The sequence below is a fragment of the Schistocerca gregaria genome, chromosome 2 (genome assembly GCF_023897955.1).
Source record: "Schistocerca gregaria isolate iqSchGreg1 chromosome 2, iqSchGreg1.2, whole genome shotgun sequence".
NCBI lineage: Eukaryota > Metazoa > Arthropoda > Insecta > Orthoptera > Acrididae > Schistocerca > Schistocerca gregaria.
In genome coordinates, this window is record NC_064921.1 from 396,595,042 (window position 1) to 396,739,220 (window position 144,179).

Genomic DNA, 144,179 nt, shown 5'->3' on the forward strand with positions numbered 1-144,179 from the left:
GTTGGGTGGCACGGGATACGTGCGGACGTGCATTGTCCTGTTGGAACAGCAAGTTCCCTTGCCGGTCTAGGAATGGTAGATCGATGGGTTCGATGACGGTTTGGATGTACCGTGCACTATTCAGTGTCCCCTCGACGATCACCAGAGGTGTACGGCCAGTGTAGGAGATCGCTCCCCACACCATGATGCCGGGTGTTGGCCCTGTGTGCCTCGGTCGTATGCAGTCCTGATTGTGGCGCTCACCTGCACGGCGCCAAACACGCATACGACCATCATTGGCACCAAGGCAGAAGCGACTCTCATCGCTGAAGACGACACGTCTCCATTCGTCCCTCCATTCACGCCAGTCGCGACACCACTGGAGGCGGGCTGCGCGATGTTGGGCCGTGAGCGGAAGACGGCCTAACGGTGTGCGGGACCGTAGCCCAGCTTCATGGAGACGGTTGCGAATGGTCCTCGCCGATACCCCAGGATCCACAGTGTCCCTAATTTGCTGGGAAGTGGCGGTGCGGTCCCCTACGGCACTGCGTAGGACCCTACGGTCTTGGCGTGCATCCGTGCGTCGCTGCGGTCCGGTCCCAGGTCGACGGGCACGTGCACCTTCCGCCGACCACTGGCGACAACATCGATGTACTGTGGAGTCCTCACATCCCACGTGTTGAGCAATTCGGCGGTACGTCCACCCGGCCTCCCGCATGCCCACTATACGCCCTCGCTCAAAGTCCGTCAACTGCACATACGGTTCACGTCCACGCTGTCGCGGCATTCTACCAGTGTTAAAGACTGCGATGGAGCTCCGTATATCACGGCAAACTGGCTGACACTGACGGCGGCGGTGCACAAATGCTGCGCAGCTAGCGCCATTCAACGGCCAACACCGCGGTTCCTGGTGTGTCCGCTGTGCCGTGCGTGTGATCATTGCTTGTACAGCCGTCTCGCAGTGTCCGGAGGAAGTATGGTGGGTCTGACACACCGGTGTCAATGTGTTTTTTTTTTCCATTTCCAGGAGTGTATTTGTTGCTGGGTGTCATTTTTTACCACCTAAGACTCAAAATACTGAAATGTCTTTTTAACAAATATTGGATGGAGGAGACACCTCCCCCGGGTCCCACTCCCCTCTCCTGGCGGCGACGCCCAGGAACGAATTCGAAACGTAGTTCAAACTCGTGGCGTCAGTGTTTCTCACTGGCTCGCCCGAGTGCAGACGACGCTCCTATACCGCAGCGCCTGCTGTGTACACTGGTCGCCCTGCAGTAAGACGTGGACGGCTGTGGCTCCGGGCCCGGCGCGTCGGCTCAGTAAACATGGCGCGTCGCCGGCCTAACGAAGCTGGCAGGGGAGGTGAGGTGAGGCGAGGCCGCTGTCTCAAAAGGCGGGCGCCGTCGTGGCCGGATTAAGTAACGCAATTACCGAGTTAACCGGCGGCCGGCTCATCAGAGGCAGCCGCGCAATGGGCCGCTGCCGCCAGCCGCGCCGCTGATCCACTTAGCCACACCGCACCCTCCTCCACAGCTACACCAGGGGGCCGGCGTGGGACTCTGCGCCAACTTCCGCCACTGTGAAAAACCGCCCCCTCAGGAGTTAATTACTGACCATGCAGCACGGCCTTAAAATATTTATACCGAGCCAGCCCGCCATGTCGTCCAGTAGGGATGTCACGGATGGCCGCTGGAGCTTAAAACTTCCCATGAACGTCTACGACGGAGATATTCAACCTTTTAGCTTTGCTTGGCCACATGCGAAGAATTCGAGTACTTTTGGGTCGCATATACAATTTATTAATTTGTGATTCTTGATTCTAAAAAAAAGGATGGAATTAATTTAATATTTTATGTATAAAATCATATTAATAATGTTATTTATAAGTAATTACAAATCACAAACGACGTGGAATTAGGGAAGATAAATGTCTCAGTATCAGGTTTCATCGAAGTGGTTGCAGTTCTCAGCGTTTTTCCCAGATGTTAATCTGAGATTTTGGTTCTGTTCCTATTCTTCGTGTGCTCTACTCTTGAAAACAACTGTTCGCAAATGTAAACCCATATGCTTCCAAGCAAATATGACATACACACATCAAAAAAAGTTTTGCATCCCGGTTACCAGAAGTCCAGAAGATAGACGTTGACTGTGGATATTGTATCACAGACACAGTCCCTTTGACTGTTCAGAGATGTCACTAAACCCGCCCAAAGATGTAAACAATCATGCATGAGCAGTGCCTGTTAGAGGGAGGCTCTCCGACAGTCGATCAGTTCCAGTCATTCCACCAGGGCACAGTTCGTGTTGTCTGTAGTTCAACCATGCCTAGACGGTCAACACCGCGGTTCGATCGCGTCCGTATGTTCGTGACAGGGAGGGCTCTCAACAAGAGAAGTGTCCAGGCGTCTCGGAGTGAACCAAAGCGATGTTGTTCGGACATAGAGGAGATAGAGAGAGAGACAGCTACTGTCGAAGATATGCCTCGTTAAGGCCACCCAAAGGCTACTACTGCAGTGGATGAGCGCTGTCTACGCATTATGGCTCGGAGAACTCTGACAGCAGCGCCACCATGTTGAGTAATGCTTTTCGTGCAGCCACAGAATCTCGTCTTACGACTCAAATTGTGCGCAATAGGCTCCATGATGCGCAACTTCACTCCCGACGTCCATGGCAGGGTCCATCTTTGTCACCACGACGCCATGCAGTGCAGTACAGATGTACCCAACAACATGCCGAATGGACCTTTCTTCACCGATGAGCGTCGCACATGCCTTCAACCGGACAAACATCGAAGACTTCTTTGGAGGCCTTAGCGCCTCTCAGAGCAGACTACGCCAAGCTCAGCCATCCACACACTGTCAACGAGTGCATCAAGGTGGAGGTTCCCTGCTGTTTCGGGTGGCATTATGTCGCGCCGAAGTACGCCGCTGGTGGTCATGGAAGGCGCCATAATGGCTGTACGAAACGTGAAAGCCATCCTCCGACCGATGGTACAATATCGGCAGCACATCAGCGAGGCATTCGTCTTCATGGCCGGCAGTTCAAGGCCCCATCGTGCACATCTTGTGAATGACTTCCTCCAGGATAACGAAATCGCTCGACTAGAGTGACTAGCATGTTCTCCAGACATGAACCCCATCGAACATGCCTGGGATAGACTGAAAAGAGCTGTTTATGGACGACGCGACCAACCAGACACTCGGAGGGATCTACGCCGACTCGCCGTTGAGGAGTGGGACAATCTGGACCAACAGTACCTTGATGAAATTGTGGGTAGTATGCCACAACGAATACAGGCATGCATCAATGCAACAGGACGTGCTACTGCGTATTAGAGGTTCCAGTATGTACAGCATTCTGAACCACCACCTCTGAAGGTCTCGCTGTATGGTGGTACAACGTGCTATGTGTGGTTTTCATGAGCAATACAAAGGGTGGAATTCATGTTCATGTTGATCTCTATTCCAATTTTTAGTATGGTTCCAGAACTCTCGGAACCGAGGTGATGCAAAACTTTTTTGATGGGTGTACAGCGTACGATTGTAATGCAGGTGTTATTTGTCTCTGTGCAGGTATGATTTGTACAAGTCGAACACAGATACTCTTAGTTCAAAGCGGTGTCTCCCGACCAGTACCATTGGTCGAGTTGTTTACAACAGACAGTACAGTACAACCACGTTAAAAGATATTTCTCTGCTATGGGTGAGGTGTGAGGGGAATGAGCATGGTGACCTCTGCAGGATTGCGAAGGGCAAGCGAACTAGCTTCCACCATTATGTACAGTGCTAACGCATTTTCATTTGTACCTATCATCTGCTATACTAGAAGTTGCACGCAAAAGTAAAAAAAAAAAAAAAAAAAAATAAATACATAAATAAATAAATTGTGAAACCCATTATAAAGACGTTCATTTTCAGTTGTGGTTCTTCTTTACAGCAATACATGTAGTATCAAATTAAACCTCTTGCAACATAATTACAACACTCTCAGATAGCAAATATCAGCAATAATTACAGTCCACTTGAGAATTTCTAACTTCTGTTGACTTCTGTTGATCTGAACTTCGGTGAAAGAGGTTGTTTATCACACTGTTCAGAATGTGTCACAGTTTTCTTGTATTTCCATGAATTTACATTATAGTGTCTAAATCTCTAGTTTCGGAGCAGCAACTAAAGTAGCCGTGGGACAACAGAACAGCGCTTCGGGTAGATGGGCCATTTATAGGAACGAGACTCTGGTGGTTAAAGTAAAGCACGGGCGGAATTGTTAAGAACAGGATGGACAAATGACAGCATAATATCACGTGGCAGGAGTTTCAGATAAAAATATTCAATTTATCATAAATCTGCACAAACGCAATTATATGGGATTTCTTTTCTTTTACTGCTTGTGTATTAGATGCTCACTTCTTCGGCTGGCTCCATACTTGCTTTGGGTCGCATGCGGCCCACCGACCGCAGCATTGGTGACTTCTGGTCTACACAATAATTTACAGTTAATGAACTATTTGAGAAAGACAAATTTCGACAATTACGGAAATTTGACGCACTATCTTAGAGGGTGTCTTCAACACACAGAGGGTATACTTGTTGTTTGGAATGAATTCATTTATTCCTCAGCTTCTACATTAACCTAGTCAAAATATTCTCCGTTAGATATTATATGCTGTGAAGTGGGGAAGCAGAGTGTCTTGCCTCTTTCTATTCCAGCGATACGTTACTATGCAAATTTGCTACACTTTTATACGCAGATTGGAGACGATTTGTTACGAAAATCAATTGCATTACAAGTTGAATACAGTGGAAATCGGAGAGAGTGCGGAAACGCTTGTTATTTTCGGTTATAATACAACAATGACTCCCTAGGTGATTTCATGGTTTTCTTGCATGTAGACACTTGTTGATGTTCCACTGCAGGTGCCGCGTGGGATTAGCCGAGCGGTCTGCGGCACTGCAGACATGGACTGGGCAGCTGGTCCCAGCGGAGGTTCGAGTCCTCCCTTGGGCATGGGTGTGTGTGTGTGTGTGTGTCTGTCCTTAGGATAATTTAGGTTAACTAGTGTGTAAGCTTAGGGACTAATGACCATAGCAGTTAAGTCTCATAAGGTTTCACACACATTTGAACGTTTTTTCCACTGCAGGTGCTGGTGTGAGTTAAGATTAGCTATGCTTGCTGTACCAACTGCAGAGCAACAAATGTACTTGAACAGAAGAACTTTTACAACATCCTTCTGTTGGCAGAGAGGAAGGCATCTACTCCTGGTGCCTGAGTCAGGGAAGGGGAGGAGAAGTGTTGCAGAAATCCGTGCATTGTGATCTGTTTGCTTTCTGGAGAGGCTTTGTCAGCCGTGGGAACTCTGCAATAATTTTGTCCTAAGAACATCTGCAAAACGTTTCGCTAGTGGACAGAGGATTTGTTTTTGAGAAAACTTTCTAGGGAAGATACCGATATAAAAATCTTTCAGAGAGACACGGACAGTCCCTGGGAATGACGGTCACATGCTTCGGCCCCAGGTTCGGCATCTATCCCAATATTTTCCACTTTCTTTTCCTTTTCTCTTTTTTTTATTCCCGCGGTAGAAAACAGCGAGCGCACATATTGCGTCAAATTTAGGACATCTAAAATGACTGGAGTATCATTAGTTTCGGTGCCGTCTTCGGGAAGAGGGATTTCAATACACTTCATCGGAAGGGCCGAATTTTTCCTGCGGTGGTCGGAGGACAGCGAAGTCTGCTTAATTTTTTCACTGTCGAAACAAAAATGTTACTTTCTGATTGACGATTGCTGCTTCAGATGCGGGAAACTTCCGCAGAATTGACGCTCTTTGCACTTAACGTCAGATTCTGCTCTGATTACGGTGACTTAGGGCTCTGCATGCATAGAGGGCACTTCAGCCTTTGAGGCAGAATCACTTCTGGTTCCGCATACAGCAGGGACTATTCGTTTTCAGACGAGGGCGATTCAGCAGTGGCGCGCGCACAGGCGCGATTAGAGGGCTATCGCCACCTTCCGCAGCCAGTACATTCATACTCCAAAGACTGGGAGATTTACTAGCAGCACCAGCGATACAGGTCGCGATGAATTTAATAACCTGCAACAATGTCAGGTTTAGGCTTTGAGACTGGTACAGTTGCACAACGAATTCACTATATGCCAAGGACGCATTTAACTACCGTCGTCGCCGAGCGCTTTGAGGCGCCATGTCACGGACTGCGCGGCTCCTCCCGCCGGAAATCCGAGTCCTGCCTCGGGCATGGGCGTGTGTGTCGTTCTTAGCACAAGTTAGCTTAAGTTAGATTAAGCAGAGTGTAACTGTAGGGACCGATGACCTCAGCAGTTTGGTCACTTAGGAACTCACACACATTTGAATTACTGTCGTCCATAGCGGATTTGCCCAGGTGAAAATTTAATGTATTAGAGAGCTGAACGCATCATCACGGTCTTACCTTCATGAACTTTGTCGACCGTAACTCACTTCAGTTTCATCTTGTTTTGTGTTGCCCCAGGGCCTCAGCATTCATTTGCTGGGTACGGGCTTGGCGACCCCGGGGTTCCTGAGCTGGGGACTGGTCAGCGCCACCAGCCCCCCGTCACCGTAAGCTCTGGACATGCTTCAGCGACCACCGTGCGGTGCGGCGGTGGAACGTTGTGTGTCTCAGGGAATAGGGATCTTGGCTTAACCGCCTGGATCGCGAGGATGGAATAAACCTCTATGAACAACCCTCAATCTCAAGGTGTGCTGCGTGCTGATGAGATGCATGGCTGTTGAGGTGGAGCAGTCGTTAGGGGGCTACCTCTGGGGAACCAGCCGCGCCTCGGTTTTATAAGGCTTACCTAGGCACGCGGGGCTCTGTCTAGGGAGACTTCTAGTTCCCTTGCTGCTCGTGGGACCGAGAAGGAAACCTAGAACTTTTCTTCTTCTTCTCCTCCCAGCGGAAAGGGTGGGCCGCTGGTAGGTTCTAACACCCAATCTAACAAGAGGGCTCGTGTAGCCACTCCTCCTGATTCAGTTAGCAGTAACAGAACGCACGCTGCTTCACAGAATGAGTTTATTATAATTAAAAGAAAAGGTGGGAGTTTCGATAAAGTTTCACCATTTTATATACAGAAGGCCTTAGAAGGTATTGCTGGCACATTAAAATCTGTAGAGCGCTTGAGATATGGCACCTAGTTGGTTGAAACATGTAGCTTCCAGCAAGTCCAGAAACTTCAGAAGGCACAATTTCTTGGGGAGTTTGCGATAGAGACTGAATTTCACAACACCTTCAACTATGGCAAGGTTGTTGTGTCTTGCAGAGATCTTGTTGACATTCCTCAAGACGAACTGAAGGCTGAATGGTCCCGGGAAGGAATTGTCGACGTGTAACACGTTATGAAACGGGTGGATGGTGCTCTCATGAAGTCTGACTCATTTATCCTTACGTTTAACAGCACCAAATTGCCAGAGCATGTGAAGGCAGGTTTCCTACGTCTCAGTGTACGGCCTTATTACCCCAACCCCATGCGGTGTTTTAAATGACAACACTTTGGACACACTACTCTCGGCTGTAAAGGGGAACCCACTTGCGGGAAGTATGGTAAGGCCGCCCATGAGGGAATTGGTTGCTCCTCTCCTCCCAAGTGTGTCAACTGCTCTGGGGATCACCCTGTGTGGAGTAGGGAATGTAGAGTTTTCCTTGAGGAACGGAAGATCCAGGAACTTAAAACCACCAAACGCATCCCGTATGGTGAGGCAAAGAAAATCTACAAGTCCATGCAGCTGCCCACGTTTGCAGCCCATTTTCTTCCGTTCCGAAACAGCCAGTCTTGAAAACCGATGCCGCTACACTAACGGAGGTTGCTACTGTCATCACTAGCACCTGCGTTTGTTAATGTACGTGTGCTGCTGCCATTCCTGTGAAGCCTGCTGCTCCCCCCCCCCCCACCCCCTCCCCCTCGGGCCGTGAGCCGTGGTAGCTGACATCATTGAACTTCCTGCCCCTTCCTGCGTCCAGTCTTGTGCACTGCCCAGCACTGCTACACCTCCTACTGCTTCTGAGATTTTGGCTCCAATGCCACCTCAGGCCAGAAAATCTAAGCCAAAGCCAAAGGTAAAGACTCGTCCACTGAAAGAGACTGACGGTATACAATCCGTTGATGTTGATGTCATTCACTCTGATGTCTCTCTCGACTCCTCTTCAGAGGCGATGGAGGTTGATGTCAGACTGGGGCAATCATCTCGCCCCAAAACTGAGCCTCCACCCATTGTGGGCTCTCCTCCCCAACAGAAAGTGAGAATTAAGGTACTCTCACCCTGATAGATGGCTCCCATTATACAGCGGAACATGAATGGATTCCGGGCACATGTGAAGGAACTGAACCTCCTAGCACGGCAACGACCCCTGTGCTTGTGTTTGCAGGAAACGCATTTTAACCCATTTGATGCTCCTGTACTGAGGGGCTATACGTTATATCGCAAATATGACCTGACTGGAGAAAGGCCAAACGCGGAGTCGCCATGTTTGTCAATAATGACCACCACTCCTCTGCTCTCCCCCTGGATACTGACCTGCAAGCAGTTGCAGTTGAAATTCATTCCCGTCAGAGGCTTACTGTTCGCTCACTTTATTTACCTCCTCTGGATGCAGTGAACGTAGAGGCTCTCACTGATCTAACCGCACAACTCCCCCACCCCTTTCTCCCTGCCCATCATGTCCTGTGGGGCTCCACTTCTCTTAGCGATCGAGGTAGAGTTTTGGAGAGCCTCCTAACATCCTCAACACTGGTAGTCCGACTCATTTATCTGCTGCTACAAGATCATTCTCAGCCATTGACCTATCTTTCTGCTCTCCAACCCTCAGCGACTCTGTTCACTGGGGGGTCACTGACTACCTTCATTGCAGCGATCACTTCCCCACCCGCATTCATCTCTTGGATGGTGCATTGCTGGAGCAGAGGCCGCATCGTGGATGATTGGCAGGGCTAACTGGCCAATGTTCAGTCGGTTGGCTGTCTTTGAACGCCACAGCAGCAGACAGGAGTGGGTGGATCACATCACACTAGTGATCCATTATGCTGCTGACCTGTCCATACCAAAGTCTTTTGACCCTTTTAAGCGGCCCCTTGTGCCTTGGTGGACAGAAGAGTGCCATTCAGCCATCCGCACAGGCGTGCGGCTCTTAGACGATTTAAATGCCGCCCAACAGCGGTCAGTGTTACCGCCTTTCGAATCGCGAGAGCTAGGGCACGCGGTGTCATTAAAGAGAGCAAGAAAAGGTCATGGCAGGAGTTTCTGGACTCCATCAACCGTTCCACTTGTTCCACAAAAGTATGGAAGCCATCTGGAGGATTTCCAGTCAACGCAGTCGTTTACCAATAGCTGCAGTCCTGAACCAGGGATGTCTCCAAACGACACCCAGAGCCATTGCTCAGACGCTGGCAGAGCACTTTGCACAAAGTACTGCCACTGCAGACCAGGATCCAGCGTTTCGTCGCTACTGTCCGACTGTCGAAAGAGCAAACTTGGACTTTCGGTCGAACAGCTCTGAGGCCTACAACTCCCCTTTTTCCATGTGGGAACTTGGCTCGGCACCTACTGAGACTTCTGACACTGCACCAGGTCACGACCGCATCCGGTACTCCATGCTTCGACATCTGCCAGCGGCGTCAAAGGAAATCCTCCTCGAATGTTTTAATCTCATATGGCAGACAGGAGCGTTCCCCGTCTCTTGCAGGGAGGCAATTCTCATCCCTCTCCTCAAACCAGGAATGGACCGCACATGTCCCAGTAGTTATCGGAGTATCGCCTTGACAAGCAGTGTTGGAAAGACCCTGGAACGTCTGGCTGTTAGAGACCAGACAGCTCCTTGGCCGCTCTCAGTGTGGTTTCCGAAAATTTCGGTCCACGGTCGACAACCTGATCCTCCTAGAGGCGGCTATTCAGCAGGCTTTCCTCCGTCAGCATCACTGTATCGGTATCTTCTTTGATATCAGTAAGGCATATGATACTACTTGGAGACACTGTATTCTTGCACAACTGCATCAATGGGGCTTGCGTGTGCGCCTCCCCATTTTCATTCGGTCTTTTCTGTCTCAGCGGTTTTTTCGAACCCGAATTGGTGACACACTGTCTGATCGCTTTGAGCAAAAGACCGGTGTCCCCAAGGGCAGTGTTTTAAGAGTTACCCTCTTTGCCATAGCCATCAACAGTATAACGTCTACAGTGAGGAGTCCAGTACAGTGCTCCTTATTTGTGGACGACTTTGCTGTTTTATGTTCCTCATCCAGTGTTGCGACCCTGAGCCGTCAGTTGCAGCTAGCAGTGCGGCGGTTAGAGGAGTGGGGTGCAAAGACGGGTTTTCGGTTTTCTGCCGATAAGTGTGTTTGTGTTCATTTTAATCGTTCTCGTCGTCTTTTTACTTTGCCTGCCTTGCATATGGGAGATACTGTCCTACATTTTAGAGAAATGGTGCGGTTTCTGGTCCTAATTTTTGACTCCAGGTTGTCATGGCTGCCACACCTACGTGACCTGAAAGCCAGAACCCTGAAGGCACTCAACATCCTCAAGTGCCTCAGCCACAGGTCTTGGGGAGCGGATAGGACGCGTCTCCTTCAGTTTTACCGAGCTTTCGTGCGTTCACGGTTGGACTATGGGTGCACAGTATATGGGTAAGCGAGGCCTTCTTATTTGCAGATCCTTGACGCTGTTCACCATGCTGGGATTCGACTGGCCACGGGTGCTTATCGGACCAGTCCCATACCCAGCCTCTGTGCTGAGGCTGGGGAACCGCCACTTACCATCCGGCGGCAGCTCCTGCTGGTGCGCCAGGCTTGTAAGTTTCTTGGAGCTCCCACCTCGCCTGCTCACCATTTTGTTGCTCAACCACCTCTGGCCCGCCTTTTTACCCACCGTCCCCGGTCTACGTTGCCGTTTGGGATCCGTGTGCAACGTGTGCTAGAGTCCCTCGCTGTGGAGTCTGTACAACCCCAAATCGTGGGTTTTAACCGCTTGCTACCCTGGTTACTGATGAGGCCCGGAGTTATTTTAGATTTATTGCAGTACCAGAGAGATTGCACTCCTGCCACCGTTTTTAATTCAGCATTTTCTGCCATTTTATCTAAGCACCACGACTATGTAGTTGTTTTTACGTATGAGTCGAATCAAGGGGATTCCTTTGGTTGCTCTGTTGTTTTTCCGGATCGTGTCCTCAAGGTCCGACTGCCTCGGACTTTTACTGTCTTTGACACAGAATTGTCTGCGATCTTGCGGGCACTGGAACACATGAGACATTATTGCTGTCCTAAATTTCTTGTCTGTTCCGATTCACTAACTGCCCTCCACTCATTGCAACACCATCCAGGATGCCCTCCTCCAACTACAGCGATTGGGGAAGGTCGTGGCTTTCTGCTGGGTTCCGGGGCATGTCGGCATTGCTGGGAATGAAAGGGTAGATCTCGCAGCCAAGGAGGCGTGTCTCGATCCACAAGCATCTCAGTGTGCTATACCCCTACACGCACTTACCTCGCTGTTGAGCTCACGAGTCATGCGTCGGTGGAAGGATGACTGGCTGGAAGTGACTGACAATAAGCTCTTTATAGTGATGCCCACAACGCCTGTGTGGTGTACTTCCTTTCAGCCCCGTCAACGGGACGAGGTTCTCCTCACTCGGCTTCGGATAGGCCTATGACGCATGGCTTCCTGCTCCGGCGGGAGGACCCTCCAATGTGTGGTGCTTGCGGCGTCCAGGTCACTGTACGCCACGTGTTATTGGATTGCGTTTTATTTTCTGACCAGTGGGCCGCGGCTGACTTGCCAGCGGACCTGCCATCTCTTTTAGGCAACACTCGGACGAATGTGGTTAAAGTTTTAAAGTTCTGTGCCATGTCAAATGTTTTTACAAAGATTTTAATTTGGTCACTGTGTGACAAGCTCGCCCATCTTTTATGTAAGTGGCCAGCCAATGACATTTTCCTGTGGCATTCTTGTTGCTATGTTTTCCCTTTCCTTACGTTTATTATGTAGCATTTTCCTTCATTTCCTGCCTTCTTTGCGTGTGTGTTTCAGTTTTATTAGGTCTGCCCACATTCGTTCCTTTTAATGTGTGTCACGGCGCTGATGACCTCGACGTTGAACGCCCATAAGCCCCAACACACACACACACACACACACACACACACACACACACACACACACACACACACACACACACACACACATTGTTTTGTGTTTAGGCTTATTATTATTCTCGTTGCATTTGGAGTAGCTTTTACTGAATTAATTTGCAACGTTTTAAAGACATCAGCTTGTGCTAATAAATTCATTCAGTTATCCGTTGTGCACAGTTTAATTAGCGAGGTTCACTGGGGAAGGGAAGGGAAGGGAAGGGAAGGGAAGGGGAGTGGAGGGGGGAGGGAAGAGGATGGGGAGGGGGGAGGTTCGCAACATTTCAGCCAACCTGTTTTCCAATCCCTAAAACACGTACAGAAGAGTCATTCAGATACCTTTTACCTCCCCAAGGAGTGTTTTCAATTTCATTCATGGTTATAAAACGACGACCCTTTAACGTTTTCATTATTCTTAGGAACAGAAAAATGTTCTATTTGGGCCATGTCTGGCGAATATGCAGCCTGGAGCCATATTAAATCGTTGTTTTAGGTCGGAAGTCGCCAAAAAGCAACGAAACTTGAGCAAGTGTGTTCTCGTGGTGGAAAGGCGATTAATTGTTTTATTAGAATGAAATTTTCACTCTCCAGAAAATTAAAACTGTGTGCCGGACATACACTCGAACTCGGGAAATTTTCCTTTCGTGGGCAAGTGGTGTACCAACTTTTTTTTTTTTTTTTTTTTTTTTTTTTTTTTTTTTTTTTTTTTTTTAGTGTAGCACAGTCAGCGGCATGTTGGAGGAGACGAGACGGGTAGGGATCCGACGCCTAGTCACGATGTCTCTCCCGTCCTACCACTTAAGAGCACCACCACATTTTTGTTAATTTTTTATTTATTTAATTATTTTTTATTATGTAAGAAGCAACAAAATCAAGGAAACCATACGCCAAAAATTATGTCGATAATGTGAACTAAAAAGAACCATCTTATGGGATCACCTTATCGAAACGGGCGGCCAGTAACAGGCAGTCATCATTGCAATAGACATCACCAGTCATCAACCGTCGGAGCGTCCGGAGCCGCTGCACGCAGTCACAGACTGTTTCTCCTGCCGTAGGGGTATTGTGCAAACATCATGTCTGCAAGTCAATTTCTTCTCACACCCGGCACACCCCAGCTGGGCGATGGGTCCATGTCGATCCCAAATAGTTGGCCAGAAGGTTCCGATATTCCGTTCTCTTCGTTAAGACTGGGGAAGCGTCGATCATATCCTCAAATCGAGGACTTCCTTTCCGTCGTCGTGGTACATGTAGTGTATCGCTATACCTTGTACCCAACTGACCGCATTCATCCGGGTCATCGGGAAATAGACGGCGTCGGGACGTCGGGATCAAAGAGGTCCAGGGGCACAACCGAAACATAGGGACTGCGCAGCAGGAAAACCAGTATCTGGCGGATCCGTTTCCAGCACTCGCGTGCGGGGCCACAATTCAGTCTGTGTTCGTCCGTGTCTACAGTCTCGCAACACGGGCACATATGGTCGTCAGTTAGGCGGATGGTATGTAGCCTTCGTCTGGTCAAAAATTTTTCGTTATTGACCACATACCACGTCGACCGCACTAACGCTGACAGGAAGGGCGCGGTGGATGGCTCACCAAACCCGCATCCAGTCGACCGTGGGGTGGCGTCCTACAATTTTGTTAGCCGAATTCCAGTTTTGGAGAACGCCATAATAAGTCTTTGCTGTTGGATTCCGTGTCTCCGGTATAGCCCCCAACATGTAGCTGTGCTCCACGAGAAACGTCCTAATATGTGATGGCGAGGGCGATAAATGTCCAAACCAACCGAGATACTACCTAAGATCAACTCACGACCCTTGCTCGCGAAAGGCAAAGACCCCGAGGTCGAGTCTCGGTCCAGCACACAGTTTTAATGTCAGGAAGTTTAAACTGTTTCGCCTTAATTCTGGGCTTGTATTTTGGAGCTGCTTCGCGGAATTGAACATGTAAGTAGTACTTGTGGATCTTTCGACCTCCTGGCAAAAACTTGTGGTGCACGATACCACTAAGATGGAAGAAGGCAGTGCGAATAAACACATTTGACTGCACTTGTCGAACATTTTTAGATCTTGGGTTCCACAGCCGCGGTTTAGACTTAGTTTAGACGTCATATCCGGGAATTCCTATTTCATCACAGATTATGACGCATTTCAGTAGTTGTACATCGTTGTTGGTTTCATCTACCAACTCCTTAGCAAATTTAGATTCACCGTCTCTTTTGGTCGAAACTAAAAAAATTTGTAAATTTTGCCGTCACACGTTTCAAAGCAAAACATCCGACAGATTTCCACTGCATGTGTCAGTTGATATAGTATCATCAACGATGACTTATCTCACTGTGTTTCGGCGATATTCATAATCATTTCTTTAATTTTTCACGATTTCTTTGGTTGATAATGTGCTGGTCCGTCCGGGGTGCTCGTCATCTTGAACGTCTCCACGGCCTTCTTCCAAACTCTTATATCACTCGAAATCCTTGGCTCACTCGTAGCAGTCCAGCTGGCGTACATTCATAAGGACCGACGTTATAGACTTTTCGAATACCTCTCTATTTTCCTTGGCAACACCACGATTTTAGTATCTCTGGCAATCAAGTGATTATCACATTATTAGAACAAGCTTTGGCTCAGAACAATGCCTTGATATTTAGCCATATCAACATTTATAACACAACTGTAAATATTAATATACCTAAATAAGGACGCCAACACACGAATATTTACCCCACACTCACATATATTGAAATAAGAATCCGTGGTTTGGATAAGATAAAATTAACAGTTTCGAAAGCGAGCACCGCAACAGGCGCTGACGGAAATTATATTCGATGTACTATTTCATATGTTGCAGTATTAGCTCGTTTTCTAGCTCAAATGAGTCGAAAATCTCTTGCGAAACCAGTAATCGCTAGTCACTGGAAAAAAATCGCTGATCACTCTTGCTTATTAAACACAATAGAACATGTCAAGTACTGCATACAAACATCGCAGACGTCTGTCTGTTAAGGTATCCTAGAACGTATTCTGAGCTCAATCCTTATTGTGTCCCTGGTTCAAATGGCTCTGAGCACTATGGGACTTAACATCTTTGGTCATCAGTCCCCTAGAACTTAGAACTACCTAAACCTAACTAACCGCGGTCATGCGGTTCCAGACTGTAGCGCCTAGAACCACACGGCCACACCGGCCGGCCTCTGTTCCTGGGGAAAATTAAAATTCTCTCAAAGAATCAGTAGGTAGTCAGGAAAACACACTACTGGTGCGTAAAATAACTTTTTCTTTTCAAATAAAGATATCTTGCTAAATCTAATAGCAAATGAACTGTTAGATTCCATGTTAGTAGGTTTCAGAAAGGTGTTGGACACATTATGTGCCCTCATATGGCGAGATGTAGGAACATGTATGACACACTACTTAATCTAAATTATACTAAGGACAAATACCTATATCCATGCCCGAGGGCTCGAAACTCCGCTGGGACCAGCTGCACAGTCCATGACTGCAGCGCCTGAGACCGCTCGGCTAATCAAATGTTCAAATGTGTGTGAAATCTTATGGGACTTAACTGCTAAGGTAATCAGCCCCTAAGCACTCGAATCTCCGCCGGGACGCTCGGCTAATCCCGCGCGGCTAGGAACATATAATTGGCCCAAGAACAGTGCCGAACATAATCGTTTGGTTGGTCCCGATGTTGTGGTGCAAGGAGGCATAATAGTGCTTGGGTGTACTGACCTCTAAATCTTTAACACGGTACGTTCGCCAGTCACCGTTATTCTGACAGTGTACTCCTCCCCAGTGTGTGTTTTCTCATTGATGCATTCCGTCCTGACTTCTTTTTTTTTTATGAATGACAATACTGGGCCACATCGAACAGCTGAAGTGGAGGAGCTCTTGGAACAAGGGGGTATTCAGCGGATTGGACTGGCCTGTTCGCTACCCAGATTTAAATCCTATCGAGCAATTGTGGGATGCGATGGGAAGACGTACTGCGGCACGTCCGCATGCATGTAAGGCGATTCATCAGGTGATGGTGGCCCTGCTGGAGGAACGGAACGCCCCACCACAAGAACTCCTCACCAAACTCGTGGCCAGCATGAGAGCACGTTACAGAGTGATCACACACCCAATTACGAACCTAGTACTGCGTCTTGTGGTGCCCTGGGGACCATCATGAATCGCGGGGACAGTGTAATTGTTTTCTTTCAATAAAACAATAAAAAAGTAATTTCTGTTCGTTCCATTGCATATTTCGTTCAGTTATCTTATTTCTCATACTACACTTTTGCAGCTCTTGCTATGTACGGTCCACGTTCCATTAGAGCTTTGTTTCTTAGCACACACACATCTTGATAAAGTTCCGTTAATCCGTAAGTTCTGCAGACAAATGTATTTATCAGTCAGGATGAGAGAAGGACTGAACAGATTTAGAGAGACGCTGCTTCGATCGCATCAGATCAGTGCAGCACAAACTTAGAGAAGCTATTGCTGAGGAAAACTGCGAAACTAATTTTCTTCTACTGGCATAGACCTTGCACAGGATCTATGAGAATACGATATGACTTAAGTGAGCGTACAGAAACATCAAAGTGCCAGCGGAACAGGATAGAAATTCGTTAATTTATGTACGAAGAATTGTGCACTGGTTTGCAAGGGAAACATGCAGAACAGTCGTACGGTATTAGTTACCTCCTTAACCCCTGGTCCTAAGAATAAAAAAAAAAATTAAAATTTTTCGCAAAATTGACCTTTATTATCATAGTAAGCAGAGAATACAAGAAAAAAACTGGCAAAAAGCGATCAGTTACCTTAATGAGGTGGTTTCTATTGTGTCGGCTATTATGAGAGTCAGCACCAATACAAACAAGAAAGGAGAGAAGTTGTGATGGGCGGTGTAAAGATTCCGAAATGATCTGTTCATTAAAGTTTCTAATTAATATGACACTTTTTCTAAAAAGAAAAGGAACATAGCTTAAATTGCTTCCTGTGCCCCCTGCATGCAAGTACTTTATACACTATTACTACTCGCAGAATGCAGGCTAATAACCGTCTTCCTATTACTCGGGAGTGATGCTCTCCAAGTCTGCGACCCAACTGGGCCCGACCAGTGATGGGCGGCTGGTTACGTCTATCTTCCTGGAGGTGTGTCGCTGCCCGCTCTTTCCATTGGCTCGCGGGTCAGCACCTTCCTGATACCGCTTCACGGCGTTGTGCTTGTCGGTGTGCGGTCGACGCTGTAGGACTGCACAGTTTCACCTTGAAATATAATTTTAATATTTTTTAACAAAATTAATCTTTGTCATTACCGTATGCAACGAATTCAAGAAGATATTGACGAAAAGTAAACAGTTAATTGTTTTAATGAGGTGGTTTCACTTTGTAACCAATGGGAGATACAGTTCTCAACCACCCATCTTTTCATGTGATATATATAAAAGCAATTATGTATTTTTCCTTATACAAAATCCTGCATCTGTAAACTTCAATGAGCTCATAACGCCTTAAACATAATATTGAATGTTTAGTATTATTTATTAATTCCTTTAACTCCTTATGTGGAGCATAGGGCTGTAACAAAGTATCGCCATATTGTTCCGTCTTCTGCTAGTATCTTCTGCTTCAACTGGCGGTCTCCATGCCATTTTGAGCCTGCCTCGTCTCCGTCATCCTTGCGGGACCCAGCCAAGTGCTTCTCTCGCAGTGTGTTCATTTGGTCTTCTAAGAGTATGTCCTAACCATCTCCACTTCTTGCTTCTGATTTGTAGCTCAATTGTCTTCTGGTTTGTTCTTTCCCAAAGCGTTTCGTTAGAGATGACATTTGCCCACCGTATCCCGAGGATGTACCTCAGGCATCTCCACTTCTTGCTTCTGATTTGTAGCTCAATTGTCTTCTGGTTTGTTCTTTCCCAAAGCGTTTCGTTAGAGATGACATTTGCCCACCGTATCCCGAGGATGTACCTCAGGCATCTGTTGCTGAATGTCTGCAGCTTGTGGATTAACTGAATGTTGAATAAAAAGCAAAAACGGGATTAAAATTTAATAAATTTATATCAAAAGTATTTACTGCTTCAGTGGTTTCATTTCGAAACCATTGATAAAAGCAGTCGCGCAAACTCAAATTTACATTGCAATGCCTTTAAATGTACTTACTTTCACTGTCAATGAGCTCATTATGATCACTATAGAAGAAGCACATGTCATGATCTCCTAAAAGTACTCAGCACCATCTTCCAGACGATGTGTTGCCGTGAACGCTCTGACTACCACAATGCACTACATTCGTAGGAGTACCTCGGTGTACCACTAGATGTCTAGGTCGGTTGTTTCATGCGAAAGGTAGTGCTACTTAAAAAAAATCAGACAGAAACCATTGGTATTGACAGAGTTAAGTGAGAAGAATGGTTTCTACTGGAGCGCTTTGGACAATGTTGAAGTGGTACCAGTTTATAACAGTGAAATGATGTTCATATAGCCGTTGGCGCATCAACGCATTCTGAGCACCTAGAAAGAATGGTGTACCAGTCGCAGTAACGTAATGTTGTATAAAAACACAGAGGTCGCAAGATCCTAAAACAGAGTATTAGTGATGTCCCAGGTAGGTACGGGGAAGCGATTAATTTTTTGTCCGGTGGGCTTACTGCGCTAAAGACAGGTGAAAAGATACAGGAAAATTTTACACATTTTAAAGGACATCGTGATTACCTGAATTATAAAACAATGATTTTATTTCTGTAGGGTACCATGGCCATGACAGGACAGGACAGTGGCATGGTCCCTTCATGGCTGTTGTTTAATTAGCTAGTATTTATTAAGTTTCGCACGTTTTATTAGTGAAATACACTGTTACAAATGCGACATTATCAAATGGAGTTCAGCAAATATTGTGTTTCAGCATATACCTACACTTTAGAACTACGTGTCTCTATATAGCGGGAAGGATACCACATAATTAACAAGTGGGCAAGTGCAAGTGGGATACTGGCAAGATTTTTGTCCCAGGAATTCCAAGACCGTATCAAAATCTCTGCAGCACTTCCTCAGACCAGCCCCGACATACAGAAAGAAGCGAGCAGGGGTCTTCATTTTATACATGTAGACAGAGAAGATTTAATAAAACAGTATTTATTTATTTACTAAAACACGACTACAGCTCACGTTTTATGTTTGCATTCAGCAACGTTCGTCTATTATGCTTCTGACGGATGACGAATGCAAAGAATGTTCAAACGGCAAAAGATTTTTTTTAATGTGATATAATTACAGTTTAACAGCTTTGTTATATTTACTTGTATTTGAAACCTTGCTTCTTGCCAAATTTCATGATTCTAGATAATAGATTTATGAATGTACGTGACATAAATGATTGAATCTTTTGATTGCATTGACTTAGAAGCTTAATTTTTTTTGCTTCGTCAGGTGTCCATAGACTTCAGAAACCGGCATAAATACGAACGTGATAAGCCAGTTTGTTGCAGAGAAAAAGGGTTCTTAACGAGGGGGAGACAAACAGACAGATAAAAATGACAAAAATATTTTTCCTATGATATAATTACAGATTAACAATTTTCGGGTTTGAATTTCCTTTATTCGTACTGTAAAACTTTGCTTCTTGTCAAAGTCGATGATTCTATGTCAACGGGGAAGTACCGTAAACGTTTTGATGAGTGAATTTTCGAAAGTAGGATGTGAGAGAAATGGTCGAGTGCTTTGATTGCACTGTCTTAGAAGCTTACCATTTTTACGCGACCGAGGGATCATAGACATTAGTGTGTGACATAAATTGGAACTGCTGCTGAAAAAAAGGGTCTTAACAGCCAGAGAGAGAGACAGACAAACGGACAAAAAGCGACATTGTAAGTGTTTCGGTCTTATAGATTGAGACACAGAATCCTAAAAATGGCGTAAACCTTATGCACTGTTATCGTTGTCACTGCATAAATAATATTGGCCAAGGCGCACATGTTTACAATACTGATGACTGACTGTGAATCCAGTCACTAAAAGTTTTATTTTTATTTATTTGTTAAAAATTTAAAGACCTATTTCGTGATACTTTAGAAAAGGTCGTACAGTTACATTTCTGGTCTGTTATCTTTTCTGTAGTTTTTTATTTTGTTTTTACCTGCAACATTTGCCAAAGAATAATATTTTTAATAACAATAATTCGAAGTAGATATAAAAATAAAATTATGTTTTAAGAAGGATACAATTGTTAGTGCAATCACAGATTGTATCCGGCGGTAAATACCTCGGAATGGTCTCTTCGAGCTGTTGACTGCCAGTCACAAAAAATTATTTATAGTTAGTAGTAGGGAAATGATACTACTATTAGTAAGCACTAACAACAGGTACTCATCCGTTTGAGTGATTCCTTGGCTAGATTACGAGACCTTGCACTACATTTAATCCAGTATTCACTATCCATAACTATTATCTGGATGACATATACAGTGCGTGTTGGCATGTTGTCTGATTCGCAGTTCTTTGTGTGTCTTATTTACTGGTACCATCTGGAGATTGTAGTTTCGTTGCATATGGGCATGACAGTTACGTCGTCCGCGCAAGGAACTCTTCATGTGTTGTTTTTGAAATAATGTTTGTTAATGAATTCCTTTGTGCAATTGTTCTTCGTCTCTTATTTCTGTGTATATGTGTAAATCTGTATCTGTGTTGTCTAAGTGTAGAGAATGTCTATTCTTCGAATATTGCACACAGAAGACAATGCGTTCTGGGGAACCTACTTTACCACACGAGCATGTCTCAGTTTATACTAAAATGTCATTGAACTACGGACCTCCCATAGACTACGAATTAAGTTTCTGCACGAGAGAAATTCCAGTGATGGTGAAGTAGGCTAGTTGTGTGTCGAGGCTACATTTGCAGCAGGAGCAGAAAATGCGAGCCGGGCGGCAGGCCTGGTGTGGCCGGCCTCGGTGGCTGCTAACGAAGCTGTTGAGGCACTCGTCCGCCAGTTGAGGGCCCTGCAACCAGCCCCCGCCCCCGCCCCCGCCCCCGCCCCCACCCCCACCAACACCTGCCACCACAGCGTAGTCGCGGGTGGCGGCCTCGCATGCGAATGTCCGTCTTTGCCGCCGCAGCTGCGGCGGTGCTTCCAGGTGCCTCACTCTAATGAGGCCGTTCCACGCCCTCGCCTCTCCTCTCATACATTTCACCTAACTTTTTATTTCCTTACGCGACCGCCGCCCCTCTACTGCCGTGCTGCCTCAAAAAGTCCACAAACATTTGCACTTAGGAGAAATGACTCCGATCTTGGAAGAGAACAGAAGTCGCGCTGAGCGTCGACTTGGGAAATACAGTACCACTTCTGTCTAGTTGGTCGTCAACACACACGGGGAGAGAGAGAGAGAGAGAGAGAGAGAGAGAGGGAGGATCGGGAGGGGGGGAAGAGGGAGAAATTTCCGTTCTCCCGTCATCGACAAATCATTTCAAGAGAAGCGCAAGCTCAAATTGGACGACGATTGGTAAAGAATTCTACAGTCCTCCCCTCTCCCCTCCCCCACAAGGGAATCATCCGCAATTTACCTCTAAGCTATTTAAAGAAGAGACTGATTCTGGATGGCCGCTATAGACTTCTGTCCCCCCCCCCTCCCCCCCCCCCCCCGAATGAAGGGCAAAATGAACGCACTATTGGTTTAATTTTAACAACACTATTTGGTGCAACCTGTCTTCGTCATTGCTAACTATACAGATATAAAAGTACTGCCATTGTCCCTTCTTGCAAGACATGTTTCGAGTAATCACACGAAAATCATCTGGAGAGAGAACAATATTTGTTTTTAGAGTAATATCGAAAAATACATGATTTTAACTCTAAAATCTGTACCAATGGTTTTAATATTTGGGGAGACTATTACCACAGCAACTAGAATAGGGCAGTCCATTGTAATAGGTTTATGTACGTTTATTTTAATTTTTATGTAGAAAACACAAGTGAGACTTCGGAGTCTCGTAAGGATAATGGGCTAATCCGGGAGAGATGGCGCACATTTTTAGTTACATATGTAAATTCCCGCATGCCGCATGCTAAAAAAAGGCAAAACTATCCAGTTTTTTTAATCAGAACTTGTCTTATACACGCATAAATACTTGTTTGGTTACAAATTTGTTGTGGAGTGAAGGAGAAACAATGAACTGTTAACAATAATTTTGATGGTATTGTACTTATATATTTAAGTAGTTCACTAGTGTAGATAAATAGCTCGCTTTTTGATTGAGTTAAAAATATAATTTAATTTACAAATTGTGTATAATTATTTTGTCAGTACCTGCCGAATAAATTTTAAATAATTGCCCAATATATATTTTCGGGAGTATTGAATAATATTATGCGCTGATGTTCACGAGTCTGTGTGAACTCCCTAAGAATGCATGCTAAGTCATTTGAATGCAAATAGAAATAAATCGAATATGTTTTCGCTTGTTTAAAGCCTTATTTGATTTGTGCTGCAAGTATTCCTAGAGAGAAAAATGAACAGCAAGTGTATGGGATTTTATTACACTATATATTCCGATAAGTAGGGGAGAGACGTGGTACCTCACAAATTCGTGAACTTGATAGCTAAGACGGCCGCACAAGAATCAAATCACGCCCAGTAGAACTTACTGTTACTACAAGTACTCAAAAATTTGGAAACATTTGACTGTTCGGCATACACTAAGAACTAATCGTGACGCTGAAAAAGGTTTCGAAGGGATGTTTACAGGTTTGCCTCAGTTATTCCGACCAGAGGTTATGTAGAACTTCCTTGATGGAAACGTAAACACTTTTACTAAGGTCTGCAGTCAAATGAGCTACTGCAGTGCCGATATGCACACACTGTGTCAGCCTTTGTCGAAAGTACAAGGTGTTAAAAATAATGGTTCAAATGGCTCTGAGCACTATGGGACTTAACATCTGTGGTCATCAGTCCCCTAGAACTTAGAACTACTTAAACCTAACTAAACTAAGGACATCACACAACACCCAGCCATCACGAGGCAGAGAAAATCCCTGACCCCGCCGGGAATCGAACCCGGGTAGCCGGGCGTGGGAAGCGAGAACGCTACCGCACGACCACGAGATGCGGGGTGTACAAGTTGTGCGCAGTCTATACCGCATGCGGCGCCTCTCCCGGATTTACCCGAGCTGTTCGTGTTATTTACTTATTGCATTAGCAATATCAGATTACATTAAATAAAACAATACTACATGAAATAGCAAACATGAAAATACTCATAATAATCTCCTTTCACTTCAGCACGGCCACCACTCTTATGAAGATGTGAACAACACAGCAGTACAACAGTCTATTACTTTCTGTCCTCATGTGTGTAGAGATATTAGACTATCGCAGCCATAGAGTTTCCTTTACTAAAGAGGACTTACATAAATTTACAGAGAGGATACCAGTGCATAAATTCAACTCCATGATACTTTGTAACTCTAGAACCTGAAGGGACTTCAAAGTACCGTCGGGCAGGAAAGCGTCAACTGGTGACCTAGCCGTTCATGTAAAAGTAAGGAATAATATCTTTGATTTTCGTAAATATTACGTTTATTATATGCATGAGTATCAAAAGATAAATGTGGCCTGAGAGACATGGAATCAGAGTAAGCACATTCTGGTGAGTATATGCATTTATGCACATTTTCATCCCGAACATAGACCTGAAGTGCTCATTTTTACCTACAGAATATGCTGACCATAAAAATTTGACGGAGAACTAATTTGGTGTTCGAAGTTCAATGTACACTCCAGAGAGTCCTGTATTACACTCTTCAAAATCTGAAAGAAAGGGGGATGATTGGTGAGATCATTCTGAATTTGTACAACTATCAGGTGCGTTCGAACTTAATCTGAGATTACAGTAGAGATGATTCAGATTTCATTTCATGCATTGAACCTATTTTATCTGTTAGGCTGTTAATATTTTGTGGTGAAATGCATTTTACTGAATATAAAATTAATTGTGCAGGAAATACTGCAGCATATAATCAACCACCGTGCCAATAATCATAAGCTACAGTCAGTATTCCACTATGAATTTCCGTCCTCTCAGGTTTAAAAAGCTGGCGAAACATGTGTCGCAAACCTAGAAATATACATTGTGTTGGAGTCGTCTCCACTTCTATCCATGTTACTTGGCAAATAGAAGAAGTATTTCTAGGACTCACATGACAGCCAAATTACGTCCTTAACTTCGTATCAATATATACAAAGGCGAGCTTGACGACAAATTGTACTGACAGATTCTTCTCGGGATATCAGCTGAGTAGTGTCTTCGATTCGGAGAGATGTATCTACAAGTTCCTTACTTGTCATCTTCTAGCTGATTTTTCGAGACGAATATTCTGCTCAATTTGGAAATCTTGTACGTGACGTATTTTAAAACCAAGCACCGTTTGCTTATGTTAAAATATTGGCAGATCGTAACATTTGCACGAATGCAGCGTCGTCTGTTGATTCCTAACAAAGTTTCGTTCAACAGTCGTTTGACTCTGAGTGAATGCAGTCAACAGTAGTTTCGAAAATTCGCCAGTAGCGAAGTGTGTCCTATAACTGGTTTTCTTTCGTGCTACAGGGTGTTCAATAGAACAGATTTTGCCTAGGTTGTAGGTCTACATTGACTGAAACGACGGTTATACACTGGTGTCGAGACCTTTAAAAGTAGACTTCTGAATGTGCCCGAGGAAAAGGAGAGTGGCTGACCTTGTGTACAGAGCAAAGAGAATTGTCAGGCAGCAGTAGCTAGCCGAGACGCAAGCAGCAACAAGGAAGTAACTGATTTTGTGACTTTTACGAATTCCTAACCACGAGCGAATTGTAAGTTTCATATACACTCCTGGAAATGGAAAAAAGAACACATTGACACCGGTGTGTAAGACCCACCATACTTGCTCCGGACACTGCGAGAGGGCTGTACAAGTAATGATCACATGCACGGCACAGAGGACACACCAGGAACCGCGGTGTTGGCCGTCGAATGGCGCTAGCTGCGCAGCATTTGTGCACCGCCGCCGTCAGTGTCAGCCAGTTTGCCGTGGCATACGGAGCTCCATCGCAGTCTTTAACAATGGTAGCATGCCGCGACAGCGTGGACGTGAACCGTATGTGCAGTTGACGGACTTTGAACGAGGGCGTATAGTGGGCATGCGGGAGGCCGGGTGGACGTACCGCCGAATTGCTCAACACGTGGGGCGTGAGGTCTCCACAGTACATCGATGTTGTCGCCAGTGGTCGGCGGAAGGTGCATGTGCCCGTCGACCTGGGACCGGACCGCAGCGACGCAGGGATGCACGCCAAGACAGTAGGATCCTACGCAGTGCCGTAGGGGACCGCACCGCCACTTCCCAGCAAATTAGGGACACTGTTGCTCCTGGGGTATCGGCGAGGACCATTCGCAACCGTCTCCATGAAGCTAGGCTACGGTCCGGCACACCGTTAGGGTGTCTTCTGCTCACGCCCCAACATCGTGCAGCCTGCCTCCAGTGGTGTCGCGACAGGCGTGAATGGAGGGACGAATGGAGACGTGTCGTCTTCAGCGATGAGAGTCGCTTCTGCCTTGGTGCCAATGATGGTCGTATGCGTGTTTGGCGCCGTGCAGGTGAGCGCCACAATCAGGACTGCATACGACCGAGGCACACAGGGCCAACACCCGGCATCATGATGTGGGGAGCGATCACCTACACTGGCCGTACACCTCTGGTGATCGTCGAGGGGACACTGAATAGTGCACGGTACATCCAAACCGTCATCAAACCCATCGTTCTACCATTGCTAGACCGGCAAGGGAACTTGCTGTTCCAACAGGAAAATGCACGTCCGCATGTATCCCGTGCCACCCAACGTGCTCTAGAAGGTGTAAGTCAACTACCCTGGCCAGCAAGATCTCCGGATCTGTCCCCCATTGAGCATGTTTGGGACTGGATGAAGCGTCGTCTCACGCGGTCTGCACGTCCAGCACGAACGCTGGTCCAACTGAGGCGCCAGGTGGAAATGGCATGGCAAGCCGTTCCACAGGACTACATCCAGCATCTCTACGATCGTCTCCATGGGAGAATAGCAGCCTGCATTGCTGCGAAAGGTGGATATACATTGTACCAATGCCGACATTGTGCATGCTCTGTTGCCTGTGTCTATGTGCCTGTGGTTCTGTCAGTGTGATCATGTGGTGTATCTGACCCCAGGAATGTGTCAATAAAGTTTCCACATCCTGGGACAATGAATTCACGGTGTTCTTATTTCAATTTCCAGGAGTGTATGTGCTTTGGTAGTTTAATTTATTCACTTTTTGCGTGTTAATTTAACATTTAATAGACAGAGTTCTCGCGTTTCCGTTTGTGTCGGGAAGTGAACCGCTTTTGTCACATATTACAAGTTCCTCATCAGGAGCGCATTATTTAGCCTCATCTGTGTGTTTTGGTGGTTCAGTTTTTGAACCTCTGCTTAATAATCTAATTTGTTGGACTCAGTCTAGCGTTTTCCTCCGTTTATACCGCTGGTTTAGTATGGATACGGATTGTGATTTCTCTGCGCGGATGCGAGCCTAGTTGGCGACACTTCGCTCACAGCTCCATGCTGTGACGGCTTTCGTTACACACCTTGAAGCTGCAGTGGATGGATATCACTACTGTGGGCTGGCCGGGGGAATCCAACAGACGTCCAGCACATCTGAGTCTGCCGATCGGGATGCACCGATGGTCAGCCCGGTTACCACTCACACTGAGGTTGACCCCTCACACGTGATCGAGTGGGAAGTCGCCTCGGAGCGTGGCACGCTGCGAAAGACTTCCCCAGGGCGCCAGATGTAAGGCCTACCGTGTTAGTCTGACAAACATCCCAGTCGCTGACACTGTCCCTCGGCCAGATGCTGCCGCTCGTTCTGATCAGAGAAAGCTTGTCAGCCTACAAGATCCGGACAATCCCAATGGGTAAGAGCTCCAATATTATACGGTTATGGCGCCCCTTAGGGACATGGCAGCCAAGGAGGCAAAGGGAGCCAATGTTCACGCCGTGTGCATACCGGGTGGAGTCGTTCCAGACTTGGAACTGATCCTTCCAGATACCATGAAGACCACCGGGTGCAGCCAACTGCAGGTGGCGGCTCACGTAGGTACCAATGAAGTGTGTCGCTTTGGACTGGAAGAGATTCTCTCTGGTTTCGAGAAGCTAACCGAAGTGCTAAAGACTGCCAGTCTTGCTTGCGACACGAAAGCAGAGCTCGCCATTTGCTGCACTGTCGACAGGGCTGATTGCAGTCCGCTGGTACAGAGCCGAGTGGAGGGTCTGAATTAGAGGCTCAGACGGTTCTGCGACTGTATAGGCTGCAGATTCCTTGCGTCATTGGGTGGTTGGGTTTCAGGTTTCGCTGAATGTATCAGGAGTCCACTACACCCAGGGGGCGGCTACATGGGTAGCAGGGGCTGTCCGGCATGGACTGGGCGGTTCTTTTCGGTTAGAAGCTCTCTGGAAACACAAAAAGGGTTTCAGTCTCAAAGGCTACAGGTCGAACACAGGAAGAACGAAAATCCAGGGAACATCCGTATAACAGTGGAAAATTTTGAAGTTCTGTTGGGAAAATACCAGAGCTCCAAGCACTAATAGAAATCGCTGGTGCTCAAATCGTTATAGACACTGAAAGCTGCCTAAAGCTGGAACTAAGTTCAACAGAAATTTTTGCAAAGAATGTAACCGTGTTCCGAAGGGATATGCTAAGCACAGTTGGCGGTGGTGTGTGTTTCTGCTAGAAGTAGTTTATCTTGTAGTGAAATTGATGTTGATATTTCCTGTGAATTAGTATGGGCAGAGGCCATTCTTAGCAACCGAAATAAAATAGTAATTGGATCCTTTTACCGGCCTCCCAACTCAGTTGATGCAATTGCTGAAAGATTCAAAGACAACTTGAGTTCAATTTCAATCACGTACCCGACTCATATAACTATGGCTGGCGATGACTTTAATTTACCCACGATATGTTGAAGAAAATGTCAATATATCGAGGGTAAACGCATTGTCTAAAAATGATTTTGTTCAGTTAGTTCAAGACGCCAAGGAAACACTAAATGGTCATGAAAACGCACTTAACCTCTTAACACGAAATAATCCTCAGCTAACAAAGAGTATCGAAACGCAGACAGGGATTAGCGAACACAGGGTTGTCGTAGCGGGACTGAATATTATAACCCCTTAATAGTTTGGACAAGAAGAGAATAGAAACTTTAGAAGTGTGGTGCTACAGAAGAATGCTGCAGATTAGATAAGTAGATCACATAATTAATGAGAAGGTATTGAGTAGAATTGTGGAGATGAGAAATTTGTGGCACAACTTGACTACAAGAAGGGATCGGTTGGTAGGACATCTTCTGAGGCATCAAGCGATCACCAACTTAGTATTGGAGGGCAGCGTGGAGGGTAAAAATCGTAGAGGGAGACAAAGAGATGTATACTCTAAGCAGATTCAGAAGGATGTAGGTTGCAGTAGGTACTGGGAGATGAAGAAGCTTGCACAGGACAGAATAGCATCGAGAGCGGCATCAAACCAGTCGCTGGACTGAAGACCACAATAACAACCCCTAAATCCTCCAAAAATAATCGAAAAATGTACCTAATTAAAAGAGCAGGTAAAAAGTTTCGTGACGTCTTCCTGAGAGACCATCTCCACTCCTTCGAAATTAACTACTTAAGTGTAGACTGGGTGTAGCTTGATTTCAAGGAAATAATATCGACAGCAATTGAGAGATTTATACCAAATACACTAACGAACGTCGGAGCTGATCCTCCGTGGTACACCCAACGGGTCAGAACACTGTTGCAGAAACAATCAAAAAAGCGTGGCAAATTTAAACGAAAGCAAAATCTCAAAGATAGGCGATCTTTTACAGAAGCTCGCAATTCAGCGCGGAATTCAACGGGAGACGCTTATTAGTGTTCATAACGGAACTTTGTCTCGATACCTGGCAGAACATTCAAAGAAACTCTGGTCGTATGTAAAGTATGGTAGTGGCAAGACACAATCAGTGCTTTCTTAGCGCGATGACAATGGAAAAACAACAGTGCTGCCAAAGCAGAGTTACTAAACACAGCATTCCTAAATTCGTCCACCAAAGAAGACAATGTAAATAATTCAGATATCGAATCAAGAAACGTTGCCAACATGAGTAATTTAGAAGTATATATCCTCGAAGTACTGATGCAACTTAAATTACTTAATAACTGCAAGTCTTCCGGTCAGACTGTATAGCAATTACGTTCCTTTCAGAGTATGCTGATACAATAGGTCCATTCTTAAGAATCAAATAGTGTACAACACCTCGCTCGACGAAAGATCCTTACCCAGGGACTGAAAAGTTGCACAGATCAGGCCAATATTCAAGAAAGGCAATAGGATTAATCCACTAAATTACAGGTCCATATCATTAACGTCGATATGCAGAAGGATTTTGGAACATATGGTGTGTTCGAACATTATGAATTACCTCGGAGAGAACGATCTATTGGCGCACAATCAACGTGGATTTAGAAAACATCGTACTTGTGAAGCACAATCAGCTCTTTACACACACGAAGTATTGAGTGCTACTGATTTAAAATTGGTTCCCCATTTATAGATTTCCAGAAGGCTTTTGACACTGTGCCACACAAGCCGCTTGTAGTGAAATTGCGTACTTATGGAACATCGTCTGAGTCATGTGATTGGATTTGAGATTTCCTGTCGGAGAGGTCACAGTTCGGAGTAACGACGGAAAGTCATCGAGTAAGACAGAAGTGACTTCTGGCGTTCCCCAAGATAGTATTATAGGCCCTTTGCTGTTCCACATGAATATAAAAGATTTAGGAGACAATCTGTGCAGCCGTCCTAGATCGTTTCAGAAGATACTGTCGGTCGTCAGAAGATCAAAGCAAATTGCAAAACGATTTATAAAAGATGTCTGTATGGTTCGAAAATTGGCAATTGGCCCTAAATAATGAAAACTGTGTGATCTACATGAGTGTTACAAGGAATCCGTTGAACTTCAGTTACACGATAAATCTGTCAAATCTAAAGTCCCTAAATTCAGCTGAATCACAAGGATTTACAATTACGAACAGCTTAAATTAGAAAGAACTCACAGAAAATGTTGTGGAGAAGGCAAACCAAAGACTGCGTTTCATTGGCAGGACACTTAGAAAATGTAACATGTCTACTAAAGGGACTGCCTACACTATGCACGTCTTTCCTCATTTGTAGTACTGCTGTTCGGTCTGGGATCCTTACCAGATAGGAGTAACGGAGTACATCGAGAAAGTTCGAAGCTGTGCAGCACGTTCTGTATTATTGCGAAATAGGTGGGATAGTGTCACTGGCATGAACAGGATTTGGGCTCGACATCATTAAACCAAACGCATTTTTCGCAGTGGCGAAATCTTCTCACGATATTTAAATCACGAAATTTCTCCTGTTAATGCGAAAATATTTTGTTGACGCCAACTTATGTAAGGATAAACGAATATCATAATACAATAATAGAAATCAGGGCCCGCACTGAAAGATACAGGTGCTCGTTTTTTTAACTCACTTTTCGAGGTTGGGATAATAGAATTATTCTGAAGGTGGTCCAATGAGCCATATGCCCGGCATTTAAGTGTGTTTTATGCAGAGCATCCATTTAAATGCAGATGTAGACGTAAAGTTGGTGAAAACTGCGTTCTGATCGACTATCAGCCATTGGTGCTCTAGTAAATGAATATCCACATATTGTACCCTCTAATATTTATGCTCGTACGTGCAAACTATGTGTGAGGTACGTATGGGTTTTGACCAGCGCCAAAAGCTAAAGCATATCAAGTGGATGAGCCTTTAGTGACCGCTGTCGACGGGATGGGTATGATTTGTGTTCCCCACATTGTTAGGAGTGACAAGGCGTGGGATAGCCTACGCCAGCGCAGAATCAAAACTACGGTTTGAAGATGATGAACTTCTCAGCATCACTGACAGCTGGTTCAGACCTCAGGTGAAGCATTTACATGCAGAGTTGTTGAAGAATACGATGTAATGTTACGAAAAATCTTTATAAAGGAAGGCGATTACATAAATGAAAGATGTATTCCACCTTTTTTTCTTTTGTTAACCGAATTGAATTAACTTTCAAAAACATCTCGTGTTTATTACCCGTACCTTACTAAATCGAAATATACATTATGTATAAAATGTAAGTTACATTTTTTTATAGGAACATTTAGTAGTCTAGACTCACTTCACTCTGTGGATTCAGTGCTTTGTCTCTAATGGAAACAAGGGCAGACTACGTAGTTGGTTAGCGCAGAAAGTCAGGGCTAACCATTTAAAGTTTGACTCCGGGCAAGCACAAGTAAGAACAGTTTTTATTTGTTTTGATTAATTCAATTTTTTCAGTAATTCTTTTAGTAAAAGCTTCTGAAGAATAGCAGAGTCAGATTGTAGCTGCTATTCCTCGTATATCGTCGAATGAAGCTATAACTGATTTCGCGATAATGAATCTTATATACGGGATAAATTTGTCTGGATTGCAATAAGCCATGAGGCTAATACGATCTCCCAACATTTTATCCTAGTATCATCAAATGCAATGGATATTAAGAGGTCCGTCAATAATCTTAGAAATCACGAGTCATGATCAGGAACATTCTAATTTGTATGAGTGTTGAACTCGTGGTAGTACTTAGAAAAACAGCTATATCGGCTGCGATGATGAAATGATAACTTCAGTTTTACCACAAAATTATTTTTTAACTACGCACAGGTTAAGCTGCGATTGCCTACATAGAAAACTTGTATATTCTGAGTAACTTTCACTGAATATCGGCGTAACGTATACCACCTGTGAGGAAGCTAGATTCCAACGAGAGGGTCGCACTCTTCCATTGTGAGTGATAATTAAATGGTGAAACCCTCACTCGATTTCACGTATCCAACCTCTTCAAAGAAATTCAGATTATCACTAAAGATGATAAAGTTCTTTAATACAGTTCCACAAACAGATTCAACATTATAAACAAACTATCCTGCCGTGGTTGGCCATTGGCCTTTAGCGACCGGAAGAATCAGTCGTTGGGGTTGGACAACAAGACTCATATTCCTCGTCTGCTCATAGGGATTTCACTTTTCGTAGTTTCCTTCAATCATTTCAGATGAATGCTGGGCTGGTGGTCGATTCCGTGCCTAACCTCGTGTAATTTAAGCTAGCGCTCTCTCCTCTCGTAATCTCCATGTTCATGATTTGCTCGTCTATTTCTCCTGCTGCACAAAAATAGCTTTCCCACCGTTTCGTGCGATCTGCACAACTATTTTTAATGTAAATTATTGTTGACGCTGCCATGATGAATGGAAGAATACGTCACTGATTCTGAAATCTGTTTTGAACTTGTTATGGAGTGGCGTTAGATACGACCATCGGTTTCCGGTCAAACCCGGAAAGGCTGATATCGGCTAGCAAAGTCCGTGTGTCAGGTCATATAAAATTACGGCAGCAGTTGGAGGGGAGAGGGATTATCGTAACCACAGAGCCTACTTCATAATGTTTACACATGTTAAATCATGTGACCGGAGGTGGAACAACTGGGTCGAATCCAGAGCTCTCACATATCTTCTTCATCGGTCATTTGCTGCCAGACCAGGTGTTTTCAAGACAACCGTACGTTAAGATATTCAGATTTTTGCATGCGATTTTGTCCCGCTTATTTCTTCGTGTCGTTAATCCATATTTCATTATATTTTCCTTTACATTACTTCTTATCACAACACAAATCTCCTTCGTCCACCTCACACCATTTCGTGTCGCTACTGCCTAGGCCATCTCTGATTCAGCTCTGCAACTGTCACTAATATCTCCTAAACTCGTGATTTTGATCACTTGGTTTTATTGTCATGATTAACCTTTCCATTTCTTACTGGGTAACCCTAAATTTCTAGGGACTGATTTGTAGTTTGGTCCCTTTACAACCCAACCAACCAACCTAAATTTCTGAACATTTTCCGCGTTTAACATCCATGTTTCACTTCCTTAAAGTAGTACTGATCAGTACTGGCACTACACAACTGTATACTGACTTTCCCTTTCACTGCATTTCTCAAACGAGATGTAATTTTTAGCCGCTTCTTTATTTCTTTAAGTGCTAATTATCTTGTTTTCCGTTGTTAAGTGTATAAATTTCTGAACTGTTTCATTAATTTGATAAATAATAGCCGGCCGGAGTGGCCGAGCGGCTCTATGCGCTACAGTCTGGAACCGCGCGACCGCTACGGTCGCAGGTTCGAATCCTGCCTCGGGCATGGTTGTGTGTGAGGCCCTTAGGTTAGTTAGGTTTAAATAGTTCTAAGTTCTAGGGGACTGATGACCTCAGAAGTTAAGTCCCATAGTGCTCAGAGCTAGTTGAACCATTTTTTTTGGATAAATAATCATTAGAATTTTCGTATGACGTGCTGAAATTGCTTTATTTTCATGTTACTGTAACTATTCTTCAGGCCATCTTTTACACGAGGGCTTGCTGAAAAATAATACGTATATGTGAATAGTCTCAAATCTTTTTAAATAAAACAAAAGTTATCAATATTCTCCATCTTTAGTCTTCGTGTCTACATATTTGCAGCCGTCTGCCGCTAGATGGTTCAGAATCGTAATGTGTGACACTGAGATGTGTAACGCAGCCATGTTTGTGAGTGAGAACAGCGTGTTGCAATCGAGCTTCGAATTCAAAGTGTTCGTGCACACATATAGCACCCTCTCCTTCAGCATGACAATCCCAGACCAACAGGTGGTCTGCGACATCTGCAACACTCCGTCACCTTGGATTCACTGTCATCTATCATCGTCTATACAGTCACGACTTGGCCTTATCAGATTTTAATCTGTTTCCAAATCTTAAGAAACTCCTTCGAGGACTTCAGTTTTTATTGTTTTGCGGCTGTGCAGGCAGAGGTGAGGTTACGGGTCTGTCAACGAACTCGAACATTCTACGGTGACGGTATCAAGTAACTCATCTCTTGTTGGGAGAAATGTATTCACTTCCAGGATGACTATGCCGAGCAATAAATATGGACGCATGGAGAATAAAGATGTAGAATTTCGATACAGTTTTTGTATTTAAAAATCTTCAAGACTTTTCATATAAAAAAATTCGGAGGTCTTGATTTGCAGCACGCCGTCGTATTCGCAGATTTGAGTTGAGCCATATTTTAGTCAGCTTAGGCACAAAAACAGCCTCTGCAAATAGAAGGCGGTTTAAATAATATGTATTTATGCACTTTTCACCCGAGTTCAATAATCTTAAGACTTTATAGAAAGCTACAAAAAATAGTTTTTGTATTACGGGATCAGCTTGATAGCAGTTTACCTCTCTATTTAATAGTTTCACTCCCAGAAAGCACGCCTAAAAACAGTTTGTCTATTTCGAGTAACTGTCATTTAATATCAGCAGCTAAAATTTTGCATAAAGTTTACCACCTCGAACGAAATGGATTACAACTTGAAAGGTCGCACTTTTACACTATGAGTGATGATTAAACGGTGAATTGGGTATCCTATTTCGTATCTACAGCCGCTATGAAGCAGTTACGATTGCCACAGCGACCTGAATAATGTTATTTAATAAATCTCCACTGAACATTTTCAACATTATAAACAAAATATTTTGTAGTAATTCGCCATTACTCGTTAGCAAAGGGGAGCAACAGCAGTAGTGGGTGAACAGCAGGACTCGTGCTCCTCATCTGGCCCCTGGGATTTTTCCTTTCGTAATTTCCTTTTATTATTTCAGATGAATGCTGGGCTGGCGATCTATTCCACACCAATCCTTTTCGTCTGTTCCATTTCGAAGAGTTACTCATGTTAAAACACCCAGGTTTAACAATTTCAAGACTACATCGAAAGCTACAAAAAATAGTTCTTTTGATGTGGAATATCCTTGATTAACTCCTTACTCATTTGTGAAAATTTCTCTCCCTTGCTTACATATTACGAGAACTCCGATTTACATAGAATCTGAGTTCGGTTAGCACTGTTAACCAAAGGATATTGCAATAGCTTCGGGTATCACAGACCATACTGTATCACGAAAGGTAACACTGTTACATTTGACTTGCGAAATAGAATTATTGTTGATTAAAGCCCAAGGCACGGAGCACCGAGAGGTTGTGTACAAAACTGAACAACGAGAGATTAGGAAGCTGCGCGGCCGTATTACTGCAAACAGTAATCTCGCATTTCGTTTATTATTTCTGCTTCACCGACAAGACACAGGTTAAAGCTGTCGTTGAACATGAGAGAAGCCATTTCTCAGGATGTTGGCAGCAATTAGCTGATACACCGTTGCAGGCAACACACCCTGCGGCTCCGAAAGTAGTGCAATTAATTTAGTGTAGAAAATTACGCCTGCGTCGAGGGACCCGCAATATTAATTCGCGAGTATTTGCAGTAGCCGCGTTAATTGGATTCAGTTTTCGCCTTGGTGTCAGCGTGGGGTTTATTAGCTGGCGTTTGTAGGCGCGTGTCAGGCACCGGCGGCGGCCAAGACAAGCCACGTGGTGGAGCTACTCCGGGGTAATTACTGCTCCGCAGCCGCTGCGCAACAGCCAACCTGCAGCGGAACAGGTAGAGATCCTCGCGCTGCTACTGATGGTGTAGTTTTCCTCTTAGTTTATATGTCGTGACAACTGACAGTCTGCATCAGACCCGGATATGCTGTTTCTCGCGATGGCTTGCTTCACCTCTTGCGCAATATGAGCACACGAAAAGGTGTGACTCAAACTTTCAGGGTTCCTGGTGATGTTATGTCGTTGCATCCTCAGTAATTTTCATCTCCGAGGATCCATTCCAGTGGTTTCAGTTCTTTTCATCCATTTTTAACATAGCAATATTGTTTGAACCATGTTCTGGGAAATTATTTATGATGTGCAACTCTTCGAAATGGGAGAGATTTTTTTTCTTCGCTTTACCTTCCACAAGCTAACTGTGAAACGACGTACTTCAACAAACGGGAGCCTAAGTGAAAACAATGTAAAGCTATGGATTAATAATTACTCAAGAAATTAAAGTTTATTAAATTTGCTGAATTTTTAATAATTACAACAATTTGGAACCAGTAACTAGCCTCACCCACAAAATTCACCTTCCTGACCATACTGTTACTTCATCTGTACTTTCGTAGCTGAGTGTTTCGCTCCGTAGACGCGCAGAATGACTTCCTGCATGGAGTACCTTAGTGTTCCAGTGATGTGAAATTTAAAACACATCTTGTCGCTCGTTCAGAAACTGCGACTGTCGACAGTTTATTCCCTTGTAAACAGCACGGTGGATAACTCAAAATGTTAGGCTGCTTTCTATAACACCTAAACATCAAATGTCTAAGTCGTATGAAATGCGTGTAACATGCCCGTTTAAAAATTTCTTGTCGTCTCCCAAGCAAAAGAATGGTATGTTCGTTAAATTTATGAGACGACAAGCTTATTGGTTTTGATATTAGGCTACTTCAAGTAAGTCGTTAGTTGTCTGAAATACCCTACACGATCATAAATTACTTTATATCGATCTCTGGACAAAGACACTCTTTAAATATGACAAAATTTTTAGACACCACTATCAGTCACAAAATTTTTACTGACTGACTTAAATTATATAATGAAGCAATATGTCTAGAGGTATAAACCTCATCTTCAGATGAAGACTGTTAAGTTAGCCTAAATGAACTTGGTAGTCCTACATGTACAAGTTAGAGGATTCTGTGGTACTTCACATTTAAACATTCGTACCTAAGTGACTGAAGACTATACCATAAAAGTATTCGAATTCGCCTGAAGTAATGTAAATAACGAACACAGCAATTTGGAAGAATGGTATAAAACAGCTTGTTTACTTAGAAGTAAATTCCTAAATCGTCATACATTTTCGTAACTTACGGTCACCATATGTATCAAATGACATCTACATGAATTCTACGGGGTGTTGTTGGCCATTTCGCATCTCTAGGAATCCATCTACTGTCGGATCGCCTGCATACATGTCCCAACTACCTCCATTTCGTTTCCATTACGGTCCAAATGACGTCTCCAACTCCAAACGCCTGTTCGCCGAAGCGTACGGGTTTCCTGTCACTGCTATGAATTTCTCCGCTCGGTGAGCTACCGTCGATTTTTGGTGTTGGTTGGACGGAGCCTCCAGGTCTCATTACATAGTAAGAAACAATAGTGTTAAGCTTTCCTTATCGATTCAAGAACTCTGTTTTATCTCAATAAAGCAATCAAGGACACTTTTCCCTCATCTGCTTGTAACCTGCCCCTTCCTAATCGGCATACTGGACTGCGATATAAATGTCCGTGATAGCGTACGACTACTTTCCTCCTACTAACAGGTATTGTTTTCCTTCGATAACGATAGCTTCATTCACTGCAAAGTGTACAAGAGACCCTTATGAAGGAAGACTCCATTCTAAACCTAATATATACTGATGATAATTTTCAAATGGAAGGAATATAGTGCAATCGCTCACGAACCACTCGGGGAGGGGGGGGGGGGGGGAGGCTGAACGGTACCACAAGATACTTTAATACAAAAAATACTGATTAGCAAAAAAAATAAGTGTACTGTAATAATACAACCGTGTCGCAGCACACCTTGATGAACGGTTACTATTTGTCTCCTAAACCAACTGTGCAAGTACTCTTCATGTTGGGTACGTGACGGACGCGATTAACGCTGCATCGGTAAGTGAAAGCTAAGACCACAACACACAGAGTGACTTGCCAAATGCTCGTTAGGCGTACCACGCACTACCGTGTACTTCATTGCACTCATGAAACTTCTTACTTAAGTAATTCGGTGCCGACTGTCAATGTTCCGGTCGCCACCTGCCAGTCTACGGTGCCCTGCTGCAATGAAGTACACGGTAGTGCGTGGAAGGCGTCACGAGCATTTGGCAAGTTACTCTGTGCGTTCACTTAGCGATGCAGCGTTCATCTCGTTCGTCACATACCCAACAGGAAGAGTACTTGCACAGTTGGTTTAGGAGACACGTAGTAACCGTTCATGAAGGTGTGCTGCGACACGATTGTATTATTACAGTACACTTAATTTTAACTCTGTGTAATATCACATACTTGATTTTTAAGAGAGTACACCGATCATCAAAAATAAATATCGTTTACAAGCAATCTTGTGTACGAATTTCACTTTCTCTCAAGTAATTAAAATAAACATTAGTAATTGAAACTTAGCCGCCCGTGGTAGCCATGCTGTCTTAGGCGCCCTGCCGCGGTTTGCGCGGCTCCCTCCCGTCGGAAGTACGAGTCCTCCCTCGGGCATGGGTGTGAGTGTTGTCCTCAGCGTAAGTTAGGTTAAGTTAGATTAAGTAGCGTGTAAGCCTAGGGACCGATGGACACAGCAGTTCAGTTCCATAGTAACTTACCACAACTTTCCAATTCAAACTCATTGCTTCGTTCCATGAAAATTTCTTTCAGTATCTGGACATGGTTCACATATGAATCTAGCACCTTCGTGTGCTCTGTTGTAACCTATTTATTTTATGCGGTTGGCGTGGGTAATTTAAGTGTTGCCTGCAACTGTTCCTTTGAAGTTGAAAATTACAAACGTTTTGGCGATTGTCTTCCTCTGAAGAAATTTTGTAAAATATTTTTCAAGTCCCATTTCCATCGCTTTGCCTCCATCTCTGACCATCTCTACTGAAACCGCATCATCACTAAGCGTATTCCCTTTCTTCATCGCTCGAATTACTTAATAGTCCTTATGTAGGACTACAATTAGAGTACCATCACGGTGATGACTATCTATAGTTCTGATTAATGCTTTGAACTACACAAACAGTCAAAGTAGTAATGTACTTTTCTCTTCGCTTTTAATTATTTTCCCGTCTGCCATGTTAACTGATGAGATGTGGTGCCCACCATACCTACTGTTATTATAATCAGTAGTTCTGAATTCAAGTTGACCAGGTCGCAATGGCAAAAGTCAAACGTCTTGCAAAGGGGTGGCTATTGCTCATATGACGACCTCATTCATCCATCAACAGATATCCAGGAGCTTTTGCTGCAGGTAGATATGACGTTTCAAGTTGTAAGTTATACAAACATTGGGAGACAATTCAGACTTTTTCACATACAACCTGAAGCGGCATATATACATTTACCAATCGCTCCTGGACAGCTGGTGGTGGATAAATTTCGAAACATGTCATATGAGCAATAAACTCCATCTTTACATGATAGTTGCCGTTTACTAATACGTCCTAATCAGCCTGAAACCAGACCTACTGATTATTATAATAATGGTCGTCTGCCTCTTGCATGACTTTGTCGCTGGTGTGTAAGGTTATTGCTCTTACGGTTTCTCCAGCGCATGTCGTTCTTTTATTGTACTGACAACTGGTTACTAGAGCATTTCATTGCTTTCAAAATTACACCTTTTTCAAACTTCTTAGCGTTGTTTGTTGAAAAGCTGTGTCCCAGATAACACTCGATCGTATCTGGAAGACACTGAAGACCTGTGTCGGCCGTTTGAGATCCGCAGGTGTTCCACTCAGAAACCTATGAACGATTCCTTGGGATGAATGACTAAAATGGTGAGACATTAATAATTCGTCAGTGAAGACGCTGCCGCTCGTACTCTGAGCAGTAGATGATTATCTTCGACATTGCCTGACATATGATTCAAGGTATTTTCTTTTTGTGGAATATCAAGTAAGATTATTGGCTCTTCTGTTTTATGTATGACAACATAAGATAATATGTATTCCGCAGTCACTGTTTCTTTGGTCTTGTTAATCCTAACCCAGAAATCAAGGACTTCTGACTTGGCCGTCTGGGGAAAGTTGACGATTTCATCTTCAATTGAGCATATATTGAGCACTGCTTAAACCATAGCGGCTACAGCCGGTAATAGAGTTAGCGCAATCGAATAATATGGTCTCTAACCTCATGATTCACTTGTGTTTATTTAACTGCGGCAAAAATCAGAGCCCGTGTAGTTGTTGTGGATTATTCGTACGCGTGAAACTAGAAATGTTCCTCCACCGGCCTTAAGGCAAACCCGCAGACGCTTCAAATGAATCGCCTTACGAACGCCGGGCATAAAGAAATAAAGGAACAGGACCTTCAACAAACCACTCTGCCAACAAGCAAATGTAGTGCAGACGTACTTGTGTTTTTTAACCAACCTAAGAAAAAAACCAGGAAATTGATAAAAAGCAAAATGCAAGTGTTCTAACAAACTCTCCTATAAAACAGATCTTGGTTAAAATAGAAGCAGATGGTATTCAACATTTAAAGCAAAAGAGAAAAACTTGCAGAACTGCGGAGTATCGTACATTTCTTACGTATGCTGACCATACATAAGAAGAATGGATAGTGTGCCGTAAATACCTTCCATGATGCGATGGCAGTTGCTCTGCTTTTAAAGAGTCAACATTAGTATGTCATTTATGTTGATGGAAAAACGCTTATTATGAGAAATGCAATTTTCAAATCCCTAATCCTTTAATTACAGACTATTTAGTAATAATTGCATAGAACTGTTTAGTTAATAGAGGGTGTTTTACTTTTTAGGATTTAAAATGCATTCAACTTCTACCAGTGTTGGAATCGTGTCCTATATGAGTCTCTTTGCGTCGGAACGGGAGAGAGATGACCCTTCCGCATCAGTTCGTTCAAATTGTTGAAATGGCTGTGATTATTTTAACGTAGCAATTTCTACTAATAAATAAGATATATTAAAGGTACGCTTTTGACATTTGTCTGAGAAAGTGTAAACTTATTCGTTAACTTAAATTTTCACACTTGGATATGTGCGTGGTTTTTAATGGCTTTTTGTATACATTTTCGTTTCAAATATAAGGCTGAAACGCTCCGCGTGACACGTGGGTGCCGGAGCTCAGTAACTATGTAAATTTGCTTGAGGCAAAATTTCTCCCTCCTGAAGCCTTGTGTTTCATGTCATTCTATGAGAGGTCACATAGTATCCGTGCACTAGTAATTTTTTAAACGTTTTTATAATTCTATCAAGCTACCAAGGTGATCGTCTAAAGTGCCAGCGGGCGGGGCGCTGACGCTCGCCACCAGTCGCCCCTGGAATGGGCCGCTGACAGCGCGGATTAGTGGATCTCTTGATCGATGGCCGCCGCCGCCGCAGCACGCAGTGGCGAGTTAATCCACACCGCATACTGCTGCAGGGACGCTCTGCTCGTCAAGGAAGTTCTGCTCCAAATGAAAAGTTCTAATGAAGATATTCTTTCTCGTGCATGTCGTCTACTGAAAGTCTCTTATGATTTTTAGCGATGCAAGTTACGTGGTAATTAGCAACTGTGTCAGTATTGTTGAAGCCACCTATTGGCCTAATTTTATGAGAGTGTATATGATAAAGCTATACGTGGAAACCTTAAAGAAAAAGATTTACTCTAAGATCTTAAAAATACACTACTGGCCATTAAAATTGCTACAATGCAGAACAATCACCTCTGGCCGTAATAACTGCCTTGATACGCCTGGGCATTGAGTCAAACAGAGCTTGGATGGCGTGTACAGGTACAGCTGCCCATGCAGCTTCAACACGATACCACAGTTCATCAAGAGTAGTGACTGGCGTATTGTGACGAGCCAGTTGCTCGGCCACCATTGACCAGATGTTTTCAGTTGGTGAGAGATCTGGAGAATGTGCTGGCCAGGGCAGCAGTCGAACATTTTCTGTATCCAGAAAGGCCCGTACAGGACCTGCAACATGCGGTCGTGCATTAGCCTGCTGAAATGTAGGGTTTCGCAGGGATCGAATGAAAGGTAGAGCCACGGGTCGTAACACATCTCGAATGTAACGCCCAGTGTTCAAAGTGCCGTCAATGCGAACAAGAAGTGACCGGGACGTATACCAATTGCACTCCATACAATCACGCCGGGTGATACGCCAGTATGGCGATGACGAATACACGCTTCCAATATGCGTTCACTGCTATGTCGCCAAACACGGATGCGACCATCATGATGCTGTACACAGAAACTGGATTCATCCGAAAAAACGACGTTTTGCTATTCGTGCATCCAGGTTCGTCGTTGAGTACACCATCGCAGTCGCTCCTGTCGATGATGTAGCCTCAAGGGTAACCGCAGCCATGGTCTCCGAGCTGATAGTCCATTTGCTGCAAACGTCGTCCAACTGTTCGTGCAAATGGTTGTTGTCTTGCAAACGTCTCCATCTGTTGACTCAGGGATTGAGACGTGGCTGGACGATCCGTTCCAGTCATGCGGATAAGATGACTGTCATTTCGACTGCTAGTGATACGAGGCCGTTGGGATCCAGCACGGCGTTCCGTATTACCCTCCTGAACGCACCCATTCCATATTCTGCTAACAGTCATTGGATCTCGACCAACATGAGCAGCACTGTCGCGATACGATAAACCGCAATCGCGATAGGCTACAATCCGACCTTTATCAAAGTCGGAAACGTGATGGTACGCATTTCTCCTCCTTACACGAGGCATCACAACAACGTTTCACCAGACAACGCCGGTTAACTGCTGTTTGTGCATGAGAAACCGGTTGGAAACTTTCCTCATGTCAGCACGTTGTAGGTGTCGCCACCGGCGCCAACCTTGTGTGAATGCTCTGAAAAGCTAATCATTTGCCTATCACAGCATCTTTTTCCTGTGAGTATATTTCGCTTCTGTAGCACGCCATCTTCCTGGTGTATCAACTTTAATGGCCAATGTGTAATTGTATTGTCAGTTGAGGTGGATGTGGAATAAATAATGTACTGAATTACATAATCTACATTACGTCATCAGTAAGTAACAAGGCGTCCAATAAGTAATGCAACACAATTTTTCTGAAAGCAGGTTGGTTTTATTAAATATCACGATTCACCATATATTCATCATTCTTGTCGCTCCGTTGACTGTGACAGCCTTACGCCACCTTACTGGGAGGGCCTGCATGCCCGCGTGGTACCACTCCACTGGCCGACGTCTGAGCAACGTCTTGGTGCATCAGTAACATCCCCGTCTTCTACGTACTGCTTCCTACGGAGTGCTTTAGTCATTGGGCCAAACTCATGGAAGTCGTCAGGTGCCAAATCCGGGCAGCAGAGTGGAGATCGGACAGGTTTGTGAGGCCTTGTTGGATGATGACACACCTCGTGCAACAACTCACTGTGATTTTGTTCACTGCCGCGTCTCCGTAGACTTTCTTCAGGCGTTTATGGGCGCCTACCATGTTCTCGTTTTCCGCCGTAAGAAACTCAATGACAGCTCTCTCCTTGCAGCGCACCTCCGTTACAGGTGCTATATAGAAGGGTACGTATAGTGTCGCCGCCTGTCTGAACTTCATGAAACTTTAGAAGCAGAAACGGGAATATTCCACGTTGCTCCTCAACAAATTTCACATTTTTCCAGCCGAAATTTTCCTCCAGAACTCCACCGAAAATATTTTTGGAGGTTGTTTAGTGATATTTTCCTGAGGGAGCCGTGGATTCCAGTGATTCGCTGTAGAGTAACTACATTTCGTTCCACTTACTATCACATTTATGTTTGCATCTGTCTTGCACTGAGATACGTCCACAACATTGTTCATTTAAACGATATGTGCAGCCTGCACTTTTTTGGAAACAAACTGCTTCCAGTAACTCACGGTACTTCTGGCGGCAACGCTTTACTATTCACCCTCAAGTACTGCTCGCGGATGTCTCCGGATTGACTTTCTGGCAGTGCCACTCATATGTAAGCAATGGTACCCGTCAGTATGCATAAGTTTACTGATGAAGAGTTGCGGAAGTTGCAGATGCTTGAGTGATGTGAATGGTGGCCGTCGCTGTGGGCAGATCTCAGCGTAGCGTTATTTAACCGCTCTTTCTCGGCAGCTCGTGCTCTAGCCATTACGGTCGATACGAGGGCCCAAAGTTCGATTCCCGGCCGGGTCGGAGATTTTCTTCGCTTGGCAATGCGTGTATGTGTTGTCGTAATCATTTCATCTTTACAAGACGTGCATGTCTAGTGAAGAAACGATAATAAGAACAAGTCGACCAAGTGGTTTCACATGGAAAGGCTTGTATCACGTAGCTGAATATTCCGAGATGGAATTTATTGACCAATTCTGTTAAAGTTCCCAAGAAACTGATGTAAAAGTTGTCGCTCATTCAAAACGGTTCAAATGGCTCTAATTACTATGGGACTTAGCATCTGAGGTCATCAGTCCTCTACATTTAAACCTAACTAACCTAAGGACATCACACACATCCATACCCGAGGTAGGATTCGAACGTGCGACCGTAGCAGCACCTCGGTTCCGGACTGAAGCGCCTAGAACCGCTAAGCCACAGCGTCCGGCTGACTCTGATTCCTTCTTTTCCCCATTGTGTTCTACTGAGATTGTGAATTTGCAAATGGTTGCCTTGAAAGGACAAAGGACCTACATTAAGATATTGTTTTAAGGCGAGAAAAACGGTAACTAGAAATCACCACATGCTGAGAAAGGCTTATCGTGAGCAAGTTCTGAGCTAAGGAAGGGCATTTCAGACCTGAAAATTGTACACGAGAGAGAGTATTGTTACACAGTCATTATGGAAAACGTTCTTCCATGTGGTTAACCATGTCGCACAAAATTTCTGCAGCTATGTTTTCAGTACGCTGAAGGAAGATGTTTTACTGCCTCGAAAATGGGAGGACAAAGACGGGATGCTGCACCATGACACCAGCACATACCTAGCTGGTGAGGGACCGTCTGGAAAGCAAATAACGTGACAACCCACCACACTCCCCTGATCTACCTCCTTGCGATTTCTTCCTCTTCTCAACAGTGACATTGAATTTGATAGGACACTGTTTTTGCCCCTTAGAAGAGATTCAAGTGAATCGCAAATAATTTTGAACGCGATTCAGTCAGCGGATCCAGCATTGCTTTGAACGATGGGAAAATCGCTGAAGACGTTGCATACAAGCGTAAGGAGAGTATTCCGAACGAAGGTGACTGTGGTCGAGCGAAAAAAGACTCCTAATATTTACGGGGATATTCTGTTTCGGGTAGTATCTGTTACGAAGTAAATATCAGCCAACTCTTCGTCAGTAAACATATCTGTACTACATTGTATAACTGTTAATTTACAGCCTGCACCGACGAGAAAATAAAACTGAGACAGAACACAGAAGTGCTGTCTGCAACGTTATGTCCGAAGAGTAAAGTAGGCATTACTTGTCTTCAAAAGGGAATACTGTGTTTGTGTCGTACCCTATACCCTTTATTCATCTGATCATAACTTACAACACACTAAAAATTAAGTAATTATGGAATGTGTAACAAAAGTATCAAATCTAGGCAGCTCGTTGGACAATGTATGTTATATGTTGTGAAAATAGTTAATAGAACGTAGAGACAATTGGAGATATTATTAGACACAGGACAGGGACATTTTGTATTGAGTAAATAAGTTTTCCAAATATTTTAGCCACACTTTGGAACAAACCCAAAGTTTCCTTTCGGAACTGAGAAACAAATACAGGCTGTCCCTCCTAAGAGTTGTCAGGCGTACCTTCTATGGTGTTTCCGCTGATATTTGCAGATTTCTTCTTTGCAGCGTGTAAGAGCCACAACTACTGCTTATCAGTTCTTTCATGCATCGTCCAGCGTCGATTTAAAGCGTCTAAAAATGGTTCAAATGGCTCTGAACACTATGGGACTTAACATCTGAGGTCATCAGTCCCCTAGAACTTAGAACTACTTAAACCTAACTAACCTAAGGACATCACACACATTCATGCCCGAGGCAGGATTCGAACCTGCGACCGTAGCGGTAGCTCGGTTCCAGACTGTAGCGCCTAGAACCGGTCGGCCACACAGGCCGGCGATTTAAAGCGTCTATTTTTTGCTATAAGAAAGAGGAAAAAGATTTTTAAAGTGGAACTTAACGTGCCCATTCGATAGAGCGGTCCAAATTTGGTCTAGGGTGCTATTTTTTTATCGTTATGTATGAACAGGAGCACGAAGAATAAACAGTTCTCTAGCAGTGACGACATCGCCCTGGCCCGAGATGACTGCTACCGCCATGCAGAAGCGCTGCTCTGGCGCTGCTGGAGTACTGGTTATTCTTTGTGTTCTACCGTTCCTGTTAATACGTATCAATAAAATAATTAATGCCCTAGACTAACTTTGGACCGCTCTGTCGAATGGGCACCTAAAATTGCAGGCCGGCCGCGGTGGTCTAGCGGTTCTAGGCGCGCAGTCCGGAACCGTGTGACTGCTACGGTCGCAGGTTCGAATCCTGCCTCGGGCATGGATGTGTGTGATGTCCTTAGGTTAGTTAGGTTTAAGTAGTTCTACATTGTAGGGGACTGATGACCACAGATGTTAAGTCCTATAGTGCTCAGAGCCTAAAATTCCACTTTAAAAATAATTTTGTTTGTACTGGAAAACAAACTACCCTTTCTGGGTATCAGATGGAAAATTTGGCAAACAGCATTTGTCTGGGCCGACTTGCAAAAACGAAATTGCAAATATCTGCGAAACATCAGAGAAAATACACCTGACGACCCGTAGGAGAGACTCCCAGTATTTGCGATGAATGTAAGGCAGGACACAAAAATGTTCAAATGTGTGTGAAATATTATGGGACTTAACTGCTAAGGTCATCAATCCCTAAGCTTACACACTACTTAAACTAAATTATCCTAAGGACCAACACACATACCCATGCCAGAGGGAGGTCTCCAACCTCCACCGGGACCAGCCACACAGTCCATGACTGCAGCGCCTCAGACCGATCGGCAGGAGACAGTAATGTCAAAGCGGCTGCCAGGAAAAAAAAACGCATTATGGAAAAATTCAATGAAACGTCTTCGTATACGCCGGTTATGGCAACAAGAATACTTTACAGGGATCTTTATTCATTTAATTATTTTATTTTTGCTAAATTATTCATTTCATATCAGTACAGGTTTACACTAAGCAACAAAAATCTACATTCTGATGACTGACAATTTGCGTAACTATTATACTTAAACAGTGGAGTATTTAGCTACCGTTAGCCTTAAACATTTCTCTAAAGTTGTTATCGCCATATTTCTCAGCATCGTCGAGTAGTACTTCGCTTATTCAACAGACACGTTCAGAACCTAGAAAGGAGCCGTACGCAGGCGACACATTACTACGAAATGCTGGTAAAACGTGCAATTTAAAGGAGAAGTAAAATCTCCAGACGCAAGATAAAGACATTGCTACAGAACATTCTCGGGATTTGATATAGGTTGTAACTGCCTGCAATGTCATTAATTCCCTACCCGGCCTAGGGCTGGTTTGTTCCATATCAGAGAGAGCATCTGACGCAACAAATTCCTCGTACGCATTCAAAACAGTACGCATGGCTGTTGTGCATACAAAGCCGCCGGTGGCAATGTCATTAATTAGCGCAGAAACTACTTGTTACGTGCAAAGTGCGCAGCGTACGGCAGCGCCTGGAATGCCGGCACACCCGCCGCACCGCCGCGGTCTGCGGGCAGCGCCGCCGCGAGAGGCAGGCGCCCTCTCTGGGGACGACACGGCGCGGCCATTAGCTGATTATGGCGATAACTCCGCGCCGCGCCACGCCGCTAACCGCTCCTATTAGCATACGTCACCACTGTTATTGATGCCAATGGCGTGCCCCCGCTGAAGCGAGGCTATATACGGGCGCTAGCTGATCAGCAATCGGTTCCCGTCCCTGCAGGTTCAGTCGATTTCGAACTCAAATAGAATGAAGAAGTGGAAGAAGTGTACTATTCTATTGGTAGTATGTTACTGAACTGCGTGGTGCCTCCTAGGAACTGTGTAGCTTTTGATACTATTATGATATGAATAATGATCGCGGTGAAAATGCTGGAGCGATTAATAACTACAAAACCCGACTATCCAGTGTCAACGAATTGTCTATAGGCCAGAGCAGCTCTCATGGAGACATGTGCTTACAACTGTCCCCCAGGGTTGAGTCCTTGGCCCACTGATTTCCTCGCTGTCCATCAATGATATATCATCTATGATTTATTCTCGGAACTACCACTTACACGCTGACGACATTCCCAGAGATGTGGCTGGTCTCAATGTTTGGCTACGTTTTTCGACCTAGGGTGCCAGCTCACACCCGTCGTAAATTGAAATACAACTGAACAAAACAATGCAGGCAGGTATTGCTGTGAAATTTAAAATATCGAGTCACGTTAATTTATAATTTGAACACGTAGTTTATTTTTCTTCAATATATTCACTAAACACTTAAAATGCAGTCTGGGGGGCGGGGCTCTAAGATAAGGTCGGCTGTTAGTAACTGATGCTACAGCACTTCACTATAGAATTCTTATGTCGTGATCACTGTACTCGACAGTCTGTTCACAGTTCAAAAAATACACTCTTGTCTGCTGTCATAAACCACTATATTGCTCTCCACTTGATCGCTTTCGAACGTCGCTACATATGATATGTTGTAAAATATGGAACTTTTTCGTGCAATAACAAATTAAAGGCCAATTTTTCGTATCTGCCACCGTTTTTTCACAAAAAATGTTCTTGTGGCGTGATTTTGCTTTTCCCGGGTTTCTGATGCCAAACATAAATTAAAAAATAAAATATATACTTACTCATCTACGTTTCTAAACTTTGGAATTATTCCACTAGTTTAGTCTCTTTAAATTTATTTATTACCAAAAACACATTTTATCTCAGTCGAATCCTATATTCCGACCTCTCAAAAATGGTATAGATTCTGCCAAGTCGGCTTTGATTGCTCCATGCAACGCTGTCGGTCAAAGCAGTGCGGAAATATTAGCTTTTGAACTCTCATAAATTTACAATTTTAATAGAACAATAATTTTTAAAAGTATTATATATTTTTGTGGTGCTTCTAGATAGTTTCGCTGCACATGTTCTTCTGTCCAAGAGTGCCTAATCGCACCTCCGTGTTACTCTTAGTTTTGTTTTCATCACTTTTTCTCTTGAATATAAATTCCTCCAAGCGCGAAAACACGGCCATACGCGCCCCTGCCGAGCGTTCGGGTTTTTCCAAGGCAACTGAAACGCTAGCCGCTCGCCACGGCCCTGTAGCAACCGCCAACCACGTGCTCTGCGGCGGGAAATTGCCGCTCTAATCTCCCCCCACAGCTTGTACGCTTACATCCGACACTACGAATTTTGCTGCTGCCATATCAAGTATGTCAGACAATATTTGTTCAGTAGCATGAACTTTTACAACAAGCAGAAAACATTTCTTGCATAAACGCAATCCAAGAATTTAGGAAAATATTTTCATCTCAAATAAAACGAAAATTAATGTAGTCTTTACTTATGCTAAATCTTTGATATTGTTGTGTAGCTCCAGCCGATAAAAAAGTGAAAACTTCAGTCAACTTGAGCTACCAATGAATTTTTTCGTTAATGTGTGTAACATTCTGTTGTTTGACTACATCAGTAGATAAGACCCGTTAGGAGATTGATATTGGCAAACCATTTTCATCAGCAGTTTCTTAGTCTTCGGTGTCCCTAGTAACTTTCTTCACATCTGATACGTAAAAGTCGTGGTCAAGGAGTAGCGTCGTTGATTAGTAATTAAAGTGTTCTCCGTCCCGGGTTCGAAACTCGCCATAGCTTACATTTTGAATAAAAATCATCGGAATTGGCGGCCGATGACATCCGACATAAAATGTCAGCCTCGATCTGCCAATGGCCTTGTCAGAGAGGACGGAGTAGCGGACGGAGGTTCAGGGCACTGTCTTGTCCTAGCGATGGAAAACTGTCCCTGAGAACGGAAGAATCCGCAATGATCGACGACATGAGGACGCAGAAGCCAAAGGAAACCACCGCATTAAAGACACACAATGTCTATCGCTAGGACACGTGGCCCGTAACAGAAAAAGTGTCATAAGAATCTCTCCATTGGCAAAAGGTTCCAGAATAGTCTGGCCTTTGGGAGGGGACAGCCAACGGGGAGCTGACAATGAGAAAAAGATTGAATAATCTACGAGTCGGAGTGTGGATTGTTGGAAGTTTATGGTAGAAAAACTAGAAAATCTTAAAGGGGAAATGCAAAGGCTTGCTCTAGATGTAGTGGGCATCAGTGAAGCGAAATGGAAAGAATACAAGGATTTTTGGACAGCTGACTATAGAATAATATCAACAGAAGTACAACATGGTATAACAGGAGTAGGATTCCTTATGAATAGAACAGGGAGTATTACTGTGAACAGTTCAGTGATAGGGTTGTTCCATCAGAATCGACAGCAAACCAGCACAGACAACGATAGTTCGGGTATGCATGCCGACGCCGCACGCTGAAGATGAAGAGATAGAGAAAGTATAGGAGGATACTGAACGGGTAATTCCGTACGTATAGGAAGTTGAAAATGTAATACTCATGATGGACTGGATTGCGGTTATAGGGAAGGAACACAGGAAAGGATTCCGGGAAAACATAGGCTTGGTACCAGGAATGAGAGAGGAGAAAGATTGAGCTCTGCAATAAATTTCAGCTAGTGACAGCGAATACTCTATTAAAACATCACAAGATGAGTAATTATACTTGAAAAAAGCCAGGAGATGTGGGAAGATTCCAGTTAGATTGCATCATGGTTAGCTAGAGATTCCGAAATCAGATAGTGGATTATAAGGTGCAGATATAGACTCACATCACACTTTGGTAGTGATGAAAAGTAGGCCGAAGTTTAAGAGACAGTCAAGAAGAATCCATGGGCAAAGAAGTGCGATACATAAGTACTAAGGAATGAAGAGATACGCTCGAACTTAGTTAATGGTATAAATAATGCGGTAAGGAGTAACGCTATTCAGTAGGCATTTCAGTTGAAGAGGAATGGACAAATCTGAAAAGAGCAGTCACAGAGATTGGAGAGGAAAACGTAGGTACTAGGAAGGTAACTGCGAAGACACCGTGGGTAACAGTAGATATACTTCAGTTGATCAATGAAAAAAAGGATGTACAACAGCGGTCAGACCAATTCAAAAATACAGAAATACAAGTCGCTTAGGATTGAAATAAATATGAAGTGCAGGAAACCCAAGACGAAACGGCAGGAAAACTGTAAAAAAGTAGAAAAAGAAGTGATTGTCCGAAGAACTAAGTGATCTTGTAGAAAAGTCAAAGCATGGGCGGTAGCATTAAGAGTGCAATGGGAATTCCACTGTTAAATGCAGAGGAGAGAGGATATAGGTGGGAAGAGTACGTTGAGTGGTCTCTATGAAGGGGAAGACTTATCTGATGACGTTATATCGGAATAACAAGGGACGATAGAAAGGTAGGGGATACAGTATTAGAATAAAAATTTAGAAGAGATTCGGTAGACTTAAAATCAAGTAAGGCAGAAGGGTTAGATGACATTTCATTGAACTTTCTTAAATCATTGGAGAAAGTGGCAAGAAAACAATTATTCACAATGGTGTGTAGAATGTATGAAAGTGGCGGCATACCATCAGACTTTAGGGGAACAAATCCTTGGCTCAGTTACTAGAACAGCAAGAGGCTAAAAGTGCGAGAATTATCTCACAATCAGCTTAACAGCTCATGTCTCCACGTTTCTGAAAAAGAATAACCAACGGTTTCCCGGATACGACTATAACGACTGAGTGCGTGAACACCTTGTAACACAGCCCCGAGGATCCAAACTACAGATAACCATTGGACAGCAAACACGACTACTATTCCACTTGGTCACTGTGCCTGCGAAGGCAGGCGGTGGCACATCTCCTCGTCGATTCCCATAAACGTTCAGAAATCACCGGTGTGTTCAGAATGCATTGACAACCATCCAAAATGCGTTCTAGCACCGACACTATCAACAGGGGTGGAATGCGCCAAAGCTTTCAGATATCCCAAACAAATCCAACGGGTTCGAAATGAGGAACTTGGAAGGCCAGGTTATTAACGAGTTACGAGTTACACACACGTTGTCGAAATGCTTTCTGGATTCAGATCCGTCTGGCACAGGTCCTCATTAGTCTCGATATATTTAATTAGCTTTGGTTTTCAGTATTTCGGATAGTTTCATTCCAACTCCCTCATCAATTCACTTCAGCGAATGGAATTAATTTGGAAAATGTATACATTGGAAAAAGGTCAGTGATAATGAGGCAAAGAGCAAACACCAAGCAGGAAAGAGGTTCAGGAATAATTCGAGAACGGGAGGAGAACTAGGGTTCAGGAACAACAGATCGACGAGCATAAGAGAATTTTCCCAGTGTGGGTGAGAGGACTTCGAATGTACTACATTCTACTCTTAACGGATGCGATGTCTTCTTAGGACGTGGACTTCAACACAGGTATATGAATGCAATAGAACTCCGTTTAACCGTGACTGTGGACAAATGAACACCGGATTATATTTTTAGGCACTGTATTCATTTCAGAGGCATCGCTGTAGGGGAATGAGCTCAAATACGGAACGAATCAGTAAACAACAGCCCACGAAAAGAATGAAAGTGACACAGATTAAATCAGGAAATTGATAAGTTATCTGTGCAGATAGTCTGGGACAATCATGGCTTTGAGACGGGAGATGACACAGAAAAGGCCGCGATATTAAACGTCTTTTTGCAGAACTGTTTACAGAGAAAGACCGCAATTTAGTGTCCCCTTTAAATCACCACACGAACGACAGACTGACAGACATCGAAATGAGAGCAAGGAACATAAAACAACTGAAACAGCTCAACAGGGAAAAGGTCATTGTACCTAGTGGGATACCATATCGATTCTACACAGAATATGCGAAAGGACTTGATGCACTTCTAGTAGCTCAAATGTTCATATGTGTGTAAATTCCTAAGGGACCAAACTGCTAAGGTCATCGGTCCCTAGAATTACACACTACCTGAACTAACTTACGCTAAAAACAACATACATCCATGCCCGAGGCAGGACTCGAACCTTCGGCGGGAGCCGCCGCGCAATCCGTGACAAGGCACCTCAAACAGCACGACCACTTCGCGCGGCATTCTACTAACAGTGTATGGTGAAGCATTCCTAATCACAGAAAAAGAGGCACAGATCATTCTCGTTTGCATTAATGCCGTCGAATGGACGTGGGGGAAACTGTAGGCCTATGGACTCATCAAGTAGTTGGAAGTCTCAAACAGAAATACTGAGCTATGCCGCCTCTACAGATGTCGGTAATGACGGGCTGTTGCGGGTGTAGGATTTTGTGTACGAACTGACATATTCATTACTTGCCATAAATGTTCGATGGGTTTCATATCGGGTGACCTGTGTGGCCAAGTCATTCGCTCGAATTGTCTAGAATGTTCTTCAAAGCAATCACAAATAATTATGGAGCATCGTTTTTCGATAACACTATGTCCGTGAATGGCTCCAAATGGTCGCCAAGTAGCTGAACAAAACCATACATAGTCAACGATCGGCTCAGTTTGACCAGAGGACCCAGTCCATTCCATGAGAACGCAGCCCACACCATTATGGAGCCACCACCAGCTTGCACAGTGCCTTGTTGACAGATTGGCTACATGGTTTCGTGGGTCTACGTCACACTCGATCTCTACCATCAGATCTTACCAACTGAAATCGGGACTCATCTGTCTAGGCCACGGTTTTCCAGTCATCTAGCGTCCAACCGACATGGGCACGAGCGCAGTAGAGGCGCTGCAGGCGGTGTCGTGCTGTTACCAAAGGTACAGGTGTTGGTCGTCTGCTGCCAAAGCCCATTAACGCGATTTCACCGCACTGTCTTAAGGGATACGTTCGTCGTACGTCCCACTTTGTGTATTTGGTATTCTGTGGATCTCGCGATATCGAATTCCCTAACGATTTCCGAAATCGACTGTCCCATGCTTCTAGCTCCAATTACCATTCGGCGTTCAACGTTTGTTAACTCCCGTCTTGCGGCTATAATCACGTCGGAAAACCTTTCACGTGAATCACCTGAGTACAGATGACAGCTCCGCTGATGCACTGCCCGTTTATACCTTGTGTACGCGACACTACCACATTGATACCCCATACCTTCCGCCACTTCAGTGTATTTTTGCGTAGCAGCAGTGACAGGATAAAAATAAGAGAGTATCTGAGCAGTCAAAAACAGATCTCAGGACGCAGATGTCCAGCACAATGGGACAGAACCATTGCTATATAATAGCAATGTTAGAAAACTATTGCGTAAACAAAGAGAGCTTCATGACAGATTATGGGGAAGTCAAAAACATAACCGACAAAAAAAACTCAATGAAGTGAAAATGAGCGTCAGGAGATCAATGAGAGAAGCGTTTAATGAGTTGTAAAGTGAAGTTTAGTCAACCGACTTTACAAAGATTTTTTGAGGTTTCGGTGTTACATAAAATCAGTAAGCGGGCGAAATCATCTATTCCGTCACTCAGTGACCATACTCGCACCAACACCGAATATAAGAAAGAGAAGGCCGAGGCCGAAGTACTGAATTCGGTCATCTGAAATTGTTGCAACGCATGAAATCGTAATATGATCTTTCCTTTCAATTGCTGTATAGACGGCGAAATGGCAGATACTGGATAACCGATCGTATAACAGAAAAGCTATTTAATAGTGGACAGGACCAGATGAGATACCTGCAAGATTCTACAAAAATTATGTGAAAGAACTTACTCCTCTTCTAGCAGTAGTTTATCTTAGTTTGTTGGAGCAATGTAAATTACCTATCGACTGGAAAAAAAGTGCAGGTCATTGACTTTTAAGGAATCCCGCAGGAAATACGCTCTTAATTATAGTCCTATGCCAATCCGTTGTTAAATTATGGGACATGTTTTATGCTCAAGAACTGTGACCTTTCTGGATAACTAAAATCTCCAGTATGGAAATCAACATGGGCTGTGCAAACGGTGATCTTACGAAACTCAGCTTGCACTGTTCCTCCGTGAGATTCACAGCGCTGGGATTGATGCATTGTTTCTTGATTTCAGGAGAAAATTTGACCCAGTCCCGCACTTACATTTAGTGGAAAAATACTAGCTTACTCAGTATCAGATCAGATTTGCGACTGGATTCATTAGTTCCTGGCAGATAGACCGTAACATGTCGGGGGGGGGGGGGGGGGGGGAGTAGGGGTGTTCTCACTCCAATACATGTTACTAAAGCTAGGAATAACCAGCAAAAGTGGAACGAATTACGAAAACTTTCGCTCATGAAGAAACTTGATACTGTAAATTCGGGTAAAAGATCGGCTATTTGAAAGAGTCGTATGTGTTGCCCGAAAGTTCCATGCGTTACATAGGGACCAACATATATTACGTAAAATTTTGGGGCCTACATTACAAAGAAGTTTCATCTCAAGAAATGGAATAAATCGAGTGGTCGGATTTGTGAAAAGAGCATAGAGTTCAATATAATATCACACACCTGTAAGACTAACATTAGTTATTCATTGACTAAATGCTCTTAAGATTCCATCCACTGGGAAACAGGTACAAACCACGCACTTAAAAACTATATTAAACAACGACAAACTTTTGGTCCAACCCATCATTCACGAATGTCATTTCATGCACGATTCTTTTTCAAGACAAAACATATGAAATCATACGATGGAATTAATCGTAAAACTGTTAGTAGTTGCGATTCACCGTACCAAGAGCCTTTATGTAAGAAGGCAGCAGACAATATTATAGAATTTCGTTAGTCCCCTTTTCCCCTCCGTTTCCAATCTACTCCGACGTGTTTCCTGTTCTGTCAAGCGGGACAGTGGTTTGCGTACAAGAAACACTTTGGAATAAGGACAAGAGCACAGCAGGTGTCTCCCGAAGGACCATTACTGAAATGAGAATTCCCCGAGCGGAGTTCCTTTCTTTGTTCTTAATTGCGCAATTGTACCACAACAACTCGAGGGTCCATTACAGATGTATAATGTCATTCCTTCATTCTTCTCGAGCAGAGAAAATAACTTGCGTGACAGAGGGTACTAAAACTGAAATTGCAACGGCGTAATTATACCGCTGGTGTTTTCTTATTTTTAGCTCTCAACGCGGACGTTTTCAACATTGTGTTGCGCACCACATGACTTTTTAGTCTCTACCTACCGCAGGAGGTATATGTCACTTTAAGACAAACATCCAGATTATTACATAGCAATAATTTAATGGGAAGACCTGTGATAAGAAACAACTTGTTGATATATTCATACTTCACCGAAATACAACGCCTGAAGTGCGAAGCATCCGATGCTTACAAAATAGAGTGGAACAACAAAGAACTTGGCAGAATGAGCTAACTTTTCAGTATGCATCGCATCGTCTCTGGCTGGGATGCATGCACTGATTCTGTTCGGACGTCTGTTGTATCATAATGCCACACAAATATTGATATTTTATGATTTGACCCGCCGGCCAAATGGGGATCCACAATAACGTACCTTTCATTTTGTAAGGTGCTCATAATGCAGTCTCTCGCGAACACACCGCATATCCATGCCTTTCACAGTCAGAACATCCGACGCCCCATTATGCACCCAAGCACGCCTAGTAACAACAGTAAACACAAACACCACACATGCACTCTGGTGGCCGTTCTACCTCGCACAAAAAATATATCATATCTAATCATTTACACACGTTCAGATGGTATTGCTAGTTAGATTGCCATCTGTCCATGTCTCTAGGCTGCTTAACTTTTTTTTGTCACGCAGTGTATATCTAACTAATTGCTATGAATGTTTTGTTTTTTAATTCAGGGTTCTTCCAACTGTTTTGCCTCTGTCTTTAACCTTTTAATTTTTGTTTAAATCTTATACATCTTGTTAAATATGTTTCACATATTCTAATCTTCATCTAGCCCTGCAACTGTTCTCACCCTCTACCATTTGCAATGTGCGTAACCAAAATATTCCAGTAGCATTTCAAGAGTTTTCTACAGACTAGCTTACCTTTTAATTCCTCATTTTTATGCTTAATTTTTAACATCCATATGTTGTACCACTATTTCAAAGTTATGATAATGATGGAAGCTGAAGGTATTTAAAATTTTTTACATGGCCTCGACATGAACCCAGGTCTCATATTTTACTTAGCAGGTGTGCTAGACATTACACCAACGCAGCACTATAACTGACACAGCTGCATGGCTATCCTAATCCAGTGCCCTTCCTAACGCAAACTTCAGTTCACGACTTCAGATTATTTTCCCCTACTTAAGTCGTCACTATTGACGAGGATCTCCGGTATTGAAATAGCATCCCAGAGTTGGACGTTTGCATTGGGGAGGGCACTGGGCTAGGGTAGTCTGTGCAACAGTGTTAGCTATACTGCTGCAGTGGCGTAATGACTAACACACCTGCTTACTAAGCAAGGAGACTCGCGTTAAGGTCCCAGACATGGCACAGACTTTAATTCATTTCCTCAGCTTCCATCATTGTTGTAGATGAAGGTGATACTTAAATGTCTCAAGGAAAATTTAATTATATCAGATCTATAGCTCACCTACGCCTGAGGTAAAGGCAGAATTTCCCCATAATGTGCAATGGTGGGGTACTATTCCAATACCAGAAAGACTGGGCAGTAGTAATGATCTAAGAAGGGGGAAAAAGCTGAAAAAATGAAATGAAGCTTATGTTAGGGAGGGCCATTGAACTAAGGTGTCCCACGCAGCTGTGTTTGCTATACTGCTTTCGTGGTGTGATGGCTAGCATACCTGTCTAGTAAGCAAGGAGACCTGTTTTCGCATCCTGGCCATGACACAAAAATTAATTATTTTCTTCAGCTTTCACCATTATCACAGATAAAGATGAGACTCAGATACCTTTAAGAAAATTGAATCATATCATATTTAAAATTCATTTTTCCTTTATCAAACTTCTCATATCCCAGACATTTTGTTGAATCAGACTTTCAGGAAATATCTTATAGGGGGGCTACTATGGAACATTTAATGAGAAACTCTTTCACCAAATAAGGATATTTGATGTTGAATAAGATCTTTCAATGACCAAGAAAATATACTGGCCACATTACTGTACTTTCGAGTGCAGGACTGATGAGACGTAGTTGTTCATTGCATATTCGACCTAGAGAGATTGTCTGAGAACCTATGAATACGTCTCTACTCACAGCTACCTCTATTACCCCAGCAACATCAGTCAATCTGAGTTTATAACAAGAAGAGGTACTGTGTGAAAATGGCTACCGGATGGTGAACTTGAACCACCTCTCCTTACTCCCTCTTCACGTATGGTATTGTTTTGCACAGGCTTCTTTGATTCATGTTATCAAATGTTATAAGACAAGAGAAATAGTAGTAGTGTGCATTTTTTACTCTTTTTATAGAATGTGGAACATTATTTTTTTCAGCTGTTTCCAATTTAAAGCATCGCAATCTATCACGTGGAGCCGGTAACCACCTACACACGTACCTGTCATGAAGAGCAGATAGAAAAATAATAGAAAGAATAGAGACAATGCTTACATGTAGCCATAAACACGTTAAGTGGCATCACTTACCAACTTGTTCTGCTTGTTCCTCGTCCATCAACTGCTTTTTTTGTGACATGTTCCTCTTTTTACTTCTGCATTTTAGGCCATTGAGCACTGGTTTGTAATTCATTACAGAGCCCCAGGCACTGAAGCTTAGCGCTGGAAAGGACCAGTCTGAAAGACGCCATCAGTTGCTATCAAGAACCAGCAAAAATTTAGTTGTGTCGTCGCCAACATCCACACAAAAACAGCCTTTGTCAAATGAAAAAGAAGTTGTCTGAAGCGGTGTTGACAAACGTTTTTCCCATTAATAACTCAGGACAATAGCTGTTTCTATCCTATTCGGTTAAGGTAAATCGTAACTCTCCGGCATGGCTGCCAGAATGCTCTGAATCAATTAAAACGAAAAAAAGGACAACGGTTGTTGTTAATTAACATTTAAAGGTGCCTTTTTAAAGAAGAAAGTTATGACGACTGTTTTCGGAAATTGTTGACAGAATGTTAGATGAACGACTTAATCTTTGACTCCGAGGTTGTTTGAGGACTAATACCCCTTATAGGCAAGCTGCCATCACCGCAAGATAGATTGGCCTTTCTTCGGAAAAGGTAGCAGGTGGCTTTTAACCGACACTACAGTTATACTTATCGAACTGTGAGCGACCTTGGAAAAGAGCGAGTGAAAAGTTTTGTGTCATTTAGCTATTCAGGCTAGTGTCTCATTACCTGCCCACAGAGCAGAGCACATACCCAAACTGAAGCTTTACGGCCTATCAGTAGTGCACATGCTGACCAGTTTCCCGTCCTGAAACTTGCTGTTACAGCCTGTGCTTTATGGAGAGGCTTATCACCAATTGCTCTTCTCTTCTAATGAAGTGTGGCTGCATTTATTGGGGTGCACGAACTCTCAGGACAGTCAATGTAGTAGGTGAAAACAAGACGTGATGTGCAATTAGAGAAACACGAATTATTCTTCCTGCACCAAACGATAACTTGTGATACGTATTTGAACAATATACTGAGATCTTCTTTCAGAGAACTGGCATCTAACCAAGGCCCTAAGGTTGTTTCACGCAGGCCAATGCGAGAGGACAACCAACTAAAGCGTCTACGACATTAGCATTATTGATAAAATTATGTTTCTTATTACTGAATCTTCAAGTTTTTATTCCTAGCTTCCTAATTTAGATGTCTCCTGCTGTTCAGCTGCCTTTCGTCCGCATAATCAATGTTTCTTCCCGATTTTTAATCGACGTTTAATTCATGTAAAATTGATCCTCCTGATGTTAACGTTTTGTGGTATAATGCTGTTACGCTGAAGGTCTGCTTTTGTAGAGAATATTTTTATGTTATAAACTTGAGGTACTGTGAAAGTCAAGTCTGCCTTCGTAATATTATTGTTATGTCTTCATTTTTCCCTCCATTACCCTGCATCGATAGTTCTTAATATTTGATTACCTGATTTATCCCTAATCTGTGCTTGTTTTGGGCCGTCCAGTCTTTTCATTAGCGATATCTCAATATATGTATATTGAGCAAGCAGTAAAGGAAACAAAAGAAAAATTTGGAGTAGGTATTAAAATTCATGGAGACGAAGTAAAAACTTTGAGGTTCGCCGATGACATTGTAATTCTGTCACAGACGGCAAAGGACTTGGAAGAGCAGTTGAACGGAATGGACAGTGTCTTGAAAGGAGGATATAAGATGAACATCAACAAAAGCAAAACGAGGATAATGGAATGTAGTCCAATTAAATCGGGTGATGCTGAGGGAATTAGATTGGGAAATGAGACGCTTAAAGTAGTAAAGGAGTTTTGCTATTTAGGAAGTAAAATAACTGATGATGGTCGAAGTAGAGAGGATATAAAATGTAGACTGGCAATGGCAAGGAAAGCGTTTCTGAAGAAGAGAAGTTTGTTAACATCGAATATAGATTTATGTATCAGGAAGTCGTTTCTGAAAGTATTTGTTTGGAGTGTAGCCATGTATGGAAGTGAAACATGGACGATAACTAGTTTGGACAAGAAGAGAATAGAAGCTTTCGAAATGTGGTGCTACAGAAGAATACTGAAGATAAGGTGGATCGATCACGTAACTAATGAGGAGGTATTGAATAGGATTGGGGAGAAGAGAAGTTTGTGGCACAACTTGACTAGAAGAAGGGATCGGTTGGTAGGACATGTTTTGAGGCATCAAGGGATCACAAATTTAGCATTGGAGGGCAGTGTGGAGGGTAAAAATCGTAGAGGGAGACCGAGAGATGAGTACACTAAGCAGATTCAGAAGGATGTAGGTTGCAGTAGGTACTGGGAGATGAAGAAGCTTGCACAGGATAGAGTAGCATGGAGAGCTGCATCAAACCAGTCTCAGGACTGAAGACCACAACAACAACAACAACATCTTCACACATTCCAAATCAGATGTGCAGTTCTACATTTCGTATTGTTTACCAAAGCTACTTGTCATATTTAGATTATTTAGCAGTTCTGTTAATCAGTTACGTTCGGACCCATTCCAACTATACTGTAGTGACTTTGTTTTTCCTTTTTTCACTTTATTACTCAGATTTATTACCCCGTTTTCAAGTAACTGGTTACAGAAGCCTGGAAATAGAGAAGATAATTAGCCAATTTGTGGTCAGCATATTCACTCGATGTAGCATTTATTGTAGGGCTTCTACTTCAGATTTAGTATTTCAAGGTATTTGTTGTGTTTTTCTATACATTTTCAGTGCTTTCTCGTTTATTGAGGAAGGTATTATGACGACAGTGTGATCTGTCTTTTTTGATTGTACCAATGAATAAATTGCAACTTATATGTAATAAATAAATAAGTAGATAATTAGGAGTTCAAATACAAGTATGTCTATATGTAAGTAGGGGAATAAATTCTTATTACTTGCGTATCATAAATGGACTGAGAAATCATTTTATGATGTGTTATCGTATGAAACAAACCAAGGGAGGTGGCACAGTAAAACAAATACTGCAGTCGTATTATGGATGACTGGGTTTCTAAATTTATACTATCCGCAATACTCTTAAATATGTTCACTCGAATGACGGCACCATTCCTTTGAAAGGTAAAACTGCTTTCCTTTGCCATCCTGTCTCTAATGAGTTCGTTGTGGATTGGACGTTAAATCTGGTACTTCTTTTTCCCACATTTACTGGAACTAACGCAAATAATCTTCCGCATACAAATTACTTAAAAGCATATAATTCATCATAACAGTGTATAGTTCCGTAAGACACAGCGGCGATACTCTTACCAACTCCTTTGCGTTATGCAGTCACAGCCGCCGAAGTGGTGGATTTGCGTAGTCTCTTCTGCGGTGAAAGAATCGCATTTCTCGGAAAGAACCGCGCTGGGAATCTGGGTGGCGCACCTGCGCATTTTAAAGGCAGATAAGTGAGCGCGGCAAAGTGTGCCGGCGGCGGCGGTGCTATAAACGTCAGCGGCCCGAGTTGTGGCCGCCTGTCCGCCAGATAACGCCCTGGCCCCCCTGCTCTGGACCACGCCCACCGCCGCAGGGCACGCCAGCCAGCGACGCGGGCGAGCCTCGCTCTTCCAGACCTGTCCTCGTCAACCACGACGCATTACGCTATTTATAATGTTTCTTTTCCAACTTCATCTTTTGTTTACTTAAGTGTAAGACTTTCCAAAACAACTGGAGGAAATCGATACAAGTTAAAAAAACATACCTGTGCGCGCTCGTATGTATGTGTGTGTGTGTGTGTGTGTGTGTGTGTGTGTGTGTGTAACCAGTGTAGCCCCCGATGCGAGAATATCTATATTTTTAGCTTTCCGGAATCTGAGAATGAAAGCACTTAAAGGCTTGCAACAGATTTTGCGCATGACATCAAACCTTTACGAAACATTTTCTCTTCAACGAACTCCACAAATGTTGAAAGGGGAAAAGTTTGTTGCTTGCTATATTTTAGTTTTCCATCCAGTAAAACTGTCAACATGAAGCATCGAGTTTTAATTTAATACTTCTTCACTACTAAACGTATTGGTGACATATTCTGGTAGCAGTATTCATATATACCACTAAATACACAATAAAAATTACCTCATTCTACGAAAGTTAGTTCACGAGAACCGAAGTCATAAACAATGAATGTGTGAAAAGGTACCTCATCATGCAAAACATTAGATTTTATTATTTCGTTGCTACTTATTCAATTCGTAACACTTTTCGCTGACAGTAACCACATATATCACTGAATGTGAAACTTCCTGGCACATTAACTGTGTGCCGGACCGAGACTCGAACTCGGGACCTTCGCCTTTCGCGGGCAAGTGCTCTACCAAGGATAAGGTCTTCTGTAAATTTTGGAAGGTAGGAGACGAGATACCGGCAGAAGTAAAGCTGTGAGGACGGGGCGTGAGTCGTGCTTGGGTAGCTCAGTTGGTAGAGCACTTTCCCGCGAAAGCCAAAGGTCCCGAGTTCGAGTCTCGGTCCGGCACACAGTTTTAATCTGCCAGGAAGTTTCATATCAGCGCACACTCCACTGCAGAGTGAAAATCTCATTATGGATCACTGAATGTCTCTAGAAAAACATATCACTTTACGACCCATAGTTCAGGAGACATGACGTCATAATACCTGAAATGCTTGAAAATTAAACTGCATGGCGAAATTCGCTTGACATACAGGTGAAGTACGTGTGCAAATTAACGTTAAATTAAATATGTATTAAATGTATTTCATTATGTGATTTCGAGCAAACTCATAGGCAAAAAGCTCCTCCTAAACCCGTACATACATTAAGTACAATCTTGAGAGAAATACTGAGAGGGTAAGAACCACCAGCCTCGTATTAGGGTGACTGTGATAATGTGGAGAGAGAGCGAGGACGAGGAGACGGACAGCGAGGGGGAAGGAGAAGATTGGCACAGACAGGAGGAGCAGAAGATGGACAGAGATAGGGGAAGAGTAAACGCACAGAGAAGGGGAGAGGAGGATATGCACAGAGAAAGGAAACAGGAGGAGGAGAGAATGAGTGTGTGTGTGAGTGAGTGAGAGAGAGAGAGAGAGAGAGAGAGAGAGAGAGAGAGAGAGAGAGAAGAGACAGGCAGAGAAATCAGCAGAGAGGAGGAGATGAACAGGCAGATGGGGAGGACTAAATGGACAGGGAAATGAGAGAGGAGGAGATTGGCAGAGAGAGAGGGGAGAGGAGCACCCATCGTTTACTACGGTCTGTCTTATGTGCTTAGTCATTCAGAGTCATAACCATATGCATCTAGGTAAGTCCTGAGGGCAACATACGGATAGGGGACCGAATCAGCAAAGCAGCTTAAACCGCTACAGACTGTAGGAAATATCCAATAGCACAGTGGATGCGGCTATTTCCCCGAATGAGCATCACAGCAAATAATACGAAAATTAATATTACAGTGCATCTACTTTAAAATCTGCACTACTTTTTCAAATATATTTGATAAGTTATGTTATTTTCGTTTTCTTTCTTTTCGACTTTGGCCTTCTGTGGACTACAGGAAACAATTGGCTTGCTAGTAAGTCTTTTCTTTTCCTTCCAAAATATTTTCATTCTTTCTCTCAGGTTCCTGCAAGTATCCTCTGTCCACACGACCTAGGTCCTTGTACTTTCCTTTTCCTGGAATCTTTTGAATTTGTCAACCATCATTCGAAATACCTCTTTATGTCAGACCTCTGATTGATCCCAATGCCATCTTATTTTCTCAACCCATTTTGTGGTGGACTTTAGTTTGGTGACGTTTTTAAAGATTTTTTTGTTTTTTGTCTGCATTCAATCACTCTGAAGAGTTGCCCATAAGACTTCATTTAGCCTCCTCTCACTTTTGGTGTCTTCAGTCTTCTCCAATTGCTCATACACGACTTCACTTTTGCCCCTATTCCACGGAAAGCCTTTCTTTGCGCTCCGAGCATCTTCCTTTATTTTTTACCTTCATTCTTCTCTAGTTCTCCCATTAAGCCTTTCTTATTCCCAATTAGCCACTCTGAAATGTAAAATGCTCCTGGCCTTACAACTGTAGCGCGGTGCCTAATCTTCGAATCGTAGAAGATACTTCTTCGCTTATAGTTATTGTCTACTAGACTGCATATTAGTTCTGTCCTTCTCGCTCGTCCTTTGTTTGCTTCTCAATCCAGTCCTTTCTGTTGGATCCATTCGACAAGGTGCTTAAATTTATCTCTTCTCTTGATTTTTTTCCAAAATTTGTACTGCGTTTACCCATCATGATTATATTCCGTGTATTCTGCTTTTTGGTGGAGATCACGACCCCTGTTTTTTCTGATATCTCATGTAGTTTTTCCATCATTATTAGAGGTGCTTCTTTATCAATGGCTCACAATTCCTGAACAGCAGCGAACGCTACACACTCCACCTTCGAAGCCGACTTCCTTGGACCTAAACAAATTTCTTCTACTTCTTATTTAGTGGCTTGCTTCCATGTATTAGTCGACCAAAATATTGCTGAACCTGGAAATGAGGGTTTATCGTCAGATTATGCACACACATACATACAAAAACAAGAAGAAGTAATCACTTTGATTTGAACTTACAGTAAACATGAATAAACAACGTCAGTAACAGCGTTCATCATTCCAACATGCCTGACACAACCAAAACATAGACTGTTGTACTTGTTCCATAATGCTTTGCTTAAGCTGTCCTTCTTCGTACCTTGTTCTGTAGCATGTAAGTTCCTGTTAAGAGCCCATCGGGCTATCATCAAATGCATACTGCAAATCTTCTGAGAGAAAGAAGTACAGCTTATTTAAATATACTGACAAAGATATAAGTCTAAATTTTGAACGTCGCTGGAGGTTTCCTTTGCGGCGAGAGCTATTTACGAAATTTCAATCACCAACTTTCTCTTCTGAATGCGTAAATATTTTGTTGACATCCACCTACGTAAGGAGAAATGATCATCATAATAAAATAAGAGAAATTACGGCTCTAACCGAAAGATTTAGGTATTCCTTTTTCCCACGCGCCATTCGAGAGCGGAATGGTATAGAAGTAGTAAGAAAATGGTTCGATGAACTCTCTGCCAGGCAGTTATGTGTGAATTGCAGTGTGACCATGTAGATGTAGATGTAGAGGTTACTGGTCACAGGTTTTTATACTAAACTCATTTCTGGACTCTCTGTATTTCGATACCTCTTTATGCTAAGACAATCACTTATTATGTATACTTTCTCCCACTATTTCTTAAAAATCTCCGGTTTGAAGGATTCCTCGTTATCTTAGACCAGTTCAACAAACTTTTCTCTTCTTCTAGTTCAGCCTGGCAATGGATTTCCTTTCTTACGTGTTCTCTTAGTGCCTTTCCATATCATACTAAAACTCGCCAATTTCATGATTAACGTAGTCAATACTGCTTTTCTTAATCTTGAAATTCCAACTATCGCATTTACATTTCCTTAAAACGGTCTATTGAAACATATATGGGTGAGAGATACCAGCTTCCGATCTCGAAACTGATGTCAGTAGAGTTCTGACATTAATAAGATCTTCTTCGATTTGTGCCGTTTTTGCTAATGATATCTGTCTGTCTTCGGGCTTTCGGCACGTTGTTTTCAAGCAAGCAGAATTATTTCGCTCCTCCTGTTGCTTTCTTGATTCACCACTTACGTTCGTTGGCAACCAAAAGTACAGGCGCAGTACTGAATTGCACTATATCAACCATCACGATTTTACAATATAGGTCATTTATTGACATTAGATGAAAGATTTATGAGTGTCTAATGTACATCACAAATGCGACTCTGGATGAATGTAGGAAACTGTAAAACTGTTAGACACAAAGGTCATACCTAAGTAGTGTTCAAGATTGTTGGAAAGCATTAATTACAGATTCAGTCAAGTGAGCCAAATGAAGGTATATCGTGAAGACAAATTGTTACTGGAGTGTAAATCATATGCTACACCGAGATTCCATTGTTCTTCTTCCGTTACGGACATTTTTTTTTTTTTTTAACAGAACAGTACTACTGAATGGCACAAGTAATCCCTTCATCCTAATATGTTTTACCTACGAGTGCCTTAATTTTTCCCGCTGTAATTCCGTCTCCGGGTTGTATTCTACACCTATAGTAAAAATACTGTCATACAGTCGCCTTTAGCCATTTCCAAACGTGGCACTACAGGTGGCTGCTAACAAACAACTGCACGTTGTATCTTGATCAACATTTACTTGATTACAGTGCACTTCGTACTTAAACGTTTGATACACGGTGCATAAAAGCACTTAGACTATTTTTCTACCGTTCTAATCTCGCATAACAGATGAGAAAATAGAACACAGGTCTTTCCATGCATGCTCTGATTTAGTTTATTTTGTCATGATCGTTATTTCTTCCTTTTCAGGTAGGAGTCAAGAAAGTACTAGGGGTGTTTAAAAAGGAAACAGCAGTGTGGATATATCTGAAGCCTTTACTCAAAAGTAATCACCAGAGGGCTGAACACAACTATGGCACTGTCTGACGAGCTGCATTCCCTGTTCCCAGAATTCCTGTGGTTGTGACTGGCCCCAGTTCTCCACTGTGTCCTTCAGTTCGCCGTTCGGGTTGAAGCGCTCCCCTTTCAAATATTGGTTTAACGGACAAAACACACACACGTCTCAGGGCGACATATCCAGGCTGTACAGCCGATGCCCAAGCTGCCCTCACTTGAACTTGACTGTTACATTTTGTGTGATCCTGGAAACCTGTGGAAGCGCGTCATCGTGGAGCAGAATCACTCCGTCCCTGAGCAGTCCCGGCGGTTACCTCTCGGTGGACTTGGGTAGGCCACAGAGAGTCTCACAGTACAGGTCACTGTTAATAGTTCCTCCGTGCTGGAGGAATTAGATGATTATCGGACCTGGGACGTCGAAAAACACGTTGAGTGTCACCTTTCTTGCCGAGGCCACAGTTTTGAATATTTTCGTGGGAGGTGACGACGTTGCATTCACGTCCCTACATGCCTCACTACGTAATCCCCAAGGGGCATAGGCAAATTTCAACCGGATTGGTTGTTAGGACGTTTCGCAACTTTTCATTCGAACACTCGTTAGATTTTGTTATGTAGAGGAGAAAGCTCGTGACTGAAATTTCAGTAGAAGACATGGTCGCAAAAAGCCCTTGAATGATTTCCCACCCAAATCGGTTAACATTTACGGTAGACTGCCACAGATTTCGTCATAACAGAAAAGGGACTGCCCTTATTTGAACTTCCTCCACGTCCTCCGTCAAACCTATATGGTAAGTATTGAATACTGCACAATAATACTCCAGAAGAGGATGAACAAGTGTAGTTAAGTCATACTCTTCCGGTCTGAATAACTGTATTCCAAGGACTACGTTTACCAACATTCGCCCCCTCTTAATTAAAATCCCTTCGGTTTTGTGAAAATATTACCAGCTTAGCCAAGCTGCCTTTTTAGACGTAGGATCGAGCGCTTCAGATCAGTGGAACATAAACGCGCATGAAAACAGACTGTCCGCGAGAACGCTGACCGCGGACCGCCATTCGCAGATGCGGAGCGGCAGTAAGGTCTGTAACCGAGTGCAGTTGCTTTCCACTGCCTCTGTGACCGCCGTCGACAATTGGCGGGGCGCGAGATAGGGCGTGCTAATGTGACGGCGCTGCTGGCAGGCAAGTTCACGAGTCGCATCTGCGAACAGCAGCAGCAGTACCACAGTACGTGCCGCCAGCATCGCGTTGATATGTACAGTCTCCATGTGGAGGCTGAGCGGTTAACCAGAGAACTACGTTTCCACAATTCTCCACCTACCTGTCTCAAAGGAAAGTGTTATCTGTCAGATATTCCACGCAAGTATCCATGTAGTCTTATCTCACCTTTAAGACCCATTTCTTTTTTGCTGCATAATGTTAACCACTTAATTTCCTAACTTTTCCGTTTGTTCCTGCCAGATACGTTTCAAATTTCCGATAAATTCTTCAGTCCGATTATATCTTTCGACTTTGACCAATGACGCCATACCTAAGCCAAAGACGCGAGATAAGGATGGTCATCATCATCATCATCATCATCATCATCATCATTTAAGACAGATTATGACTTTAAGCGTTGAGTCTGGAGCATAGTCCCCCTTATAAAATTCCTCCATGATCCCCTATTCAGTGATAACATTGGTGCCTCTTCTGATGTTGTTGTAATGTCCTAGTTTATGAACCACGGGCAACGCATGAGTGACCAAGTAAGTGATCCTGACAGTCGGGGTACCAGTTACTTTGGAATAAGGCTGGGCATCTCGGACATATTCTGAGTCGTGGTCACCTTTGTGCTCAGACGGCAAAGACTACCAAATCCATCGGTTAGTCCCTCAGCCGTTAGGGATAAAACTCAATGGGACCCGGGGCAAGTAAGGCTAGCAACCTGCTTCCCTGGTGCTTAAAATATGATGCTGGCAACAGTCAGATAACGATGGTAACGAGGCTTTTACGTAAACAAACGAGTATATCGTAAAAAAGACAATACGCGTACATGATAAACCACAACCATAGTTCATGCGATTAATTACGTGGTCACGAATTATATCACAAAGAAACCGCGACAACGAAAAAGAAAAAAGGAAATAAAGTATCAATAGTTTATGCAGGTGATAGAACTGCAGACTACCTTTAAAGGCCACTACAGTACCACGCGTCGTACACTCGTAACATTATGGAACTACAGTAATTCTTTGTAGTAAAGATTGACTCTAAGGGGTCTTCTGCACGAAAGTGGGTTTAGGAAGCAGGGTGGGCGGCGGCGGGCGGGGGGGGGGGGGGGGGGGGGGAGGCGGCAAACTGAAATCTATAAGGAGGAAGCAGTACAAAATCGTAAAGTAAAAAACATTACGCAACTAACAAAAATTCAAAAAAGGATAACAAATCTTGGTAAAGATACATAGAAATGATCTATTTAGCTCAATTCTAGTTATCGATTCCACGTATATATAATCATGTTTTTTTTCTCTTTATACATATAAGCTATATGCAAACTGAATGACTTATGGACGCCGGCAAATATAAATTAGCGAGTTGTTTTGTGGCAAGGATAATGTTTTGGCACATCTACATGAGAAATACCTTCTTCACTTCCTGTATCTTCACCTGTTTGTTTCTATAAATGATAGCGCGGACGTTGATTAGATACGTCAGACCAGTACTGTTTCAAAGTATGTGTTTCAACCTTACATTAAAAAGTGTTATAAAAAGTTATTAGGAAAGCAAAGTTTATTCGTACATTCAGGATGACCACAGCTGTTTGTTCATCATTTCGCCCACCGCCGAGATCCTGCATCAGGAGGTTCGGAGCAGACAAGAGTAATTTGCGCGAGAAGCTTAGGAGCGGTCCTGCATCGGCATTGCTATAATACGCACAGTGGAATTAATGTGAAGCAGTACGTAACTCAAACTATGAATATTGATATTAACTGTATTGATATTGAAGGTCTGTTGATATTGGTACCCGTTAAAGTTCACCCAGGATATGTGTACATATTTATAAATTACCTCCCAATTTCTTTCACCTAATCAGTTTTTTCAATTATTCAAGCAGCACTTATTAATCAATTTCCATTGTTTGCCCGCCCACATATGCCGCTATTCACAAGGTTCATTATTTTCAGAGTTTTCGCAGTAAGTGCGTACAGTTCTTTGTTATAGGAATCCTCTAATTTTCCGCAGTGGTTCAGAAACCAAAACTAACTACAGATCTTTAATCGGTTACTAGAAATGCTTACGTTATCGGTCAGTTCTAGTTGGCAATTCCAAGGTTTGTTGTTTATCGGTTTTTGCAGTACTACAGGGAGCGATATCATACGGTTAAATCCTTAATGATTTAACAACCCACACCTAAGAAAATGACATAATAAAGGAACGTGGAATCGCCGAAATTGACTTATCTACCAATACCGTGTGCGGCTATTTCGGAATCTGTTACTTAATAGTCGCGAACGATAGCGTACCGGTCTGTGGACAAAATAAAGTTGTTGAAGTGAACGGTTCGCTCATAAAAATAAGAAAAAACCCAGAGAACGACTTTTAAAGAATGAAATCGAACACACTTGTATATTCAATGGCATAGAACGACAGTCTCGGAAGTGATGTGTGGTAGGAGTGATCTCCAGAGACACGCTGACTTTAGTCGGTTTGTTTAAGCAATTTATATTACCCGGAAGCAAAGTGATTACAGACGAATTTCAATCTTACAAGACATTAAAAGCAGAAAGCTTTCTCCACGAGTTCGTGAACCATTGGGTAGAGTTCGTGTCTTTTGATGATTCCAGTGAGCACATGCAGAACATCGAGCGGCTGTACAAATCAGTGAAATCTTCCATTAACTGAGAAGGGCGTCTACTTGTGTTTCCATAACTTGCAGTTGCAAGGATAAGTTGATGCATGTGACACGGGCAGAGTCTACTCAGGTTACGGCAAAAACGGAGTGATTCCCATCGCATTAACATTAAATGGACTTTTTGATGACTACAACGTCGATAACGAGTGAGGTAAGTCGTTCCTTTCTAATTAAAAGTATTTTAGTCAACGTTCTTCTTTCGTCGTTGCTTTAGTGACTACTGATCATAATTCCAGCTACAGCAGTCACGTGATCGGCTTAGAATCGCACGTTCGATATCAGTCGTTAGAGGCCTGCGGTTTCGGTGGCAAACATTCGTGGAAATTACCGAAGTGAGCTATGTAGGTCAATTTTAGCTGTCGATTCCAAAGTTAACAATTTTTACCGTTTTTCAAGTAGGTATGGCTTTCATTTATTACAGGATTTCTGTTGTTGGTGTTTCTTTCTACTACTGTTCATTCAGTAGATGTGTACTGTGCATTATTTAAGAATTTTCATGTGGTGTCGCTGTTAATTGTCGATTCCACGTTCCATTGACTTAATTTGTGGTAAGTTTATGGGACCAAACTGCTGAGGTCATCGGTACCTAAACTTACACGCTACTTAATGTAGCTTAAACTAACTTACGCTAAGGACAACACACACACGCATGCCCTAGGGAGAACTCGAACCTCCGACTGAGGGAGTCGCGCGATCCGTGCAAGGCGCCCTAAACCGCTAGGCTACCCCACGCGGCTCCACGTTCCTTTCCTAATTGTCATTTTCTTTACGAGTGGACTGAAATTTCATTAAAGATTGAACTGTATGGTATCACTCTCTGTACCACTGTAGACAGGCGATAAATAACAAACCTTGGAATCGACGAGTAGATTTGACCTATATAATTGAAGCGCAGAGACCGATACCAACAAAATAAATCGTGAAAGAAATAACAATAGAGAAATACCTGGAAATCATGAAAACAAAAGAAAAAAACGGAAAGTGGAATGGAGAACTAGAATTTACCCATGTTGATGTCCTATAAAGTTTGTACGTACACTCTGCCCCAGAAATCGCACGAAACTTGGAAAAAAGCAGGCAAATATGTGTAAGAAACAATATTACAAATGTAATTACAGATCGTGTCACTTGCAGCCATGTAAGTTGTGCTCTCAGACTGCTGTCTAACCTAGCCCACGAAAATCGTGCCACATTCGGAAAAAAAAACAATTTTTATCAGACCCAAGGATGTAAATAGGATTGCTAATTGATTCCCTTGCAGCAATTTAAGCTGTGCTCTTTGGTTCCTGCTACTCACATTCACGGACATCACGAAATGTTTGGAATAAACAGTCTAACGTAACGACAGTTACTGAGACAACCAAAGGTAACAATTAGTACCAGCCTTTAATTGACCCCAAACTTCTTGCTATTACGTTTTCCTATTAGAAAATGAGTAATGAAAATTTAATTTTTATTTACAGACTATATTCTACGACTGTTTATGGCTACGGCAATCGCCGATATAATACGGTGTTCACGCCGCTTTGCTCCATTATAAAATCTCGAGCCACAGTCTGAGCGACGAGTCTTTGATACTGAGAGTTCAGTAGCATCGTTCGTTGCCTAGTGACAGGAAGCCAATCATTGTCGGATGGTGCCTGAGTAGCCAGTAAGACCCATGTTGCAGGGCTGTGAAAAAAAAAAAAAAAACAAAAAACAAAAAAAAACGAGCGCACGTTTTAAACGTTATAGTGTAAGTGGCACCGTCATTTAGCTTAGTTTAAACTGAAATCTAGTAAGTACTTAATTTCAGCCGGCCGGTGTGGCCGTGCGGTTCTAGGCGCTTCAGTCTGCAATCGCGTGGCCGCTACGGTCGCAGGTTCGAATCCTGCCTCGGGCATGGATGTGTGGGATGTCCTTAGGTTAGTTAGGTTTAAGTAGTTCTAAGTTCTATGGGACTGATGACCATAGATGTTAACTCCCATAGTGCTCAGAGCCATTTGAACCATTTTTGAACTTAGTTTTATTTTTGATATTTTCAGTAATTATTCGCTGCGACTTCATCTCAACGTCTAGTGTGACGAGTAGTGGAACGGTGGAATGGCGGAGCAGAAGCGTGTACACAGCCAGGGCAGCGAAAATGTGTATTTGGTAGGGGAGTGCTTTGAGAATAAAAAGAAGGAAGACACTTAATTTTCTATAGCTCAGGCCGTAGAGGGGATTGTGACAGCTTCGCGAACCAGAAAAGGCGCTGTTATGGTGACAGGAAAGAACAGCTCAGTGTTGACTGTGACGAGACTGGACTTCTTACAGCTAGACCGTACGAACCTCTGCTCACCTATTTCATTTATGCTGACGGGATATGTTGGGCACGACAAGGGCTTCAATATATAGAAATAAGAAGGTGCAACTATCAACCGTGTTTGAGAATATCGAGTCTGAATATTTTAGGCATGCCTACATACTTCGTACGATCGCTCTTATCAAGGATTCCGCAGCCGAGCAAGTGAGCGTTTAGGTTTACAAGCTCAAGATCTCTGGACCGAATCCCCCTGCCTGTACATCTTCTGGTAATTCCAACAACAGATTTGACTCTATAAACTGTCAGTATTTAATGTTTCACTAGCTATTTTACTAATTTATCTCGAAGAAAAGTATTTCCTTTTTCGTTAGGAGAGTGTATATAAAAATCGGATACACAAGAAATTTCAGTCACATCAGTGTAGCAATTTTATTTGTATTCTGTCTTATTTTTTGAAAAGCATAATGTGTAACCTGTGAAGTACTGCACGAATCAAGATGATACTGATCATAGAAACATGGAAAACAATAATTATGGCGACATATAACGGAAGTAATCAATGCCGAATTTTTACATGCAGATGGTTTTTTCATTGTGTCTATTGGTTTATATTCGTAAGTAGTTCTCGTTCATCACACAGTTTCGTTGTGTACCACAAATATCTATTGTTAGAATTATGGGGACTGGAAAAAACCGCAGCGAGATTCAGTCCAGGGAGCGACTGGTGATGATGAAACTAGGCGCTTATTCGCTCGGCCGCACACTCCTCCAATGCCACCAGCCACCATGCGAAGTATGTAAGCAGGCCTAAAATTTTAACACTTGTTTGTCTTGGAAACGGTCAAGAGTTTCGCCTCCATGTTTACATTTGATGACGTCCTAGTCGTACCCTACACACACTGTCAATAAGATTCAAATCGGTGAGGAGAAGTTCTTAAGGTCAACTTGTTAGATGCAGGAACCTGAAAAAAATTAGACCGATAAGAAGTAAGTGACACCATTGGAAGATTTCCTGAAAGACGCAATTCGTTGTCATATTCACGGATGTTATAAAACCAAGAAACCTCCGACACTCTTTAAACTTCTCCTATCGCTCCATAGAAGGCGCTCTTTTTATGAGCAGACAGGGATTGGTGACTGTTCAAAGAGAGTCTAATAAAACAATTCGCAATCAGATGGTGAAAGCTACGTGAATGCTATTTTTCCGTTATTATAAATATAACACAGAAATTGAAAAAGAGCGTGTGCCAACGACAGATGATGAAATTAGAAATACTTTCTGGCCGACGATAATCGTTAATATGTTGATATATTAGCTCGTTAATAATTAATGATCAAATTATTTTGTAACGAAGAAAAGGGAGAAAATTTTCATTATTGTGAAAATAGTTTCCTTGAGAAGTGTGTAGAGCCTTAAAATATTATAGTGCTTAGCAGTTTTTAGGGTCCATATTTTACGTCTAGCAAGTTCAATAAATCTAGGCATACAGATACGATCTGCCTGTTGCCGAGTATTTTCTTTTGCATCTACATTACGTGAGTCGTCGTGACCGACGTGCAGTTTGTCTGGAAACACTGCTCCTTGTCCGCGTAAACTGTAAATGACAATCATTTTACTTACGGACTAGATGCGCGTTTAAACTCTCACCTATTACTCCTAGGACTGCAAAACTTCGTTCTTTAGGAGAATAATCAGACTTTACAAATATATGCGGTACTTATTAAGCTTTAATTTGCCCTTCACCGGTTGCATAGCAAACACCCAGACTGCTGTTAAGCTCTTAACATGCTTTTATGAGCATGTCTGGAATTACTGCATTCACTGTTGTTGCTACATGGATCTCAGACGATTGGCGTCGACGCTTCACTGACACTACACTGAGTCCCTTACATGATGTTTATTCGATACATTTACATTATAATTTGTGAACAAGGCGTCCCCCATATGCAAAAATTTCTTTTGTCCCAAGTTCCGCCACCGCTATGATATAATCAGTGTGAATATATCCGAGGTTCATCCAAACAACAAGGCTCCGCCTTTATAGGGAGTAGTATCTGTGGGAAACTATTTTCATATCGTACATTCGGTCCTTAAACGTGATAAAAAAATGGTTCAAATGGCTCTGAGCACTATGCGACTTCTGAGGTCATCAGTCGCCTAGAACTTAGAACTAATTAAACCTAACTAACCTAAGGACATCACACACATCCATGCCCTAGGCCGGGTTCAAACCTGCGACCGTAGCGGTTGTTTGGTTCCAGACTGTGGCACCTAAACGTTACAAGTTTGATTAAAATGTGCACCCGTGGTCCAGGGGTAGAGTCTTTGACTAGTATTCAAAACGTCCACGGTATCGGGTTCGAACCCCGCCACTGGTTAATTTTCAGATACAAATCACCAGCAATAGCGGCCGAAAACTTCCGGAATGTGAAGTCACCCTCATTCTGCTAATTACCTTTACAAATTTGGCGGAGGATCAGACAAAGATTCAGGGCACACTCTTGACCTTTGGGTGGGAAACTGCCCCTAAAATGACGAAGAATGCAAGAGGGCAATGCTTACCACTGCATTAAAGACACACAATCAGTATCTACAGGACATGTGTTCTCTAACTGAAATATTTTCATGATGATGTGTTCATTGATTCTCGACTAATCCCCATTCGAATCTCCGAGAGGAGACGGCCAAGTAGGATGTGACCATCGGAAATAGGTTCAACAATCAAAGAAAAGATAATGTTCTACGAGTCGGGGCGTGGCATGTCAAAAGTTTGAAATGTTAGGAAAAGTACAAGATCTGAAAAGGAAAATGCTAAGGCCTTATCTCCATATACTGGGCGTCAGTGAAATGAAACGGGAAGCAGAAAAGGATTCTGGTCTGACGAGTACACGGTAATATCAACATCAGCAGAAAACGGTATAATGGGATTAGGATCCGTTATGAATAGGGAGGTACAAGGACAGTTAATTACTGTGAACAGTTCAGTCTTAGGTTTATTATCAGAACTGACAGGAAGCCAAAGTCGATAAAATAGCAGTCTCAGAAGTTGGAAAGAAAAATGTAGATATAAGGAGAGTCACTCCGAAGAAACCATGGATGACAAAAGAAACACTTCAGCTGATCGATGAAAGAAGTACAACAGTGGCCAGATGAATTCAGGAATACGGTAAAACAATTCGCTTAGGAATGGAATAAATAGGAAGTCTAGGGAACCAAAGGTGAAGTGGCAGCGGGAAGAATAGAAAGAAATCGAAAAAGGAATGATTGTTGGAAGGATAGACTGAGCTTATAGAAAAGTCAAAACATCTTTCGGTGAAATTAAAAGCAAGAGCGGTAAAATTAACGGGAATTCAACTGTTAAATGGAGAGGAGACAGGAGTTGGGTGGAAAAAGTACGTTGAGCTGCCTCTATGAAGGAGAGGTCTTACCTGATGACATGATAGAAGAAGAAACAAGAGACGATATGTAAGAGATATTGGATCCAGTATTAGAATGAGAATTTAGAACAGCTTTGGGAGACTTAAAATCAAGTACAGCAGAAGGAATAGATAACATTTCATTCAACTTTCTAAAATCATGGATGAAGTGGCAAAATGATTTTTCACGATGGCGAAATGAGCAATGTAATATCAGTCTTTCGGAAAAAAAATCATTCACTCAATTACCAAGATAACAAGAGCCGAAAAGTGCGAGGACTATCGCACAATCCTCATAACAGCTCAGGCATGAAAGTTGCTGAAAAAGACTAATCTACAGAAGAATGGAAAAGAAAATCGAGAATCAATTGGATGACGACCAGTTTGGCTTCAGTAAAGGTAAAAGCACCAGAGAGGCAATTCTAACGTTCCGTTTGATAATGGAAGCAAGACTGAAGAAAAACCAAAACGTGTTCATAGGATTTGCCGAGCAGGCGAAAAGCATTCGACAATGTAAAATGGTGCAAGGTGTTAGAAATCCTGAGAAAAATAGGGGTAAGTTATAGGGAAAGACGGGTGGCATAGTTGCACAATACTTACAAGAGCCAACAGGGAACAATAACGGTGGAAGTCCAAGAACGTAGTACTCGGATTAAAACGGGTGTAAGACAGGGATGTGGTCTTTCACCCCCACTGTTCAAACTAAACGTAGAAAAAGCAATGGCAGAAGTAAAAGGAAAGTTGAAGAATGGGATTAAAATTCTTGGTGGAAGGATATCAACAATAAGATTAGCTTATGACATTGCTATCCTCAGCGAAAGTGAAGAAGAACTTTAGGACCTGTTGAATGGATTGAACGGTCTAATGAGTACACAATGTAGATTGGGAGGATATCGAGGAAAGTCAAAATAATGAGAAGTAGGAGAAATGGGAATAGCGAGAAACTTGACATTATAATTGATGATCACGAAGTAGATGAAGTTAAGAAATCTTGATACCTAGCGAGTAAACTAACCCACGGACTGAGAAAGGAGGATACAGAAAAACAGACTAGCACTAGAAAATGGGACATTCCTGGCCAAGAAAAGTATAATAGTATCAAACATTGGTCTAAATTTGTAGAATAATTTACTGAGAATACAAGTTTGGAGCACAGCATTGTATGGTAGTGAAATATGGTCTGTGGGAAAAGCGAAAAAAAAAGAGACTCTAAGATTTTGAAATGTGGTGCTACAGAGGGATGTTGAAAATCGGGTGGACTGTTAAGGTGAGGAAGAGGAAGTTCTTCTGAGAATCGGCGAGGAAATAAATTGAAATGGAAAATTCTGAGAAGGAGAACTGACTGGATGATAGGACATCAAAGGTGTAAAATGAGTAGCATTGAATGACCAATTTAAGCGCGGCTCTTTTAACACGTATATACCGAAGTTAATGTTCCTGTTTCTTGAAAACATTGCCCATTTGTCTTTCTTTCCATAAATCTATCACTTTTTGCTTCTCATAATTGTGTGATATGAGGAAGACATTGCTAATGTTTATATTCCACATGTGCAGTGGCGGCATGTCCTAGACGATGAAAATGAGCGTTTAATCGTGGATTAAAGTTTTCGCATCCAGTTCAGTGCTCGTAAGAATCGTTGTATTCATGTCAATGTCTGTGAAGAAATCTGTCTTTCGCAAAGAAAGCATTATGTATGTTGGTGATATATCCATTCTTAAAAGTTACTTCCATATACGGTCTATCACATTGTATTAAGCAAAAGTCACTAATTCCCTGTCATGCACTTGAGATACAATACAAATTATGAGCACACGGCATTACATTTCCTGTCGAAAGTCATACTTAATATTTTTAATCTTCTTTGCTTTCTTGCACGCAAGTATCTTTGCGGAAATTTTTCAGCTGTTGCCTATATTTTGTGTAATCGTAACAAATTTTAATTTCAATATTTTAATATCTAGCCTTCGCTCACGGAGGCTACAAAGATCGGATTTTAATTTTCCATTAAAGAAATAAAAAGGAGGTAAAATACGTCTTCTAGTGAAGGCGTGCCTTTCAAGGGAATAAACTTAAGGACTTTCTGCCAAGTTGTTTAAGTAACTCATTATACAAGAAAGAGAAAATCCAATAACCATGACGGAGTGGAACACAAAGCAGGTTGGTTCGCACACAGATTGAGTACACTCGGACAACACATTACTTGGCTGAAAATTAAGAGAATCTTCTGGAAGAATACGTATGGAAAGTACTGGGGTACTGATGTACTGAAGAATTATTTTATCTGAGGCTGTAGATACTACTGTAAAAAAGATAACAAGCAGATTCGTTGGAGAGGAATGGACGCAGCAAAATCGGACTATCAAAGAAACTGGACAATCATAGGTACAAGGAAGGTAACTGCGAAGAGACTGGGTAACTGGAAAAAAGGTCATTAAACTAATCAGTGAAGGAAAAGACCATAAGTATGTGTGGGGAAGAAAAGTCTACTGCAACGTATGTCATGTACGAATGAAATCAACGTTTTTGTAGTGAAGCTGAAGCGAAATGCCTGCACAGAACAATGTGAGGAAATCGAACAGAAAATGGTAGTCGCAGGGACGTATTCAACGCATACAGAAGTAAAACCGTTTCGTTGAAATTAAAAGCAAAGGTGTTAACATTTAGATAGCAAGAGGAATTCCATCCTTAAAGGCAGGGGTAGAGCGCATAGGAGGACAGAATATATTCAGGGCTTCCAGGAGAGAAACTGTCTGCTGGCCTAAAACAAAATTCAGACAACAGTTCACAGGCGCCTGGTAACTGTCGAGTGTTAATGCAACTTACCTGAGTTTTTCAAGGTTATGTTACTTTCCAAGTTTTGTTATAGTTACGTTTGATATACGACAGAGTCTTTCTTGAGAAATATGTATTTTAAACCAACAGATTTCATATATAGCCAATGGTAAATAAAAATAAGTTTCTATAAACATTTCGCAGCTGTATCTAATTACCTGGAAAAACTAAAATGAAGTAAGCAACATGTCTGTATCCAGAACATAAGCAACACTGTTGATGCACCACTACTTGTTTTGAAACATTTGACTACTATCCGTCGCGGAAACATCAGTTGCCTCGGTGTGGTAGATATTGTAAACTCTCTTTTGCGTGCGCAATTTTTTTTTTTTTTGTTTGCAGTGGAATTACTGAAGCCTATTAACAATAACACTAGCCAAGAGTAAAAATGTAAGTGTGATGAAATAAACGTATGTTAACTATATCGACCCAGCTGATAACGAAAACAACAACGAAAACCTCGAATTAACTCTCGTTTCTAGGCAAAAGGGGGGGGGGGGAGGTGCATATAATTATAATTAATTAGAATTCATTGTTAATCCTTTGCTGTAAAATGCTTCGAAATCCCGCTGTGAGTATTTTGTCACTATTTCTAGCCGGGGCTCGTAGCAGCCAGACGAAGGGGAAGAGGAAGGAAGGAGCGGAACATGTTTCGTTTAAGCGTAGTTTCAGTTCGTTCAAACCATATTCTGTTATTATGCTGGAAGAACGTGTTACTGAGGTGTGGTTGGTTCGTGTGGTCATTGTAATTCCTGGGATTCAGTGTAACTCACAAATGCGGAAACAGTGCTACATTTGCGAAGAGGCTAGACTGAAATCGCAAAGGAGGCTAATAGTGCCATGTACTAGGAAGGCGAACAGACTCTACTTTGTCCTCAAAATCGGGTACCAGAAGTAGTCCTGTATGTTGCGTATCTTGTGTCTCCAGTCTTCCTTAGTTGTTGAATCATAAAAGATCTTCCTTGGGCTTTGCAATACCGCTAATCTGGCAAGAACCATCAACCTATAGGAATACTACTACTGCACGACAACTCCATTAATACATGGTATTTCCAAGGAGAAAATGTCTTCCTTGATAGATTCTAACGTACCGTCACCCGTGCGACCAGACTCTCACAGAGTTCCTGACCCACGTGGTTGTGATAGTGACGAGGGCGATAGTGAAACTAGGGCTGCAACATCACGTTCGGAACCCGATCCTTCAAAAGATCCTGATATTTTGTGTGACAGTGAGTGTACAGAGACTGACAAACCAACACAGTGTGAACTTAATGACCAAGTGAGAGACCTGGAACTGTCGAAAGGTAAAGATGATCACAACAGCGGATTTGTCTTGATAAGACGGTAAATGTGACTGCGTTCCGTAACCGCCACATGCGACAAATTTCCACTCTTAGTCAGGGGAAAATAAAGGAAGAGGTTTTTGTAGCTCCCCAGATACGCAAACTGTACAAAGGTGAGCTTTTCAACACTACAGGTGACGAAAAGTTAGCTTGGGCGTCTCTGTTCTAGTGTCAACAGCTGGAAATATGAAGTCCGAAATATGTAAGGATCATGTGGCAAATGTTCTGTACTGCTACAAAAGGCTTGGGTGAAACATGTCCGTGGACTTGTTTCCTGAAACTGTAGTGCTGTAATCGACGAGTAAGGCGAACGCTTTCACCAGCAAAGTTCGGGAATGCAAGTGAGATAGCAGGGAAAGTGGAGTGCATCAATGTTAGCAGATTCCTGCTGGACACTAACCAGGGAATCACAATGAGAAAACTATAAACATCAGGCAAAGCGGTTGCGCCTTCAGTGACCTTCCTCCGGCGGGCACATGAATAAGATTATTAGGCAATAGCGGAAAGTTATCAAAATTTCAAACGAGAACTAATCTTGTATTTTCATTAACATTTTCACTATCAGCCCTCCCGTAACCACAAATATTAGCTGTTTTCATGCCAGTTAAAGAAAGAAGTAAAATTTTGATGGCCAGTGAAATTCATTTAAATACAGGGTGAGTCATTTTACAATGCAACAAACGGCACTGATTACGTATTTGTTTATATGTTCAGATGTGCTAACAAAACTAACGGGGTTAAATTAAAAAAAAAACGTAGGTTTGTGTTAAAAAACATACTTCCGTGCATTTTTTTATGATTTGTATTAACCAATTACACTAGCCCCTCTCCTCACGTTCGGTGTGTGGAATCGATTCGTCAGTATTTGATGTGGTTTATGAATTACACCCAGCGGTAATGTTAGGTGACTCACCCTGTATATGCGACCTACCGAAACATACTGAAATGGCATAAGGAAGTAACTGTTTTCAGATGACATTCCTAATTTAGTTCTATCCTTTAAGATGCAGCCGGATGTTAAAGGATCTGGACGCACAGCTAAAGACACAATAGAGCGTGTCTTGTCTACTGTGCTCGTTAATTTCATTACGGCAGTTCTGAAACCGCCTCCATCTTTGTTTTCCAGGTTAATCCAATTTGCCACAGATGCGCAGCAAGGCGGTAATCTTCGCCGAGTATTATTTGTCGGAGGCAGCTAAATATTGGCGTGCGTCGCCTGCTAGCAGGCATAATTACTCTCACAATAGGGGCTTACCGGATGGAGGCATTTCCGAGACCGGCGGAGCGTGGCCCTCTCGACAAATGCTGCAGCCGTCTTTGTGTATCTGTCGCCGGCACACAGGCCCACCGGAGACGTTAATTTACTCTGCGGATCGCTCTGAGCCGGGAGACGCAAATTTCGCTGAAGCAGGCGGATTATCTTAGCCCAGGCCGTCCGCCTCAAAGACAAAGACTTCGAAGCGCAACCCTTCTCCACCTTATTTCTCTCGGGCCACCCTGCTTCCGCTCATCGCTGTAGACGTCATTTACAAATACCTAATACGAGCTGGTGAAAAGGAACTAGTGTAGTGGAACACGTGACACAGTGGCCGTAAGGGTACGATGGCCAATTGTTGTTATTTCATTAAACTGACATTATACTACACCACAGGCCATGGTTGTTAGTGGAACCAGTATTGACGTACTTCCACAAGCACACGACTGCGATTAGCTTGTCAAGCGAGGAAGGGCACACATTTTACGTTTTCTTGCTGTTGACAAAACGTTTTGCTTGCTCAGGTTTTTATCTGTTGTCTACTTCAAAACAATGGTCTTACTATACAACGATAAAAGTCCATAGATTATGGATTATTTTAATACTGGATCAGGTGATAATTATTTAAAAATGATTCAAATGGCTCTGAGCACTATGCGACTTAACTTCTGAGGTCATCAGTCGCCTAGAACTTAGAACTAATTAAACCTAACTAACCTAAGGACATCACACACATCCATGCCCGAGGCAGGAATCTAACCTGCGACCGGCGCGGTCGCTCACCTCCAGACTGTAGCGCCTAGAACCGCACGGTCACTCCGGCCAGCGATAATTATATAAAGCTTTTTGTAAACGAACTAAAATAATTGCAATATGACGAATGAGCACAAAAACCTACTTAAATATAGGGACGTTGGCCCACGTGCCCAAATTGTTCCGCTCTCTTGTTGTAAATACAGATATTCACCAAAAAAAAAAAAATAGTTCCAATGGCTCTGAGCACTATGGGACTTATCTTCTGAGGTCATCAGTCCCATAGAACTTAGAACTACTTAAAACTAACTAATCTACGAACATCACAAACATCCATTCCCAAGGCAGGATTCGAGCCTGCGACCGTAGCGGTCGCGCGTTTCCAGACTGTAGCGCTTAGAACCGCTCGGCCACTCCGGCCGGCACAGCTATTCACCTTACTATGTCCCACATAGTTGAAGTCTGTATCACATTCAATGCAATTTTTGATCATGAAAGTTGTGCCCGCAATTAATTTAAACCGATAGCATCTATGCGATATTAAATCTTCTTTGTTCTCCCTACAACCCGTAACTTTTGTTCAAGTATCGAACTAAAACCATTGTAATATCAATTTTAAACTCTCATTTGTGGGACAGTGTAGGATATATATTTTCAAGTATCAAATCTGCGCTTATCTTCGAATTTAGTCATGTTTTCACTCATAGTCCATTTTTTTAATGGGTGATTCGAAATTACGAAAAGGAAGCAGGAGGAGTCAACGTTTCTGGAGTAGCGATGAGATTAGCAGGTGGCAGAATTAAAGCCACATGAAAGATCAGTTAGGAAAATGAGCAGTTTAACATACCTAGAAAAGCTTTAGTGAGGTACTGCAACAAAATTAGGTGTTTATAACCTCCTATAACAGTATTTTCTGCGTACAAACTCATTTTCTAGAAAAAAAAATGGTCATAGTGAACTTAAGTCACATGCTAAAACTCCTCAGATAAAACGCAGAAAAAAGTGAGCATTCCTAAGAAGGTTCTTCAGCATGAAAAAGATAAGGATGGTTTGTGCATTAGATTTATGTGATGAATGGTGCAATGATTAAGTTTTTAATGGCGGCCACATTTGAATATACTACAAATGACGAGAAAGGGCTTTTTATAATGAACGATTTAACTGTGGAGCTCCCATCGGGCACTGAGTTGAATACTAATAAAAATGTATCTTATACTTTTCTGTCAAACTGTTATTATAATACTGGTAACACAATTTATGGTTGCAGTTTTTGTTATAAAGCTGTAGAAAATTGTATTAAAATAAATAGTGAGTATTAAAGTGTATATATATTTTCAATTAAATAACCAACGTCGTAACTAAATGTGGGGACAAAGTGATCAAACCGTTGGGGCAACTTGCCCCGTGGATGGGTTAAGTAGGCGCAGGTAGTAGGAATGTATAATTTTTTTTTATCTATAGATGACTAGTGGGAAGCCGTCATTACTTAGCTGTAAAGGTGCGGAAGCAATGGAAACATTTAAAATACAAGCTGAAAAATGGAGGAAAAAGTGGGTCAAGTTACGCCAGTCTCGCGTAGCTGATCCAATTCATATATCTCTTCATGTAGTTCATGCTCGGAGGTAGCTAGATTACATATGGTGGTAAGTACTAAACAGCTTTAGTTTGTTATGCTATATTTTGATGTACGAATAACTATTAGTCTATATAACTCAACGTGTTACATGTGTTCTAGTGTAATACTTTTAAAAATTTTGGCTAGGCATACGTTTTATGTATAAAAGATACCGTATGATGGAAGCAGTGCACATGTAAACGTTACTATAAATTTTTACATACTAGTGCCTATCAATGCCAACGGACTTGCTGCAGTAGCATCGGCTGTTCCCGTCAGATTACCGAAATTTAGCGCTATCCGGCTTGGCTAGCACTTGGATGGTTCAACGTCCGAGTCTCCCAAGCACTGTTGGAGAGAGGGTTGCACTCAGCCGTTGTGGCGCCAATCGAAGAACTACTTAGCTGAGAAGTAGCGACTCCGGTCAGGAAATCTGACAACGCCCGGGAGAGCGGTGAGCTGACCACGTGCCCTCCGTATCCGCATCCAGTTACACCTTAGGCCTGAGGGTAACATGGCGGCCAGTCGGTACCGAGGGGGCTTCCGAGGCCCGCCCGGACGTAGTTTAGTTAGTGCCTATGAGTACACGTATGCTGATACTACTGTGCATTTACGTTTCTGTCACGTATAACATTGATTAGATGATTTGTTATGACTGTCACGCGTACTTATAGTTGCAGCTTCTTAATAGTGGGATACTACTGACTATCGATATATTTAGGCCTCTATGACCAATATTGGTTCTGCTAGTAAAAAGTGATGGGCCGTACAGTCAGCTGTGTGTGGTAGAACTTGTTCACAACGTTAACGCCGATTGCAGTTGTCATGTGACTGCCTAGCACAGTAAAAGGTAACTGTATAAATTTGAACTACTTACGTTGTTATGATACGTGATTTTTGTAATGAGTCACATCACTGTGTGAAAGTATACTTTAATTTTAGTGTCTAATTCAGGATTTTATCATTTGACGGTAATGCTTTTATATTTCGCCTAACTTGTAAATACTTTTATGGGACTACATGAGATTTTCTTACATGTGTGTGTTATCGTTAACGTTTATAACGGTTAACAGATTCATGACAATGTTACTTATAATCCGTCTTGATTGCAAAATGTTTATTCATATGACCTGGTTCGGTTCCTCTAGAACCATTTGATACTTCGGTTACAGGAGTAACCTGTCCAAATACAGTAACTTTCACATGTGAAAGTTGCTGTATGGTTGCTCCTGTAACCGAAATATTAGATCTGAAGATGGTTATAGAGGAACAGAAACCGGCCATGAATAAACATTTTGCAAATGAGACGCATTATAAGTAGCATTGTAAAATCACTGATTGTTGCTATCCTATCGGACATTATGTCTGTTTTTGCAAAGATTCATGACAGTTTAACGCACTAATGTTACTTACGTGTTATTTTATTTGGTATACAGTAACCTGGTCCTGGTCCGTCTACGGAAATGGGACGGGGGGTGTCTAAATAAAGGATCTTACCATCAGCTAAGGCGATAGTAATATTCAGGAAAGGTCTTGTACCACCCTCATTTTTTTTTACCGGAATCTCTTTCGACCACTAAACCTTGTACATACAGGTACTTAGAGCTACTAGTGTAATAGAAGTGAAAGTATTTCTTTTCAGAGCAGTTCAAAGAGCGGCTATGCAGCTTATTTACACTGTTCAGTCTGCAACAAGTCTCGAAGGATCATTCAAACTTAGAATCTGCGAGCATCGCGTCTTTGCAGTAATTACAGTTCTCAACAAGGAATGTTGCTAGCATAACTAGCGTACGCCACAGCTATGTACGACCGATGAACTAATGTTGTGAGGCTTTAAAGATCCAAGGTGTGCCAACACCAGAGGCTGTGCCCCGAGGAAAATGTACCAAAACTACGCGGTAAGATTTGTGAAGGCCATCTCGACCCAGACAGTACGCAGACATCGTCACACTATCAATCTGACCTCTATGCCTCGATCGCGAACGATACTGCAAGGCACCCACTGCACTGTGGTGCGCGAAGGAGTTGGATAAAGAAATATCTGAAATGGAACTTGCACCACTGGTGTCAAGTAGTCTCCGTCGACGTAAGAGATTTGTCTGACTTTTGATGATAGTCGTAGAAGATTTTTGGAGTGGGCCAGGTGCAACGTAATTCTCAGGCGTGCTATCCCTTGTGTTCTACAGGGACTTGGCTCACAATCAGTTATGTTTTAGAGCGACAGCAGGTATGGATATCGGGAGCCTGACAGTTATATCTGGGTTAACTCTATGACTGTGCAGCGTCGAAACAGCATCTTTCAACACAATGTCCAGCTTTCATCTGTCTGGGTCAACATTTAAACGTTTCGGCCGATTGGCTCGTCTTGTAAGGAATCACTCGAATGTAAAGGCTTGCAGCACTTGCAGGTGCGAACCCTACTGAGCTTGCAGGACCTGCCCTGGATGCCCTCAAGAGACAGCCGTCGAAGGGTAGGACACGTTTGGGCAGCTACGTATCAAACAAGTGCGGACAGCGTGCCGAGGAGGATCAAGGCATCTCACCAGGGCAGTAATAGTTGCTTCAGTATGACTGTGAAAGAAACGTAACTCTTAAACGAGACTGGAGGGAATAGGCATTGTTAGGGAATTGTTTTACGTGCAAAAGGACCAAATAACTATAGTAATTTGACTTGTTTGTTTTTAGTTCAAAGTTACATTGTTCATTCTTTAACGGAGTAACTTCAGTATTTGAAAAGTATAAGAGATACGTATTCGTATTAGGCACATGGTCAGCTTATTTTCGTAACGAAGCGTGGCCTCTCAGCAGAGCGAGCTAGCCCGAGATCGATAACCGCGGAATATACGTAATCAAAAACAAAGATACAGAGTAAGACTTATGGCATTTGACTCCGCGACAGGACACAGTTTATATTTTATCATTGTAATGACACGGATATATTACAACTAGTACTTTTTTCGCGGCTAAAAAAACAAATTCTCAGAAGATTCTCTTATACGTATCACAGGGATCAGGATAGCGAAATTTAGTGCCTTGTATCGTTAGCCAAGGCAGTTTTGGGGGAATGATTTAGCTGGAGACTATGTTAGCGCTAGCGATGCAACCTGAATTGCGTAGCGTCCACCGGAGTTGTTAGGCCTTACTCTGTAGGTATCGTTGGTCCACGGGTGTGACCGTACGCGAAGCAATTGCCGTTGCAGTGCGCGTTACGGCGCCGCGGGTCACGTTCTCCGGGAACAGCCTGCGCAAGCGGCGGCCCTTCACGTATACGAGCCCCGGGGCTGCCTTTAGCCAGACGGCGGCTGCCCTGGATTTCGTCGCGCTACATTTTCCAGTGACGTCTACCCCTATGCTGACAAGCCTCTTTTCTACTAAAGACTTTCTTTTTTGATTGGGTCATCGTTATCGTTCTGACTGGTTTTATATCTAGCTCTTCATCTCAGACTATCTATATCACCCGACACACTTGATTATTTGTTGTATGTATTTGAATCTTATAGTTTTTTCCTGTACACCTCCGTCTAGTACAACGAAAGCTCTCCCCTGACGTCCTATCACGCTGTAACTTCTTATAGTTACTGAATTCTATTTATACCATCCCTAGTCTCAGTTCTTATCGCGTCAGCCCACTCAATTTTCAGCATTACCAAGTCTCAAAAGTATCGATTTTATTTTCAGGTTTTCCCATGATTCACTTAGACACAACGTTATGATCCAGATGTAAATTATCACAGAATAAATTTCTTTTATTTCCGTCAATTTCCACAGAACTTTTAGGCCTTAGACTACTGGTTTCCGTCAGAAATTACCATCTTCAGATCTGTAGCAAAACGTTGGACATCAAACACAACTGTTTTATGAAAGATATTTCATTTCCCATGTTTTGCTGTAGATCTGAAGATGGTCATTGCTGACCGAAACCGGTAGTCTAAAGACAGAAAGTTTTGTGAATACTGACGGAAATACAAGAAATTTATTCTACTGTACACCATCCATCCCTTAGTGAAATGGTCCAGGAAAGCTGTTACTTGCTCACTCTGGACTATGCCACTGTGATACTTATGTGGGTTGCTGGTCACGTCGGTCTTACAGGAAAAGAGGCCGCTGACGCTACTGTGAAGGCTGCAGTCCTCGTACCTCAGCCCGCTAGTTCTTACATTCCCTGCGTGATCTCCGTGTTGCCGTCTGTCAGCAGGTGTTGTCACCACTGGCCCTCCCTTCATGGGAACACGCTCCTGGTTATTAAGCCTCTTCCCAGTGACTTGGATGACCCCCTCTCGGCCCTCTCAACGTGAAGAGATCTATTTTGCTGTCTTTTGCTGTCGCTACTTGTTAAGTCGTGCTCCCCACCACTCCGCACTCAAAGCGCTCAACCTTTGACGGTCCACCGTTTCCTGACGGACTGCCCTTTTTTTTAAGCACTTACGTTCTCGTTTGTGTTTGTCGTCTGAATTATAGGCCATTTTCGCGAACGATGCGAGGTCTCTCGACTGCGCTACACTTTGATGAGACGTAGCAGTATGGAGAAGGCCATTTAATTTTTAGTTCATGACATCCCTTTCTGTATGGCGCATTTTATAGACCTTTCTCCACGTCCCTGTTCTTAGCTGTCTTCTCTTCCGTCGACTGGGATTAATGTCGACTCGTTTTTAACTCCTCTCTTTGTCTTCGTGTTCTACATTAGGAGGGTATGAGTAGCTGTTGGATTTTTTCTGCCTCGTGATGACTGGGTGTTGTGTGCTGTCCTTAGGTTAGTTAGGTTTAAGTAGTTCTAAGTTCTAGGGCACTAATGGCCATAGATGTTAAGTCTCATAGTGCTCAGAGCCATTTGAACCATTTGACAAGAAGTTTTTGCGCCCAAAAAAAAAAAAACCTTCCCACTTATTGGACCACTATTTTAATCCACCACCGTGTCGCAGCTGTAACTCGTCATTTGATGGGCATAGAAATATCACCAGAGAACTGCTAAAAGTAATTAAGACGGCAGGGAGGAATGTTTGAAGCGGTAAGGTACTGGTCCCAATGAACGAAGTGCACAATAAACAATCAGTTTATTTATACAATTTAAAAGTTTACTGACAACAAAATTTCCCAGAGATCCGTAAAGAGGCAGGTGCATTCCTTTACAATACAGTAATAAAGCATCCAAATAATTTCTTTACTAAATTTAAAATAATAAAATTAATACTGTGGAGACCCTAATCTAAAGTTTACTCTCCTTTAGAAGACAACAGACAGTAACAATATTCTGCAATTGCGGCCATTAATGCCCACAGGAACACGGTATAATTACTCTGAGCCCACAAATGGTTTCAGAAACAGTAAATATAACCTAAACCACATAAGAACTAAAGCGCAAGTACCATCCAGTTACCCCAAAGTAGGAGAATAATCATTCAGAACGATAAGAGGGAGAACCGATAGAGGTGCTCACGGTACCCTCCGCCACACACCGTCAGGTGGCTTGCAGAATATGGATGTAGACTTAGATTGGTGGCACCTACGACATACAATACAAAGTGACCATGGGTATTAATGAACCGCTTCAGCTGTATTCAGTCTTATTATTTGATTACTACCGGTTTTGTGGCACTAAAGGCCAGATCTTCAGGTGAACATCTGTCTAAACATAAATCCAAAAGGAATACCAACCCTGAGAGAAACACTGGTATGCTAAATAATTTACCATACAAATGTATATCTCAGGGTTGTTAATCAAGATGTCTTATTGTCAGATGTTCATCTGACAATGTGGCTTTTAGTGCCACTAAACCGGAGCCGATCAGATAATAAAAGACTCAATACAGCTGAAGCAGTTTATTAACGCCCAAGGCGACTACTCATAGCTGTGGTTGCCCTACCTAAAAGGTTGTCTTCCCTGTAGGGTGAACTTAACCTTCAGGCGCTACTGCCGAAGCCCACATACTCGTAGATTTTTATTAAACTCCGGACCCTCAGTTACTGATATTGTTCTTCAAGCAATACCAAAACTAAGTTAGAGCAATCACTCTTAGCTTCCCATTGAACGAATCTTATAGTTTTACAGGAATTTTAATTTGTACGGCCAAGATGCCCATGCCAATGGCTGCCACAAGTCAAAAGACAGCCAAACAAAATATTAGGCTGTTGCGTAAGTTCGCAGCGTTTTTGTTTTTCATGTTGGTATTCCGGTTAATGGGGGTTTGTCTTTTCTCTTTGTAGTTCAAGTTATGTATCTGAGTGTACATATTGTTATTTTGTCATTTGGAGACAGTGAATGGATCTGTGGACGCCAGAAAATGGAGCGCCAAGTGCAGAAATCAGAACATTTCCGACATATTAATCTGTTCCAGTTTAAGAGAAAGGTGACTGCAGCGGAGGCAGCCAGGAACATTTACGCCGTATGTAGGGCCCTAGGACAGAGCACGGCAAGAGAATGGTTTGCTCGTTTTAAGGACGATCGGTTTGGTATAGTGACTCCCGACGTTCGTGAAGACCTACAGGGTTTGACGGAAATCGTTTAAATGCATTAACCCGTAATGCCCATGTCAGTGTACTTAAGAACTGGAAAAAGCGATGAACTGCAATTATTCCATCACCGTGTACCATTTTCATGAAATGGGGAAGGTTCAAAAATCGAGTGTACGGGTATCGCATGCTCCAAGTCAAAATCATAAAAATCAGCGGGAGGCCACATGGGCAGCTCTGGCTGTATCGCTATTGGAGACAAGAAACGGTATCTTTACGGAAAATAAAGGAATGGATGAACCCAAACAAAGCAGCACCTCCCCTTAGTAAATCCTGTGCTCAACCAAAAACAAGATGATGATGTGCATCTAGTGGAAAAGCGACGTTGTGATGTACTACGAGTTGCTTCCCCAAGGTGTAACCATCGCAGCTGACATTTATTGTCAACATTTGAGACGCCATCCAAGAACAACGACAAAGAAAACTGCGTGAAGTGATACTACTGCACTTTCTGCTAGACTAACAAAAAAAGGTATACGCAAGTTGGGCTTGGAGGTCATTCCGCACCTGCCTTATTCACCTGATCTTGCGCCCTTAGATTTTCAGCTTTTCCTCTCTGTCGAAAAAGCTTGAAGGAACTTTCTTTCTGGATGAAAATCCGCTCTGTACAGGTTCGACGAGTCCTTCGCCTCAAAACTACTTGATTTCTACCTTCGTGGAATCGAAAGTATCCCGGCATCGCTGAGTGATTATATTATTGATGACTGAAGTCTCTGTTATGTTTATCTGTTGCGTTTGTTAAAGCAGTGGTCCAGCGGTTCTAGGCGCTTCAGTTCGAAACTGCGCTGCTACTACGGACGCAGTTTCGAATCCTGCCTCGGGTATGGATGAGTGTGATGTCCTTAGGTTAGTCAGGTTTAAGTAGTTCTGAGTCTAGTGGACTGATGACCTAAGATGTTAAGTCCTATAGTGCTTAGAGCCATTTTTGTTTATTAAAGTTATGGAAAGACACTACGAAATTATGCATCAACCTAATAAATATGAAGTTTTTTATGAGCATCAGAATCAGAATTCTAAAGTAAAGAGGTGCTTACTGGAACACTTTCATTGAACGTATAAATTAAAGACTGTGAACAGATGAACCCGTACCAACTTTTCTGGTAGTAACCACCTCCTCAAAATTTAGCCGGGCCAACATAGACACCAAGAAACGCCTACCATTTATGGCAGCCTTTCAAGTAAAACAGTGAATAACAAGACCGTGCGTACCCCACACAGCAAAACTCAATAATTTAAAAGATTAAACTTGCACTAAACTTGCTCTGCCCTTCTCACTCAAGTTTCCAATGGAATAGACAAATCAAAAGATTAACTGCAAACACTTACGGTTCCCGTGTCAGCTGCTTGATAATTCTCAATTCAGTCAACATACATACCTTACTGCGACGTGGGCGTTCTCGTTCAGATAAAAGGATGCAATGTTTACTATACGCCAATGGCGCTCTATTTTCTGCCGCCTTTGCCAATATACGCCAAGGTCAGAATTAATTACAATACTCTCGTTACACTTGCTACGGTAACATACATAACGAGAAATTACTCTACCTTTTAATTACAAAAAAAAAAACAAGAGACTGGATCTCTAATTCCGACATTACAAAAAATCGACAAGAGAGTTGGGCCTGTTGACCCACAGAAGGTTCTCAGTTATAGCTAAGCAAATAAAAATACGCTGGTGTCCAAAATTTAAGCAACAAACGGAAATTTCGCAAGGTTGTATTTATTTTGACACAAAACAGCTTAAATAGTTCATAGTAAAGTGGAAATAATGTAAAGAATACAGAACGTAAGCAACTGCAACATGCATAACCATAGACAAATATGTTGTTCTTCTTTTCGTACTTAGAGGATTTGTACACATATTCAGACAACTGGCTAGTGTGCTCTATATGTGACGTGACCGCCTCTGGCAGCAGCACAGGTGTGACGATCACTGACATGCTGTGAATGTCATCAATCCCATGTTGAAGCTATAATGCCCATTCTTCCTACAGAGCTGCTTGCAAGTCTTGGAGCATGATTGTTGGATCCTGTCGTGACCCAGTCTGTCTCCCTTGTGAATTCCAGATATGCTCTATGGGATTCAAATCGGGAGAGTGAGCAGGCCACGCCACGCGTGTAATATCATCTGTATCTGAGAAAACATCAACTACCCGTCCTATGTGAGGTCGAGCATTATCGTCCATTGAGTCGAAATCTGAGTCCACAGCACTGCGTAACAACCGTCCATGGGATCCCAAGACATCGTCACGATACTGATAGCAGTTTAACCGCGCCGATTCACCCGTACAATTTCATAAAGAGGTGTTCGAGTGGTCAACATAATCCCTGCCCACACTATTAGAGATCCTCCTTGATATCGGTCTCTTTCCACAGTGTTTGGGTCCCGAAATCGTTTTACACGTTCTCTCCAGATGCGAATCCGTCGGGAATCACACTCCAGACCAATCTGGGGCTCATCAATGAAATTAACATTGGCTCAATATTCGACCGTTCTGGAAGTATGTTGACGACTCCATTCCAGGCGCTGTCTTCTGTGAAGACGTGTCAGAGGTACACATGCAGCAGGGCTCCGATAGTAAAGGCCTCTCTGCCGAAGGCTTCTGTACATCGTTTGCCTCGATGCAACATTTCCAGTGTATGCTGCGAGACCGGATGCGAGTTGCCGTGCAGTACTATGGGGGTACCGTCGTGCATTTACAGCCAAATCTCCTTCTGATGCCGCATGTGGCCGGCCGTGGCCTGATCTTTGGTATACAGTTTCTGTCTCTACAACCTGTCGCCACAACCAAGAAACAACAAAACGATTCACTATCGAGCAATATCGGTCTGCAACTGTCCTCCTTCCGTTCTTCCTTTGTCACACCAAAGCAGAGAGTCTGGTAGGCGTCTTCTCGGTGCCATACTGCACCGTGTGTGACTGAGTTCACAGCGATTGTGGATGCGGGACTGCTCCAACAACCATACCCTTTTTGACAGGTGCCATGACGTCACTGTTGGCGTGGTTGTCCACTGGCCGGAATGCCATCTTCCGTGCAGAACACGATCGTACGGACATCTTTTGATAGTTTGTATTATTATATTGTGAGTTAGACACAGGACGGAGAAATAATGATTTCTTGCTTTAATTTTGGACACCTGCGTACCTTCCAGAACCTCACTCTTCGTACACGTCTCGCAGAGGGATGCGTTGCAAAAGGTGGTTGTTCAGGCTCTTGATAGGTGGTGGCATTAATGTGACTGGGCCGTTTGTATATAACATTCTCAAAAGGAACTCCTTGACGGCGACGATGCAAGTTCAGTCTTAAATAAGGCTCATTTGAAACTATTATGATAGGAAAAGTATTAGCTGCTAATGACTGACCATGTGCATCAGGAGGGCGAGAGAAATTGAGTGTCCAGGGTTGGAGAAGTCAACCTGCTATACAATGTATATATTGCACTTCATAAAATGGACATCTTCGATATTAAAGAAATTTTCAAAACAAGCCATTAGCTTGCACACTGAACACCGATAGAAAAATGCCGCGCCACAGTGATCACAAAGGTTTGCACCATCAAGAGCGAAGCCAACTCCTTGGGAGGTACACACCGTGCAGGACTTTCAGCTGGGCACCCAGTCTTAAAGAAAGCATATATGATCATTTTGGCGTAACGCGCTGATGAGAACTGGTGGAGTATGATAGAATGGAACCGAAAGCGAAGGAGTCTATAGTGGAGCTTATCATGAAGCTGGTTAGACTTTAAGGCGTAGCTGTAAATATCGCAATAATATGTTTTATAGACACAGGAAAAACAGACATCCAGAGGCTGATTTTGTCGAGTGGTTCCAGCTGGTATGAACTGCAATATTGTACACTTTTCTGGAAGGATAGTTTCTCTATACTCATACCACAGTTGTAGTTCTCTTACGTACATTTTTCCACTCTTGCTTGTTGTGTCGTAAATATTCGCTACCACCCTTACAAGATCACACACGAGAGAATGAATCGTAGGGAGCAGAGCACCTCCAACTTTGTGCAGCACAATAAGTAACTTTCCAGAAAATTCACCATCCAGATTCACAGTCGGCATAATTATACACGAATACGTTAAGGCATTGACGTTAGTTGACCTTGATACAATTCTGTTGGTACCTCTGATTCACCGGAGTGCTTTCATATGCATTCCCTCTTCAATTCCCTATAGGCCGTAGCTGAAAACAAATTCTCTACAGACCGATGGGATAAGTTTGTTTATGTCCTCTACAAATTTCGCTATTGGCTCTGCCTCTTCAGATCCACGCTTTGTTTGAAATTTCATTATCTTGCGTTTTCCAATACTGTATCACTGACTGAAGTTTGTAGCAATCCAGTGTTTCCCGTGAAATCATTGTAATCTGCGTCGCGGCAATTTGATGTACATAACGTAGTGGGTCACTATTTTTCACATCTTGTAAATTTTATCAATGCGCAAAAACCGGTTTATGTAACATGTGCGACTTACCTTCCGTTGAATATCCGTAGTTTTTCTTATACACTAAATGTTCATGTGGTGTCACCGCCAGACACCCACTTTCTAGGTGGTAGCCTTTTAATCGGCCGCGGTCCGTTATTATACGTTGGACCCGCGTGTCGCCACTATCAGTGATTGCAGACCGAGCGCCGCCACACAGCAGGCCTAGTCTAGAGAGACTCCCTAGCACTCACCACAGTTGTACACCCGACTTTGCTAGCGATGGTTCACTGTCTGCAAACGCTCTCATTTGCAAAGACGACTTTAGCATAGCCTTCAGCTACGTCATTTGCTACGACATAGCAAGGCGCCATATTCAGTTGCTATAAGTGCTATGTGAACAGATAATATTGTGACTCATGTACCATCAAGAGCGACGTTCATCATTACTGGATTAAAGTTAAGTATTAAACTAATTACTTCCGCTTTCTGAATTCTAATTCCTTGTCATGTTCCAGACCTCACGTCAGTATAGTTCTTCCCTCCTCACGCGAGCCTGCGTGAGCTAAAACGCGTGCATTTCGGCCTCCTCTAGTAACACGGTGTTGACTCTTCCGCCAACACCACAGTTCATATTGCTGCGGACTCATTAGAAATCGGTTCATAATTTATTTTTTTACCTTGCTGCGGATGATCTTCCAGTAGTTAATTATGTTTAGCACCGTCTCCTCAGACAAAGATTGTTCTTCACTACGTGTCACTGGAGGCAGGATTTTTAGCTCTCTGTTTGACAAGGATGATGAGCTACATGACTCGACACCTGTTTCAGTGTCGCTTTAACCTCGTACTGTCGTCGTCGTACTCCTCTCGTGTATTGTCCTCACAGTCGAGCATATACGACACCACACATTCCACTGACTCATCCATTACAAATGCTAATATTTCATCTGCCACTTCTTTCTGACTCGGCGAACGTCTCTGCTTGGTTTATCGTTGCCACTGCTCTACTTTGTATCAACACTACTAGCACTGTTGTGGGTTAGTCATCGATTAAGCAGTTCAACTACGCTCCCTAGCCTCATGCTCTGCTCATCAGTATATACCTCCAGTTCCGCCCCCTGTAGTCATTAGCAGCCAATATTGCGGTTCTGTGGCAGACAATATGCGGGGCCCGATTTCTGTAAAAATCACTGCCATTTTGCGACCTCCATATCAAGGGGTTCCATGACAGAACTTCTGTTTTGTATATTAAAAATTGTGGCGACAAATAGTGCATGTTGCAATAAACCTACTACCGCACATGCTCTCTTTTTTCTGTGTTGGGTTCCACAAGTGCTAAGAATATTTTAAATAATATTTTCTCAAGGGCTAACATCGTTTTGTCAAATTAAACATTTATGCTGCTGACGTTCACTAAAAGCCTGTTTTGACTTTTAAACCATTCCTACACATACGTAAGGCTTAAAAGCCTTTCCGTACTCAGCATTTTTCAATACGTAAGCGATAGTGAGTAAAAGCCAATGTGGAAACGTTTTTGACCCTCATCTAAACACATCAAAAAAAGTTGTACACCACCCAAGCTCCCCGAACTCCTGAAGGTAGACGTTGAGTGAGACGTTGACTGTGGATATTGTATCACAGACACATTCGCTCTGATCGTTCAGAGATGTCACAAAAGCCGCCCAAAGATGTATACAACAATGCATAAGAAGTTCATGTTAGACCCACGGGGTCCGCAGACGATCATGTACAGTCATTCCACCAGGAAGTTCAACCATGCCTAGACGGTCAGTACCACAATTCGATCACGCATTGTTACTTTGTGCCAAGACGGGCTCTCAGCAAGGGAAGTGTCCAGGTGTCTCGGAGTGAACCAAAGCGATGTTGTTCGGACATGGAGGATATAGGGGGAGAGAGGAACTGTCGATGACATGCCTCGCTCAGGCCGCCCGAGGGCTATACTGCAGTGGATGACCGCTACCTACCGATCATGGCTCGGAGGAACCCTGACAGCAACTACACCATGTTGAACAATGCCTTTCGTGCAGCCACAGGACATCGTGTTACTACTTAAACTGTGCGCAATACACTGCATGACGCGCAACTCCGCACCCGACGTCCATGGCGAGGTCCATCGTTGCAACCACGACTCCATGCAGCGCGGTACAGATGGGACCAAAATCATGCCGAATGGACCACTTAGGATTGGCATCACGTTCACTTCACCGATGTGTGTTGCATATGCCTCCAACCAGACAATCGTCGGAGATGTGTTTGGTGGCAACCCGGTCAGGCTGAACGCCTTAGACACAGTCAAGCGAGTGCAGCAAGGTGGAGGTTCCGTGCTGTTTAGGGGTGGCATTATGTGTAGCCGACGTACGCCACTGGTGGTCATGGAAGGCGCCGTAACGGGTGTCTGATACGTGAATGCCATCTTCCGAAAGATAGTGCAACCATATCGGCAGCATATTGGCGAGGCATTCGTCTTCATGGACGACAATTCGCGCCCCCATCGTGCACATCTTGTGAACGACTTCCTTCACGATAACGATATCGCTCGACTAGAGTGGCCAGCATGTTCTCCAGACATGAGCCCTATCGAACATGCCTGAGATAGATTGAAAAGGACTCTTTATGGACGACGTGACCCACCAACCACTCTGAGGGACCTACGCTGAATCGCCGTTGAGGAATGGGAAAGTCTGAGCTAACAGTGCCTTGATGAACTTGTGGATAGTATGCCACGGCGAATATAGACATGCAATAAAGCAAGAGGACGTGCTGTTGGGTATTAGAGGTACCAGTGTGTGCAGCAATCTGGACCACCACATCTGAAAGTCTCGTTGTATGGAGGTACAATATGCAATGTGTTGTTTCCATGGGCAATAAAGAGGGCGGAAATAATGTTTATGTTGCGCTCTCTTCTAATATTCTGTACAGGTTCCGAAACTCTCGGAACCGAGGTGATGTGTATTTCCTAGTGTCATTTGATCAAGGCGTAAAAGCGTCCAATGAGTGCTAATACATTTCACTTTGAACTAAAAGTCAAGAACTTGCATAATATGTACTGCGTTTGTTATTTTGTGCATTGCTGCTGATGCTTTAAGTAATCATTTAGTGTGGTGGCTCATTACTTCAGTGTATCATCATTTGTGCCACAAATAGTACCTGGGAATTCAGTTTGCTTTTGTAATGATACGAGTGACAAGTTGAAAACGGTAACATAACATAAGGTAAACGTGAGGTCAAATAGATGACGACACCTACTCACAAGGGAACCCCCCTCAGATTCAGTTATAAGTTGGCACAGTGGATAGGCCTTGAAAAACTGACACAGATCAATCGAGAAAACAAGAAGTTGTGTGGAACTATGAAAAAAAAAGAAAAATATACAAACTGAATAGTCCCTGCGTAAGATAGGCATCATCAAGGGTGGTGTCAGTACAGGAGCACCTTGGTCCCGTGGTTAGCGTGAGCAGCTGCGGAACGAAAGGTCCTTGGTTCAATCTTCCCCCTACAGAAAAGTTAAATCTTTTATTTTCGCGAAGTTATGATCTGTCCGTTCGTTCATTGACGTCTCTGTTCACTGTAATAAGTTTAGTATCTGTGTTTTGCGACCGCACCGCAAAACCGTGCGATTAGTAGACGAAAGGACGTGGATCTCCAATGGGAACCGAAAACATTCCATCGCAAGGTCAACCGATTCCTCCATAGGATAACATTTCTGATATATTCTATACGACACTGGTGACGGCATGTGCGTCACATGACAGGAATATATTGTCGACCCACCTAACTTGTCAACTTCGCGAATGGGTAAAAAGATTCTTCTACCTTGCCCGATTTAGGTTTTCTTGTGGATGTGATAACCACTCCCAAAAAGGCGATGAAAACGTAAGAGTTTGTCACATAAACTGCAACACATGAATGCAACAGTTTCACAGTTGCACAGTTTTCCATGTGCTCTCTCAAAACATATGTTTTTAAGGTTTTCAAATATTTCCATTTAGGTGTAGCGTCCCCATACTACGGCGCAGTTACATCGCATCGGACTGACGGACGGACAGATAATAACTGTCTGAAAATAAAAAATTAAACTTTTCACTCGAGGGAAGACTTGAACCAAGGCCCTCTCGATCCGGAGCTGCTCACGCTAACCACGCGACCACGGCGTTCCTGAGCTCACACTGGCCTTGTTGTTGCCTATCTTGCGCAGGGACTACTCAGTTTGTTGGGTTGTTTCGGAGGAAGAGACCAAACAGTGAGGTCATCGATCTCATCGGATTAGGGAAGGAAGTCGGCTGTGCCCTTTCAGAGGAACCATCCCAGCATTTGCCTGGAGCTATTTAGGGAAATCACGGGAAACCTAAATCAGGGTTGCCGGACGCGGGATTGAACTGTCGTCCTCCCGAATGCGAGTCCAGTGTGCTACCACTGCGCCACCTCACTCGGTACTCAGTTTGTGTATTTTGCTTATTTTTTTCATAGTTCCACACAACTTCTTCCTGTTTTCTCGATTGATGTGTGTTCAGTTTTCCAAGGCCTATCCACTGTGTCAACTTATAACGAAATCTAAGGGGGGTGCGCATATACGCCAACATTATATCGAGAGCTTCCTTTTTACATTAACTGTCCGCAGTTACCATTGAATAATATGTTACTAGCCATGTTCGAATGTACAGACATTAAACATTTTTAATGGAGCATTTTATTGATGTAGTCTAAAGCTGTAGAAAATGAGTGAAGCGAGTTAATTTAGTGACATGCCGCTTTGTAGAGAGAACAAAAGTTGTTGCGTTTGCTCGACCTTTTTTGTACAGTAGAATGCCCGTCCATTAACTTCCTCTTTGCTGGACACGTATAATGATTGTGACTCATTATACAGCCATCTGGCTGTTGTAGGGCAAAATGAACTGGAATAAACGTGTATTTGACTAACGAAAGAGTCGCAAATTTCGCGAGTAGCTCCGCTGGCAGAAATAACGAGTCCCGCGGCCCACAGCGGCAATGTGCGCTGCGCGATCGTCTGCCTGCCCCGCGTCAATATTGGCTCAATCCGGGCCACTCTTTCAGCCGGTCGCGGGCTTTCCATCATCGTTACGAGTAACAACACGCCGCTAACATGGACGTCAAAAAGACAGGCCTTGTCAACAGGGCTGATTACTGACATAATACATTGGCGCAGTCACTCCACTCCCTTCCTGCTGCACAGGAAAGCCTTTTACCCTTATCACACTAAATATTATGAGAGTTGGAAGCAGTAAATATATGTTTAACGTGAAACTCACCACAGATGAGCAGTCAAGAAATTCTGGAGCTAATTGACGTACCTTACCTGTTATTTCAGGTAATCATACATGCAACGGTACATTCATAGCGCCCAGTGATTGCAAGAATATAACGCAATTTCTTTTAATTAATACAATGTGTCATTAGCAAAAGCTTATAAGAGAAGTTCTATTTCGCAGGATGCTATGTTTTGTCTCCATATTTGGGTTGTTTCGGAAAGTGAATGACAACATTGAGTCATTGGGACATCTGTATGTTATGACCGCTGACAGACTGCAAATTTGTTACTTTATTTATTTCACTGGTAGCACTTCGCCGGCCGGAGTGGTCTTGCGGTTATAGGCGCTACAGTCTGAAGCCGAGCGACCGCTACGGCCGCAGGTTCGAATCCTGCCTCGGGCATGGATGTGTGTGATGTCCTTAGGTTAGTTAGGTTTAATTAGTTCTAAGTTCTAGGCGACTAATGACCTCCGAAGTTAAGTCGCATAGTGTTCAGAGCCATTTGAACCATTTTTGATAGCACTTCTCTTCGTTTCAACCGAAATAAGAGGAAACAGAAGTTGCCCAAAATTCAAGTAAATTTCTTTGAATGACACCAGGAAAAACCTTCTAATAGTAGCCCCTGCACCTCACTAGCATCTACATTTCCTAGCTCTTGTTCATCTGACAATAAGAGTACCTTTCAAATGGTAAGCTAGTTACTCTTAACCGAATACGCCTCGCCGCGCGGGCTTAGCCGAGAGGTCTGGGGCGCTGCATTCATGGACTGTGCGGCTGGTCCCGGCGGAGGTTCGAGTCATCCCTCGGGCATGGGTGTGTGGTTTGGTTTGTGGGGGGTTAAAGGGACCAGACTGCTATGGTCATCGGTCCCTTGTTCCAAAAAAACTAAAACCACCCCAAGAGGTGAAAAAAAAGGACAACAGGACAGACGGCAGACGACACAGGACAAGAAATACTCAGACACAGATGAGACAAAACAAATTAAAGTCACACAGAGTGTGATGGTGGTTGGCCGACCATAGAGATAAAAAGGAAAATCCAACCACCGAGAACACATTAAAAACTCAGCTTAAAATAGTAGGCCAAAGACCAGAATCAACACAAGACAATAAAAGAAAACAGAAACACTCAGATTAAATGATAAAAAAAACCATGCCCGAATAAAACGTAAAACTAAGCCAGGCATAGCAAGGTCATCAGTTAAAAGGGCAGGGAGCGTATCAGGCAGCGCAAATGTCTGCCTGAGCACAGCTAAAAGCGGCCAAGTTAATAAAACGTGCACCACCGTCAAAACCGCCCCGCAGCGAAAGAGGGGCGGGTCCTCACGACGCAATAAATAACTGTGTGTCTGTCTGGTGTAGCCAATGCGGAGCCAACAAAAAACAACTGAATCTCTTTTAGTGGCTCGCATGGATGACTGCCATATACGCGTCATCGCCTTGAGAGAACGGAGTTTGTTTGGCGTGGGCAGAGCGCGCCATTCAGTGTCCCAAAGCGAGAGGACTTCGCAGCGGAAGACTGCCCGCAAATCAGTCTCCGGAAGGCCAATGTCCAGGGTGGGTTCACTGGTGGCCTGTTTGACCAGGCGGTCAACATGTTCATTGCCCGGGATACCGACATGACCGGGGGTCCACACAAAGACCACAGAGCGGCTGCAACGCGCAAGAATGTGCAGGGACTTATGGATAGCCATCACCAGACGAGAACGAGGGAAACACTGGTCGAGAGCTCGTAAACCGCTCAGGGAATCGCTACAGATGACGGACTCACCTGAGCAGGAGCGGATATACTCTAGGGCACGAAAGATGGCGACCAGCTCAGCAGTAAAAAAGCCGCAGCCAGCTGGCAATAAATGTTGTTCATAGTGGTCCGCTAGAGTCAGAGCATAACCGACACGACCAGCAACCATCGAGCCGTCAGCGTAAAAAACGCCAGAGCCCTGATACGTCGCCAGGATGGAATAAAAGCGGCATCGGAAGGCCTCCGAAGGGACTGGGTCCTTCGAGCCCTGTGCCAAATCGAGCCGAAGGCAAGGGCGAGGCACACACCATGGAGGTGTACGCAGAGGAGCCCGGAAAGGAGGTGGAACAGGGAAAAACCCAAGCCCGGAGAGAAGCTCTTTGACGCGTACGGCGATCGGACAACCCTATCCGGGGCCGACGGTCTGGCAGACGGACGACTTACTGCGGGAAGAGGACACGATAATTAGGATGCCCGGGCAAGCTAAAAAACATGGGCAGCATAAGCAGCCAGTAATTGTTGGCGTCGTAACCGCAGTGGAGGGACACCTGCCTCCACAAGTATGCTGTCCACAGGGCTGGTCCGGAAGGCACCAGTCGCAAGGCGTATCCCGCTGTGGGGGATTGGGTCTAGCAACCGCAACGCAGATGGGGATGCTGAGCCATAAGCCAGGCTCCCATAATCCAGACGAGACTGGATTAACTCCTGGTAGAGCCGTAACAGGGTAGATTGGTCGGCGCCCCAGCGGGTGTGGCTCAAGCATCTCAGAGCATTTAGATGCCGCCAACAGGCCTGTTTAAGCTGGCGAATATGAGGCAGCCAAGTCAACCGGGCATCAAAAACTGCACCCAAAAACCTGTGGGTCTCCACCACAACAAGAAGTTCGTTGTCATGATAAAGCTGCGGCTCAGGATGGACCGTTCGGTGCCGGCAGAAATGCATAACGCGGGTCTTGGCAGCCGAAAACTGAAAACCATGCGCTACAGCCCAAGGTGCGCCTTGCGGATTGCGCCCTGTAGCTGACGTTCAGCTGTTGCAATGCTAATAGAGCTGTAGTAAAGGCAGAAGTCGTCAGCATACAAGGAAGCGGAGACAGACTTTCCCACTGCCGCAGCGAGCCCGTTAACGGCTATTAAAAACAGGCAGGCACTTAAAACAGAACCCTGTGGCACATCGTTCTCCTGGACATGGGGGGAACTATATGAGGTCGTGACTTGCACGCGGAAGGTACGATACGACAGAATATTGCGGATGAAGATCGGCAGAGGGCCCCGAAGACCCCATCCATGAAACGTAGAAAGGATGTGATGACGCCATGTCGTATCGTACGCCTTCCGCATGTCGAAAATGACAGCGACCTGGTGCTGACGGCGGGCAAAGGCAGTACGGATGGCCGACTCCAGGCTCACCAGATTGTCGGCGGCGGAGCGGCCTTTACGGAACCCACCCTGAGACGGAGCCAGAAGGCCCCGAGACTCCAGTACCCAATTCAAGCGCCGGTTCAACATCCGTTCGAGAAGCTTGCGAAGAACGTTGGTGAGGCTAATGGGGCGGTAGCTGTCCACCTCCAAAGAGCCCGGTTTCAAAACGGGGGTGACAATGCTCTCCCGCCATTGCAACGGAAACTCACCCTCGACCCAGAGACGGTTGTAAAGGTCGAGGAGGCGTCGCTGGCAGTCCACTGAAAGGTATTTCAGCATCTGACGATGCGATCTGGCCCAGGAGCGGTATCAGGGCAAGTGGCAAGGGCACTGTGAAATTCCCACTCACTGAATGGAGCATTGTACGATTCTGGATGGTGAGTGCGAAACGAAAGGCTCCGACGTTCCATCCGCTCTTTAATGGAGCGGAAGGCCAGGGGGTAATTCGCAGAAGCGGAACTCAGAGCAAAATGCTCTGCCAAGCAGTTTGCAATAACGCCAGAATCAGTACAAACTACTCCACTCAATGAGCGCGCAGGGACGCTGGCAGGTGTCCGATAGCCATAGAGGCATCGGATTTTTGCTCAGACCTGCGATTGAGAGACATGGAGGCCAATGGTGGACACATACCGCTCCCAGCACGCCTGCTTGCTTTGGCGGATAAGACGGCGGGCCCACGCACGTAGCCGTTTGAAGGTGATGAGGTTTTCAATGCAGTGATGTTGCTTGTGACGCTGTAGCACACGCCGGCGATCTTTAATTGCCTCAGCGATATCAGGCGACCACCAAGGCACAGTCCTCCTTCGAGGGGATGCAGAAGAACTGGGAACTGAAGATTCTGCGGCAGTAACGATGACGGTGGTGATCGATTGAACCACCGCATCAATTTCATCATTAGAGAGACTCTCAATAGTGGCAGCGGAGGAAAAAAAGTCCCAATCAGCATTATTCATAGCCCATCTGCTAGGGCGCCCAGAAGAGTGATTCTGTGGCAGTGACAGAAAGATCGAAAAGTGGTCACTAGCACACAGGTCTTCATGCACTCTCCATTGGACAGACGGTAGGAGGCTAGGGCTGCAGATCGAAAGGTATATGGCGGAGTATGTGCCATGCGCCACACTGAAGTGTGTAAAGGAACCATCATTGAAAAGTAAAAGATCGAGTTGTGCCAATAAATGTTCAATGGTGGCGCCTCGACCTGTCGCCCCTGACCCAGCCCACAGAGGGTTATGGCCGTTGAAGTCGCCCAGTAACAAGAAAGGTGGCGGCAATTGGGCTATCAGAGCAGCCAGGACATGCTGCACGATATCACCATCCGGTGAAAGGTAAAGACTGCAGACGGTAATAGCCTGTGGCGTCCACACCCGAACAGCGACAGCTCTAAAGCTGTTTGTAGAGGTACAGACTCGCTGTGAAGAGAGTTCAGGACATATATGCAGACGCCACCAGACACCCTTTCATAAGGTGCCTGGTTCGTATAATAACCCCGATAGTCACGGAGGGCGGGGGTTCGAATTGCCGGAAACCAAGTTTCCTGCAGAGCAATGCAGAGGAAAGGGTGCAGGCTGATAAGTTGGCGGAGCTCAGCTAAATGGTGGAAGAAACCGCTGTAGTTCCACTGGAGGATGGTGTTGTCCATGGCTGAGAAAGGCGTGAAGGGACTGGGAAGGCACTTTACGCCGCTTGTTCACTCTCTGCCACCGATTCAGTACCCGTGCGAGCGACATCCATGGCGTCTGAGGGACCAGCAAGATCAAGGTCCTCAACGGACGCCAGAATCTCGACCTCATTCTCAGACGCAGAGCCCGAAGGGCAAGTTCTTTGGCCTTTGCGCTTTGACTTCTCTCGCTGAACCTTGGGTTTCACCGGCTGGGAAGTCTTCACCGAATCAGTCTCTGGGACAGAGGAGGATCGCAAAGCCCTACGACCAGCCGCTGGTGTGGACTTACGCCATTGTCGGGCGTCATCCTTCCCGCTGGTGGAAGCCTGGGAAGGGAGGGTCCCAAGGGAACCCTTACGGGTGAGAGCAGCCAAAGAAGTTACGCGCTTCTCCGGCTGAGAAGCGGGGACGGACGTCCCTGATGGGTGAGAGGATGTTGCTCCTGAGGTACGTGGTGCAGGAGCAACCGGTTGGGTAGAACCCTCCACGAGCAAGGGGGCAGGAGGAGTTGCACTGCTCATCGAGCTGGCTGGAATTCTCGAAACTGATGGGGCTAGCACAGTTGTTGTAACAGCTGCGTAAGAAGATGTCATTCTCACAGGATGGAGTCTGTCATATTTCCTTTTGGCCTCAGTATAGGTCAGTCGGTCCAGGGTCTTATATTCCATGATTTTTCGCTCTTTCTGAAAGACTTTGCAGTCTGGCGAGCAAGGTGAATGATGCTCTCTGCAGTTGAAACAGATGGGAGGCGGGGCACATGGAGTATTGGGATGTGATTGGCGTCCGCAATCTCGACATGCGAGGCTGGAAGTGCAGCGAGAAGACATATGGCCGAACTTCCAGCACTTAAATCACCGCATCGGGGGAGGGATATAGGGCTTGACGTTAGAACGGTAGACCATCACCTTGACCTTCTCGGGTAATGTATCGCCCTCGAAGGCCAAGATGAAGGCACCAGTAGCAACCTGATTGTCCCTCGGACCCCGATGAACGCGCCGGACGAAATGAACACCTCTACGCTCTAAGTTGACGCGCAGCTCGTCATCAGACTGCAAAAGTAGGTCGCTATGGAAAATAACACCCTGGACCATATTTAAACTCTTATGTGGCGTAATGGAAACGTTAACATCCCCCAACTTGTCACAAGGAAGTAACCTGCGTGACTGGGCGGAGGATGCGCATTTTGGACAAGCCCTCCACCTCCCCAAACTGGTCCTCTAATTGGTCGACGAAGAACTGAGGCTTTGTGGATAGAAAAGACTCCCCATCAGCTCTCGTGAGAACTAAGAATCGGGGCGAATAACTGTGGCCTCCATCCTGAGACTTACGCTCCTCCCACGGCGTGGCCAGGGAGAGGAACGTTTTCGGATCGTACTTCTGAGCATTAAATTGAGCCCGAGAATGCTTAGAGACTGCTGGCCGCCAGCGAGAGATGATGTACCACGATTAATTGCGGGTCATCCGCCCTGATGCCACCTACTCCGACCAAGGGGCGTCCCCACGGGCGCCACCCAGCCGCAGCAATAGCCACCTGGCAGGATGGCCATTGCCGGGAGTCCTGATGCCCCAGGGGTATAAGCATCTACTCCTTGACATACGTGGGGAGTTAACGGCGCAGGCGTCAGTAGAGTGATCCCTGTGTTGTCAGGGGGCTACAACCAACAGGGTACATGGCGGCCCCACCACAACGGACTGGCTACCGTGCTGGATGTTAAGTGAATGTGGTCCATGGTCGCCGTCAGTGCAGAAAGTGGCACTGCACAGTGAAAGGTGGTAAGTGCAGACAGGAACATATCCATGCCCAAGAGATGGAGAGCGGGCAGGACTGCAATGCAACGACAAAGAAGCTGGCGAAAGGTTTGATCGCAAGATGGACACAATGCACCAAGTAAGGCGCCCTTCTCCAATCGGTTCGCTCTTCAGAAGAATTTTGAGATATGGAGGTCAAACCCAACAGGGGACCATCACATACGCCCGAAAAGTTTGAGACTCCTTTTAGTCGCCTCTTACGACAGGCAGGAATACCGCGGGCCTATTCTTACCACCGAACCCGCAGGGGGGCATGGGTGTGTGTGTGTTTGTCCCTAGTATAATTTAGGTTAAGTAGTGTGTAAGCTTAGGGACTTATGACCTGAGCAGTTAAGTCCCATAAGATTTCATACCCATTTGAAGAAGCTCCGTGCTTAGGTGGAGTTTTACTACTTTTTGCCCCCAACCACCAACAATGTATCAGAATGTCTTACACATCGTATAACTTCTGGTGAATTTTAGCGAGGGCAGCAAGGTGAGAGCTTCAGTAAGGCCAACTGAGTTCTATTGCTGTGATAACGTACAGCCTCGCATATGGTGTAGTCATAGGAATACTTTATTTTACATGCATCGCATAATCCCAGCAATGTGAGAACCATGCTTAATCCGCTCGTTGAGTAAATAAACATACATACATTGTAAATAGAAGTATTGATAAAGAACAGAAAGAATTTAATAAACAGAAGAATGCATTATCAGACACCAGACTGTAACCACAGTCTTTGCGTTGCTGCTTTTTACAACCGCCGGTGAGGTTACTGGAGCAATTCCTAAGATACAAACGTTTTCTGTGAACGTGGTTGATTACCATCAAAACATAAATCAAAACCAATACTAGTTCTTCTCTAATATCTTGATTCCTCAGCATTTCTTCTATTGTGCAGTCTTTAACAATAATCACGAATGTCATTTCTTGTGCGTGAATAAGACTTTCTCGCCTTTTGGCAATCGCCCAGGTCTCGTTTTCATGGAACTGTGTGGGGACGGAGACAGTATTGCAGAATTTAAGTACCTTGGCTACTTTTGCTTTTAAGGTTTCTAATAACAATTCCACATATACGACTGAATTTACCAAACCTAGTTTCTATATCTTCTCTGTAGCCATATGTCACATCACATCCAGGCAACTGAAGTGGTTTGCGTGCTGTAAAATCTTATGATCTATCACTATTTTGGTTCTGGCGCGTTCCGTCCACATGAAGGCAGCTGTTTTAGTTCTTTCTGTTGAGATCTCCATGTCCAATTTCTTACTGATTAGTTTCGTTAAATAAATCTATTTCTGAAGGTCCGTTTCTTTATCTGCTAGGATTACTGCTTAGTCAGCACATCATAAGTTGTTTATAAGTTCTCTAGTCTAGGTATATACTGTACCTCTTTGAAATTCTGTTTTCCGCATATGCGTTATTTCGTGTATGCCTAATGTTGAATAAAATTGGTGAGAGAGAGCTGCCATGTCGTACTCTTTTGTTAATTCGTATCTTATTAGCCATTTTATGTTGAGATCTAGAGTGATAGTGGTGTTCTCATATAAACTTCTTATCGTTTATATTAGCTTTATCGGATATCCACGATACGTCATTATCTACTGAAATTATCATACCTTTTTAAAAAATCAAGAAAAAAATGGCGTTTCTCTGTTATACTCTACGTGTTGTTGTATTGTTTGCTGTTACATAAAAACTGCATCAGCTTTGGATTCTTCTTTCCTAAAACCCATATACTACCTCCATTACGTTTGTAACTCTTGTGTTTAAAATCTCTGCGTATACCTTGTATGCCTGGTCGAGCAAATTCATTCCTCTGTATTTATTGCTTAGGTTTTTAAATACTTTTTTAAAGAAAGCGGTATCACTCCAGCAGTCTTCCCGTCTTTGGGAATACCGTTGTTTTTCCGACATTCCTTAAGAGATTTAGCAGTCGTAAGTATAAAGTCATTCCGTCATGTTTTAGCAATTCAGTAATAATACCATCTCTTCCTGTCGGTTTTATGTTAGTGATATTGAGCCAAATGCTATTTCGTCAGACTGTATTTCATCAGATCTTTCTCGTCTATCATTTCGATTTCAGATTGTTGTGCTGTATCATCATACCTTTATCCTTTGTAATAATTTACCCAATTTTCTTCCTCAATATGGTTTTCTTTCTCTCAGCCAAGAAGACATGAGTAGCGCGACCCCTGCATGGCACACAATGGGTGTACATAACGTAGCCAACGAGAGAGCATGAAAGGTGAGCTTTCCGGCGCCTTGAAATAATCGGGACATATCGCCTAAGGAGATAACCGCGAAAGGAAATGTGTATCCTTCCGAGCAGTGTGTCGAACTGCTTTTTACCGGCAGTGCGTCGCCTTATAAAGCCCATTGGCGGATGTATCTGCCGGAACTATTTGCGAATACGTGACTGGCGTAGCAAAGTAATTCCTTGGCTAGCTGCGACCACTGGTGAAGCTGTTCTGCAGGCTCCGCGAACGGGTAGCGGTTCCTGGCGGCTGTTAGTGGAGACCTGGTGGTGTGTTGTGTTGTGTTGTGTTGTGTTGTGGCCGCCGGGAAAGCCTTTGTTTTGGCAACACAGACGACATAGTTTTTCTGGTGAATATACATCCCGTGATTGTTGGACGTTAAGTGGGATGCCTATACAGTAGGTACTACGATGTCCGAAGTGTGCAGCCACAGCAGCTGGTTATCAACTCTCGGAAAACACACATGGCTCCCGGTCCTAGGGCCTAGGACCAAGAACACTGGGATAAATTTATTTCTAATGTCGAGGATGAGGGTCACGGGAGACAGCAAATGGCAAATAAGGTTTTAAAAACTTTAATCACAATAGGAATAAAGCCTTCGGTGTGTTGCCGCTGGCCGGCCAGGGTGGCCGAGCGGTTCTAGGCGCTTCAGATTGGAACCGCGCGACCGCTACGGTCGCAGGTTTGAATCCTGCCTCGGGCATGGATGTGTGTGATGTCCTTAGGTTAGTTAGGTTTAAGTAGTTCTAAGTTCTAGGGGACTGATGACCTCAGAAGTTAAGTCCCATAGTGCTCAGAGCCATTTGAACCATTTTTTTTGTTGTTGCTGCTCAGTCATAACTTTTTCTCTCTTACAGCTCCTCTTACTTCTGAGACTACTACTTACGTATTTAGTTTGAAGCCATTTCCCATACACACATCTGGTCAGAGGAAGACAAGGGTGTACTACCATGACTATTTGTAGAAGACATTTTGTGTGTAGACCTTAATGTCCAGGAGGTTAAAAATGTGTAATTGGTGCAACACACAAAATATTATGTGAAAAAAGACCGTGAGTAGCTTAGTTTTGGAATCCCAACATAGCTATAACTGATGCCTAATTTTCCCAAATGCTGTATCTGGAAGACACGCCTGTAGCCCCATCAAGGGAAGGACTATACTGCTGATGACACTCCTGCAGTGTTCTGTGTGTGCTTTTGGAGAGATGAAGATGCAAGAGGTGCAGCTCTACCGCAACGCTGCATAAACAAATCTTTTATAGGCTTTGTCGAGCTTACATAAGCGCCCAACGACATGAAGTAGAAAGATAATTGTATGTTCTACGGGAAGACAAGAACTATGAGTGAACTACAAGAATGCAAGACCAACAGACAGGTGCTCGGACTGAAAAAGGAGTTAGACAAACGACGCTTTCTTTCTCCCCCGATGTGCAACTTTTTCATGGAAGAAGCAATGTTATAATAAGAGAATGATTCAGGAGTGGGATAAAAATTCAAGGGGAAATAATATCAATAATCAGATTACCTGTTGACATCGTTGCTATTGGACCGTTTCAGTGGAATGAAGTATGCTGAGCACAGACCGTGGATAAGAGCAAACCAGTGTATGATGAAAGTAGTGACGAGTAGCGCTGAAAGTTCTGTCCTGTGTTGTTGCTACCTTGTTTTAATAACTACAATGAAATTGTAGATATTAGCGGTTGTATAAAATAGTTAATTTAAATTGTCTATCCATAATAATATAGTTCATGACTATAGCTTCAGTATAAATAGCTCAATTGTCGTACGGAAAACACATGCAAAACACATGTATGTCAGGTCAAAACAACATAAATGAGTAAATGCACAAATACACAAACGTCTAACTGCCATGACAACATTTAAACTGGTTTGTTACAACCTCAAAAACCTTGACGCATTGACAAACGTTTGGCTGCTTCAACAGGAAGTACTGTAAGTCATCAGAGTTGGCTGAACTTACGATTACGAAACCAAAAATTATAAAAAAAGAAAACAAAAATAGTTTCTCTCCGTAGGTTGTAGCGGAGAGAGGAATCCACAGTCCTTTGCATTTACTAGAATACTACGGGCACAGGTCTACGGTGGTCCTTTCAAATGGTGAGGCAAGAGATGCAAGTATGTTTCTGTTAAGCGAAATTAATTGGCACGCGTCAGTATATTTCCAAAGAGCAATTGAAACGAAGTACTTTCCCACTTTAGAGTTCACTTAACGAAACTCAGATTAAGTAAAAAATTTCTCTGATAGAAATAACAAAAACATTAAGAAAATTACATCAGAAATAAGTTTATCATGCACGCGAAATAAATTCAGGTCGGAGTACTAAGGGGAACAAATCTTTCAATTGTTTAAGCAGATACATACTATTTCGTTTTTCCAACGAACAGCGATGAAGCCTTCCATGCAACGCTCAGTGTCTACGGAAAGCGGCCGTTTGTTTCCCTTACAAACAAAATAATTTTTAATGGAGGATTTTATGTGCTTACTCGATAGAGTGCTCCTAGATTAGGCTAGCGCGATATTCTTTCTTATCGATGTCTATTAACAGGGACAGAAAAACACGAAGAGTGAACGGCAATTCGGCATTGACTCAGTAGCTGTGCATTCTTGGCGATAGCAGTTACCGCGGGCGAGGCTAGTGCTGTCGCCGTTCGAGTACCGGCTACTCTTCGAGTTTTACTCTCCTAGTTAATACATGTCCGTAAAACGAATATCACATGAGAATAAGTCTTTCGAATGACCATGTGAAATTCACTTTTCGAATAAAACCTATTCAGTCCACACTGGCGTGCCTCCTGGGCGACTGGATGGACACTATTCGTCTGTGCTGAATCCAGCTTGTTCCAGCACCTCCTTTCTGGTAATTTTCGTGGTTTAGAATTAATTCAGTTGTTTCATAAAAGTCAGTGCAGATTGCTACGTGTGACTTGAAATACGCGCGCAAGCGTCGGTCGCAATCTACAGCAATGATAAAGTAACGCAACAGTTAAAACTCTGAATATTGTTTTTGGAAGGCTGCATGGTGCTTAATTAAATATAATGCAAATATTTTTAATTTTGATAGCTGTTTGTCCGGTTATGCAGTCTCGTAACCGGTTGGCCCTGAATAATATTAGTACGCAATCTGACTGCAGAGAATAACAACAAAGAATGAAAGGAAATTTCAGTTAACACAATTAATTAAGTCCCCGGCAACTATAAAAGCTACGAAACAAGAAAGCATAAGTGTAACTGTTCTGTGTGTGGAAGTGTGATTCAACGTACACATCTGGCACGGTTCTTCCTCAATATGACAAGATGCTTTAAACGCCATTTACAATGAAGTAATTAAAAAAAAAAAACAGAAATACTATAATTGCATATAGAAACGAGAATTACAGTCTAATACAAGAACACGAGCCAGATGCTTTGTTGACTGAACCTGTGACCAAGAGGCATTGTTATTTAGGACATCTGAAATAAAAAAATTTCTTTACTTTCATATATACTGACGAAAAATACACTTTGATCATTACAACATCCCCAATCGAATAACATATGGTGTCTTGCCCAACAGAACAACTGCACACGACATGCTCACAACTAGTACTCTATCGACATCGTCTCAACAAGCACTGATCACGCCTACCTCAGAACTACAACTGCCCACAGCAACTTCTCAACTACAACTGCCAGTGGAGGCGGCTGAATAATACTCTTTGGCGCAATCTCTGGCGCTGTGGCTCAGTGTAGCCACCTTTCATATGCCCCTCCTCCACGGGCTAGAATTTGATGATATTTTTGCCAGCATTGGTGGTGAAAATACCACAAAATTCGTGCAAAAAATACAGACAAAAATTAAAAAGTAATATTAATAAGTAAATATGACATAATTAAATAACTTTTGGCTTTGCACTGACCCTTCAATAACCTAATATGTAAAATACAGTAAGGAATACAAATGCTTGCGTACATATGATTTTACTTAATAGTTTACACAAGTATCATGTGGTTAAACAATTCAATCAATAGCGTCAGCAATGACGAATAGGTGCAGGTAAGAGTCTCATAACATTCCATAAACAGTAAACACACAAAAAAATCAGCTTATACAAATATTCACATGAAATCCTTTCAATAGTTCAATAAACAAGTAGGACTCCTCAGAGTAGTTGACAGTTCCAGCAGTCGCACCCACCAATGGTCAACAGGTGCAAATAGCAGTCTCATAACATTTCATCAGCAGTATTTAAACAGCTCCAACAGTGGCACCCAGCAATGTTGAGCATGTGCAGACACCAACAAGTTACATCATTTCAGTAGAAGCAGTTCCATCACTGGCACCCAGCAATGTTGAGCAGGTGCAGACACCAACAAGTGACATAATTTCAGTAGAAGCAGTTCCATCACTGGCACCCAGCAATGTTGAGCAGGTGCAGACTGCAACAATTAACATTATCTCAGTAGAAGCAGTTCCATAAGTGGCACCCAGTAATGTTGAGCAGGTGCAGACACCAACAAGTGACATCATTTCAGTAGAAGCAGTTCCATCAGTGGCACCCAGCAATGTTGAACAGGTGCAGACACCAACAAGTGACATCATTTCAGTAGAAGCAGTTCCATCAGTGGCACCCAGCAATGTTGAACAGGTGCAGACACCAACAAGTGGCATCATTTCAGTAGAAGCAGTTCCATCAGTGGCACCCAGCAATGTTGAACAGGTGCAGACAGCAAGAAGTAACATTATTTCAGTAGAAGCAGTTCCATCAGTGGCACCCAGCAATGTTGAACAGGTGCAGACACCAACAAGTGACATCATTTCAGTAGAAGCAGTTCCATCAGTGGCACCCAGCAATGTTGAACAGGTGCAGACACCAACAAGTGACATCATCTCAGTAGAAGCAGTTCCATTAGTGGCACCCAGCAATGTGGAGCAGGTGCAGACAGCAACAAGTGACATCTCATCACTGGTTGAGCAGTTCCAACAGTGGAACCCAGTAATGTTGATAGGTGAAGGTAACAGTCCATAATACTCACTATCACTAATTAGTCAGTTCATCAGAGTTCATCAGCAGAAATTCAACATTTCCAAGTGGCACTCATCAATGTTGAACAAGTGCAGGTAACAGTCCATAATACTCACTATCACGAATTAGACAGTTCATCAGTGTTCATCAGCAGTAGTTAAACGTCTCCAAGTGGCACCCATCAATGTTGAACAGGTGCAAGCACGAACAACAGTTTGAATGCACACACAATTGCTTTTACAAAATTATTATCAATGCTCTTACACTAAACATAGAAATTATAATAAACACACAAAGGGTATCAGATAATTCTCATATTAACTATTACAAATACACGAGTATCAGTAAACCTATAATATTTATGGGTGTCAGTGAAAGCCACAACAAACAAGTAAAATAATATTTAGGAGATAGGTCGGTACCAATTATTTGGGATTAGGAAAGGAAAACACACTCACCCATCTTTCATCCACATTTAAGTGCTACTGTGTAATTGAATAGTGTTAACTGTGTAAATGCAATTCTGTCAAAATTTGATGCTCAATATGTATATGAAGTAGTAGTGGCACAGTGTACAACAGTCAATAATAATTAGTCAACGTCATAGTCATCATGTCAAGACCAATGTTTGCCAAGCCAACTTTTTTTGAACATCTGTCAGTGTGCCATGATATGCAAATACTTCCATTCTTAAAAAAAATACTGCTTATTGATTTAACAAAGTGTGTGTGTGTGTGTGTGTGTGTGTGTGTGTGTGTGTGTGTGTGTGTGTGTGTGTGTGTGTGTGTGTAGACAATCTTCTAGTGTTCTAGTCTGCCATCTTCATCCTCCTTGTTCCATATAAACCAACAAAAAATAAATGCTCCTCACTTACTTTACCTCTTATCCACCAAAACTGCAATAATCATCAGCATCACATAATCTTAATACTTCAATAATACCTCTTACGTCGATACATAGAAACCTCATGATCAATATCATTTACCTTACCTCTTGTCCACCAAAACTCCAATAATCATCAACTTCACACAATCTCAATACCTCAATAATACCTCTTCAATACGTCAATACATATAAACCTCATCACCAATATCATTTCACTTCCGTAACAACTCTTTCCTCTAGTCAGTCTCCTCGAACAAGTACAGATAAAATCCTAGTGCAAACTTCAATTCATCATCCCATACAATCCGAAGACGCAATGTCCACACACAACTTCTGTGTAATCCATCTGACCCAAATCTTTTACTCAATATGAATTATAAAATACATTTTGGTTACCTTGTTCATCATTAAATAAAAGAAATGCATACACGACCTCTAACAGTCTTTAGTTTGAATAACTTTCAGTGAGTAAGTACGAGTACAGAGTGTGAATGATCGTAATAATTCACAGTGTGTGCACTACTTCAAGAATCATGCTAAAACAGAAGCAAACATGTGGAGTATTTCTTGTGTCAGGCGTCACTTGCTATTTCAATTGCTCACGAAGAACGCAGTGTAATAACTGTCAATGGTCTAAACCTAGTGTTGGTATGTCATGTCGTTAGCTTCATTCCTATTAGCATAAATTTATACAGCTTCCATAAAACCTCCATCTCATGTGACTTCAATGAAGTTTCTTGTACCAATGTCGTTCGTAGAATTATAGCAGTTCATTTTCTTATCTTAAAATATAAAGCACTGAGCGTAAGCAAAACGTGCAGAAGCGAGTAAATGTACCAGTAGAGAATAGAATGTTAACAAGTGGATGTAAGCTCTGCCAAGCGAACAATTTATAATTAATACAATAGTGTGACCCAAACTCCATGTTCGTACACCGCATATCAGCATTTCTATATACCAAATTAAAGAGCAGTTATGACAACAAAACAGAAATGTGTAAATGTGCAATCCATACGCAAAGCAGCAAATATATATCTTACATAATAAACAGGTCATTAACATCATATCAGCATAAGCAAATAAATGTTCATATGTAATCTTAATAAGTAAACATGAAGGAGCAAGCAGATAAATCACAAAGTATAACTTACATACATAACCATATCAGCACGACTAATCAGGTGACAATTATAATTTAAATAAATAAGCACAGCAGGCACATAATAAAAAATGTGACATGAGTGAAAAAGCAGCGCAGCCAAGCGATGCATAATATACATAATTAACAACCCTGTTCATTAATCCATCATTGTCAAAATCAGTTAACACGAAGTATAAATCACGTAATAGCGAGCAGCAAATTACGTCTAAAGTACGTACCTAAGTGGAAATATGTTACCTGAAAAATAAACTCAATTAATAGTTATCTTTTTGGTTGAATAATTTCTTCTTCAAAATTACATTCTTCCTGAAATTTTCTCGACAGCAAGTCCTCTTAACGTCGGACACACACAGAATTTACCTGGAGTTCTTAAATATTTTATACAACTGTATCCTGAAAAATACTGAACGTTAATAACATAATTTATCAAGTCACTATAGCTTTATACTGAATTTATTCGGAGAAATTAGACTATTTGTTTACAGCTGTCAGTGCATTCGCACTGAGCGCTCAATCCGCTGTTAATTAGAGGTGACGTAGGAAGTAATTGTTTGCGGTCAACGACAGCTTTGTGCAGCGCACAGACTTGACTGTTGCTTTGAGTATGTACCGCCGCCAGAACACGGCACGGTATCCTTGTATTCTCTGCGTGTTCACGTATAACTGTTAGTTTCTGAAAAGTATGTCATTCCACGAAAATTTTAACGTTCGATATATGATGTATTACCTCAGAGCGCCGAGATTTAAGAGTTTCTACTTCGACAGTGTTATCATGAATAATTTAGCAAACCCTATATGGACCGTTTTAAGCAGGAAAAATTTGTGACACAAGCCTTTTCCTTTGTGAGACAAACGGTGAGAATTAACGCCTTTTGACCAACTGACAAGGTTTTTAAACGATCAGGACTAATTTCTCTCTTCTAGCAGCCGCAGATGCAATATTTTGTAGAGCCAGGTTGACAACTTCAGAATGCCGCAGTTTCCGTGAAAGCGGAAAAGGAACGATTTCAAAAATGCGATTTGTCGGTGCTTTATTTTTTAATATCAATATAGGCGGTAAAGAAGTTGAATCATTAGGGAGTTCATTCAGAATGTTTTGAAAAATATGAAGATACTAATCCCACGTTCTGTGATTCTGATGACAATAAAGTCCACACAGTTTACTGATTTCCTTCATCCATCTCTCTGAAGCGTTAGATTAAGGGTGAAAAAGTGAAATGAAAATTGGTTTAATCTTCCGACGCCGTAGAGTACGAAGCCAAATTTTGGCGCGAAACTGTATTCCATTATCTGATATAACCTTATCGACATGTCCCATTTCTTTAAGAAAATGTTTGATGAAAGCATTAGATACTGAACGAGCTGTTGCTTTGTGTAAAGGTGTAAAACACACATATTTTGATGTCAGTTCCACTGCTACCAAAATGTAGGCAAAACCATTAGTAGAACGAACCACTGGACCGAACAGATCGACTGCAGCCATGTCCTTTAATTTCGCTGGAATGATAGGAAACAACGGTGCTCTGTGAGAAATAGTTGGCGGCTTAGCCTTTTGACATGATTTGCATTTGGTAAGAACAGATCGAATATTACTGAAGTAGCAATTTTCTCGCAATTTATGAAAGCATTTTCTGTGACCAAAGTGTGCATAACTGAAATGTGTATACCAAATAAATTTATTAACACATTCATCAGGAATGCAAACAAACCAAACAGAGTTGTCGACCGATTTTCGTTTAAAAAGAATATCATTGCGAACAAAATAATACTGTCTAATCGCTACGCTTTCCTTTCTCCTCCACTTCTCCTTAATGTGCTTACAGATTAAATCCTTGTTTTGCTCCCTAGCGATGTCCTGGAGCAAAGACGAAATAAAATATTCAAACGCAACACCTTGAATATACATCAAACAATAGTTGTTTTCTTTGCAGTCCTCCTTAGCACTTTGTTTCAAACCCATAGGTGCACGTGATAAACCATCAGCAATAACATTTGAAGAACCCTGTATATAAACAATACTAAAATCAAATTCCTGTACATACAGCACCCATCGTGACAATCTTCCATGAGTTAATTTTGTTGACATAAGAAATTCCGGAGCTCGATGTTCGGTGTACAAAAATATGCGAAATTTTGTGAAAGCCCAAACAACAGCCAAGGCTTCAAATTCCGTAATCTAATAATTCTTCTCTGATTTAGAGAGAACACGACGTCCAAATGCAATATTTTTCTGTACTACAACGCCTTTTTCTTTTTCTCTTCAAATAAGTGTGCACCTAGGCCTTTGTATGATCTACATCTACATCTACATCTACATCCATACTCCGCAAGCCACCTGACGGTGTGTGGCGGAGGGTACCCTGAGTACCTCTATCGGTTCTCCCTTCTATTCCAGTCTCGTATTGTACGTGGAAAGAAGGATTGTCGGTATGCTTCTGTGTGGGCTCTAATCTCTCTGATTTTATCCTCATGGTCTCTTCGCGAGATATACGTAGGAGGGAGCAATATACTGCTTGACTCTTTGGTGAAGGTATGTTTTCGAAACTTCAACAAAACCCCGTACCGAGCTACTGAGCGTCTCTCCTGCAGAGTCTTCCACTGGAGTTTATCTATCATCTCCGTAACGCTTTCGCAATTACTAAATGATCCTGTAACGAAGCGCGCTGCTCTCCATTGGATCTTCTCTATCTCTTCTATCAACCCTACCTGGTGCGGATCCCACACTGCTGAGCAGTATTCAAGCATTGGGCGAACAAACGTACTGTAACCTACTTCCTTTGTTGTCGGATTGCATTTCCTTAGGATTCTTCCAATGAATCTCAGTCTGGCATCTGCTTTACCGACGATCAACTTTATATGATCATTCCATTTTAAATCACTCCTAATGCGTACTCCCAGGTAATTTATGGAATTAACTGCTTCCAGTTGCTGACCTGCTATTTTGTAGCTAAATGATAAGGGACCTATCTTTCTATGTATTCGCATCACATTACACTTGTCTACATTGAGATTCAATTGCCATTCCGTGCACCATGCGTCAATTCGCTGCAGATCCTCCTGCATTTGAGTACAACTTTCCATTGTTGCAACCTCTCGATACACCACAGCATCATCTGCAAAAAGCCTCAGTGAACTTCCGATATCATCCACCATGTCATTTATGTACACTCCTGGAAATAGAAAAAAGAACACATTGACACCGGTGTGTCAGACCCACCATACATGCTCCTGACACTGAGAGAGGGCTGTACAAGCAATGATCACACGCACGGCACAGCGGACACACCAGGAACCGCGGTGTTGGTCGTCGAATGGCGCTAGCTGCGCAGCATTTGTGCACCGCCGCCGTCAGTGTCAGCCAGTTTGCCGTGACATACGGAGCTCCATCGCAGTCTTTAACACTGGTCGCATGCCGCGACAGCGTGGACGTGAACCGTATGTGCAGTTGACGGACTTTGAGCGAGGGCGTATAGTAGGCATGCGAGAGGCCGGTTGGACGTACCGCCGAATTGCTCAACACGTGGGGCGTGAGGTCTCCACAGTACGTCGATGTTGTCGCCAGTGGTCGGCGGAAGGTGCACGTGCCCGTCAACCTGGGACCGGACCGCAGCGACGCACGGATGCACGCCAAGACCGTAGGATTCTACGCAGTGCCGTAGGGGACCGCACCGCCACATCCCAGCAAATTAGGGACACTGTTGCTCCTGGGGTATCGGCGAGGACCATTCGCAACCGTCTCCATGAAGCTGGGCTACGGTCCCGCACACCGTTAGGCCGTCTTCCGCTCACGCCCCAACATCGTGCAGCCCGCCTCCAGTGGTGTCGCGACAGGCGTGAATGGAGGGACGAATGGAGACGTGTCGTCTTCAGCGATGAGAGTCGCTTCTGCCTTGGTGCCAATGATGGTCGTATGCGTGTTTGGCGCCGTGCAGGTGAGCGCCACAATCAGGACTGCATACGACCGAGGCACACAGGGCCAACACCCGGCATCATGGTGTGGGGAGCGATCTCCTACGCTGGCCGTACACCTCTGGTGATCGTCGAGGAGACACTGAATAGTGCACGGTACATCCAAACCGTCATCGAACCCATCGTTCTACCATTCCTAGACCGGCAAGGGAACTTGCTGTTCCAACAGGACAATGCACGTCCGCATGTATCCCGTGCCACCCAACGTGCTCTAGAAGGTGTAAGTCAACTACCCTGGCCAGCAAGATCTCCGGATCTGTCCCCCATTTAGCATGTTTGGGACTGGATGAAGCGTCGTCTCACGCGGTCTGCACGTCCAGCACGAACGCTGGTCCAACTGAGGCGCCAGGTGGAAATGGCATGGCAAGCCGTTACACAGGACTACATCCAGCATCTCCTTGATCGTCTCAATGGGAGAATAGCAGCCTGCATTGCTGCGAAAGGTGGATATACACTGTACTAGTGCCGACATTGTGCATGCTCTGTTGCCTGTGTCTATGTGCCTGTGGTTCTGTCAGTGTGATCATGTGATGTATCTGACCCCAGGAATGTGTCAATAAAGTTTCCCCTTCCTGGGACAATGAATTCACGGTGTTCTTATTTCAATTTCCAGGAGTGTATATTGTGAACAGCAACGGTCCTATGACACTCCCCTGCGGCACACCTGAAATCACTCTTACTTCGGAAGACTTCTCTCCATTAAGAATGATATGCTGCGTTCTGTTATCTAGGAATTCCTCAATCCAATCACACAATTGATCTGATAGTCCGTATGCTCTTACTTTGTTCATTAAACGACTGTTGGGAACTGTGTCAAACGCCTTGCGGAAATCAAGAAACACGGCATCTACCTGTGAACCCGTGTCTAAGGCCCTCTGAGTCTCGTGGACGAATAGCGCGAGCTGGGTTTCACACGATCGTCTTTTTCGAAACCCATGCTGATTCCTACAGAGTAGATTTCTAGTCTCCAGAAAAGACATTATACTCGAACATAATACGTGTTCCAAAATTCTACAACTGATCGACGTTAGAGATATAGGTCTATAGTTCTGCACATCTGTTCGACGTCCCTTCTTGAGAACGGGGATGACCTGTGCCCTTTTCCAATCCTTTGGAACGCTTCGCTCTTCTAGAGACCTACGGTACACCGCTGCAAGAAGGGGGGCAAGTTCCTTCGCGTACTCTGTGTAAAATCGAACTGGTATCCCATCAGGACCAGCGGCCTTTCCTCTTTTGAGCGATTTTAATTGTTTCTCTATCCCTCTGTCGTCTACTTCGATATCTACCATTTTGTCAACTGTGCGACAATCTAGAGAAGGAAGCACAGTGCAGTCTTCCTCTGTGAAACAGCTTTGGAAGAAGACATTTAGTATTTCGGCCTTTAGTCTGTCATCCTCTGTTTCAGTACCATTTTGGTCACAGAGTGTCTGGACATTTTGTTTTGATCCACCTACTGCTTTGACATAGGACCAAAATTTCTTAGAATTTTCTGCCAAGTCAGTACATAGAACTTTACTTTCGAATTCATTGAAAGCCTCTCGCATAGCCCTCCTCATGTCTGCAAGGCTTTGGCTATGTTTATGTTTGCTGTGAAGTTCCCTTTGCTTCCGCAGCAGTTTTCTAACTCGGTTGTTGTACCACGATGGCTCTTTCCCATCTCTTACGATCTTGCTTGGCACATACTCATCGAACGCATATTGTACCATGGTTTTGAACTTTGTCCACTGATCCTCAACACTATCTGCACTTGAGACAAAACTTTTGTGTTGAGCCGTCAGGTACTCTGTAATCTGCTTTTTGTCACTTTTGCTAAACCTTTTTTAATACTTCTATTTACGGCTGAAATCATCGATGCAGTAACCGCTTTATGATCGCTGATTCCCTGTTCTGCATTAACTGATTCAAATAGTTCGGGTCTGTTTGTCACCAGAAGGTCTAATATGTTATCACCACGAGTCGGTTTTCTGTTTAACTGTTCAAGGTAGTTTTCAGATAAAGCCCTTAAAAATATTTCACTAGATTCTTTGTCCCTGCCACCCGTTATGAACGTTTGAGTCTCCCAGTCTATATACGGCAAATTAAAATCTCCACCCAGAACTATAACATGGTGGGGAAATCTACTCGAAATATTTTCCAAATTATTCTTCAGGTGCTGAGCCACAACAGCTGCTGAGCCCGGGGGCCTATAGAGACATCCAATTACCATGTCTGAGCCTGCTTTAACAGTGACCTTCACCCAAATCATTTCACAATTCGAATCTCCGTCAATTTCCTTCGATACTATTGCACTTCTTATCGCTATAAACACGCCTCCCCCTTCACTGTCCAGCCTATCTCTGCGGTATACATTCCAATCAGAGTTTAGGATTTCAATACTGTTTACGTCTGGTTTCAGCCAACTTTCTGTTCCTAGTACTATATGGGCGTTGTGACCGTTTATTAATGAGAGCAGTTCTGGGACCTTTCTATAGACGCTCCTGCAGTTTACTATTAGCACATTAATATTGTTATTCCTTGTTGCATTTTGCCTACTCCTGCCTTGCCGCGTCTCAGGAGGCGTCTTGTCGGGCCTAGGGAGGGAATTCTGTAACCTAAAAAAAACCCCATGTGCACTCCACACGTCCTCCGCTACCCTCGTAGCCGCTTCCGGCGTGTAGTGCACGCCTGACCTATTCAGGGGGACCCTACATTTCTCTACCCGATAGCGGAGGTCGAGAAATTTGCACCCCAGCTCTCCGCAGAATCGTCTGAGCCTCTGGTTTAAGCCTTCCACTCGGCTCCAAACCAGAGGACCGCGATCGGTTCTGGGAACGATACTACAAATAGTTAGCTCTGATTCCACCCCGCGAGCGAGGCTTTCCGCCTTCACCAACTCCGCCAACCGCCTGTACGAACTGAGGATGACCTCTGAACCCAGACGGCAGGAGTCATTGGTGCCGACATGAGCAACAGTTTGCAGTCGGGTGCACCCAGTGCCTTCTATCGCCGCCGGTAGGGCCTCCTCCACATCTCGGATGAGACCCCGCGGCAAGCAGACAGAGTGAACACTGGCCTTCTTCCCCGACCTTTCCGCTATTGAGTCCGCCGTCGCCAAACAAAAATCTTTAGATAAATCCGGATGTGAAAGAAGTGGAGCAGCAACTAAGGCATCACGAAGTTGTTCAAATTCTGATTGAGCTTCCTCATCCCAACACCAATTAGAATTCTTTCCAGATAGTTCACATAAACGAGGTGTGGCCAAATTGTCCAATCTAACAAAGCGTCTAAGAAAATTGTAGGCACCAAGGAAACTACGAACATCACGTTTTGTAGTAGGAACAGCATAATTACGAATAGCGTCTAGTTTTTCTTGGTCAGGACGAATACCTTATGTAGAAATAATATGACCAAAAAATTTCACGTGCGAACGACCAAATTCAGATTTTTCCAAGTTCACTGCAATGCCAACTCTTGCAAAAATACGTAATAATGAATCCAAAATTTTGTGATGCTCACTCCAAGAACGTTTAGCAATAAGAATATCGTCAACATATGAAGTAATATTGTCACAAAGATAACAGGTAAAATTTCGTTTAAACTACGAATGAATGCTGCTGAAGATATAGTAAATCGAAACGGTAATTTCCAAAATCACTTTTGCGTAAAATAGTCATATCCGGTTACTCTTTACCGACTCTCTAGATATATTGATAGTTGAAGAGTTGTTTTGATAGATACAAAGAATAGTAAAAGAGAAGAATCCCCTGAGGACCTAAATAGCCGCACATAAATTCCAGTGTGTGACTTAGTGGCCAATTTGGTGGAAGTGCGTACATTAATTGATTTAACCATGAACATGGATGTATGTCATTCTTACAGTTGCGAAAGATCTTAAATTTCCGAACAGATCAGAAGTGTTTATAGTCAAAGTTTTCGCCTCGTGGCGACAAAGACCTGCCGCGTCTGTCCCATTCCCAATGTCGATTATTGTCAAGTTTGCGCGCCTCGTGCTCTCTTGTTGCTTCTCGTATATGAAATAAATTATTTTCTTCAAAGCCCTCTGTTATCTGTGATTCTAAATTTCCTCTACTGTCCTGGCCTACGGTTTCGCTTTCAATTTGTTTGACTTGCTTTCGTAACGCCTCAAATTCCCTTTTAACCCGTTCATTAAATTTTCCCTAATTTTCAACATGTTTATTTATGTTCTGGTACTCTTCGGTTTCAGCAAATGGAATTGGAGCTGTATCATCTCAATCTCTGTCCATTTAAACTAAGACTTGTCAATTTATCTGAAATCTCCTCAACTCTTTCCAATAAGTCACCTATTTTTTCTTTTCGTTTATTTACGTCTTACGTAAGTGTCGCGACTCGGGTTTCAGTCTTGACACAATCAGTAGTTAACTGTTCAAACTGTTGTGTTAGGTTATTTATTCTGTCATTTGGTACCGATTCCTTGATTCTTTCAAATATTTCTTCCCTATCGTGTGCACGTTGTAAATTTAACTCTGAAAATTTTTGTACTATCACGCGATGTCTTTCTTCAAATGGTTCTGAGCACTATGGGACTAAACTGCTGTGGTCATCAGTCCCCTAGAACTTAGAACTACATAAACCTAACTAACCTAAGAACAACACACACATCCCTGCCCGAGGCAGGATTCGAACCTGCGACCGTAGCAGTCGCACGGTTCCGGACTGCGCGCCTAGAACCGCGAGAGCACCACGGCCGGCTGTCTTTCTTCCTGTTCTCTATCATGTTCCTTTTGTCTGATTTCTATTGAAATTAATCTATTATTGTGAGCATTCAAAATCGGTTGTACTTCTCTAATTTCTTTCTTTAATTCATCTTTCATGTGTTTGAAACATGTCCCTATTCGTGAGTCTAACCGTATTTCCATTGTTCCCATATCAGTTTCTAACCGTGCTGAAACTGCTTTTAATTCAGATCCCAAATTTAATATTGCACTCATCAACTGCTCCATATTAATTGGTTCTAAATTCTTTACGCCTCTAACATTTCCCTCAAAACAAACTCCTTCGTCATAGCTGTAAAGCTACCTGTGTTCAATACTCTTCCAGAATCTTCTGTCGTTAATCTCGAATTCTGAAAATGTGTTGTGAAAAAATTTTAACTGGTTCCCGACAATTTTCCCGACTTGTTAAATTGTTTTCTACTTCATACTGTTCTCATGTGTTGGCGAGTTCGCCATGTTAACAATTTCGTCATTCTCACTATCCATCATTTTTGCCTTTTTCATCGATCGCGTCATCATTTGCAAAACATACCAAACTCGTCACTATACGAAAATTACACACAAACTGACACTATCACCAACAATACCATTCACACGAAATGCTTCCCGACAAACACGCCTAACGAACACATAAAACCTTCACAATTGCACAAAATTGTCAAACCCGTATACAAGACATCAAAAATTAAATTCTGCCAAAATATCATTAAAAGAATAAGACAAATACAAATGTTCAGTTACCAAATCTTCACATGCAATATAGACTACAATTACTAAACTACAAATTACTACAACAATACTACTGTCTGCTACTTTTACTATCAAAAGAATTCCAAAGGCCGATCCGAAGCAGCGGTCGCCACGTGCATGGGTGCTTAATTAAATATAATGCAAATATTTTTAATTTTAATAGTTGTTTGTCCGGTTACGCAATCTCGTAACCGGTTGGCCCTGAATAATATTAGTACGCAATCTGACTGCAGAGAGTAACAACAAAGAATGAAAGGAAATTATCGTTAACACAATTAATTAATTAAGTCCCCAGCAACTATAAAAGCTACGAAACAAGAAAGCATAAGTGTAACTGTTCTGTGTGTGGAAGTGTGATTCAACGTATACATCTGGCACGGTTCTTCCTCAATACGACAAGATGCTTTAAACGTCATTTACAATGAAGTAATTTTAAAAAACCAGAAATACTATAATTGCATATAGAAACGAGAATTACAGTATAATACAAGAACACGAGCCAGATGGTTTGTTGACTGAACCTGTTACCAAGAGGCATTGTTATTTAGGACATCTGAAATAAAAAATTTTCTTTACTTTCATATATATTGACGAAAAATACACTTTGATCATTACAACATCCCCAATCGAATAACATATGGTGTCTTGCCCAACAGAACAACTGCACACGACATGCTCACAACTAGTACTCTATCGACATCGTCTCAACAAACACTGATCACGCCTACCTCAGAACTACTACTGCCCACAGCAACTTCTCAACTACAACTGCCAGTGGAGGCGGCTGAATAATACTCTTTGGCGCAATCTCTGGCGCTGTGGCTCAGTGTAACCTCCTTTCAACGCCAAGGAAATTTTGAGAGCGAGTAAATGTGTCTTAGATATTAGTAGAATGAGGTAATCTCAATACGCAGGCAAAAAGTAATTTATTCTTAATGAAAATCCTACAGTCTCTTTCAACTAATGACAACGTAAAGTAACTTGCAACTAACCCAGCGATAATACAGAGCATGAAATGATTTCTTTTCCCAGCAAATTAAACTAATGTTACACAGAAAAAATAATGGTACAAACACCTGCTTATTATTGAAATAACTGCAAATAATTTCTTTATCTTTTTAAGACTGAATTAAATTTTAATACTTTGAATTAACTGGAAATACACTCCTGGAAATGGAAAAAAGAACACATTGACACCGGTGTGTCAGACCCACCATACTTGCTCCGGACACTGCGAGAGGGCTGTACAAGCAATGATCACACGCACGGCACAGCGGACACACCAGGAACCGCGGTGTTGGCCTTCGAATGGCGCTAGCTGCGCAGCATTTGTCCACCGCCGCCGTCAGTGTCAGCCAGTTTGCCGTGGCATACGGAGCTCCATCGCAGTCTTTAACACTGGTAGCATGCCGCGACAGCGTGGACGTGAACCGTATGTGCAGTTGACGGACTTTGAGCGAGGGCGTATAGTGGGCATGCGGGAGGCCGGGTGGACGTACCTCCGAATTGCTCAACACGTGGGGCGTGAGGTCTCCACAGTACATCGATGTTGTCGCCAGTGGACGGCGGAAGGTGCACGTGCCCGTCGACCTGGGACCGGACCGCAGCGACGCACAAATGCACGCCAAGACCGTAGGATCCTACGCAGTGCCGTAGGGGACCGCACCGCCACTTCCCAGCAAATTAGGGACACTGTGGATCCTGGGGTATCGGCGAGGACCACTCGCAACCGTCTCCATGAAGCTGGGCTACGGACCCGCAGACCGTTAGGCCGTCTTCCGCTCACGCCCCAACAACGTGCAGCCCGCCTCCAGTGGTGTCGCGACAGGCGTGAATGGAGGGACGAATGGAGACGTGTCGTCTTCAGCGATGAGAGTCACTTCTACCTTGGTGCCAATGATGGTCGTATGCGTGTTTGGCGCCTTGCAGGTGAGCGCCACAATCAGGACTGCATACGACCGAGGCACACAGGGCCAACACCCGGCATCATGGTGTGGGGAGCGATCTCCTACACTGGCCGTACACCCCTGGTGATCGTCGAGGGGACACAGAATAGTGCACGGTATATCCAAACCGTCATCGAACCCATCGTTCTACCATTCCTAGACCGGCAAGGGAACTTGCTGTTTCAACAGGACAATGCACGTCCGCATGTATCCCGTGCCACCCAACGTGCTCTAGAAGGTGTAAGTCAACTACCCTGGCCAGCAAGATCTCCGGATCTGTGCCCCATTGAGCATGTTTGGGACTGGATGAAGCGTCGTCTCACGCGGTCTGCACGTCCAGCACGAACGCTGGTCCAATTGAGGCGACAGGTGGAAATGGCATGGCAAGCCGTTCCACAGGGCTACATCCAGCATCTCTACGATCGTCTCCATGGGAGAATAGCAGCCTGCATTGCTGCGAAAGGTGGATATACACTGTACTAGTGCCGACATTGTGCATGCTCTGTTGCCTGTGTCTATGTGCCTGTGGTTCTGTCAGTGTGATCATGTGATGTATCTGATCCCAGGAATGTGTCAATAAAGTTTTCCCTTCCTGGGACAATGAATTCACGGTGTTCTTATTTCAATTTCCAGGAGTGTATTTTAAACCAGAGGTGAAGCCTCACTTAAGCCTCGCGCTGTTAAATCTGAATAAATTTCGTAATTAAAAATATTAACTAACTTTAACATTGAAAACTGACTGTAAAACTTTACAAAAGCACTTAGGATTATTTTCCTTTGCGAGTGAAGCTCACAAACACTGAAATATTCTTTAGTACACGTAATGGCGGATTCAACGCCATCAAAACACTGGAAGCCAGATGGGCAAGCGACAGCAGTATTATTATTATATTTAACAAAATTTCTCGTGGAGGGAGAAGTACTTTTGAATCGAAACACAAGATATTTTCAATTAACAATACATCGTTACTTTAAAGCTCATGCAGTTGTACAGACACCGAGTAAAGAACACATCGACCCACAGGAGAGAGAGAACAAACAGGCGAAAAACAGAACAAACAGGGAAGGATAACATTGCTCTTGTGTACATACACTATGTGATCAAAAGTATCCGGACACCCCCCAAAAAATACGTTTTTCATATTAGGTGCATTGTGCTGCCATCTACTGCCACGTACACCATGCGAGCGACCTCAGTAGTCGTTAGACATCGTGAAGGAGCAGAATGGCGCTATGCGCGGAACTCACGGACTTAGAACGTGGTCAGGTGATAGGATGTCACTTGTGTCATACGTCTGTACGCGAGATATCCACACTCCTAGACATCCCTAGGTCCACTGTTTCAATTGTGATAGTGAAGTGGAAACGTGAAGCGACACGTACAGCACAAAAGAGCACAGGCTCACCTCGTCTGTAGACCGACAGAGACCGCCGACCTTTGAAGAGGGTCGTAATGTGTAATAGGCGGACATCTATCCAGACCATCACACAGGAGTTCCAAACTGCATCAGTATCCACTGCAAGTACTATGACAATTACGCGGGAGGTGGGAAAATTTGAATTTAATGGTCGAGCGGCTGCTCATATGCCACACACTCATCATGCCGGTAAATGCCAAACGACTTCTGGCTTGGTGTAAGGAGCGTAAACATTGGACGACTGAAGAGTGGAAAAACGTTGTGTGGAGTGACGAATCACGGTACATAATGTGTCGATCCGATGGCAGGGCGTGGGTATGGCGAATGCGCAGTGAACGTCATCTGCCAGTGTGTGTAGTGCCAATAGTAAAATACGGAGGCGGTGATGATATGATATGGTCTGGTCGTGTTTCTCACGGATGATGTTTTCATCTCTTATTGTTTTGCGTCACACTATCACAGCACATTCATGTTTTAAGCATCTTCTTGCTTCCTACTGTTGAAATCCTTGTCATAGACTGGCCTCCACAGGGTCCTGATCAGAATCCTATAGAACATCTTTGGGATGTTTTAGAACGCCGATTTTGTGCCAGGGCTTCACCGACCGACATCGATACCTCTCCTCAGTGCAGAACTCCATGAAGAATGGGCTGCCATTCCCCAAGAAACTTTTCAGCACGTGACTGATCTATGGCTGCGAGAGTGGAAGCTGTCATCGAGGCTAAAGGTGAGCCAATACAATGCTGAATTCCAGCATTACTGATGGAGGGTGCCATGAACTTTTAAGTCATTTTTATCCATGTGTACAGATACTTTTGATCACGTAGCGTATATTACACTTAATGTTTCATGCTTTCAGGGAACGTATTGAAATATCGTATGTGTTATATCTGAGATTAAGGGAAAATATTTACAACATTTCGTCACAAAATAGTATCAGATCGACAGAAAGACTCATAACATTACGGGAATTATTTTCTAGGTTTACATTACATTCATATCAACTGAATAAATCACCTCATACATTAGATAGACTTCCAGGAGACGCCACAAGCTATACGTTGCAAAATCGAAATTGTAGATATCTACTGGAACAGGAGAGGAAATGCTCCTGATGATTCTTGGGAGAGACATTCTACTGGCCATTAAAATTGCTACACCAAGAAGAAATGTAGATGATAAACGGGTTTTAATTGGACAAATATATTATACTAGAACTGACATTGCATTACATTTTCACGCGATTTGGGTGCATAGATCCTAGAAATCAGTAACAAGAACAACCACCTCTGGTCGTAATAACGGCCTTCATACTCCTGGCCATTGAGTCAAAAAGAGCTTGGATGGCATGTAAAGGTACAGCTGCCCATGCAGCTTCAACACGATACCACAGTTCATCAAGAGTAGTGACTGGCGTATTGTGACGAGCAAGCTGCTCGGCCACCATTGGCCAGGCGTTTTCAGTTGGTGAGAGATCTGGAGAATTTTCTGGCCAGGGCAGCAGTCGAACATTTTCTGTATCCAGAAAGGCCCGTACAGGACCTGCAACATGCGGTCGTGCATCATCCTGCTGAAACGTGGGTCTCACAGGGATCGAATGAAGAGTAGAGCCACGGATCGTAACACATCTGAAATGTAACGTCCTCTGTTCAAAGCTCCGTCAATGCGAACAACAGGTGACCGAGACCTGTAAGCAATGGCACCCCATACCATCACGCCAGGTGATAAGGCAGTATGGCGATGACGTATACACGCTTCCAATGTGCGTTCACCGCGATGTCGCCAATCCCGGATGCGACCATCATGATGCTGTAAACAGAACCTGGATTCATCCGAAAAAATGACGTTTTGCCATTCGTGCACCCAGGTTCGTCGTTGAGTACACCATCGCAGGCGCTCCTGTCGGTGATGCACCGTCAAGGGTAGCCGCAGCCTTGTTCTCCGAGCTGATAGTCCCTACTGCTGCAAACGTCGTCGAACTGTTCGTGCATATGGTGATTGTCTCGCAAACGTCCCCATCTGTTGACTCAGGGATCGAGTTGTGGCTGTGCGATCCGTTACAGCCATACGGATAAGATGCCTGTCATCTTAACTGCTAGTGATACGAGGCCGTTGGGATCTAGAGCGGCGTTCCGTATTACCCTCCGAGAACTGGCTGAAACCCGAAATCGAAAGTTTTGAGATCCTTAGGGAGTCGTGAAACGTAGAAGGTGGAAGAGAGGTTAGAGACCATAGGAGGGGGAGTGTTCATCGCAGTTGACAAAAAATATTGTCTGAATTGAAGCCGAAGTGGAGTGCGACATTGAAGTTATCTGGTCCCGTAAAACCAGTGTATGTCAAACCAAGTTAATTGCTTGATGTTTTTACCGGCGAGATTATTTCGCTGTGACATTTCGATAGCCATTCAAATAAAGTCAATGGCCACTAGTGCGTAAATATCCGAATGATACAATACTAGTTGAAGACTAATTTAACCTACCGTGTATAGCTGGGACGCCTGGGGATTCATTCCGCGACGAGGGTAGGGAGGGAGGTGGGTACAGACAGAAGATCGTGCGAAATAAGCAACTAGCTAGGCAGCCTAAAGTCAGTGGAAAAATCTTAGACCTTGTAGCTACAAACATGCCAGTCATTATCGACACTGTCAGTAAAGATACGGGGACTGGTGTTTCTGATGTCATTATAGCAACTATGCTTACGAAACTTAATAAATCAGTTAAGAAGTCTGGGATAATGTTTCTGCCAGATAGAACAGACAAGCAGTTGTCAGTGTCTCACTTAGACAGTGAACTGTCGTCATTTAGTTCTAGGAAAATATACATGGAAGAATTATGGGCAAAGTTTAAGCAATTGTAAGTCGTGGTCTGGAAATTTACGTGCGTAGTACGCCGATGAAGATGGTAAAGACCCACCACGGTTTAATAACGAAATTTGGAAGATGCTGATGAAGTAGAGTCCGTTGCAGTCTCGGTTCAAATAGAATGCATAAATGACGACAAGCAAAAGTTAGTAGAGATTCGTGAGTGTGTGAGAAGATCTATGCCCAAAGCATACAACAATGACCACCGTCACACCACCAGAAGATCTGGCAGAGAACCCGAGGAAATTCGAAAATTCTGGTCCTGTGTAAAATCGCTAAGCGGATCTAAGGCTTCCGTTCAATCCCTTGTTGACCAGTCTGGTGTGGTAGGTTAAGATAGTAAAACAAAAACCGAAGTTTTCTAATTGATAGTTCAAGAAATCGTTCACACCTGAGAATCGTACAAACAGACCGTCATTTGACCGTCGGACAAACTCCCGAATGGATAAAATAGTAATAAGCAACCCAGCCGTAGAGAAACAACTGAAATATTTGAAAAAAATATTTAAACCACCAGGTTCGGATGGACTCCCAGTTCGATTTTACCTCCTTACTTAGCTTGCATGCGTTGCGGATACATCGCCCAGCGCAAAGCTTCAAGCGACAGGAGAAAAGCGAGGGTATCTCCTCTGTATAAGAAGGGAAAGAAACGGACCCGCAAAAGTACAGATCATTATCAGTAACTTCGGTTTGCTGCAGAATCCTTGAACATACTCTGTTCCAATATAATAAAATTTCTTGAGACACGGAAGCTTATGTTTTCACCATGGTTTTAGAAAGTATCAGTCGTGTGAAACCCAGATTGTCGTTTTCTCACACGATGTACTGCGTACGATGAATGAAGGGCAACAGACAGATTCCTTATTTCAAGATGTTAGGAAAGCATTTGACACGGCGCCCCATTGCAGGCTTTTAACGGTGGTACAAGAATATGGAATACGTACTCAGATATGTGATTGCTTCAAAGACTTCTTGAATAATAGAACACATTTTGCTGTCCGCGGCGGTGAGTGTTCATCAGAGAAAGAGATATCGACAGTACTGACCCAGCGATATGTGACAGGACCGCTGTTGTTCCCTCTGTACATAAATGATATGTCGGACACGGTAAGCAACAACCTACAGTTGTTTGTTGATGCTGTGGTGTACGGTAAAGTGTCGAAGTTGAGTGTAGCACGATACAAGATGACTTAGACAAAATTTTCAGCTGATGTGATGAATGCAGCTAGCCCTAAATGTGGAAGAATGTAAGTTAATGCGGATGAGTAGGAAGATCAAACATATAATGTCCGGATACAGTATTACTAGTGTCCTGCCTGACGCAGTCAAGTCGCTTAATTATCTGGACGTAACGTTGCAAAGCGATACGAGGTGGAAAGAGTATGTGAAAACTGTGGTAGCGAAGGCAAATAGTCGACATTCGTTTATTTGGGGAATTTTAGAAAAAAATGGTTCATTTGCAACGGAGACCATATATAGGAGCTGGTGCGACCTATTCTTGAATTCTGCTGGAGTTTTTGGGATCCGTACCGGGTCGGACTGAAGCAGTTCAGAGGCGGGCTGCTAGATTTGTTACTGGTAGGTTCGAACAACACGTAAGTCTTACGGAGATGCTTCGGGATCTTAGACGGTAATGCCTGGAGGGAAGGCGACACTCTTTTTTCCAAGAACAATATTCAGAAAATTTGGAGAACCGCCATTTGAAGCTGACTGCCGAATGATTCTAATGACGCCAACATACGCTTCGCGTAAGGACCACGAAGATATGGGAAATTAGGACTCACACGGAAGCATGTAGACAGTCGCTTTCCCTCTCTCTACTTGTGAGTGGAACAGGAAAGGACATGCCTAACAGAGGTACAGGGTACTCTCTGTCGCTCACCGTACGATGTAGAGAAACGTCTAACTATGACTTCGTTCATATTGTACCATTGATCATGAATTAATCAGAAAAAAATTTCTTGAAGCACATTCTATTACGAGCCCCAGTCGCAATCCTCGACTGTTCTCTGTTCACCCCTTTCATTCTTTTGAGAATAGTGAATCTTAATTGTCTTGTCTGGATAGGGCTCGGAGAAGCGACGGAGCGATGTGGATGTGCAGCAGCGGGCATCTTCTGTTCTGGACGTGCGCGGGAAGAGCGCCGTTCTGCAGCGGGCAGCGGGCAGCAGGCAGCAGGCAGTCCCTGTCTGTTGAACCACTCCTTCCCCTCGTTCCCCCCCCCCCCCCCCCCCCCTCGCCCTCCGCAGGAAGAGAGCGCCTCCTGCTGAGCCAGCCGCCTGTCGGAAACAGCCGCAGCACGCCGACCTGCGGATTCAGGAATTCGCTTTAGTATGGCACAGTCATACAGGCACTTATACACTCCAGATTTCCTCCGTTAGTGATTGTAAGATAGTGGGAAAGAAAAGATGTAGCACTTACCGTTCGGTATTCAAGACAAAAGTATATTTGGCAAAATTAGATCAGATGTGTCTTGGAAACACGTATACGAAAACAAGGCGCTAGCAGCACTGTCATGTCTTGCAGTGCATCAGTGTGTGTGCAGACAAAAGTTTATTACCCCACTCTACAGTACAAGCAGTCTACTCACTGAGCAGGTTAAGTGCCAAAAAATGGCTCTGAGCACTATGGAACTTAACTTCTAAGGTCATCAGTCCCCTAGAACTTAGAACCACTTAAACCTAACTAACCTAAGGACATCACACACATCCATGCCCGACGCAGGATTCGAACCTGCGAACGTAGTGGTCGCGCGGTTCCAGACTGTAGCGCCTAGAAGCGCTCGGCCACCACGGCCGGCGGTTAAGTGCAGAACAATAGGTTACTTTGCATAATTTTTATGTAAAACGCATTAAATAGTTTAAGGGAGTGGGTGACGAAGAAGAATGAACCAGAAATGGCGTTCAAAAGCATGGGAAATTTAAAAAGTGTTCCAAAACAATGTTGGGAGGACATAACTAATTCCTTAATTAGGTATCAAAAACGATACAATAGTTTTTGATATGGGGGTGACACCAAAAATCACTTAACTGAACAATATCTTAAGTACTGACAAAGTGCCAAACATTAAAATAATAAATGAAAAGCGCCAGTTTCCTTTTGTTCTACAGTATTAGGTTAAGACACCCAGAGTACAGTGCTGAACATTAGGTTATGCAACATGTTTGCTCCATGTAATTACTTCTTACATGACCTACATGTTTCCAAACAGCAGAGAATGATGAGCAAGAGAAATCCAACCCCCACAAACTGAATTTTTTATAAACTAACAATATACCATTGAATTTCCTGTTATGAGATCCTTCCTCTCCACCAATTTCCGTATATTCCATACACTGCCTCGAATCGCTTAAATTGTTTAAATTAACAACATTCCACACATTGTCTAAATTGTTTAAACAATATTCCTTACACAGCAATCGGTTTCCCTCCTAAAGGCCGATCAAGTGAGTCTTTTTCCTGAGAATTCCTGGGAGGGATTGTGGGAGGGGAGGGCGTTGACCACAGGGGGAGAGGTTAATTAATTAATCAATTTAAGAAAGTTGTCAATCAAACTGATAGGAGTGAGAGGGGCTATTCCAATAACTCACACCTGAAAATGAACCTGTAGCAACGAGGGGAAGGGGTGGGTTGGAGGTTTCCTGATGGTGGAGGGGAGTGGGAGAGGGTGGAGAACAATACGTTACATGCCTGTCTATCAAAAGGAAGGATCCTTTTATCAGAACAATAGGTTAAGTACCTGTCAATCGAAGGAGAACAATATGTTTGCCCCTGAGTGCATACCTGCCCCTGATGTAGGCAAACCCCACTAACAAACTTCACCAGCACCCATGTTGTCCCCCTACTAATCACTTGCTCGATTTGTCTATAATGTTCCAATCACGAACAACTGTGGCCCGTTGTCATGTCGCATTGTCATAAAAACAGATGCATCGCTGTTTGTGAACATGAAGTCCATGACTGACTGAATATGGTCTCTAAGTAGCCAAATGTAACCAGAAGATCCAGTCCATTCCATGTAAACAGAGCCCACATCATTATGGAGCCACCACCAGTATGCTAGGCGCCTTGTTGAGAGCTTAGATCCTTCGCTTCGTGGGGTCGGCGCCACACTCGAAACTTACCAACAGATCTTACCGCCAGAAATCTGGAAACATCTGACTAGGTTACGATTTTCCACTCGTCTAGCGTCTAACCGACATGGTCATGAATGCAAGAGAGGCGCTGCTAGCGATTTCGTGCTGTTAGCAGATGTACTTGCGTTGGAAGTACCATAGCCCATTAACGCCTCGCCACACCATTCTAACACAGACATTCGTCGTATGTCCCACATAGATTTATGCGGTTATTTAACGCAGTGTTGGTAGTCTGTTAATACTGACGATTCTACGTAAACACCACTGCTCTCGGTCGTTAAGTGACGACCGTCGGCTATTGCGTTGTCCGTGATGAGAGGTAATGCCTGGAACTTGCTATTCCTGACACACTATTGGCACTGTGGAGCCGGCTGGAGTGGGCGAGCGTTTCTAGCGCTACAGGCCGGAACCGCGTTGCTGCTACGGTCGCAGGTTTGAATCCTGCCTGGGGCATGGATGTGTGTGATGTCCTTAGGTTAGTTAGGTTTAGGTAGATCTAAGTTTTAGGGGACTGATGAGCTCAGAAGTTAAGTTGCATAGTGCTCAGAGCCTTTTGAACCATTTGACACTGTGGATCTCTGAGTATTGAAATCCCTGACGCTTCCTGAAATGGAATGCCCATGCATCTACATGCAACTGTCATTCGCGTTCAGTCTGTTAATTCCCGTCGTGCGACCGGAATCACGTCGGGCACCTTTCCATATGAATCACCTGAGTACAAATGATTGCTCCGCCAACGCACTGCCCCTTTATACCTCCTGTACACGAATCTACCGCCATCCGTATATGTGTATATCGTTGTCCCATGACAACATCCATGGAAAGTATTAACTACTTCACCCGTCCTTTTCGTGTGGTCGGTTACAGCATAGCTGGTGGCTGGATAAACGATGGCGTAGAACAGTAGTTACGTCAAGACTTACAAAGTTATAACAGTTATGAGTAAATGACTTAGCAAACACACACTCACTCAGTCATTTCGGACGAGTTCGATAGAGAGAAATTCCATGGTCACTGCAAATTTATTCAGTGTGACACCTTACAGGAATGACGCATGGGGAATAATCATAGCTTTCCATCTCGAACGCAATAGTTCTTTTCAGAAACCTGTGTGAAGTTCTCAAATCCTCGAAATTCATTATCGCGCTGCTAGAGGAGCCAAACCAGTTTGGCGCAGCCAACCGATGCAGAAGTGTGGTAATTAGTTTTCTACAGCAGCCGAAATTTTGTTCTTTTCAGGCCAATCAAAAACGTTGAAGAACACCTCGACGTGTTAGTAAGTGCTGGTGGCGGCAGATTTGGACATAGGTTTGTATACTGTAGTAAATTGGCTTGCAACTGTTAGATGGAGAGTTTCGAACCCTAAGAAATTTACATCATTACTTTTAAGCAAAGCTTTCCTTTCAGATCTTCCCTGAGATTGAATCTTTGTTTAGAAATCGTCCGCACTATTCAGTTTTCTAATTTTTTGTGAAATTTCATTCCTTACCTGACAAATGTCTGTAAAAGGCACAACAGTTGAAAGGGTCCTGGAAAAGAAAATCCGTCGAAATAGCGATTTAGTTTAAATTTATTGTGCTAAGTTGAAGCTCATGCATCCAAGATGCTGACAGGAATAATATACATAAGAATGGGAAAAATATTAGGATCTATGGGATGACGATCATTTTGGCTTCGGGAGAGGTAAAGGCATCAAAGAGGTAATTCTGACCTTCCGGTTGATGATGGAAGCAACACTGAAGAAAAATGAAGAAACGTTCATAGGAGTTGTCGACCTGGAAAAAGTGTTCGACAATGTAATATGGTCCAAGATGTTCGAAATTCTGGGAAAATAGATTAAACTATAGGGAATGGCGGATGATATACTGTATGTACAAGGGCCAAGAGGGAATAGAGTGGAAGACCACCGAACAAAATACAAGGATTAAAAAGGGTGTAAGACAGGTATGAAATCTTCTGCCCCTACTATTCAGTGGACACATCGATGAAGCAATGACGGAAATAAAGGAAAGACAAGAGTGGAATAAAAATTCAAGGTGGAAGGACGTCATTGATAAGATTTGCTGATGACGTTGCTGTCCTCAGTGAAACTGAAGAAGAATTACAGAATCTGTTGAATGGAATTAACAGTCTAATGGGTACAGAATACGGATTGAGAGTAAAACGAAAAGAACGAGAGTAATGAGACGTAGCGGAAATGAGAGCAGCGACAAACTTAATATCAGTTGATGATCGATTAGTAGATAAAGTAAAGGAATTGTGCTACCTAGGCAGCAAAATAAACACAGACGGACGGACGGAGCGATGAGGACATGAAATCAGCCTAGCAGTGACGAAAAGGGCATTCCTGGCCAAGAGAGAAAGTTCTGAGAATGTACGTTTGGAGCACAGAATTCTATGGTTGTGAGACGTGGACTGTGGGAAAATATGAAAAGAAGAGAATGGAAGCATTTGTGATGTGGCGTTACAGAAGAATATTACAAATTATGCGGACTGATAAGGTGAGGAATGAGAAGATTCTCCAGAGAATAGGCGAATGTAGGGACATATGAGAAACAATGACGAGAACAAGAGACGGGATGGTAGGACATCTCAATAGATGCCACGGAATAACTAGAGAGATCTGTAGAGAGTACAAACAGTAGAGGAAGGCAAAGATTTGAATGCATCCAGGAAATAACACAGGCGATGGAAAAACGTTTTTGCTTATTTTATTTTTTTTACGGTGGGAAATTCAAGTATTATATTTAAAAAAACTGAATCACCCACCATTTATTCACAATGTACAGTTAAATTTATTAAATTAAGCTACTTTCTAAAGAATTTAACAGCTTTTATAGAGTTAAAATAATTTAAAAAGTAGGTTTAATGAATGAAGATGACGTTGGTAGCACTGCTCAAAAATAACTGCTGCCAAAAAATGGTCGATTCTATTTTTGTGCTAACAGATGGTGTTTTGTTTAGTGTCAACCTAATCTGACTTTCCCATTTCCTGTATATCTGCTCAGTACAATCTTTAATTGTAGTTGTAAGAACTTTGCTGATAGTTTTTTATTTTTTGTGGTGAATTTTTGATTTAATAAACACCACAGAAACATTACAGACTTTGTGAAAAAGTTTAATCTATCATACTTTGGATCTAAGCTTGGTGATCAAGATAAATCTTGGGGCCGCGTAAGGTATGTTATTTTTGCGTGTTGAAGATCCGAGAAATTAGTCCAAAAAGGAGAAAAAGCCTTTATATTTGCTGCTTCTATAATACGGAGGGACCCAAGAAATCATTCAGATGATTGCTACCTTTGCAGTGTTGATATTACTGGTCATAATACGAAAAGCAAGAAGGTAGTAAACTACCCTTACCTTCCGTCCGCCATCAGACCAGTAAGGCATGGTGCAGATTTGCCGGTTCCTGAACCACCAGCTGATTTAAATTCTATTCCAACAGACGTATTTTCTGATTTCCAATGTGATTTAGGTGAATCAGATGATAATGAATTTCATTGTAATACAGAAAGTCTAGAGCCCAAACTGTTTGTCAGACCGAGCTTAACGATTTGGTTAGGGATCTGCACTTAACGAAAGAAAAAGCTGAGTTTCTTGGCTCTAGATTAAAAGCAAATAACTTATTGGCAGTTGGAACCAGCATATATGTGTATAGAAAGAGAGAGCAGCAATTTTCCAAGTTCTTTCAACAAGAAGGTGATTTAGTGTACTGCTCAGACATTCCCGGTCTGATGAATGAGTTTGGTATTGAATACAAAAAGGAAGACTAGAGGCTGTTTATTGATTCATCCAAAACTAGTTTAAAGGCTGTTTCACTAGGAGAAAAAACCACCTACCAAGGCCGCTGGAACACCAATTTGATGGGGGACTACTGTTGGTCACTTCACCGAGAAGTTCAGCAAGCGATTCATCGTAGAAAAATCTACACAAGAAGCTTCAAATAAAAAAGAAGAAGAAAATACAAAACACTTCCAGCTGACAAGTGAAACCTCTATTAACACATATCATTTTTTTAAGTAGCCTACTGTAAATACAAACCATGCTTATGTTGTAACAAAGCGTTTCATTAATTTTCCCGTTTACTGTATAGCATAGGATTTTTATACTATATAATAAAAAGCATGTTGCTCGAAAACTATGGATATTACAAAAAAACTAAGGCTAGATTTGGATTCAGCTCATAAAAATGTAAAAAGATCAGCTAACAAAGTAAGGAAAGTATTTTAAAAAAATTTCGTTGGCCTGTTTAATTGAGAATGTAGGTTACAAGTGCTAATCTCACCCAAGAGATGAATTAGTATCGTCCGCACCAAACCTGTCAGAAGACAGATATATCAAAGAGAGAGAGAGAGAGAGAGAGAGAGAGAGAGAGAGAGAGAGAGAGAGAGAGAGAGAGAGAGAGAGAGAGAGAGGGGGGGGGGGGAGGGAGGGAGGGAGGGAGGGACTGTGTTCATTGAAAATCAGTTCAGCTTTCTGTTTTCGCTTTATTCGTTGTAGTGATTTAGAATACCATTTGGTTTTAGGGAATAATCTCATTGTGTTTATAGTGTAAGTAGGCTGTTTAGGTTTTTATATTGGTAACGCCACGTAGCGCTCTGTATGAAAATCACTGGCTGTGCTGTGTGCGGTCTGTGGCTGGTTGGCATTGTTGTAATATTCGCTATTGTAGTGTTGGGCAGTCGGATGTGAACAGCGCGCAGCGTTGTGCAGTTGGAGGTGAGCCGCCAGCAACGGTGGATGTGGGGAGAGAGATGGCGGAGTTTTGAGAGCGGATGATCTGGACGTGTGTCCATCATAGAGAGTAAATTTGTAATACCTGATGTCATGAACTGATATAGATATATAGATGACTTTTGAACGCTATTAAGGTAAATACATTGTTTGTTCTCTATCAAAATCTTTCATTTGCCAACTATGCCTATCAGTAGTTAGTGACTTCAGTAGTTAGAATCTTTTATTTAGCTGGCAGTATTGGCGCTCGCTGTATTGCAGTAGTTCGAGTAACGAAGATTTTTGTGAGGTAAGTGATTCATAAAAGTTATAGGTTATTGTCAGTCAGGGCCACTCTTTTGTAGGGATTTTTGAAAGTCAGATTGCGTTGCGCTAAAAATATTGTGCTTCAGTTTAGTGATGATAAGAAGAAGTAAAGAGAAAAATGTCTGAGTACGTTCAGTTTTGCTCATCTGTGAAAATCAAATAACGTAAGGGGTTTATCAGCACAGTAATTCATTAATTTTTCTAAGGAGAAGTTTCACGGTCATATTTATGGTCAGGAATGACTGATAAGATAAATTTTGTTAATAAGCATTATCAGCACACTCATTCATAAATTTTCCTAAGGCGAGGTTTCAATAGTTACATTTTATCCGTCTAAATCGTAAACATGGGCAGAATAAGGTAGTTTAACAATAGGTATAAGTTTATAGGAAGCAGAAGACTCCGGTCATTATCTCTGTCAAAAGGGCTCCAATGACATTAACAACCCCTATCAATGTCAATATACGATGCCTAAAACCTATCTAGAGAAACTTAGCTAAACAACTTTCTTGCTAAAAGCATCCCTGGGAAAATTCAAAATTCCAGCTAAAGTCTTAATAACTACGTGTGAGAAAACGTGCCTAAAATAGTTTTGTGACGCTCAATAGCCTAACAGCTGGTGTCAAGAATACAGTGTTCAGTTTCAGTGATGGATTAGTGATATGGGCATAGAACATTGGGTGAACATGAAGAATGAGCTTCTGTCAGTTGACGAATTGAAGGTGCGGAAGGCTGAGAAAGGTACCCTACAAATTAAAAAAGAGGCCACAGTTCAAAAGAGTACCTTCAAACTTAAGCTGCATGATAAAGCAATCCGTAACGATCATACTATGGACCTGGTGAGTTTTACCTTCGACGAAAGGTTGGAAAGATTGCATCAAAGACTTAAACTGCACGTTCCAGATGTACCAACTTTATAGCTTTAGGTACAATTTTCTTTGAAACTTACATGTCTGTCAATGAAACTTCGTACAAATATCAATTACTTCACGTTCATTAAAATCTACTAAATTGTGCCAGTCAAATTAAACGTTTGATAAATCATAGAATGAAGGGTTTCACGACTGGATGACGTAGCTGCTGGTAAACCTTTCAGGATGTGAAGTCGTGATCCAGGTGGACCACGACCTCACATCTCGAAAGGTTTACAGCAGCCATGTTTGACTCAAAAGTTTGGCATTCATAAAAATAATATCTAAACATTTGTCAGACACCCATTTCTTGGAATTTTTGTGATAACAATGCTACTGTCATATAAATCATACATACTGAAGAAAGTATGACAACTTCGCTTGTTTCGAATGCAGAGATAACATGATCATAGGATATTTGTAAAGTGCGTAACATACACGATGTACGTATCACACGTCACCCGAAGAGCATAAAGTGGCTGGCTCCCCACACCCCCTAACCCCTACCCTCTCCTTTCTCCCGTCGCTTTTGCGTCGTCGTCTCAGAGTTTTCGGTCTTCGCTCAGCTTAACTTCCTTCGTGTTCTGCACATTACACTCGGGTCCCATTCGCCGCGAGCTAAACTTGTCCTCTAAATACACGGGCCGTTGTGCTCGGGAAGTTAATACAAGTAACTTTGCTTCCAGGACGCCTCCTGGGAGTAGTCAAGCTGCGCAGATATTTAAGGGGAAATGAGTTTTTTAAGCAGCCGACAACAAGTGGCTTTTGTGTAAAGAAATTTTACATCCTTTTTCGTTTCTTGGTCTGATTTTTATAGTGTCATTTCCTGTTGGCTTTCTAAGTGTACTCGTCCTTCTTCCGCTGTATTATTGTTTTCTACTGAGTCTAACACTTTTAGAAATAGTTCTTATATTTATTTCAAACGTTCACAGTTAGCAGTTAAAGAAAATATTGCCTTTCTTTCCTTTTTCCTTTATTTTTTAATCTGTTCCTTGGGAGGACATGAACTAGTGGTGGAAACACACGCTGTATTCCACAAAATGCTGCAATTCGCAGAAAGCTGTATTTTGGTGTTTCATTTCCTTAGGGTTAAAAGTTTGATACATACAGAGGGAATGCTCAGTACTAATGCGTATGAGAGGAACAAACAATCAGCGCAAAAATATCTAGTAAATATGGGTTCTTAAATGGAACATGAAGAGCTATGAGCACGTGTTTTGTAAAACAGGTGTGTTTCACAATAGCGAAGAATAACTAGTACAGGTACGAAAGGACGACCACTTTGGATTGACTTTTTTTAAAAAAAGGGTATTTCAATAGACAGTCTGAATTTTCATCCGTCGTTTTCAAAGAAAATGCAGCCACGAGTGTAAGAAACGACGCCAAACTTGCAGCGTTTTCGAGAAGAACGAGAAGTTTTGCTCTTTCTTCGGGCGGTTGTCGCTCCCGCACAGCACTCAACTCTGAACGCCGTAGCAGCACCTGCAGTCTGCCCTCCATATCCCCATATTGCATATCCAAGTTTCCTGGGGAACAGTGTCACAACTGAGGCACTCCAGTCTCAAATGATGAAGAGCAGTTCGACGTTCTGAAAGATCCTTACTCAGTTCGGTTCGCTGTATCTATTTAAAAACATCGTAATTACCATAGATGTCTGCTGTTATCAATGTTTCAAATTGTGGCACCGTTACTGAAGTCTGTGTCTAAGCCTGACTCGATTTATTCGCAACTGCACTGCCACAGGTCACAGAGAGTTTTGGGGATATTGATTGTAGGAGCCTTAGGTCCCAAAGCTCAGACCTTATCCCTGTGGGGCGCCTTCTCTCGTCTGTGCGACGGTGGTTGACCATTTGTGAGTAATAGATTTTCGCTTCGGGGAAG